Source organism: Saccopteryx bilineata, chromosome 3 (assembly GCF_036850765.1).
Source record: "Saccopteryx bilineata isolate mSacBil1 chromosome 3, mSacBil1_pri_phased_curated, whole genome shotgun sequence".
NCBI classification, from domain to species: domain Eukaryota; kingdom Metazoa; phylum Chordata; class Mammalia; order Chiroptera; family Emballonuridae; genus Saccopteryx; species Saccopteryx bilineata.
The window spans coordinates 94,960,328-95,104,506 of record NC_089492.1 but is presented as its reverse complement, the minus strand read 5'-3'; the positions used below and the strand labels follow the sequence as shown (position 1 = coordinate 95,104,506).

The 144,179-nt window shown below is 40.6% G+C and overlaps 2 protein-coding genes and 1 non-coding gene across 5 annotated transcripts; 2 read left to right on the top strand and 1 right to left on the bottom strand.

The window, feature by feature from the left end:
- Window positions 1–34,065: 34,065 nt before the first annotated feature.
- On the bottom strand, window positions 34,066–92,121 carry RMDN2 (regulator of microtubule dynamics 2). Of its 3 annotated transcripts, none has more exons than XM_066266930.1 (11): window positions 91,703–92,121; window positions 86,760–87,227; window positions 69,204–69,378; window positions 68,111–68,213; window positions 64,075–64,135; window positions 54,859–54,934; window positions 53,550–53,627; window positions 49,396–49,494; window positions 41,640–41,693; window positions 40,601–40,681; window positions 34,066–34,548 (listed from the first exon to the last, which is right to left on the bottom strand). In XM_066266930.1, exons 2-11 carry the CDS (start codon window positions 87,209–87,211, stop codon window positions 34,495–34,497), a joined length of 1,233 nt encoding a protein of 410 aa, XP_066123027.1. In that variant the 5' UTR covers window positions 87,212–87,227; window positions 91,703–92,121; the 3' UTR covers window positions 34,066–34,494. The 3 variants fall into 3 exon arrangements, with proteins under 3 accessions (XP_066123027.1, XP_066123025.1, XP_066123026.1); XM_066266928.1 differs by having other exon boundaries at window positions 34,067–34,548; window positions 91,724–92,120; XM_066266929.1 differs by having other exon boundaries at window positions 34,070–34,548; window positions 91,497–92,118.
- A 33,282-nt stretch (window positions 92,122–125,403) lies between these two features.
- LOC136332632 (U6 spliceosomal RNA) lies at window positions 125,404–125,510 on the top strand. The gene has a single exon (XR_010730799.1). It is a non-coding gene; the product is annotated as a U6 spliceosomal RNA (small nuclear RNA).
- A 9,839-nt stretch (window positions 125,511–135,349) lies between these two features.
- Window positions 135,350–140,510, top strand: PFN4 (profilin family member 4). Its single transcript, XM_066264734.1, has 5 exons — window positions 135,350–135,466; window positions 136,242–136,478; window positions 137,287–137,424; window positions 138,210–138,315; window positions 140,355–140,510. Exons 2-5 carry the CDS (start codon window positions 136,362–136,364, stop codon window positions 140,381–140,383), a joined length of 390 nt encoding a protein of 129 aa, XP_066120831.1. The 5' UTR covers window positions 135,350–135,466; window positions 136,242–136,361; the 3' UTR covers window positions 140,384–140,510.
- The last annotated feature ends 3,669 nt before the right edge of the window (window positions 140,511–144,179 follow it).

Below are 144,179 nucleotides of genomic sequence, written 5' to 3'. Positions count from 1 at the left end.
TACTTGACATCAGAGTCCCTGTAATTCTTAAAAACTGATTAAAAAAAAAAAAAAAAAGGTTGTAGAAAATAGCGCCAGAAAAAACAGCAACTGCTGGTGATGGCAGCAAAACGAAAGAGAAGTAGTTTTTAGAAGAAGGCTCCTTAGGCAGGTTCACAAATGCCGGTGATAAAACACTAAGAGTATGACGGGCACTCAGCATTTTCATTCCCGGTCCACTGCACTGTGCAGAGGGAATTGAAAGCACCATTTAAAGTATGCCACATTGGGACACTGGGCTAGGTACACAGAGTTCATGTAATGTGGGGTTAAGAACTTGCTTCGAGTCTTAGATTTAAATCTTTTCTCTGCCAGTTTGTAAAAATGTGTGAATTTGTGCATATTAACCTTTTTAAGTGGCCATTCTTTTCACAAATGTCTCCTTTCTATCCCGATTAAATGTGAAGGGCCAACTGTATCATCAACTCCCCTCAAAATTTTGTTTTCACTGTGAATTTGCATGGCCCTGAAGAAGGGATTGGCAAATCAAAGATAAACATCAAACCAGACTATGTCAAATTGCATACATTCCAGTTTAATGAAGCCTGAGCTAATGAGGTTTCATGCCCTAAGTCTTAATCCTTGTCACTGGAGTTGGTGATATCTTTTCTGAAGAAGCTTTCCCCACCCCGGGACATAGCCAGCCTCATGAGGCCATGTTAAAACATATTCTTCCCTTTCCACAACTCTGATTCTGGCCCTTCTAGACAATGTACCCTTTGTGATACTTTCCAGGTCATTTTTCCAGGTGGAAGGTTCACAAAAGCAAAAGATTACCCATGAGCCTTCTCTGTATACTGCTTCTTCTGTCTCATTTCCTTCTGATTCTTAGGCATTGACCATTCTCGAGCTGCCAAACTTGAGTTCTAAAGGTCAGTGAATTGCCTTAATAGCCAGGAAGCTAGCTAGATTCAGAGTAAGAACTACTATTCAATTTCAAATCATGATGCCTCTGTTAGAACGCATCAGGAGGAAACCAGAAATAAATCATAGGACTAATCACCCCAAATTAAATAAGAATCCATTCCAATTTCTTAAACTCATGTTTTTCAAGTAGTGTCTTGTTTTTACAGAGGACTCACCTTTTTAAGATCTTTTTCTATTGCCTAATTTTCTGTTACATAGATCCTATAGATAGTGTAAATTATAATTTAATAGAATAACACGTTATTACACCAATTCAGTAGATGGAGGAATAAAAGTACCGTAATCACTCAGAGCCATATAGTGAAATGGTCCTTTGTTCTTACATTAAGAAATATATGTGACATTAACACAGAATCATGTTTTCTCTCAATTCAAAGTTCTTAATAAGGTGATCAAGAGTTCTAAAAGAAATTGAGGCATTGTAGGATGTCCAGACCAGCTTTTCTGTCCAACCAAAAACTAGATTACATCCAGTTAGATAGGGCATTGACCCTATGGACTTCTTAAGGCTTCACAAAAACATGTGAGATGTAAAGACAGTGCGAGGAGCTGGTCACATTGATTGATTTTTCAGCCACAGGGGTTTTTTGTTTGTTTGTTTGTTTTGTTCATTTGTTTGTTTTTGAGAGAGAGAGAGAGGAACAGACAGGAAGGGAGAGAGATGAGAAACATCAACTTGTTGTTGTGGCACTTGAGTTGTTCACTGATTTCTTTCTCATATGTGCCTTGACCTGGGACTCCAGCTGAGCCAGTTACCCCTTGCTCAGTAACAGGGGTTTAACAGGGAGAGGAAAGGATGAGGCAGGACAAGAAGGAGGCTATTCTGGGAGTGAAGTGCCTAAGAAGGCACCAAGGGATGGGATGTATGCCACATTGGGATACTGGGCTAGGTACACAGAGTGCATGTAACATGGGGTTAAGAACTTTCTTTGAGTCTTAGATTCAAATCTTTTCTCTGCCAGTTTGTAAAAATGTGTGAATTTGTGCATATTAACCTTTTTAAGTGGCCGTTCTTTGTATGTAAAATGGAGAAAATAAGGCCTGAAATTCAACTATTGCTGTGAATATTCGAGTAAATCATGAATGTTACATGCTCAGCACAGTACTTGGAGTAAAGTAAGCATGTCACAAATGTTAGCTGCAATTATCATAATAATAATTATTGTTAATATTAGGCACAGAGGCTGGGAGAGCAAGGTGACAAGAAGATGTACAAATCATGCTATCTGGCAATAGGATTTGAGAATTCAATGTGAGTGTGCAATGTGTAAGCAATGGTAACTCAAAGCAGAATTGAGTCATTGCTTCCATAGCCTTCACATTCCCCCCCTAGCAGGGCTGTAGAAGACAGTGAGAACCCTGGAGTGTTACTCCTGAGGAGGTAAGACAGGGTCCCTATATGTTTATTTGATCTTTTTTTCCTCCTTCAGAGCAGATGGTACAGTCCAATGTCAGGGCTTTGTGGCTCTAGTCTGTCTAGTTGATGGCTCTAATTTTCACTCCCCATTTCCCTTCCTTCCCTCCGCTCTCTCTACAGCTCCTAAAGAGGCAGACTTTCCAGGCCTGATTTACTTGAGCCCAGGGGACAGAGTAATAAAAAACTATCCTTTACATTGTGAAGAAACTAGATTCATTTAATAAACAGCTTTCTGAGAAAGAGGATGGGACCATGTTCTCTATATTTACAGACTAGGGGGAAAAAACACTCCACAAGATAGTTGATGTTAACAAGCAAGTTCCTTAAGACCATCAGCTAAATTGTATTCATTTTATATCCCTATTACCTACCACCATGCCTGACTGTAGGCAGGCACTCAATACCTGTTTGCTGAATGATCAGAATGAGTTTATTCATCTATTAAGGCTATAAGGAACGCTTATGCACTGTTAAAAATGTAGATCAAAAAATTAAAAATGGAACTGTATTATGACCCAGCAATTAATTCTACTGCTGGGAAAATAGATGAAGGAAACTGAAACACTAATTTGAAAGAATATATGCACCCCTATGTTCATTGCAACATTATTTACAATAGCCAAGATTTGTGATGCAAATCAACTCTGTGACTTCTCAGTAGTTGATTCCTTTTTATTGTCAAATAGTACTTCATTGCATGGATATACCAATTTTATTTATCCTTTTCTCAGTTGATGGACATCTGGATCATTTCCACTGTTGGGCTATTATAGATATTGCTGTTATGGACATTCCACACAAGTCTTTGTGTGAACATATTTATGCAAACCTACTTTTACTTAGTTATTTGATTTTCTAGTACACTTTGCTTCTTCATGTAGATTTAGGTTTCCATCTGATGTCATTTCCTTTCTGTCTGGAAGATTTAGTATTTCTTGCAAGAAAGCTTAGTTGACAATGAATTCTCTGTCTTTGTTTTGAATAAAGACATTTGGAATGTCTACTCATCTTCATGTTTGCAGGACAGTTTTACTGGGTATAGACATCTTGGTTGACAATTTTCCCATCTAAGACTTTAATGATGTTATTCTACGTCCTTCTAGTTTATATTTTTTTCATATTGTTCTTCTGTGTATAATGAGAACTTTTTCTCTTGCTGCTTTCAAGATTTTTTTGTTTGTTTTTAATTCTTAACATTTTGACCAGATGTACCTAAGTGTGGATTTATTTGAATTTACTTTGAGCTTTTTAGAGGTGTAGATGAATGTTTTCATTAAATTTTGGAAGTCTTTGGCCATTATTTCTCAAATATCTTTTTATGTTTGTTTCTCTATTGATATTTCTGCTTAGTCTTTAAAAAACTATTATTCTTATTTTTATTTTTAACCCTGGTTCCCTTAGGGTTTACCCTGCGGCAGTGTATCTTATTGATCAGGCTATGATAGGTTAGAGGTTGTGTTCAAATCCTTTGAGTCAGATAGTCTTATATTCTTTGTTAGTGAATCTTTGTGTGGGTTGCAACATGCACTCAAAGTTCAAATGGTTTACATGTTTACCCTAGACTTTTACTTGTTTTTCAAGCTCTTCTGTGTGTTACATGTGCAAAATGTTATATAAGTTCAGCAAAACACGTGTGAATAATGAGGGTCCTCTTTGGTCTCTCATGAGTGGGTATGTGGCCATGGGCATGTATGCAGCCTTTTAGGCTACCAGGATATGTGGAAACTCACTACTTATACCTCATTCCCTGGATTATATTGTTAAATTTCTGACTAGTCTGTCTCTCTGTTGTTTGCCTCAACCAGGATCACAACTTCAAGCTAGCTGTGACGTTGGCCTTTCCTGTTTCTCACCAAGATTGCTACTGTTTGTTGCAACAGTCACTGGCATTCGGTTTTTCCATGCTTTGTTCCAATCAAGTCAGTAGCCCTGGCAGAGAAGATACAAGATTTCATTGCTTGCCCCACCCTGGCATAACCGCCAGCCCTCACAAATTAAGTAAGAGGAGGAATAAGAGCAATTCTAGGCAAAAATGTTACTGATTTCCATTGTTTTTAGCTAAGGTTCAATGATTTCTCTTCAATTCATGTTCTTAATCTGTTAATGCCTTTGATAAATTTCCAGAGTCCCAAAATAGTTGTTTTTAACAATTTTGTCTAGTTTACCACAATTTTGGAGGGAGAAAGTTTCCAACCTTCTTGCTTCACCATCCAAGCTTCTTGTCTCTGAGAAATTTGTCGCCCTCCCCTTTTTAAAAATTAGGGTAGGTGAGAAGCAAACATCAAGCTCAGATATACATATATAGGTCTTGTGAGTTAAACATGCTTGTATAGAATAATAAGCATTGCACATAATAGCAGCCAGCACTTTCTATTTGCCAGTCCTGCTGCTAAGTGTGTTATAAGCATAATTTCTTCTCATCATCATAGAAATACAGAACCTGGTTCAATTCTTGGAAATTCCTTACTAGTTTCCTTCCCAAGGGATACAGATAAAAAGGAGAACAATAAACAAAAATCTGATAACTCAAATAAAATGGACTAATTCCTTGAAATATGCACACTAGCAAAATTCACACAAGAAATAATCTAAATAAACCTGTGTCTACTAAAGAATTGAAATAACTAGTTAATAACCTTCCAAAAAAGAAAGCACCAAGCTCAGATGGTTTTTCTGGTGAATTCTACAAAACATTAATGGAAGAAACAATACTAATTTTCCATAATCTCTTTTAGAAACCAAAAAGGACACTTCTTAACTCATTCTATAAGGTCAGCATTAATTACTCTAATATCAAAATCAGATAAAAGAGTATAAGAAAGAAAGATTACAGGCAAATACCTTTCATGAACATAGATGCAAAAATTCTTAAAATATTAACAAGTCAAAAATAAATAAATAGGTAAAATGAATAAAAAAATTAAAAATATTAACAAGTCAAATCATAAATGTATGAAAAGAATTATACACCACGATCAAGTGGGATTTATTTCAGTTTGCAAGGCTGATCTTACATCTAAAAATAAATTAATGTAATCCACCAAATCAAAAGGCTAACAAGTAAAAATCATATGATCATATCATTAATGCAGAAGAAGCATTTGACAAACTCCAACTCTCATTCTTGATAAAGAAAACACTCATAAAAGTAAAAACAGGCCCTGGCCGGTTGGCTCAGTGTTAGAGCGTCGGCCTGGCATGCAGAAGTCCTGGGTTCGATTCCCTGACAGGGTACACAGGAGAAGCACCCATCTGCTTCTCCACCCCTCCCCCTCTCCTTCTTTTCTGTCTCTCTCTTTCCCTCCCGCAGCCAAGGCTCCATTGGAGCAAAGATGGCCCGGGCGCTGGGGATGGCTCCTTGGCCTCTGCCCCAAGCGCTAGAGTGGCTCTGGTCGCGTCAGAGCGACGCCCTGGAGGGGCAGAGCATCGCCCCCTGGTGGGCAGAGCATCGCCCCTGGTGGGTGTGCCGGGTGGATCCCGGTTGGGCGCATGCGGGAGTCTGTCTGACTGTCTCTCCCCGTTTCCAGCTTCAGAAAAATACAAAAAAAAAAAAAAAAAAAGTAAAAACAAAGAGAAGTTTTCTCTTTTTTTACTTTTTTAAATTGATTTTAATTTATTGTGTTTACATAGATTCTAGTGTTACCCCAAATGCACCCCCTCTCCCCCGTATTCCCCTCAACATCTCGTTTGCCCCCCTCCCCATAGCACCCTCCCCTCTTCCTTTCAGCTTTATCCCATCCTATCATCCCCCTTCCCTCTGTCCTTTTTTCCTCTGGTTCCTTTGATCTATCCTCTGTCTCAATTCTGTTCCTCAGTTCACATTGTTCATCCGATTCCTCAAATGAGTGAGGTCATATGATATTTTTCTTTTTGTGCCTGGCTTATTTCACTTAACATAAGTTTCCATGTCCATCCATGTTGTCACAAAAGGTAAGATTTCCTTCTTTTTCATGGCCCCATAGTATTCCATTGTATATATGTACCACTGCTTTTTGATCCACTCGTCCACTGACGGACACTTGGGCTATTTCCAGATCTTCGCTATTGTGAATAATGCTGCCGTAAACATGGGAGTACATTTTCCTTTTGAAACAGTGGTATGGTGTTCTTGGGGTATATTCCTAAAAGTGGAGTAGCTGGGTCAAAAGGCAGTTCGATTTTTAATTTTTTGAGGAATCTCCATACTGTTTTCCACAGTGGCTGCACCAGTCTGCATTCCCACCATCAATGCAGGAGGGTCCCTTTTTCTCCACATCCTCGCCAGCACTTACTCTGTGTTGTTTTGTTGATGAGCGCCATTATGACTGGTGTGAGGTGATATCTCATTGTGGTTTTAATTTGCATTTCTCTAATGATTAGTGATATTGAGCATTTTTTCACATGCCTATTGGCCATCTGTATGTCCTCTTTGGAGAAGTGTCTATTCATTTCTTTTGCCCATTTTTGATTGGATTGTTTATCTTCCTGGTGTTGAGTTTTACAAGTTCTTTATAAATTTTGGTTATTAACCCCTTATCAGACGTATTGTCGAATATGTTCTCCCATTGTGTAGTTTGTCTTTTTATTCTGTTCTTATTGTCTTTAGCCATGCAAAAGCTTCTTAGTTTGATATAGTCCCGCTTGTTTATCTTGTCTTTTATTTCACTTTCCCATGGAGATAAATCAGCAAATATATTGCTACGAGAGATGCCGGAGAGCTTACTGCCTATGTTTTTTTCTAAGATGCTTATGGTTTCATGGCTTACATTTAAGTCTTTTATCCATTTTGAGTTTATTTTTGTGAATGGTGTAAGTTGGTGGTCTAGTTTCATTTTTTTTGCAGGTAGCTGTCCAATTTTCCAACACCATTTGTTGAAGAGGTTGTCTTTACTCCATTAAATGCTCTTACCTCCTTTGTCAAATATCAGTTGTCCATAAAGGTGTGGGTTTATTTTTGGGTTCTCTCTTCTGTTCCATTGATCTATATACCTGTTCTTATGCCAGTACCAGGCTGTTTTGAGTACAATGGCCTTGCAGTATAACTTAATATCAGGAAGTGTGATACCTCCCACTTTATTCTTCCTTTTCAAGATTGCTGAGGCTATTCTTGTTCTTTTTTGGTTCCATATAAATTTTTGGAATATATGTTCTATTTCTTTGAAGTATGTCATTGGTATTTTAATTAGTATTGCATTGAATTTATAAATTGCTCTGGATAATATAAACATTTTAATGATGTTTATTTTTCCTAACCATGAGCACGGTATATGCTTCCATTCGTTTGTATCTTCCTTGATTTCTTTTATCAATGTCTTATAATTTTCTGAGTACAAGTCTTTAATCTCCTTGATTAATTTTACTGCTAGGTACTTTATTATTTTGTTGTTGCAATAGTGAAGAGATTGTTTCCTTAATTTCTCTTTCTGACAGTTCATTGTTGGTGTATAAAAATGCCTCTGGTTTCTGAGTATTAATTTTATATCCTTCCACCTTGCTGAATTAATTTATCAAGTCCAGTAGTTTTTTGACTGAGACTTTCAGGTTTTCTATATACAATATCATATCATCTGAAAATAATGATAGTTTTACTTCTTCTTTTTTAATTTGGATGCCTTTTATTTCTTCTTCTTGTCTGATTGCTGTGGCTAGGACTTCCAGGACTATGTTGAATAAGAGTGGTGAAAGAGGGCACCCCTGCCCCTTGTTCCTAATCTAAAGGGGATTGCTTTTAATTTTTGCCCATTGAGTATGATGCTGGCTGTGGGTTTGTCATAGATGGCGTTTATCATGTTGAGGATTGTTCCCTGTATTCCCACTTTGCTAAGAGTTTGATCATGAATGGGTGGTGGATTTTATCTATTGAAATTATCATGTGGTTTTTCTCCTTCCTTTTGTTTATGTGATGAATCACATGGATTGATTTGCAAATATTGTACCAGCCTTGCCTTCCCAGAGTAAATCCCACTTGATCATGGTGTATGATTTTTTTTATATATTGCTGGATCTGGTTGGCTAATTTTTGTTGAGGATTTTAGCATCTAGATTCATCAGGGATATTTGCCTACAATATTCTTTTTTTCTGTTGTCTTTGCCTGGTTTTAAAATCAGAATTATGCTTGCCTCATAAAAGGAGCTTGGAAGTCTTCCTTCCTCTTGAACTTTTTTGAATACTTGGTAGAATTTACTTGTGAGGCCATTGGGCCCCGGGCTTTTGTTTGTTGGGAGTTTTTTGATAACTGTTTCGTGATCTCATTTGTTGTAATCAGTCTGTTTAGGTTTCTGATTCTTCTCGATTGATTTTTATAATATTATGTTGCAAGGAATTTGTCCATTTCATCTAGGTTGTCTAATTTTTTGACATACAGTTCTTCATAGTATTTTCTTACAATCCTTTGTATTTCTGTTGTGTCAGTTGTTATTTCTTTACTCTCATTTCTAATTTTATTTATTTGAGTCCTCTCTCTTTTTTCTTTTTTTAAAAATTTTTTTTATTTATTCATTTTAGAGAGGAGAGGGAGAGACAGAGAGAGACAGAGAGAGAGGAGAGAGAGAGAGAAGGGGGAGGAGCTGGAAGCATCAACTCCCATATGTGCCTTGACCAGGCAAGCCCAGGGTTTCGAACCAGCAACCTCAGCATTTCCAGGTCAACGCTTTATCCACTGCGCCACCACAGGTCAGGCATCTCTCTCTTTTTTTCTTGGTGAGTCTGGTTAAAGGTTTATCGATCTTGTTTACCTTTTCAAAGAACCAGCTCCTAGTTTCATTGATCCTCTGTATTGTTTCTTTAACCTCTATGTCATTTATTTTTGCTCTAATCTTTATTATTTCCTTCCTTCTACTACCTCTGGGCTTTACTTGCTGTTCTTTTTCTAGCTGTTTTAGATGCAAGGTTACGTTGTATATTTGAGCTTTTACTAGCTTCTTAAGGTATGCCTGTAATGCTATGAACTTCCCTCTCAGGAATGCTTTTGCTGTGTCCTATAAATTTTGAGTTGTATGCTCATTATCATTCGTTTCTAGGAATTTTTTTATTTCTTCTTTGATCTCATTGTTAACCCATTTGCTATTAAATAACATGCTATTTGGTTTCCAAGTGTTTGAGTACTTTTCAGTTTTTCTGTTGTAGTTGATTTCTAGTTTCATGCCATTGTGGTCAGAGAAGATGCTTGATAGGATTTCAATCTTCTTAAATTTGTTGAGACTGCTTTTGTGTCCTAACATGTGGTCTATCCTAGAGAATGTACCATAAGCACTTGAAAAGAATGTATATTCTGCCACTTTAGGGTGAGAGATTCTGAAGATATCTATTAAATCGAGTTGATCTAGTATGTCCTTTAAGTCTGCTGTTTTTTTGTTAATTTTCCTTCTTGAGGATCTATCTGGTGATGTTAGTGGGATATTGAAATCCCCTAGTATGATAGTATTGCTATTGATCTCACCTTTTATATCCATCAAAGTCTGCTTTATATATTTAGGTACTCCTATGTTAGGTGCGTAGATATTTATAATGGTTATCTCTTCCGGTTGGATTGCTTCCTTCATCATTATGTAGTGACCTTCTTTATCTTTTTTTTTTTTTTTTTTTTTTGTATTTTTCTGAAGCTGGAAATGGGGAGAGACAGTCAGACAGACTCCCGCATGCGCCCGACCGGGATCCACCCAGCACGCCCACCAGGGGCAACGCTCTGCCCACCAGGGAGTGATGCTCTGCCCCTCCGGGGTGTTGCCCTGCCGTGACCAGAGCCACTCTAGCACCTGGGGAAGAGGCCAAGGAGCCATCCCCAGCGCCCGGGTCATCCTTGCTCCAATGGAGCCTTGGCTGCGGGAGGGGAAGAGAGAGACAGAGAGGAAGGCGGGGGTGGAGAAGCAAATGGGCGCTTCTCCTATGTGCCCTGGCCGGGAATCGAACCCGGGTCCCCCGCACGCCAGGCCGATGCTCTACCGCTGAGCCAACCGGCCAGGGCCTCTTTATCTCTTATTATAACCTTTTTTTAAAGTCCATTTTGTCTGATATAAGTATTGCTACTCCAGCTTCTTTTTCATTTCCATTTGCATGAAATATTTTTTTCCATCCTTTTACCTTCAGACCATGTGCATCTTTTGTTTTAAGGTGTGTCTCTTGTAGATGGCATATGTGTGGGTCTTGTTTTCTTATCCATGCAGCTACGGTGTGTCTTTTGATTGGATCATTTAATTCATTTACATTTAAGGTTATTATTGATATGTAGTTGTTTTTGCCATTTTATTCTTTAAAGCTGTGTTCCTCTTTTGTTATATTCTTTTCCCACTTTGATCTGTTTACAATAGGCCCCTTAACATTTCTTGTAATATTGGTTTGGTTGTAGTGAATTCCTTGAGTTTTTGGTTTGTTATTTTTTGTCTGGGAAGCTTTTTATTTCTCCTTCAATTTTAAATGATAGACTTGCTGGATAAAGAAGTCTTGTTTGTAGGTTCTTGTTCTGCATTACTTTGAATATTTCATGCCATTCCCTTCTGGCCTCAAGTTTTTCTGTTGAGAAGTTGGATGTCTTCCTTATAGGGACTTCTTTGTAGGTGATAGCCTTTTTTTCTCTAGTAGCTTTTAATATTTTCTCTTTATAATTTAGCTTTGGTATTTTAATTATGATGTGTCTTGGTGTAGATTTTTTTTGGTTTCTCTTTAATGGAATTCTCTGTGCTTCTTGAACTTATGTGACTTTTTCCTGCATCCATTTTGGGACGTTTTCAGCTATGATTTATTGAACAAAGTCTCTATTCCTTGTTCTTTCTCTTCTTCAGGAACCCCTATGATGCGGATGTTATTTCTCTTCATGTTTTCACAGAGCTCTCTTAGAGTTTCCTCAGACTTTTTGAGTTTCTTTTATTTTTGCTGCTCTGCTTCTGTGCCTTCATTTATCTTGTCCTCTAACTTGCTGATTCAATCCTGAGCTTCACCCATCCTGCTTTTAATTCCTTCCATTGTGGTCTTCATTTCTGATATTGTATTTGTTATTTCTGACTGATTCTTTTTTATTATTTCAGTGTTCTTTTTTATACTTGCTATCACTTTATTTAGTTGTTTGTTATGATCACTATTGTTCTAAGATCTTTGAGTATTCTAATAATCATTATTTTAAACTCTGCATCTGGTAATTTGGTTATATCTGATTCATTCAAGTCTTTTTATGAGGATTTCTCTTGATTTAGTTGGGTTGCTTTTCTCTGCCTTCCCATTCTGTCTTTGTCTAATAAGTGTGTGGCCAGTGTAGTCCAATGGATGTGGCCTCTGTGTTCCCTAGGTGTGGTCTGTCTGCAGGCCCACCACCCCCTCTGCGGCTGTCTTGGACCTTTGGGTATGGGCATTGCCCACCTGGGCCTGCTGCCCCTGTCACTGTTATTTCTGCCTCTCCTCTATGGGAGGGGCGTGTTCACATGCCTGGGTCTACAAGCCTTGGCCTTTGCCTCACCTCCTCGGGTGGGGCTGTGTGCTGTGCCCAGGGCTGCAAGCTTTGCACAGCAGGCTGGGGTGAGCACCTTTGCTCAACCATGGGTCTCTGCCTATTCCCTGGCTTTTTCCCCACCACTGCAGGCAGAGTTCCCCTTGCGCATAGGGCCACAAGCCCCAGCTCCACAGCCGGGCAGGGCTGCACACCTGAATGCAGCCACTGGTTTCCGCCTGTTTCTGGGCTTTTGCCCTGCCCCAGTGGGTGGAGTTGTGCTCACGTGTCAGGCTGCAAGCCCCAGCTCTGAGGGCTGGGTGGGGCTGCATGCCCCCACTCAGCCGGGGGTCTCTGCATATCCCAGGCTTTTGCCTTTCCCCTGCGGGCAGAATTGCAGGTGGCTGGCAGCCAGCCGGACAGCTTTTGTGCACCTCTTCCACCCCCACAGGGTGAAACTGAGCTCACACTGGGCCTCAGTCCTGGCTGGCCAGGCTTCCACCCCCACCAACAGGACTGCACTTCCTCATCCCGTCGCTGTCAGCCCTCTGGCGAGCCTCAGCAGTGTGGGTGGGGGTACTGCACCTCAGACCCTAGCACTCAATACTGAATTCCTTAAAGCTCCCTCCTTCTAAGTGACTCTGCTGAGTGCAAGGAAGAGCTTGTTTGGCTAGTGTCTTGTTTCCCTTTGCTGGTATTGCTGGTTCTGGGGGAAATATTCACTTCAGATTGGGAGAATGACTCAGCCCAGGGGTTAGGGTGGCTGTCCCTCAAAGTGTTTCTCCCTGTGCCTCCTAGATTATACTCTCTTCCTGCTACTCTGGTCCTCTCCTCTCTCCCCGTCCCCTGGAGGCCCGGATGAGTGGTTGTGAGAGAGGTTTTCTGCGCGGTACCTTTAAGAAGAATCCTGGGTCTGAGAAATCTGTCTCTTTCTAACAAATTATATCCTGACTTGTTTCGCAGCCGAATACTGTCCATACCGTTCTTCTAGGCTCTGGGGCTGCAGGCTGGGGCTTTGTTCCTGGGGCCCAGGGACCTCCCCTTTCCGCTAAACTCACTTCCTGCCACGGGAGTCTCTCCAGGCTGCCCTTCACTCTCGGGAGCTGGGCTGCTCTCTCCGTGTTTCCGCTTTTCCTACCAGTCTCTGTGTGGCTTCTTTGGTGTTCCTTGGTTAAAGAGTACTCTTAGTTTAGTTCAAAGTTGGTTTTTCCAGATGGTGGTTCTTAAAATTAAGTTGTAATCCACTTTGGTTCTGGGAGATGGAAGTTGGTACATCTGCCTACTCCATCACCATCTTGCCGCCTCTAGAAGTTTTCTTGATAAAGAAGATTTATAAAAACAAAACAAAACCCATAGTTAACATTACAGTTAATGATAAGAAACTGGACACTTTCTTCCAAAGGTGAGGAACAAGGCATGTCTCCTTTCACCACACCTATTCAATATTGTACTGAAAGTTCTAGTTAATACAATAAGATTTTTAGAAAGGAAAGTAAGGTATGTGGATTATGAAGAGATAGAGAAAACTGTCTTTGTTTGCAAATGACATAATAGTCTATGTAGAAAATCCCAAAGGTTTGATAAAAACTTAAATTATTAAATAATTAGAACAAGATTGCATGATACAAGGTTAATTTTTAAAGGTCAATTGCTTTTTTATGTATCTGTATGAGCAATTAGAATTTAAAATGAAAAACAATACCATTTATAATAGTACAAAAAAGGAAGTTCCTAGACATAAATCTAACAAAATATGGACATAATTTATGTGAAAAATTACAAAATTCTGATGAAATCAAATAAGATCTAAATAAATAGTGAGATATCCATGTTCATAAATTGAAAGTCTCAATATACACTGCTCACAAAAAATTAGGGGATATTTTATCACTTCATATTCATTTTGAAATATCCTCTAATTTTTGTGAGCAGTATATTAAGAAGTCAGTTCTTCCTAACTTAATCTGCACATTTAGTGTGGTTCAAATCAAAATCAAGCTATTTTTAGATATTAAAAGAACTGATTCTAATGTTTATATGGAAAGTCAAAAGACCCAGAATGGCCAATACAATATTGAGAAGAACAAAATTAACAACTCACACTACCTGATTTCAGGACTAACTAAAAAGTATATGACAGCATAGCAATGATAAAAATAGACACATAGATCAAGGAAGAGTAGAGGAAGTTTAGAAACAGAGCCAATGGAGAAAAAACCAGTCTTTCCAATAAATGGTGCTGAAACAGCTGAATGTCCAAATGCAAAAAAAAAAAAAAAAAAAAAAAAAAAGAAGAAAGAAAAAAAATCTAAACACAGATCTTATACCTGTTACAAAACTTAACTCAAGATGCATTATGAACCTAAATGTAAAATATAAAACTTCTAGAAGAAAATCAAAGTGACTTTGGGTTTGATAAATTCTTATATATACATAACAACAGAAACATAATCCATGAAAAAAATTGATAAGTTGTACTTTATTGAAATTTAAAAGTTCTGCTATATGGAAATCACTGTAAAGAAGTTAAATAGACAAACCACAGGCAGAGAGAAAATATTTTCAAAACACATATCTGATAAAGGACTTGTATTCAATTATATAAAAACTCTTAGAACTCAACAGTATGAAAGCCAACAACCAGTAAAAATAATGGGCAAATATCTGAACTGATATCTCACCAAAGAGGTATCAGAGGGCAAGTAAGTGTAAGAAAAGATGTTCAACATCACATGTCATAGAGAATCACAGATTAAAACAATAAGAAACCATTCATTAAAATGGCTAAAATCCAAAACACTGGCAACCCCAAATGCTGATGAGGATGTGGAGCAATAGGCACTCTCATTCGCTGCTGATGGGAATGCAACATGATGAAGCTATACTGCTCACAAAAATTAGTGGATGTTTTAAAATGAATATGAAGCTATAAACTATCCCCTAATTTTTGTGAGCAGAATATTTTGGAAGACAGTTTGGAGGTTTCTTCCAGATTTGCTTTTACCATGTGATCCAGCAGTCACACTCCTGGGTATTTATCCAAATGAGTTGAAATTATGTTTATGTAAAAACCTGCAAACAAATGTTTGCAGCAGCTTTGTTCATAATTGTTTATGTGAAAAAAACTGCATGTAAAAGGCTTAGTGCAGGATCAAGAACACATGGCATATAATGAATGCTGTGATTATTTTATTGTTATCATCCTCTAGGACAGGGGTCCCCAAACTTTTTACACAGGGGGCCAGTTCACTGGCCCTCAGACCATTGGAGGGCCGGACTAAAAAAACTATGAAAATCTCTATGCACACCGCACACATCTTATTTTAAAGTAAAAAAACAAAACAGGAACAAATACAATATTTAAAATAAAGAACAAGTAAATTTTAATCAACAAACTTACCAACATTTCAATGGGAACTATGGGCTTGCTTTTGGCTAATCAGATAGTCAATGTCCAGTTCCATATTTGTCACTGCTAGCCGCAACAAATGATGCAAGTGTTCATCGGTTAGTCTAGATCGGGTTGGACATTTAAAATTTTTCATCCTAGAAAATGTCTGTTCGCAGACATAAGTGCTGCCAAAAATTGTTGACATATTAAGAGCATAGTTCCTGATACTAGGATATGTCTCTGATGAGAGAGAAGCATAGAAATTAGGCAAGTTGTTTGACTTGAATGCGTCTTTCAGAGAGTCACAATTCTGCAGTTCAGCCAGTTCCATTTGGTAAATTGAATCCACATTTTCAATGTCAATAGAAAATGGGTTACGGAAAAGCTGAATGTCCTGTTCATGGAGATGAAGCTCTTTAAATCTAAATTGGAACTCCTTTTGCAACTTTTCCAGTGAATCCACACATACTTCTTTTGGGAATGCAATCAAGGGTTTTTCCGCTAACAGATTTTGAGTTAAGGGGAGATGGCAGAAATTTTCCTCCTTCACTTGTTTAATAAGGAGGCCTAATTTTACTTCAAATGCTGTTACATGTGATTGCATATCACAGATGAGCTTCCCTTTTCCTTGAAGTTGCACATTGAAACTGTTGAGTAGCTCTGTTACATCTGTCAGAAAGGTGAGGTGCCATTTCCATTCTGCATCATTGAGCTCTGGTACTTCTTTGATTTTGAAAGCATAAAAGCTGTAATCTGTGGAAGTAAGTCATAGAAATGTCTCAAAACTCTCCCTCGACTCAGCCAATGGACTTCGGTGTAGTACAGAACATCTTCATAGGCCACATTTAGCTCAGACAGAAATTCCTGAAATTGTACATTAGTTCTAATGAAGTTAACACAACATACCACAATTTTCATAACAGAGTCCCACTTCAGTGATTTACTACATAACGCTTGTTGGTGGATGAGGCAGTGTATGGCTATTGGATGAGAATGGTTAAGTTTGTCCCTCTCTAGGTTAATGCGAGCAATTCCTCCTTTCTTAGGCCCCACCATACTAGGCGCACCATCAGTTGTCACACTGGATAGTTTAGCATTTTTGTGAAAATTAAATAAGATAGTACATTAAAATGCTTGTCATGAAGCTTGAAACATAGTATGTAATCATGGGAGCTATGTTAGCCATGTGACTTGGGCCAGTCTGCGCTTTAATAAAATAAGTAAGAATAATATCTTCCTCACAATAATAATTGAAATAATACCTTTCTCTGAATAGTAAAACATACAATCAATTGGCTTTGTGAGTTTAAATGACTTGTTTAAAATAGCACGGATGGTTATTAATGGACCAGGACCAAAGCCCAGATGTAGATTATAGGTGCTCAAAAAATAATGACTTTTAATTATAGAGATTTCTTTCCCCCCATTTCCCTCTCTCTCTCTCTCTCTCTCTCTCTCTCTCTCTCTCTCATACACACACACACACACACACACACACACACACATTCACAGAGTCAGTCATCTGTGGTGAAAAAAATTAGACCCCTCCCGATCTTTCTAACAGCACTGGGCTTCAGAGCTGGCACTCTGTCCTTCCACCCACTCGCCCTTCCCCCATCTTGAAACTGGTGTTTGCTGCTTGTCCACTGGGCACCAGAAGGCAGAGGTCTTCCTCCTGCCTGGGACATGATTCTTCAGTGAAGGGAGGGCAGCCCTTCTTGAGGAGGATGGCAGAACCACCCAAGGGAAAGCTGGAGATGCTAAGAAGTGGGAGGTGGGGCACACAGGGATGCAGGCATCCCCAAACTACGGCCCGCGGGCCACATGCGGCCCCCTGAGGCCATTTATCCGGCCCCCCACTGCACTTCCGGAAGGGGCACCTCTTTCATTGGTGGTCAGTGAGAGGAGCACTCTATGTGGCAGCCCTCCAATGGTCTGAGGGACAGTGAACTGGCCCCCTGTGTAAAAAGTTGGGGACCCCTGCCTGTGCTTTCTCAGACATTGTGCGGGGCACCTTTACCTGCTTGTCTCATTCAGTCTTCACAGCAAGTCCTGGTTCTTGGCATTCTGAGGCAGAGGTGAAACTGCAGACATCAGAGCCATGGGTGGACAGGGCCACACCAACATCTTCCTGGGCTCTCCTGACCCATCAAGGAGCCCACCGTTCAGCCTCAGAGCCTGGGTGATTTTCTGGCAAGGGTGGCAGGGTGGGGGTGTGTGGGGAGGAGCAGAGTCTTCCATCATTGTGCTCAAACCTAAGTCCTCTCTGAGTAGAGGCAGGGCTTTTCAGTTAACAATAGGAGTGTGCGGGAGGGTGAAGGTTTTTATCTAAGACAAGTAGTTCTGGAAACAGCCCAAGTGTCTGTCAGTGGACGAGTGGATTAAAAAGCTTTGGTACATATATACTATAGAATACTACCCAACCATAAGAAATGATGACATCGGATCATTTACACCAACATGGATGGAACTTGATAACATTATACTGAGCAAAATAAGTAAATTAGAAAAAAACTAAGAACTATATGATTCCATACATAGGTGGGACATAAAAATGAGACTCAGAGACATAGACAAGAATGTGGGGTTACGGGGTGGGGGAAGGAGAGGGAGGGGGTTGGGGGAGGGAGGGGCACAAAAAAAACCCAGTTAGACGGTGACGGAAGACAATTTGACTTTGGGTGATGGGAATGCAGCATAATCAAATGTCAAAATAACCTGGAGATGTTTTCTCTGAACATATGTACCCTGATTTATCAATGTCACCCCATTAAAATTAATAAAAAAAATAAAAAAGACAAGTAGTAATAATATAGTATTAGAGGAACAGGGAGTGTGGTCAGAAGGGACTGTGCCATCAAAGTAAAGGAAGAAGTGAGAAAATGGAGTGCCAGGGGGTGCTCAAGAAAAACTTTAGAGATCATATGAGAGCTTCGATCCTGGGGGATCTGTGGACGCTGAAAACAGAGGGCCTGGGTTAGAATCATATGTCTGTGACTCACTAGGTATGTGACCTTAGACAAATTACTTAGCCTCTCTGGGCAATAGTTTTCTCATCTGTAAAATGAATGCAGCGGAGAGACTGTTCCATCACGGGACCTCGACCCATGAGCTGGACCTGAGCCAAAGGGAGAAATTACTTCCCACAGCACCCCACCCCCACCTCCAGAGACCATCCGATCGAAATGGATGTTTTCCTGTGACATAAATCAGCATCCCTCTCCTGCCTCCCTGTGCTGGTTCCTGGAACAGGCCATGGTCGTGACCTGGTCAAGCACGTAAAGTAATTTCCTGTATCTGGTAGCATTCATGTACTAGTCCCAGGACTCCCCCCCCCCCCCATTTACCCGATAGAATTGTTTGGTGCCTGTTAAGCCACATGGAGCTCATTCAGTCTTGTAGCTGCCTAAGACTTGACTCTTATGTTTCTCTTAACAAACGCTGTGAATTGCCAGACTGGAGTGGGCAGCCTCTTCCTTCCGTCTCTCCCTGCCTTTCTCTTAGGGAGGTAGACTCTCAGTCTGGGGTTCTCCCCTGGGTGGTGTCCTAGCAATGAGGACAATCCCAAATGGTGAAAATCCTACAGGACAATCTTAAAATGACGATTGTCCTTTGTAGAACAATCATTTAGATTAAAATAAGTGTCAAATAGTATTTTCTTTGTTAACCATTGCTCAAAAATATCATTGTTTTCATTATTACCTACAAAACTCAAATAAAGCTGGACACAAAGGAACTCCATACCCTCCCTGTTTGGCTTCCAGCGGGCACACCGCAGAGGGGGCTCATGGCTTCCAGCGGGCACACCGCAGAGGGGGCCGCATGGCTTCCAGCGGGCACACCGCAGAGGGGGCTCATGGCTTCCAGCGGGCACACTGCAGAGGGGGCTCATGGCTTCCAGAGGGCACACCGCAGAGGGGGCTCATGGCTTCCAGCGGGCACACCGCAGAGGGGGCGCATGGCTTCCAGCGGGCACACCGCAGAGGGGGCTCATGGCTTCCAGCGGGCACACCGCAGAGGGGGCGCATGGCTTCCAGAGGGCACACCGCAGAGGGGGCTCATAGACCCCAGCAGGCACACCGCAGAGGGGGCTCATGGCTTCCAGTGGGCACACCGCAGAGGGGGCTCATGGACCCCAGCAGGCACACTGCAGAGGGGGCGCATGGCTTCCAGCGGGCACACCGCAGAGGGGGCTCATGGCTTCCAGCGGGCACACCGCAGAGGGGGCGCATGGCTTCCAGCGGGCACACCGCAGAGGGGGCTCATGGACCCCAGCGGGCACACCGCAGAGGGGGCGCATGGCTTCCAGCGGGCACACCGCAGAGGGGGCGCATGGCTTCCAGCGGGCACACCGCAGAGGGGGCGCGTGGCTTCCAGCGGGCACACCGCAGAGGGGGCGCATGGTTTCCAGCGGGCACACCACAGAGGGGGCACGTGGCTTCCAGAGGGCACACCGCAGAGGGGGCGCATGGCTTCCAGCGGGCACACCGCAGAGGGGGCGCATGGCTTCCAGAGGGCACACCGCAGAGGGGGCTCATGGCTTCCAGAGGGCACACCGCAGAGGGGGCGCATCTTCCAGCGGGCACACCGCAGAGGGGGCGCATGGCTTCCAGCGGGCACACCGCAGAGGGGGCGCGTGGCTTCCAGCGGGCACACCGCAGAGGGGGCGCATGGTTTCCAGCGGGCACACCGCAGAGGGGGCGCGTGGCTTCCAGAGGGCACACCGCAGAGGGGGCGCATGGCTTCCAGCGGGCACACCGCAGAGGGGGCGCATGGCTTCCAGAGGGCACACCGCAGAGGGGGCTCATGGCTTCCAGAGGGCACACCGCAGAGGGGGCGCATCTTCCAGCGGGCACACCGCAGAGGGGGCGCATGACTTCCAGCGGGCACACCGCAGAGGGGGTGCATGACTTCCAGAGGGCACACCGCAGAGGGGGCGCATGGCTTCCAGCGGGCACACCGCAGAGGGGGCGCATGGCTTCCAGCAGGCACACCGCAGAGGGGCTCATGGCTTCCAGCGGGCACACCGCAGAGGGGGCTCATGGACCCCAGTGGGCACACCGCAGAGGGGCTCATGGCTTCCAGCGGGCACACCGCAGAGGGGCTCATGGCTTCCAGCGGGCACACCGCAGAGGGGGCTCATGGACCCCAGTGGGCACACCGCAGAGGGGCTCATGGCTTCCAGCGGGCACACCGCAGAGGGGGCTCATGGACCCCAGTGGGCACACCGCAGAGGGGGCTGCATGGCTTCCAGCGGGCACACCGCAGAGGGGGCTCATGGAACCCAGCGGGCACACCGCAGAGGGGGCGCATGGCTTCCAGAGGGCACACCGCAGAGGGGGCTCATGGACCCCAGCGGGCACACCGCAGAGGGGGCTCATGGCTTCCAGCGGGCACACTGCAGAGGGGGCTCATGGAACCCAGCGGGCACACCGCAGAGGGGGCTCATGGTTTCCAGCGGGCACACCGCAGAGGGGGCTCATGGACCCCAGGGGGCACACCGCACAGGGGGCTCATGGCTTCCAGCGGGCACACCGCAGAGGGGGCTCATGGACCCCAGCGGGCACACCGCAGAGGGGGCTGCATGGTTTCCAGTGGGCACACCGCAGAGGGGGCTCATGGCTTCCAGAGGGCACACCGCAGAGGGGGCTCATGGCTTCCAGAGGGCACACCGCAGAGGGGGCGCATGGCTTCCAGCAGGCACACCGCAGAGGGGGCTCATGGACCCCAGCGGGCACACCGCAGAGGGGGCGCATGGCTTCCAGAGGGCACACCGCAGAGGGGGCTCATGGACCCCAGCGGGCACACCGCAGAGGGGGCGCATGGCTTCCAGCGGGCAAACCGCAGAGGGGGCTCATGGACCCCAGCGGGCACACCGCAGAGGGGGCGCATGGCTTCCAGCGGGCACACCGCAGAGGGGGTTCATGGACCCCAGCGGGCACACCGCAGAGGGGGCTCATGGACCCCAGCGGGCACACCGCAGAGGGGGCTCATGGCTTCCAGAGGGCACACCGCAGAGGGGGCGCATGACTTTCAGCGGGCACACAGCAGAGGGGGCGCATGGCTTCCAGAGGGCACACCGCAGAGGGGGCGCATGGCTTCCAGCGGGCACACCGCAGAGGGGGCGCATGGCTTCCAGAGGGCACACCGCAGAGGGGGCGCGTGGCTTCCAGCGGGCACACCGCAGAGGGGGCGCGTGGCTTCCAGCGGGCACACCGCAGAGGGGGCGCGTGGCTTCCAGCGGGCACACCGCAGAGGGGGCGCGTGGCTTCCAGCGGGCACACCGCAGAGGGGGCGCGTGGTTTCCAGCGGGCACACCGCAGAGGGGGCGCGTGGCTTCCAGCGGGCACACCACAGAGGGGGCGCGTGGTTTCCAGCGGGCACACCGCAGAGGGGGCGCATGGCTTCCAGAGGGCACACCGCAGAGGGGGCGCATGGCTTCCAGCGGGCACACCACAGAGGGGGCGCATGGCTTCCAGAGGGCGCACCGCAGAGGGGGCACATGGCTTCCAGAGGGCACACCACAGAGGGGGTGTATGGTTTCCAGAGGGCACACCGCAGAGGGGGTGCATGGACCCCAGCGGGCACACCCCAACGGGGACCGCATGGACTCCAGAATCAGGTGTCTGCCTATATCTACCCACTGTATACCTGTTAGTGCCAACCCTGTGGACTTGTGAGAAGCGCCCCGAGTAATCCACCCCCTTTCTGTTTTGATTCTGAAAGATTTTTACTTGGTGCCTGCTATGCGGATTTTGGAGCACAAAGATTCTGGGAGCACAAACGCTGAAGATTCGTGGGTTTTCTGTTTGCTTGCACTCTAGCTCGGGAAGATGAGAGCAGACACCATGCCCCCGCCTGCCGAGCTCTTGCGTGGAAGGTGCGGACGGCTCCGGGGTGAGGGAGCAGACAGCGGTAACCAGCCCAGGACGCAGCAGACAAATTTCCCAGAAAAATGCTTACACAGCACCCGTATCAGTTTTCTCCTTGGCTCTTACCCTCATGTACCGAGATAAGTGAACCGGTAACTCAGAACACAGTTAATTTGATTGCTGGGAAAACCCGAAAACACCCCAAGGGAGGGAAGGGGAACTGACCCTGTGTAAGTAAAGACTCCGCTTCAGCGGTCAGTCCTGCCGGGCCCTGGGGACGGTGCTCTGGCCTCCGTGAGGGGCTACGGGGGCCAGGCGGATGCCTTCCCGTGGAAAGTCCTCAAAGCCCATCCCCTGGGCTCGGCAGAGCTCCACCAGCTAAAATGTGGTCACTTCGTGCCTTTCTACGGCCAGGTCTAAATGGCCAAAGACACGGACAAAGAAAAGAAGGGGGTGAGGGAGAACAGAGGTGAGAAGAGAGGGGAGGGCAGCGAGAGCCCTGAGTCAGGCTTGCTAGTCAACAACTGCCAGGCTCTTCTGGGGCTTTACAAAGCCTCTGAAAGTGTGGCACTTTTATATTTATTTAAACTCTCATACTCTCGCCATCTTTCTGAAAGGGCTGGTGTGACTCAGCTCAGGTGTCCCTAGCTCTGTCACACTGTGTGAGTTATTGGTCCTCAGGGAGCTTGTTTCAGCTCCTGTAAAATGGGCACGGTGACCCTGAGCGGAGGGTAGAGGGATCCCGAGACTGTGAAGCCTGAGAAAGTCTCCTCTAATGGCCTTGTGCATTTCCTTCCTTGCGTTTCTTTCAAGCTCTCCCTAGCCAACGGAAACCGAAAACACCACCACCACCAACAACAAAATGTAATTTCAGGAAAATCTCACTGGGGTTCTGAACTGTGTTTGGAAACCCTGTTGGGTCAAGAGAACCAGCCTCGACTCACCACCTAGTGTGTGTGCAGGAATGAAAACACAGCTTCTCCCCCACATTCCTCTGATGCTGCCCTTGACTTCTTCGTTCAGTGAGCTCACTGCCAAGCCTGTTCCTGCAGAAATGTATTACACAAGCAGCATCTAGAGCAGTGGTTCTCAAACTTTTTGAAGTCGGGGAGCATTTAAAATCCTACAAATAATTGTAGGCACACTATATACAAATTTCTGAGAAATATGTTATAATAATTAAGTCAAATATTAAAGAAAAAATATATAAAATCCAAGAGTGCTTTTATGGTGATTAAACAAAATAAATACGACAAAATTAAATTTATTCTGGCACTAAAAAACATTTTTATGTTACATTTTTTGAGTTATGCTTTTTAGAATTTGTAAAAAAAGAGGGGTTAAAAGAAAAGACAAGGCCCTGGCCGGTTGGCTCAGCGGTGGAGCGTCGGCCTGGTGTGCGGGGGACCGGGGTTCAATTCCCAGCCAGGGCACACAGGAGAAGCGCCCATTTGCTTCTCCACTCCCCCGCTCCTTCCTCTCTGTCTCTCTCTTCTCCTCCCGCAGCCAAGGCTCCATTGGAGCAAAGATGGCCCGGGTGCTGGGGATGGCTCCTTGGCCTCTGCCCCAGGCGCTGGAGTGGCTCTGGTTGTGGCAGAGCAACGCCCCGGAGGGGCAGAGCATCGCCCCCTGGTGGGCAGAACGTAGCCCCTGGTGGGCGTGTGGGTGGATCCCAGTCGGGTGCATGCGGGAGTCTGTCTGACCGTCTCTCCCCCTTTCCAGCTTAAAAAAAAGAAAAAAAAAAAAGAAATACCTCCATTTAAAAAAAAAAAAAAAGAAAAGACAAAAAAGTTATCTTTTCATATATATAGATAGATTCTTAGTAAGATTTAGTAAATTTGACAGGTCCGGCATAAATGTGTTAAGTTTTTTCATTCTTGTGTTTATGAGAAACATGAGCGTGATGTGTTCTAGTGATTTCTTCAGTGTTTGGGCATATATTTGAAAGGCAAACTCTCATTTTCTCATCAATACATTGAAGAATTCCTCTCTCTTTACTCTTAATTGTGTTGAGGGTAGAAAATCCTAATTCACGTAAATAGGATGTTGAAAATTGTAGTAAAATGTTCAAAGCTTTTTTTGATATTGCCACATATTCTTCTTTTATAGAAATTCAAAAGGCTTCAAGAGACAATTCCTTATGTTTAATCATTAATCCACAATCAGAGGATATAGCTGCCAGTTCTTCTTCTTTCTGTTAATGTTAAACCAAAATCACTTGAAGCTTCCATGAATGGGTTTCTAATCCAGTCGTATTGTTCAGTGTTAAATGATGGGAAATGCTATAAATGAAATTCTGCCCATCAGCCTTCAAGTCCTATTTTATTTACACTTAACTTTTGCTTACTTCCAGAATCGAATTCTTCGATATCATGTTTCTTTTTGGGAAATCTATCCATTTTATTTGGGTGTGTTTATCTATAAATAATATAATTATGTGTTAATCATAAATATAATAATAATGTGTTAACAAAAAGAGTGGTATTTCCATAATGAAATGGTATAATAGTAACCATATTTATTTTTATATGTGGGCACATGCCGCGAACCAGCGCAGCTAGTAATTCCAGGTCCTGAGTGGGAACTGTGTGGAATTAAGAAAATATGGGGTTAGGAGGGCCCTGTAATTGCTGCTGGCAAGAATAAAGTGTGCCCCAAACTGCATCTTGCTTTATTTATGGGGCAAAATGAGGCCATTAGCACATCTTAACTTTACACCAAACAAAGGATAGAAGAAACTTGCCTCCAGTCTTTCTGGGGAACATGGGGGGTAGTGTAAACAATCCAGCACCACAGCTTAACAGCTTTTTGAAACCTAATCAGGCAAGTGAGGTGGGGGGGTTGGGCAGACTGTCAGTTTACAGCCAATTCCCTACACCTCTGTTCCTTAAAAATCTAAACTACAAAAACCTTGTTGGTTTTTTGGTCCCCAACAGGCACATATTTCTCTGGAATACCATAGGGCACACCTGGAAATCTTCGAGGGCGCATTAGTGTGCCCTGGTGCACACTTTGAGAACAACTGATCTAGAGGAAGAGCCACAAACATCTGCCAAATTCTTTGATGTGAGCAACTTTAGTGGTCCTGCAGGCGCCTGGGGCTAAAAAGCAGTATGGAACCGTCCATCTGGGAAAGTTATAAATAGGGGAGTTTCTGTCCCTTTAGGAGTGAAGCTGAGAAGTAGTCTCAATTTCTGTGTGCCAGTCTCCATTTCTATGCACATTATTTAATCTTCTTACAAAATTCTGCATAGTAAGGATTTTTATTACCATTTTACAGATAGGAAATGAAGGCTAAGCATGAGCCACTTGCCCAAGTTCATACATGTAGCAAGTGCTAGGTCTGGCTTTGAACCTGATTATGAATCTAGTAGATTTTCCCCCCTCTTTTATGTCATGTCACCTTTCTCTAGAAGTCGAAGTTTCTGGGAACGGAATGAACTCCAGTGAAAAAGCAGCACACTTTCCTATGACCTTTACTCGTGAGTCTTCCTCCTCTTTCTCTGGGAATAGAGAATAAGGCCCCCAGGATGCCGGAGGCAGCCTTGGTCATCCTTGCACTGCTGTATGCAATGCAGGTTTCTGGCCTTGTTGCTTTCCCATCAGATTTTGCAGAAACAACACCATACCTGCCAGCTCAACTCAGCATTTCTCTGGCTCCTCCCCATTCCACCCCTGGAAACCAAGTCTTTCTCCATATGTGTTATCACAGTGATTTTCAACCTTTTTCATTCATGGCACACATAAACTAATTACTAAAATCCTGCAGCACACCAAAAAATAGATTTTTTTTTGTTGATCTGACCAAAAAAAAAAATGTGTCATTCAATTTCATTCACACCAGATGGCTGTTATCATTTTCTTTTTAATTTCACAATTTAAGGGAAAAGAGGTCTGCATCCCTGACTAAATTGTCAGGTATTGCATGTTTTAAAAATTCTGCGGCACATCGGTTGAAAATCACAGTGTTAGACCTGCTAAAGAGTTACATATGTCAGCACAGAAGGAGACAGCTTTGATGTGAACTCTGCATCTAGGAAGGCCCTGGTTGTGGGCGTGCTCTGGCTGGAGCTCTGTCTCTCATCAAGTTCCACGGGACGCTTCACTGCCTGCAGGATGAAGGCAAATGAAGCAGGACGCTCACGGGGTAATCGCTCATTCCCAGGACCTGCATTTGGACAGGGCAGCATGAAGATGCTGATTATTCTGTGGCTCCCAACCTTAACTTCCTTTGGCAGGGGGTGGGGGGCATCTGGATTCTTGCTAGTCTACATAGTCCAGGTAAACTATGGCTTCTTTGGAAATAAAAGGTGATCACAGTGAGGTCAGTGTATCTTATATGCCAGAATCACCGTAAATCATAGTTTTTGCAAAATATACTTGCATTTGTCATATGCATCCTTCTTATGTGAAACTTATGAGGTGGACACAGCAGGAAGGAGCGCCCCAACAATGGCTGCTTGGCTTGCTCAAGGTCATACAGAGCCGTGAGTCATGGCTGCTGGCATGGACGGCATGCAGGTGCTGGACGTCCCCGATGACACATCGGATCTCCCTGTGATGAGATCTCCATGGCACCACTTTATCTGTAAGTTGGGCCCATCAACAGGGTCCCCTGAGTGTATGCCCACAAAGGCTATTTTCTCCCTCCCTTTTTCTCTTTATTTCAACTTGTCCTCTCTAATAATGAGCCTTGATTTCCTTCCTAGTTGCTGTAACTTTCCCTGTTGTGGTATTCTAGACTAAAGATTGTGTGGACCCTGACTGAGTTGTGTGTATCTAGAGACACAGTTGTGCATGCTTGGAATGCAACGCTCACTGTGACACCGATGGTGCCCTTAAGAAAATCTGTGACCATCATGGTTTGATGAGAGGGTGGATCTCAGGATGCTGCTGCCTCCTGCTGGTTAAAGTAGATCTAAACCTGTTGCTTAATTTTATCCCATCTTTCCCAGCCTCTTTTATTGAAGAAGGCTTATTTGTTGAATGATCCACTTTACACGTCACCTTCATCCATTATATTAAATTTGCATGTGTATTTGGGTGTATTTATGGCCTTTCCATTTGGTTTCACCGATCTGTTCCTCTATTCATTCACAATATTGCTTTAATTTGTAACACATTTTTCCCCGTATCTTTTTTTTTGTGTGACAGAGAGAGAGAGAGAGACAGAGAGAGGAACAGATAGACTAGAAAGGAGAGAGATGAGAAGTATCAATTCTTTGTTGCAGCACCTTAGTTTCTCAGTTGTTGCTTTCTCATATGTGCCTTGACCAAGGGGGCTACAGCAGAGTGAGTGACTCCTTGCTCAAACCAGTGACCTTGGGCTCAAGCCAGTGACCTTTAGGCTCAAGCCAGTGACCCCATGCTCAAACTGGTGAGCCCAGGCTCAAGCCGGCGACCTCAGGGTTTCAAACCCGGGTCTTCTGGGTCCCAGTCCAATGCTCTATCCACTGCACCACCTCCTGGTCAGGCTAAAATTTATTTTATTAATGCAGAAGGCACCTCAGGATCTTGAATGCTTTAGGATAATTGTTATGGATAATGGTTATCTTATTAGTTGATGGAAGATTGGTTAACTGAGGACCAGTCATTGGACGGTCTTAGTTCTTCTCTGAAATATCGGACCTTTTGTGGTCCTCTGAATGTCTTCCTCTACACCAGATAGTTCCAGTGAAGCAGCCATACCCTGGGCTCCCCCAGCCCTTCAGCCCTTGTCACATAGACTCCACGCCACGATGGAGGCAGGGGTAGAGGATGAGCCGGTGTGGCCTGGGCCCGGCCTCTCTGGATCACACCTGCCCAAGTAGAGTGTCCCGGCTGAAAGAGGCACTTTCTGACACACCTATGGGCAGACCAGTCAGAGGGTGGAAACCAGACTCATAAAGACCCTTCGCTTCAGCACAGTGGGACTTCCTGTCCTGGCCACTGCTGGAAGTCTCCCAGAACAGAAGATTCTGAAGAGTAAAGGAACATCAAGATTCTTTGTAGTCGTAGAAGGAGAAAGATAGCTGGAGGGATAAACATCTCAAACAACAAATTCTTTTTATGGGATGTCTGGCTTTCTGCAAATTTTACTGAACCAAGACATGTGTTCTTTTAAAATTAATACATGCAGTGCAAAAACTCAAAACAATGTACTGATTTATTTCATAAAGAAATTTTCCAGGCTAACTGTGGTTTGGTTTACATTTTCAACAAGAATAGTGTGTGTGTGTGTGTATGTGTGTGTTGGGGGTGGAGATAGAGCTCATTAAGTGTTGAAGGTAAAAAGTTTGGGTTCACATTTAGAATAAAATTCAATCTTGGTCTTTCTCTCTGTCTTTCCTTTTCTGTGTATGTGTGTGTGTGTGTGTGTGTGTATAAAATTGCAAATTTAGTTCAACTTTAAAAATATTTGTTGAGCATCCCTGGACGCAGAAGCAAGATAAGGTTCAGTGTCTTTTAATTTACTGAGGGAATCTACATGCGCTTATGGAGTAGATAACAATTCGAAGCAACATAGAATTGAAATTAGGAGCATAAACTGTGTCCTGAGAGGTCAGCGGACTCATGGCCGGCTATTGGGAAGTAGGGGTTCCTATAGTACAGATTGCAAGGAAGGAAGCACATATGATTGATGTCCCCCTTCTCCCAGCAATGTTCCGGAGCCAAAGGCTCAAGATACCTGCTCAGCTTTCAATATAGAGGATTTCAGGGGGGCTGTTTTGATGAATTCTGGGACAGGAGAGAAAGCAGAGCTTCTGTCAGCTTTTTTTACATACTGCTGGTATTAAGGCAAGAAAGAAAAAGTAACAACTGACCAGCAACTGACAAGGATTATTATAGGATTATTGCATTTAGTGTCATTGGGCTAGTCAGAGCAACTGAGTCACAGAAAGCATACCCATGAGCACATGAAAAGATGCTCACGTGTAATTGGGCAGTGGCGCAGTGGATAGAGTGTTGGACTGGGACACAGAAAAGCCAGGTTCGAAACCCTAAGGTCACTGGCTTGAGCAAGGAGTCACTCGGTCTGCTGTAGCTCCCCGTCGAGGCACATATGAGAAAGCAATCAATATGAACAACAAAGGTGCCGCAACAAAGAATTGATGCTTCTCATCTCTCTCCCTTCCTGTCTGTCTGTCTGTCCCTATTTGTCTCTCTGTCTGTCTTCATCTTCCTCGCTTAAAAATGATGCTCACCTGATTAGTCAGAGGTGCAAATTAAAACCTAAAAAAAATTGAGACTGAGACTGATCATTACCAAGTGTTGGTGAGTCTGTGGAACCAGAACTCATACATTTCTGATGGGAATGCAAAATAGTATAATCCCCTGAGAGGCAGCAGGGCAGGTTCTGGTAAAGGTAACAGACACAACAAGTCCACATCTAGGTGTTTATTCTCTCCATGTCCCCAGAAAGAGTTGTACATAAATGCTCATATCAGCTTAATTCACAACAACCTCAAACTATGAACAACCCAAAACAAGTGAATTGATAATTTATGGTACAGTCAAATTGTGCAATGTTACAGAGCAACAAAATGGAATGAACAATTGATATACTCAATAATATAGATGAATCTCAAAGATGTGCTCAGCAAAAGGATACTACTTATATGGTATGTTAAAAAAAAATTGTTTTTTTTTTTTTTTTTTTTTTTTTATTCAGTGAGAGGAGGAAGGCAGAGAGACAGACTCCTGCATGCACTTGGACCAGGATACACCTGGCAAGCCCACTAGGAGGTGATGCTCTGCCCATCTGGGGCGTTGCTCCATTGCTCACCAATCAAGATCTTCTTAGTGCCTGCGGCAGAGGCTACAGAGCCATCCTAGCACTTCGGGCCAACTTGCTCCAGTTGAGCCATGGCTGCAGGAGGGGAAGTGAGAGAGAGAGAGAGAAAGAAAGAGAGAGAAGCAAGAGGGGTAGGGGTAGAGAAGCAGATTGGTCCTTCTCCTGTGTGTCCCGACCAGGAATTGAACCCAGGACATCCAAATGCCAGGCTGACACTCTACCACTGAACCAACTGGCCAGGGCAAAAAAAAAAAAATTAAACTACAGTGACAGAAAGTGGATTTGTGGTTGCCTGACACTGGGGTACAGGTGGGAGACTGAGAGGGAAGACACGAGAGAACTTTCTGGAATGATGCTCATGTTTTCCATCTTGATTGTGGTGGGGTTACACTGCAGCATAAATTTGTCTAAACCCATCAAAGTATACACTTAAAATGGGTGCATTTTGTTAAATGTAATTTACATCTCAATAAACTTGATGCAAAAAGGAAACACCCCTTCCAATGAGCAGGCTTCAGGGTCAAGCAAACCAGTCAGAGAGCACTGAGGGAATGCCTTGCAGGTGAGGGAACACTGAGCAGCTCTTCCTCAAATCTTTTTTCTTTTGAGACAGGAAGATGGTGGGAGGCGGGGGGGAGGGGAGAGAGAGAGAGAGTGAGAAACATCAACTTCGTAGTTGCTTTCACTTTATTTGTGCAATGATTGCCTCTCCTACGTACCTTGACCGGGGATTGGACCTTGGGCTCAGGCCAAGCCAGCAAACTCTTGCTCAAACCAGTAACCTTTAGGCTCACGCTGGCAACCTTTGGGATCTTATCAACAATCCTGCACTTAAGCCAGCGACCCCATGCTCAAGCTGATGAGCTTGCGCTCTAGCCAACGACCTCACATTTTGAACCAGTGACCTCAGCATTCCCGGTCGGTGTTCTATCTACTGCACCACCACCAATCAGGCTTGTTCCCAAATCTGCTAAAATGCTGTGCCAGGACTGAGGCCAAGTAACAGTCTGGCAGCTGTGAAGTACCATCTCTTGGTTGGATGATTCTTTGGATCACTCGTTTCTCTCTTGAACAAGAAAGTGACGTTGAGGTCTAGCTGTGTTCAGAAGAGCGTTCCTCATGGGCCCTGAGCATCCTGGAGGGCTTCTGCCCTGAGAGAATGTCCAGCCTGAGACCAACGTGGGAGGTCGGGAGAACATGCCGCTAGTACTTGCACAGCCCCAGCATGGACACCGGGTATAACACACAGCCGAGTCTGGGAAAATCCACACAGACTTTTCCCTCACCCCCAAATTTCTGTGGCCAACTCAGTGAGCCAGATGGAACAGTCCTGATTGGGGGCCTGTGACACTGTGAGATAGCTCATAATCTCAACTAAGTATGTTATGAAATGTAAATTATAGTTATGGAACAGTGAAAATTCACATAATTACATCAAAATGAAAAGGGAAACAAAGTATGACTCTTAGCAACATCTCGTGGGGAAATGACCACAACCAGATGGAAGTAAATTATTCCCTAAGTAGAACAAGGCACCTTTCCAGGCGATTCCCATGAATTTATCTTATATGGACGCTAAACTCCCTATCCAAAGCCCATCTTAAATTACTGTTTTCCCTCCAACGAACCATTTCTCCCACTGTGGGAGATGCTAGCGTGTTCTTGGCAAAGTTAACAGGGACACATTTCTACAAGCCCGTCTTTGTTTTTAGAAGTCTATCTTTTTTAGCTGCCTTAAGCACTTTTAAAGGTAAATGGCAACAGAGGAGACAGAATTGGTTCCTAAGGACAGTAAATCTTCCACAGTTTAAGACTGGTTGTATGGCTCTGGAATTTCTTCGCCCGCTGTGCAGGCAGGGCTGGGAGTTTGAACAGCAGGGTCCAGTTTCTGTTCTCTCACTAACTGGGTGGGTGGCCTCCAGCGACTTGATCCTTTGGCCCAGTTTCCTCCTCAGGCAAATGAGGATGGCATCACTTTCTTAACCTTTCTCAGCATATGAATTTTAACCTTTCTCAGCACATGAAAAGCTTTCATTGAACTATTAGATGTGATAACACTTTGAAAACAAAAAGTTAAATAATGCTATAAAGCAGGGTTCATTTTTTCATTTAAAACGTCTGACATGCTATAAGCATAATATATGTGCTATCAGTGTATGTGTAGGTTGGAGGACCTGGTCTCCAAAGTCATAAACAGCCTGTCATCTTTTTCTTTCCAGTCTGTTGGTAATGAGCCCGGGGGTTAAAGTGTCCTCTAAGAACAGCACTCACTCCTGCAGGTGTCAGGAAGGGTCCTCTGTGACTGCTCTAAACCGTTTTAAGTTTCACCCTGGGCTATTGTAGGAGTTACTTTATTGCTAACACAATAGACTAGAAATAGAAGCCTAGAAATGGAGTAAAAATTAAAATTTCAAAGAGAAGGGGAAAAAAGAAGTGGTATTTCTAACTGGGTGATAGAAATACCACAGTTACTAACCCCAGCTTGTATTCTATATAATGAAGGTTGGTAGCAGTAACACACACACACACACACACACACACACAAACACGAACACAAGTCTGTATTGTTTTTAGGGGAGTAAGAGAGGATCATGAATTTTAAGGGCTGGTCTTGGTATCACCTTAGACTTACTGTCTCTTGGCTGGTCCTTGATCTACTGAGCTTCCCTTCCTTCTGCTCCCTCCACCCCCATCATATCTGAGAGTAGAAATGACTCTGTTTTCTCTTTTTTGAGCTTTACTCAAGAAAGGAAGGACAGCAATCCCTGATAGACGGGTAACAGATGAGGGGAGCCCCCCAGTTGCCCCAGATTACTGCCTTGAGTGAGTTTCCAGGCCACAGTGCACAGAGGGGACCCTCATCAGAGTCACACAGTCTTCTCGAGTTGAGGGGACAAATTGATTAACACAATCGCAATCAAAATCCATAGCTAGATTTTTTTGGGGTAGAAATTAAAAAAAAAAAACTAAACTGATTTTAAAATTCATATGGAAACTCAAAGAATAAAAATCGTCAAAACTTGTGGTGGTAATGAGGCTGGGGGGAAGGAGGGAGAGGGGGAGGGGCACCAAGAAAACTAGATAGAAGGTGATGGAGGACAATCTGACTTTGGGTGATGGGTATGCAACATAACTGAATGACAGGATAACCTGGACATGCTTTCTTTGAATATATGTACCCTGATTTATTGATGTCACCCCATTAAAATTAATTAAAAAAATAGTCAAAACTAGTGTGACAAAGAACAAAACTGGAGGAGTGGCACAGGCAAACACAAAAACACAGAAAGAGCACCGTGAGTGTGAGAACAAGACGAAATAGGGGCTGAATCTATGGAATTAGTTTTAACATCAAAATAATACCCTCCTATAGTTATATTTCAATATGGTTAACTGCTTTCTTATTATGGGACATAGTGTTTTGCTATAGTAAATAATGCTGTTATGAACATTTGTGTATAAATGATAATATTTTTTCTCTTTTGGATTATTTCTATGAAATAAAATTATAAGAAAAAGAGTTAATAGCTTTTTATTTATTTATTTTTAGAGAGAGAGGTAGGTCTCAGAGAGACAGGAACAGTGAGCTGCTCCTGTATGTGCTCTAAGAATCAAACCGGCAACCTCCACCCTCCAGGTGATGCTCTAACAAACCAAGCTATCTAGCCAGGGCTTGAGTTAATGCACCTTTAAGGCTCTGGATACATTATATCAAATGTTTGCCAAAATGTCCTCCTACCGCCTGACCAGGCAGTGGCACAGTGAATAGAGTGTTGGACTGGGATGCGGAGGACCCAGGTTCAAGACCCTGAGGTCACCAGCTTGAGCGTGGGTTCAACTGGTTTGAGCAAAGCTCACCAGCTTGGACCCAAGGTTGCTGGCTTGAACAAGGGGTTACTCGGTCTGCTGAAGGCCCGGGGTCAAGGCACATATGAGAAAGCAATCAATGAACAACTAAGGTGCCACAACAAAAAATTGTTGATTCTCATCTCTCTCCCTTCCTGTCTGTCTGTCCCTATCTGTCCTTCTCACCGACTCTCTGTCTCTGTCAAAAAAAAAAAAAAAAAAAAAAGAGGTCCCCTTCCAACAGTGTGCAAGAAAGCTCTACCTCGTGGCCCTCATTGTCAGCATTGATTGTTTCTTGAAAGAAAAAAAAAATCCTTGGTAGAACTGTATCTTCTCAATTTTATTCACATTTCAGTGATTACTAGTTACAATATATTCCCTCTTTTGTTTTTCCTTTTCCACCAAATGATTAGTTCACATCCTTTCCCCATTTCTCCATTTTCATCCATAATACAATTACTTTGTTTTCTAAAGTTTCCATTGAAGCAACAATAAAACACTCACTAGCGTTCATTTTATTGGATTGATTTAAATATTTTATTTAAAGAAATATTTAAAGAAATATTCTGAAGAATATAGTTTGATAGGAAAAATATAAAGCGTACATGTTTAATGATCATTCTGTACTGACACTATAGGAAACAGACTTCTCCAAATAACATGATTGATTTTGTAGGGCTACTAGTGAATGCATTCTGCAGAAACGTGGTTTTGCCTTCAAATCTGAGTATGTTACCCTTACATAAAAAAAAAAGGATAATAAAAAACACAACTTTGATAAGTTTAAATTTTAGTAGATTACATCGGATTTGTTGAAGCGTAAGTTCTTTTATTTACCTCTTCAAGATAGTGCTTATTCTTTTCATCTCTTCCTGTGCTTCTTTATCCTACAAAGAAAACACAAGTATACAATGAAAATTCACACATTCATTCTGATGATACAGGTGCTTCCAGTATATTGAGTGAGGGGAGGAGATTTTTTTGAAAGACCATTACAAAGAAACTGGATTTCTTAGAACCAGGTATGATTCAGGCCTCTGAGAATGTGAGTAATGCAGAGAGCTAGCTGTGCCCAGGCTCTTTCACCAGGTGTGGGAGGTAGGAAACGGGAAGGAAGTGTGTTAGTGATAACACCGTTTTCTCCTCTGACTGTTAGACGGGAAGAAGTCTTGGCCCCATCAGCAGGATTTTAAAAAAATCTGAGATTCCACTGTAAGGTCCAGATAGGCAAATATATATTTCATTATTGACTTTATTAAGGACTTTATAGTTAAGATTAAAAATTACATGTTTATGATTTTTAACCCTATACTTGTGGTCTTATGTTGTATAGAACTCCATATTGTTTTTTCTTTAAAACAAGTGTGGAAATTAGAAAGAGTGGCAATAAATTCGGGTGGTAGAGTACTCATGCATTTTTGCACTTAACAAACAATACTGAGCAACTACCAGGAAGAATTCAAGGAATGTAATAAATTTAAAATAAACAAATGAAGAAAACTGCTAGATTATTTTTAAACTGGAAGTTCTTCAATAGCTTTAATCATAACATTAAGACACTGACTTAATGTAGAGTTTGATCAACTAGAAGTTTACCTTTTATCAAATCAATGGTTTTTGATTGTGAGCAAATACAATGAGTGAATCTAGGGCATTAGCATATTATTTAAAAGACCTGATTAAAAAAACCATACCCGTATTTCCTCATGTATAAGATGCACCCTTTTTTGAAGTGTAGGGTCTAAAAACTGGGTGTCTTATACAGCGGTTGTGGCATTTCAAATGCCATAGATGAAACTGAGGATGAGGCAATATATGAAGACAGTGATTCATCATCAGACACAGATGAGGACAAGCTAATGGATGGGAGTTTTGACAGTGATGAGCAGTTGTATGAATTTTATGATGAATAAAATTTGAGTTCAATAACTTTATATATATATTTTTTCAAATTTCAGGCCCTGAAATTAAGGTGCGTCTTATGCATGGGGAAATACGGTAATTCATGTTTATCTTTGTAAGTGCCTGGCAATTAGAAGCCCTAAATAAATGTCTGCAAATTAGTGCTTAGATGCTGGAACTCAGGAACACTAGGAAACAAACAAAGGCTACCTGCAGCCCTACCTGTCTCCCTGTGTGGATCACTTACACAGCTGTCTTATTTGTCCATGTTTCCATTTTCCCTTGCCATATAGATACAGATTTTAAAAGTAATATAATAATTAGAGCACATTATGTGTTCTACATTTCTTCGGGTATGTTAAATGCTGTTTTTTGATTGAACAAAGTCTTTTTTAACTATGTTTGGAGTTGGGCCCTGGCCGGTTGGCTCAATGGTAGAGCATCGGCCTGGCGTGAGGAAGTCCCGGGTTTGATTCCTGGCCAGGGCACACAGGAGAAGTGCCCATCTGCTTCTCCTCCCCTCCCCCTCTCCTTCCTCTCTGTCTCTCTCTTCCCCTCCTGCAGCCAAGGCTCCATTGGAGCAAAGATGGTCTGGGCACTGGGGATGGCTCTGTGGCCTCTGCCTCAGGTACTAGACTGGCTCTGGTCACAACAGAGCGATGCCCCGGATGGGCAGAGCATCGCCCCCTGGTGGGCGTGTCGGGTGGATCCCGGTTGGGCGCATGTGGCAGTCTGACTGCCTCCCCGTTTCCAGTTTCAGAAAAATACAAATAAATAAATAAATAAATGTTTAGAGTTGTATAAAAATAGAAACTAGTCAACTGATACAATAAAGGAAAATGCTCCAATTACTCAGCATAATATTTCATAATTTTTTTCATGCTATTAAAGACAAAAACCATTGTATTAGATTTTTAATCAACACATTTTATTAATTAGTCTATCAAAGAGAGGTTATCTCATTTCACATCTTACCAAATTCTGATCCAATATTTCTAAGAAGGTATCCCAGTTCCATATCTTTGCACTATTTCCAGGAACATGTCATTGGAAAGTCTAAGTTATAGTGAATTGTGTACTAAAGGATTCCTGATAAGAGTATTTTTTCTCAGTGTGAGTTTTCTTTTATGAATTCCAGATGAAGACATTTTTACATTGACTTGAGGCCTGAGGAACTCCCAAGTGTGAAAGCTTTAAGGTTGACTAGGGTATGAAGACTTGCCCTCATTCAGGACAATGAGAGTGTTTTATATGGGGAGAATCCTCACATGTCCTGGATTGCTGCTCTATGAGTAAAGGGACTACCATGTTTATTTCATTGAATTGTTTCTTCAACATAAATTATCTGGGGTTTCCCAAATGGCTTCCTCCACCTAGTAAAGACTTTTGCTTTCCTTCGTGGTTTACCCGAAGTCTTCTGTGTGCACCAAGGCTTGTGCTCTGGCTGAAGGCTGCAGGGTTCCTCATAGGGTTTCTGTGCAGTGAGCTCACTCACGTCATCGGAAGGATGAATTGGTGTTGGCGGCACTTCCACACTGTTCACAAGGGGTTCCTCTCCTGAGTGAGTTCCCTGGCAGAAACAAAAGGCAGCTCTCTGGCTGAAGTGTTTCCCACATTCATCACACTTGTAGGGTTTCTCTCTAGCGGGAGTGAGTTAACCCATGTTGAGTCAACGTTAAGTTGTGACCAAATATTTCCCCATTATCAATAAATGCAAAGACCTCCTCTCCAGTGTGAAATCTCTGCTACTGAGGAGGAGATGAGGCTGTTAAAGGTTCCCCCACATCCATTCATCGATTCATTTTTCTACATATGCATTCAGAGACGATCATTCAGTGATAATCTCTGGTTAAAGTCTTTGCCACATGGCTGCCTTCACAAGGTGTTCCTCTCCTGAATGCATAGAAGTTTTCTCCTTTGTAGCATGTCAACTGTAGAGCTGTCTGAGTAACTGAGGTCTTCGTTATGTTTCAAGTACTTCATATAGCAGCCACATTTATGCAAATGTTCTTCTCTTATAAGAGCTTAGGATTTTGTTCTGGACTCAGGTTACTATTCCTTTCTTCCCCAAAATTAAACTATTGAAAGCTTTCTTCTGTGAGCACACTTTCGCTCCCTTAAAATTGAAATCACGTGATTGTGCTGTATGCTTAACTTGTTCCATTTGCAGACCAATTCCAACATGGGGGACCAGGGTTCACCCTCATGGATCTTATCATATTAGATGGCTCCTTCCTATACATATTCTTCATGGAAGTTAGGTCTTGGTTTTTAAGCCTTTCCTGTCTGGATTCTGGCCTTGGGGAAATCCTCTTCCTTCTCCTATAGCTCTCCTTGCACCACATGGGAAGCCACATCTGGATTTCAGAGCTTATATCCCTAGGGAGACCGGCTGGATGACGTCCTCCAGTATCACATCGCTGTATGGCTTCCTTTGAGATGGCTCTGGGAGGCCCGTTCTTCCTGAGTAAAGTCCACAGCCATGTCCCCAAATGTCATCTTTTCTTGTGGCTGCAATGACAGCCACCATCTGTCTTCCTCTGTTTTCTCACCCAGGAACAGTCTGAGCACTAAGCCAGCACAGCAAAACCCAAATGGACAAAAACATGAATAAGATCACCTTGATAATGAGAAAACTTCTTTCTCTCTCCAGAAAAAGGCTAGGAATCTGCATTATTAAGAGAACCTTCACCCACAAGCAATGATGTAAACCACTAGGTTAAAATTCTAATTTCCTTAAATCTCAGGTTATGTATCAAAACCCCAGGAAGGCCTTCTCTAGCCCCTGGTCTAGGCTGCAGTTCCAGCTGTATTTGCCCATGAATCTCAGTGCTTTCATTTCCATAACACTCATCGTACTCCACTGCTATTGCATGCTCACTGCCTGCCTGCCCCAGAAGAAAGTATTCATTTTTGTCACTGTATCCTCCTTGCAGAGCATCCTTACATCTGTAATAGAAATAAAGATAACCCTTTTCACTCATTCAAACACACACATTGAAAATACAGATTATTTGATTTGGAAGTGTTGGGAAATATATCTTTTGGAAAAATACATCAATGCTCTCTGCTAACAACTAGATATTTATGTTGAATTGATATGCTCCTAGCATTTGAGTAATGATTATCAAGTATCAGCTTTCCTAGACTGGGTACTGATTAAGAACGACTGATCTGAGACTTATGCTATACCATCAGGTAAGAAAATTAATTAAAAGAAGGTCTATTAAAAGACTTCAAAGTGTTTTTAAGATCAATGTAAAGAATATAATCAAGGCCGTTGCACACTGAGAAAGCTTAAGAAATAACATATTCTGAATGTAATGAATAGAAGGTAAGAGCCAAAAGAGTGGAAAAGGAGATGGTAAACAGCAACGCTCCCTCTCCACAGCTCATGAAAACGTCTGTTCAGACAGTGGGGAGAGTCTGTCCACCCTGTAACTGCCTCATTAATTATTTTAAATGTACAAGGAAGAATAACTGCGCTGGCCTGGATAGCACAGATAAATTAATCCATCAGAAACAAGTTCAAACCAGAGAGAAATAAGCAAATACTTTCTCACACATGAGAGACTCTGGACAACCTTGCTGGGACTCTGTGGGTGACCCACTCATTGCTCTGAGCTACCGCATCCTGGAGCAGGAGAGCAGGGTGAACATCTGTGCACTGATTATATTGCTAAATGTCTCTGAAAAACCAGTGTTTCAATGAAGATAATCAAACATGCCGTCTTGATGAAGATAGGACACTTAAAGCAGGATTAGATTTTATTACGAGTGAAGTTCCTAATGACAGGGATGATTGTCAATCTAGGTAAAAGGTTGGAAATGTAGCCTAGGACTTTAAACAACAGGGAACTTCAAAGACAACTACATCACTTGCTAATATGTGTTTCAAACAACAGCACCCCCGAACCCTGAAGTTCCCAGGCAGGTCCTGCGACACTTGGCCTTTTCGACCTATTCCCATGACTGCCCTCAACACTCCTCAAACAGATCTTTGCTTTTCCACCTCTGTGTGTGTCCTTATGACCTGCAATGTGCATGGCCCACACCTCCACATTATACCTTTCCGCCTCTAAGGCTAACTGATTTCTTCTACATGAAAATGATGTCTCCCTTTTCAGTATTTCCATCACCGATTGTTTGCATCTCTCTAGGCACTCACACTTTCTACCCTGAGCTTAGTTACTTGGCTATGTGCCTCATGTTCTCTTCCAGGCTATAAGCTCCTAGAGGACAATGGGCATGTCTTACATGTTTATATTCCAGATTCCAACAAATGTCAGAGCCTGCGTTGCTCCAACAGAGAAAAGGAACGCGTATTTCTGAGTACTTCTTTTCAGCTGTGAGTCGGAGGACGGTAATGTTTGGCCGTATGAGAAGGGAGCAGGAGAACATTGATAAATTTCCTTCCATCCCCACGGTACCAGTAAATGGCTCATGAGAACACAGACTGAGCTGCTAACTCTGAGACTCCTAAAACTTAGAGCACATCAGAATCCTGAATTAGTGAATAAAAGGGTAAGAATTAATACAATTGTCTCTATGTCGTTAATGGTAGGTGTTTAAAGACCAAGATAATGTCAATATGCATTTTTAAATCTTCCTGGCCTTAGACAGCCATACCCTGCTGTTAGTTGGTGACTGACAGTGACAACCCCATGGACACTTGTTCTAAGGCGGGTGGCCTGTCTAGCTTGTTTGTGGCCTATAGTAGTCTAACCATCAGTCCCCTAGAATGATGCTGACTCCTCTCCATCCTAGCGGGCTCATCCTGTTACCTGCTGTCTAACATCTAATAAATATTGGGATGTTTTAACTGTTAGCCTAGGATTTGTGAGTCTCTTAAAGGTACCAAGGATCTCCTGGTGAAGTGTTACCTATAGCAATTTTTAAAAGTTAATAGTATACATTAAACTCAAGTCAAGAAGTTTTGTATAGAAGAAAATTCCAGATGTCTGTGAGCCATTGTTACACTGGAAGCTGTGACAATACTGCTAAAATGGCAGTGCTCACTGGCACCGACTTGCTTACCTCTCTGGTAACTGAAGGCAGCAGCTCTCCCAAATTACAGAACTTCATGGCACTATCTGTTTGCTTAAGATCGATGTAACACTAGAAACAGAAAATAACCAGTATTAAAGGTAACCACATCTTTATTATATGCGGCTTAAGTGTCTGTTTGTCGCCGATAGCTTATTGGTTGCTTGCGTAACTGTACTAGCCAATGGGGTGAAGTTGCCACGGCATTCAAATAGTCCCGCCTTCTGGCATGCCATCTCACAAATTGAGGTTAAAGATTGGAGCAATTATTATGCTGTTAAGAAATCTTAACACCAGAAGGGGTCTTTGCAATGGTACAAGACTAGAGGTTCTCCAATTGAAAAATAATGTCATAATAGCTAAGTCTTTGACTGGCTCCTCTAAAGGTGAAATACATGTCATTCCAAGAATTGATTTGGCTCCATCTCAAACAGGGTTGCTGTTTCAATTGAGATGTAGACAATTTCCTGTAAAACTTACCTTTGCTATGACCATCAATAAGTCTCAGGGCCAAATGCTTAGCATGTTGGCATTTTTTTTACCTGAGCCTGCATTTGGACACAGTCAACTTTATGTTGCCTGTTCAAGAGTTCGTGAAAGAATGGATGTAAAATTAAAAATAATTGATGGTCCTCTGCAAGGCGAGCTTAAAAATGATGGAAAGATCTACACAAGAAATGTGTACAAAGAGATCTTTGACATGTGAATTAACATTTTATTATTTAAATCACCTTTATTTATTGAGCTAGCGGTGGCTCTTAAGAAATGTACCGCCATTGCGGGTTTCCTTCATTGCACTCTACTTTAAGCAATTAAGCAAGTAGAAGGGGGAAACCCCGTGGGGCACTAAGCAAAGGGGCGTCCTCGCCGCCTGCCCTGGGTAATTCAGTTTGAATTAGCAGACACCTTTGCACATATCATTTTAATTACAATTTATAATATCTAGAACAGCAGTCATTTCGTATGACCCCCGGGCTTTCTAGTTTTACATAACAGAGCCAAAGTGATCTAAATCAGCTGTCTTCATTACCTTGGCAAGGAACATGTAATTGGATTTAGAAAAACCAGGCTGTAGCTCTTCAACCTGATTTTAAGAGAAAACAGAAAATAAAAAAAACAAGGTGATATTAAAACAGTAACAACAGTAACAACAGATAACATATTTTAATAGATCAAATATTAACCAAATTGCCCTAAGATTTTAGGTTGTTTGTTTCACATCTGAGTCCTTTTTATCAGTTTCAAAATATTCTTTAGGTGCAAATATAGCTTATCAGCTAATCCTTTAAAATGAAATTATTATTGTCATAAAGCTTACAAAGCAATGAGAAACTTTGAGGCTTTGGGGTCCCTTTGCATAACCATCCCCTCACTTCCTCTTCTCCATCCGTTCTTCTCTTTCCCTTGCAGAACAAAAACAACCGGGAGATACACTGCCCCTGGGACAAGCCCGACACCTTTCACAATTCATTTAAACGTGCTATTTTTCACTTACTAATAATGATGACTGAACATACTATTTCCTATATGCATGTGTTACATGTGTGATTGTGTCTATAGAAGAGATTCCTAGAAGTTGAATTCTGAGTCAAAGGATATATATACACTTTTTTTCTGAAGTGAGAAGTGGGGAAGCAGACAGACAGACACCCTCATGAGCCTGATCAGGATCCACCCAGCATGCCCACCAGGGGGCGAGGCTCTACCCATCTAAGGCCTTGCTCCTCTCCGACTCGAGCTATCCTCAGCACCTGAGGAGGAGGCCATAGAGCAGGGGTCGGGAACCTTTTTGGCTGAGAGAGCTATGAACGCCACATATTTAAAATGTAATTCCATGAGAGCCAAACAATATGTTTAACACTAAATACAAGTAAATGTGTGCATTTTATGTAAGACCAACACTTTTAAAGTATAATAAGTCTCTGAATTCTTTTTAATAATGTTGTTATGCCATTGCTAACCAATGATGAATAAAGTACTTCTTACCATTAATGCGAATTCTGGTTTTGCTGATGGCTTTGTAGTCTGGTTGATACGTGGTGAGGTTAAGCTTCATGCAGGCGTTGAGACTTACATCCATTAAACGTGATCATAGGTTGGTCTTAACGTTCTTCAGATGTGAGAAAGACTGCTCACATGCATACGTAGAGCCAAAAATTGTCAGTAGAGCAATACTCACACGCTGCAGTGTGTGGTATGTGATGGGAAGCGCGTTCCAAGTTTTGACAATCAGCTGGTCTGCGGGTTGAAGTTTTTTCATTTCTCCCCACTTGTGTTTGCTCGCCAACTCTGCTTGCTGTCATGCAAGTCTTTCCAAATCTTCATTCAGTGACTTAAACTTATTCACCCACATGTCTGAGGCCTTCAGGTCAGCAGCTTGTAGCTCAAAATCTCTGATGGAGACTCTGGGGATGTAACTCACAGGTCGGCGCTGTCCACTGCACACTCGTGGGGATGGGTGATGAACTTAAAAAGACAAGTGCACTCACGAAATTCTCCAAAGCGTGCTTTGAATGACTGCAGGAGATTAGATGTGAAGCCTGCTAGCTGCTGGAGACCAAGATGTTGAGCAGGGTCACTTGCTGTGCATGCATCTTTAAACTCTCCCAGTTTTTCAAAGTGTAGTAAACAACCTGTTTCAATGTCAGCGATGAAGAGTTCCAGCTTGTTTTCAAATGCAAACACTGCTTGTTGAAGGGATAAGACTGTATTTCCAACGCCTTGCATTTTCACATGAGCTGGTTCAGATGTTCAGTCATATTCACGAGATAGTAGAACTTCAGGAGCCACTCAGTGTTAGCTAACTTAGGGTTCTCAATATATTTCATTTCAAGAAAAGTCCGGATTTTGCTCAGACAAGCCGCGAAATGACTGAGCACCTTCCCTCTTGACAACCAATGCACATTGCTGTGCAGAAGCAGACCAGGATAATTATTCCCAACTTCATCCAGCAGTGTTTTATTTTATTTTATTTATTTTATTTTATTTTATTTTTTGCATTTTTCTGAAGCTGGAAACAGGGAGAGACAGTCAGATAGACTCCCGCATGCGCCCGACCAGGATCCACCCGGCACGCCCACCATGGGGCGATGCTCTGCCCACCAGGAAGCGATGCTCTGCCCATCCTGGGCGTCGCCATGTCACGACCAGAGCCACTCTAGCACCTGAGGCAGAGGCCACAGAGCCATCCCCAGCACCCGGGCCATCTTTGCTCCAATGGAGCCTTGGCTGCGGGAGGGGAAGAGAGAGACAGAGAGGAAGGCGCGGCGGAGGGGTGGAGAAGCAAATGGGCGCTTCTCCTGTGTGCCCTGGCCGGGAATCGAACCCGGGTCCTCCGCACGCTAGGTTGACGCTCTACCGCTGAGCCAACCAGCCAGGGCCATCCAGCAGTGTTTTAAACTGGCCATCATTTAAAGCTCGGGCAACAATAAAGTTGACCACTCGAATGACCAGCGACATCACCTCACCAAGCTGCTCGCCACATATCTGAGCACAAAGTGCCTCCTGATGTAGGATGCAGTGAAAACTAAGGATGGGTCTCTTTTCATGTTCACAAAGAAGTGCTACGAATCCTCTGTTTTTCCCCACCATGCACGGAGCACCTTCAGTACACACCGAAATAAGTTTATCCATTGGTAGATTTTTTTCTTTAGAGAACTTGGTGAAAGACTTGAATAAATCCTCCCCTCTTGTTGTCTTTTTCATAGGCAAAACAGCAAGAATTTCCTCATGTAGTGTGTCACCGACAGCATACCTTGCAATCACGCTGAACTGGGATAAATGGCTTACGTCTGTTGACTCATCCAAAGCGAGAGAAAAGAATGGTGCTGCATTTATGTCCTTCACTTGTGTTGCCTCAATTTGATTTACCATCATGATGGTACGATCGTGAACAGTTCTCGCCAACAGAGGCATGTCTTTTATTCGTTTATCTTGTCTTTATCTGAAAGTCATCAAAAAGTTTATTGGCAACATCAAGCATGAATGTTTGGGCATACTCCCCATCTGTGAATGGCTTTCTGTTTCTCACAATTGCTAAAGCACCAGCAAAGTTAGCCGAATTCCAGTCACCTTATTGGGTCCAAACACGGAGTTGCTGCTGACTAGCTTGCACTCTGCATAGTAGCTCTTGACATGCTTTCTTCCTGCTGTCCCCTGCTGAATATTTTGATGCAAATGTAGTATGACATGTGTCAAAGTGCTGCTTTATATTTGACCATTTCATCGATGCAATTTTATCATTGCATATTAGACACACTGCAGAACCTGCTCTCTCCAAAAAGGCTGAACATGAATTCCTCTGTCCATTCCTGCTGAAAAGTACAATACTCCTCATCTTTTTTTCTTTTAGCCATCTTCTTCATCAAAAGGGTTTCTGCAATTAGCCAGTTGACTACTTGATTAAAAGAAGGGAAGTTTACTTCTTGACCTCACAATGACCCATGTACATTAGGTGTTATCCAATAAAAATTTGGTGTTGTCCCAGAGGACAGCTGTGATTGGCTCCAGCCACCCGCAACCATGAATATTAGCAATAGGAAATGAATGGACTGTAATACATGAGAATGTTTTATATTTTTAATGTTATTATTATTTTTATTAAAGATTTGTCTGTGAGCCAGATGCAGCCATCAAAAGAGCCACATCTGGCTTGTGAGCCATAGGTTCCCAACCCTTGCCATAGAGCCATCCTCAGCACCTGGGCCAACTTTGCTCCAAGGGAGCCTTGGCTGCAGGAGGGGAAGAGAGAGACAGAGAGAAAGGAGAGGGGGAAGGGTGGAGAAGCAGATGCGCAGTTCTCCTGTGTGCCCTGGCCGGGAATTGAACCCAGGATTTCCACACACCAGGCCAACGCTCTACCACTGAGCCAACCAGTCAGGGCCAAAGGATATATTCACTTTAAAAATGGTGATGGTTGGAGGGGAATCCAAGACCTAGGGTTCTGGGGAGCACTCCAACACTGTAAGCGAGTCCATCTTTTTTGAAGGACAGTTACTTTCTACAGGATCCTGAAAAAAGTAGTACAAAAGCTCTTGGGAAACAGTCTGGGTTTAACTCTTTAAGATGGAGCAGATAAACTGTGTGAATCTGGCTTAGAACCTGTGAGGCTGCCAACAGATTAAAGGAAGTTGTCAAGTTCAGTCCTGGCCAGAGCCTTGAACATCCTACAGAGCCATTCACAGTGCTGATGGAGTCTGGTGCTCTGCTTCTGTCTTGTGCAATCATTTCTGTTTCAACTCCCTGAGTTTATGGAGTGCATTTCTTGAGCCAGTCTAATAAGAGGGACCTATACTGTAACTTCTTCCACATCCAGTAACTGTTCCAAGCTCTGTCCAAATTATATCTAGATAACTTGCCTCCAAATATGTAAATAAGCAGCTTCTTAATTTCTTTAATGCTGACATTTTAATTCTGTATATATATACCTTAACACTATGTTTAATTAACCAGAGTGATTATAAATCAGAACATCTCTTTTTATCTCTCATGGTTAAAAAACACAAGCTTTCTCTGAACAGGGAAGACAGAGTCACTCAGTAGAACATTCTAATTAAGAGGCAGTTCCTGGCTATGCTCTTAGAATATTCTTTATCATAACACCTGAAAAAGAATAGATTAGTCATTTACTTGGTCTTGGGTGTCTGAGTTCCTTGGAGGCAGGGGCTGTGTTAGTCGTTTCTGTGTTCCCTACATTTGACACTCTGTTTAGTACTAGGTTTGTGCTTAATAAACAGTGCAAAGTAACTTAGCTTTGTTTTAAAACATCTCATAACCTCAAGCAGTAACCCTCCACATGAGGACACAGGGGAAAGTCCTGCAGCTGGTGAGACCATTAAGGGAGATCTGGGGGGTCATACGACCACAGTGGGTGAGGCCAGGGCAGCCGGTCCACCAGCACTGCCACACCTGTCATCTACTATGCACACCCACCCACATCTTCACAGAAGCTTCATTCATAGTGGCCCCAAACTGAAAAAATGTAAACGTCCACCAACAGATAAACGCATAGGCAAATTGTGGTGCATCCATATAATGGAATATTACCCAGCAACAGAAAGGAACTGCAGAGACACTAAAAATAAATGAATAAATAAATAAACCTCAAAACATGTTGCACAAAAGAAGCCAGATACACATAAAAGTACAAGTGCTATACTTCCACTTATAAAACATTTTAGAATAGGCAAAACTAACCTACAGTGACAGAAAGCAGACCAGTGGGTGCTGTCAAAGATCCCTTTGACAGCAATCAGGTGACGATAACCCTCTGGGGTAGTGAGAACATTCTGTATTTTGAAAGGGTGATGGTTACATGAGTACATAAATTTTCCAAATGTCACTGAACTACACACTTAAAATGGGTGCATTTTAATATTTATAAACTATACCCGAACATTCTCAGAGATTCTGAAACAATTAGTGTGACTTATGGCCTAGGAGGCATTTTTAAAAAAACTTTCCAGATGATTCTAACATATAACCAAGGTTGAGAACCACTGCCTAAAGGAATCATGTCAGAATTTCTGATGAGGTGGGAAGGATACTATAGTTAGAAAGATACAACAGGGAATTCCAGATGACTCCTGGTCCAAAACCACTTCACTACATGTTCTGAGCCTGTAGGACAAGATTTCACTGTGATGAGAGCAAAACAATAAGAGCTAACACTGATTTTTAGTTAGAGCACTTAATGTGCTAGACGCTGGGCCAAGAAAACTACATGTACTATTTTATTCAGTCTTCACAAAAACCACATAAAGTAGGTAGAAATGAAGGATCTAAGATGAGGAGAAATAAAGAAACATGCTTAGGTATGCAGATGGGGAAAGGTTCAGGCCTCCGAGTGTCTGATCTTAAAGCCAGTGCTCTTGATCTCTGCAGGACCAAGCTGGATGGCTCTGGGACACTTCCTAGCCCCTGTGAATTCTCTTTGGAGGGATGGAGTAAGGGAGGGCAGGAGTCCTACATCTGGGTTCCAACAACATGACCTCCGGGGGGAGGGGGAGACTCTGCTAGGGTGTGGGGTCCAAGGTCTGTGCTGTTTCCTTTCCCTTCTCTCTACCTCCCACACTCCTTAGCTCCTCCACGGCCTTAGCCCTCGCGTTCTGGGCTCCTTAGCACCCCCAGCAATAAATATGGAGAGAAGCATTCCTGATGTCTTGTCACTGTCTTGGCCAAGGCCATGGAACACATTTCCAGCCAGAATCCAAGTCATAACTGAACGGTGACATCCCCAAGATGGTTTATCAAGGTGTTTACATTTTAATGAAGTAAAAACTCTGTGAACTTTTATAGGTGCTAGACAGTCTCTAAGCAACTTACATGTATTGACTTATTTAATCTTCACAACACAGAGTCTGGTACTATTATCTCTATGTTGTTGATTAAATTGACAGAGAGAGGATAAATCACTTGCTCAATGCTATCCCTGGGTAGGTGGTGAAATGGAATTTAACCAGGTGGTCTGGCTCTAGAGTTCACATCCTTACTGCTACACTATTGTGCCTCTTACTACTTTTGATTTTATCTGTGTAATATCAAATATATATTAGCACCTTAAAAACTTTTGTGCTGTGTCCTGACAACCTGAACCCCAACTATAAATTTGATATTATGAAGAAATGAGTTTCAAGTTCCAATGACAAATTAATTTTGCTAATTAGTTTACATAAATCTTTTATCGTAAATATACCATGATCTATATTTTTATAAAATTTAAAATGGGAGAATTCTCAGTGGTAGAAAAAAGGGGGAAGAAATGGGATGATGCAGCCTTAGACTTTGTTCTCATCCTTGATGTGCCATTGTGTGCCACTGGGAAAAGTTCAGTTCCTGAGGTCTTCGTAAAATAAAAAAAATCACGTTAAATAAAAAATATAAAATATATGGCTCTAATACTTTTATTCCCAGCACTCTATTCCACTGGGCTTATACTTGATCTCAGAACACGGACTTTTTTACCAAGCATTCTAGCCAGCCACTAGCCATCTGTTCAGAGATGGAAAGTACAACGAAACCTAGTTCTCATTTTAGACTATTTGATCTCTACATTCCCTCAGTTCCACAAAGTCAATCCTTAAAACACAACTGAATCAGCACATACAAAATATTCAATACTTCGGACAATACAATTCAAAGCCTGATTTTGTCTATGTTGTTACAAATCTGATATCGTAGGTGTTAAATAAGTACCTTAGTATCTGTAAGATTCTATAACTGGTTTCAGACAAAGATGAAGGGATTAGCACAAGAGGAAGTCGATTGGATGTGTGGGTATAGTATACATTTACATGTCTGCACATACATATTACTGCTTAGAGTTTTATTAGTATAGCAGTTACACATTTTAAGACACAAATGGAAATACTGATTTGGTCTGATGCCCCTAGAATGTTTCACAGAACTGCCTACAACTTACTGAATGGCTTTTAAAATAACTCTTCCTTTTTGGCATCTTTAAGATTAAACTGTTTTGTATTTGGGACCAAGTCTAATAATCAGGGCATAAATTCCTTTAAATATATTCATATGACCTGGAGAACTGCTCTTGTATTTGGTAGTAAGGGCTGTTGTATCTGGGACCAAGGGCAGCTAGTTAGCTGCTCTAAGAAGTAGTTTGGATTTAAAACATAACTCACATTATGAGAGGCTTATAACAAAATTAGGATGCAAACCATTAGATATATACATGTGGAGAAAAGAAAATATATTTCTTGATGAGGGTAGGAAGGACTGGTACAGATAGTAGCTAGTTTGACACTAAAATAATGATTGACAAAATATACCTTAAGAAAATTTTGCAAAGCTTCTTGTATAGTTGAGCATGGTATTTTTCCAAACAGAGTAGCAGCCATTTTTTTCTCAATCCAGCTCAGTTTTGACACCTGCAAATATAGAGCAACATCATTCTTAGACAGTGCTCACCTTTTGAATGAATAATCTCTCCCTAGTTAGATGTTTGTGCATAGATATGCACATAATCATGTAAATACAAATCCATAAATGATACATATCATATATCAGTTTTATGATATTAATATTTTACCTTCCTTTTCATAATTCTAACAAAATATGAATTCTGAAAGCACTGTTTACAAAACCAATTTGAAATACTCATAAGATTTGTGTTCAATCAGAGAAAAAAAAGGTAGGGGTGGGGAATAATGTTGACCTTGTCTGTTCATCTGACTCTCAGATGACTGCAAAATATTTCTTGGTACAAGAGTGTACTAGCTACAAGATCCTGCCTTTGCTTTCTTCCTGCCTGCTCCATGCTGTCAATCTGACCCGGAGGGCAGCATCTCAGAAATTTAAACAGAATGAGAATTCCAAACCTAGGGAGAGTGTAGAGTGAGAGCCTCATATACATATTTGCAATCCAGGAGAATTTTTTTTTAACCAATATCCATCAAAATTGAAGTCCATTTTACCACTTATTTTTTATTTTCTTAAAAAAATTTTCATTTTCCCCAAATATATATTAGATTTTTATCATAAAAGATTAAAAGGATTCAGAAATAAATACTTAAAAGGGTACTGATGCTCTCCCCAACCCCATCTTGTGCTTCCCTTCCCAATTCCATCTTCTAGGTTCCTAGGTAGCCATTAACCTCTATTAAAGAACATGTACCCCTTGCTTTTATATATAACGTTACTGATTGGTGTGCTTATTTTTTCTTTTTTTAAAACTTTACAAAAATGTTATTGTGTTATTTCTTTTGATGAATTTTTAAAAATATTTTTAAATAATTTTTTTATATTTCAATTACAGTTGACATATAAAATTATACTAGTTTCAGTTGTACAACTTTTTCACTTAAATATTACAGTTTTTTAAGATTTCATCCTGGTTGACTGTAACTGAAGGGTAGTCATTTAAGTAACTGTGAAACACTCTATTATTAAACACACATCCATGATTTTTCATCTACTCTTTTGTCAATGAACTCTGGATCTTCTCCATTTTTTGCTCTTAGAAACAAGGCTGCTAGAAGCATTCTTCTATATATGTTTTGGAGCACATTTGCAAGAGTTTTCTCTAGGGTAGACACCAGTGTGGGTCATACGGTAGACCAGTATTCAACTTTAAAAGATAATACCCAATTGTTTCCGAGGTGATTGTGCCAATTTATGATCCCACAACAATGTAAAAATTTCTGTTGTTCCATATCCTTGTAACATCTCACACTGATATATATATATTTTTGTATTTTTCTGAAGCTGGAAACGGGGAGAGACAGTCAGACAGACTCCCGCATGCGCCCGACCGGGATCCACCAGGCACGCCCACCAGGGGGCGATGCTCTGCCCCTCCGGGGCGTCGCTCTGCCGCGACCAGAGCCACTCTAGCGCCTGGGGCAGAGGTCAAGGAGCCATCCCCAGCGCCCGGGCCATCCCCGCTCCAATGGAGCCTCGCTGCGGGAGGGGAAGAGAGAGACAGAGAGGAAGGAGAGGGGGAGGGGTGGAGAAGCAGATGGGCGCCTCTCCTGTGTGCCCTGGCCGGGAATCAAACCCGGGACTTCTGCACGCCAGGCCGACGCTCTACCACTGAGCCAACCGGCCAGGGCCCTCACACTGATATTTTAAAATTTTATCTAATAAGAAAAGAAAATGGAATGTCATGGTTTTTAATTATCATTTCCTATTATTTCTAATTTCAAGATTTTTTTAAGTTCTAATTTAACTGCCTTATGATCAGAAAACCAGTATGGTAGCAATTCTTTGAAATTTATTGACTTGCTTCATGACCTCATATATGGTCAATTTTGTAAACATTCTACATATGCTTGAAAACTCTATATCCCCCAATGGTTAAGTACATATTTTCATATATGTTTATTAGATCAAGGCTCCAAATATGAGGCTCCAAAGTTTACAAATGTACTAATACTTTGTCTTCTTGTTTTATTCCTTACCAAAAGAAGTGGGTGGAAATTTACCATTGTGTGGTGTCCTTACTTACCTGCCATGTGTTTTTATCTCTTCATAGTTCCATTCTTGTTACTCTGTGCTGCATTCCAGAAAACATTTTTAGGTTCATCTTGAAGTTTGTTAATTCTTTCTTTATTGGTGCCTACTACTGTTAAAACTTCCCTTTGAGTTTTCTTTTAATGCCAAATAATATACTTTTTATATCAAAAATTGCTTCATTTTTTCCATATATACCTGGTAATTTGTATAGACTCGTGCTCTTTGTCCATTTTGCCCTATAATTCCTTTTATTAAAAAACAACTAGGTGAGTAGCTGTTTAATGTCTTGCATTACATGTTACCAAAATCGAAAGTTCTTTAGATCTATTTCTGTTCATTTGTTGTTTCTGTTGATTGTCATTCCTGATGGCTTATTTCTTGTATATTTTATTATTTTTGATGGTGAGCTCATCATTGTTGGGCCACTCTGCGTGAGTTTTATAAGGACTCTCAAGGTTCATGCCTCCAGGAAGGATTATCATTAGCTCCTGCTATTTGTCTATAGAATGAAGGTCAGGCTCCATTTTGCATTAAAATTTCCTTCCTGAATTTTTGAAGCCTAAACAAATAATATATATTCAAGTTCCAGATTCAGGTGAGGTTGGGTCAATGGTTTTTAAAATTTAAAGGAATCTCCTAGCTTCATGAAGAATCAAATTCTTAATACTTAAAACTAACATAATAAGAACTGCATATAAGAGACTATTTGAGCCTGACCAGGTGGTGGCGCAGTGGATAGAGCGTTGGACTGGGATGCGGAAGGACCCAGGTTCGAGACCCCGAGGTCGCTAGCTTGAGCACGGGCTCATCTAGCTTGAGCAAAAAAAAAAAAGCTCACCAGCTTGGACCCAAGGTTGCTGGCTCCAGCAAGGGGTTACTCAGTCTGCTGAAGGCCCGCGGTCAAGGCACATATGAGAAAGCAATCAATGAACAACTAAGAAGTTGCAACGCGCAACGAAAAACTAATGATGCTTCTCATCTCTCTCCGTTCCTGTCTGTCTGTCCCTGTCTATCTCTGCCTCTGTAAAAAAAAAAAAAAAAAAAAAAAAAAGAGACTATTTGAGATAATTAAAATTATTAGAGCTGTTATAGGATATTTGAGATAAGATATCCAAGCATAAAACACATACTGATGTGCAGCAGGTGTTCAATAAATCTTGCTCATCCCTAATCTTCTTTGCGCCTCATTTTAAAAGTTTCCTCTGTTGCTCACCCTAATTTTCTCATTCAGAAACAGCATTTCTCGTCATGGTAATTTTTTTCAGGCATCTCCATTCATTTATTTATTTATTCTTATTTAGAAATTAAATCTAATGATAGGGTGACATCATGCATCTCTTAAGATAGTTCTTCACATTCTGTTAATTTTCCATAAGCTAATGTCATTGAAGACACTCAGACTTAGGTTCACCAGCTGCCTTTATTTATTTTTGTATGTCTCATGTCCCTTTCTAAATTAATTTTCTTGAAGACAAGGACAGTGTTTTATTTACTTCTCTTCAGTGAGCACATCATTGATAATCAACTCTGAATGAAAAAAGCCTCCCACAAAACAGAGAGCAGTGCTCCAATACAGGCTACATGTGTGCAGGTGGCTGGTGACCCCCTGAGAGAGCACAGAGGGACACAGTGGGTACTGCTACCAGGGGAAATGGAAAGGCAGTACAGGAAGAAAATTCACATAATATATAAAACCATATATTGTATATAACATAATATCTAACTTATAAATGATAAAATATAAATATACTGCTCACAAAAATTAGGGAATATTTCAAAATGAATATGAAGCGATAAAATATCCCCTAATTTTTGTGAGCAGTGTATATCAACTAATACAATATGTGTTGTTTTTTTTCTATTTTATCTATCTAGGCAAAACAATAAAAGAATGAATAAGTCATTGAAAATATACCATACAATCAGAATATATTCAAATAAGATTTATACGTAAGAGCATTCCACTTACAGTATAACAGTATCTTCCCTTGAGGTAGTATAAAAAGGGTTCTTCAGGTAAAAATTGTATTGCTTTATCTAGATGTTCCTGAAAGAAAATCCCAAAGAAATTTCATCTCTCAAGGTTTCAAGGTAGTGTTGAACAGAACTGTGCCTCATAAATTCAAAGGAGTTTTAGTATGTCCCCCTCCTCAATCCTTACCATTAATGCAATTAATTATTGTCAATAACTCATTATCAAAAGTGATTTCTCAGAATTAGAACCAGAACTGTGAGTATGAATTAATAAGGCTACAGATAATTCAAAGCCAAAATGTTACTATAAAATAGAAAACACGCAGTCACATTATAGTCTACCCATGACTTGCCTAGCTAATACTTGATTCAGAGGCAAGCCTACAAATATCAAATTAGGGTATAATGGAGGAAAAAACAGCAGAACTAGATGGGAGAGGTACCTCTTCCACTGGCCCAGTCAGATGGTTACCGGGAAACAAAGAACTCTCTGCCAATCACTAAAATTACTGACCCTGAGGGGTTATTTATGGAGCTATTATAACTAGAGGCACATTATGAATGATATATATTACATTATTTATTTTATTCAACTACCATGGTAAATTTAAGCCCTTAATTGGATTCAATTCCACTTGCAAGTCAATATGCAGACTGCTCACAAAAATAGGAAATGTTTCAAAATAAATATAAAGTGATTAAAAAAAGCATTTGATTTTTTTTATTAAACAAGAACATCAGAAAAGCAACCGACAAGTCAAAGAAAGTTGTTCAATTATGCAAATGAGATGCAAAATCAACTTTTATTTCATTGGTGAAAATGTGCTATACAAAAGGCTGAAAGTACTGGAGCATCTGCACATTCCCTGGTTCCCTACTTTTTGTGAGCAGTGTAGTGCCAGTCATGTTTATGGTATTGATGAGCTCATAACAACAGGCTAATTCTCTACCTTTGAAAAATTATACTCATCTACTATCTGAATTCTTTCAGGATCTAGAATAATAATAATCTTTAATCACTGAAGTAGTTTGATTCTTTTTGGCATGGTTTTATTTGAAGAATATCATTTCATTTAAATAACAAAGATAAATTCCTAGAGATTAATTTGTTGAATAATTTGATTTAGATCTGTTAATAGAACATATGGCTATATTAAAACTTTTTTTTTTGCCCTGTCCCAGCTCAAAATATTTTTAATATCAAGAAATACCTTGGGAGCATTGAGATCTTGCTTCCATCATATTGTCAGTTGGGCTCAAATAAATACTTACAAAAATTCTTAAAAAAAGAAAAAAAGAAATACCTTGAAGCGATTTCCATAGTCGATTTTGTTTTGTAAGCCCTCAAACTCAGATACATGGCCACACGAAATTGCATACCTGAAAAAATAACAGTGGCTATTGTGTAAATTTTTATTCAAATACTAATGAATGTAACAGTTAATGTCTCTGAAACATTCTTTAATATATAACAGAAGTATCCAAGTAGATGCAAGAGCCCTAAAAATAATAAACACTTAACATTAACGCAAGTCAGTTTCCTCATCTATAACTGGGGATACTAACACCATCCTGCTCACATGTGTGCTGTAAAGGTAAGAAAACATGTAATTGCTTAGAATACTGCCTAGCACATAACACATACGGAAATGTTAGCTGCCACTGTCATCATCAACATTAAAGTTACAAAGAGACTCTCAGAAAACATCTAATCATATAAGCATTAAATAGAAAAATATCAACAAATCCCTGATTTTTCTTTAATAAAAATAAAAATTTCATGGCCTCCTTTAATGTCATTTAAAAATAAAAAAAATATCATGACTAAAATGCAATAAAGTCAAAGGTAATTTTAGAATAAGCTTCTTCGAACAATTCTTTATGTACTTCAATTGGCAACACTGAATTACTAGAATGGAGCAGCCCATGGATTATTGACTTTTTTCCCATTGGAAATACAAAATTTACATAACTAACAATGTGACTATAAATTGGATGTGATATTTGTTCAGCAACTTAGTTATTCTTATATTTGGGGATATATTACTTTTCACATTCAGAATGTTTTTGTCTGTGCAAAAATCTCTGGAGTAATTATTTCATTGTGTTTCTCTCTCAGGCAAAATATTCATTTACCTAAGTATTTTAAGAGTAGGTGTTAATTTTTACTTGCATTGTCATAACTGAAATGGAAAAGGTAACACTGGGTGTAATTTATCTCTATTGTTTCTGTGGATTAGCATAACTTTCTAGAATAAATATGAAGTGAACAATTTTTTGGGGGGGGGACAGGGACAGAAAGATAGAGAGGGACAGATAGGGACAAACAGGAAGGGAAAGATGAGAAACATCAATTCTTTGTTGCGTCATCTTAGTTGTTCATTGATTGATTTGTCATATGTGCTTTGACAGGGAGCGGGGGGGTGGCTACAGCAGACAGAGTGACCCCTTGCTCCTTGCTCAAGCCAGCGACCTTGGGCTCAAGTTGGTGAGCCTCACTCAAACCAGATTAGCCTGTGCTCAAGCTGGCGACCTCGGGGTTTCGAACCTGGGTCCTCCATGTTCCAATCCAATGCTCTAGCCACTGCACCACCACTTGATCAGGCATGATGTGAACAGTTTTCTTATTTTGGAACAGTAAGACCACTTCTGGACACAAAAGATTACATAATTCACAAAACTTAGGCACAACCAATAAAATGGGTACTTTTCAACTATGACTTTTTGACCTCTTAAATTTTCAGTTTCTACATAATCAGTGGAATATGGGACAGCAGAAGCAAGAGTGATGACTAAATCAACTTTACTAAAAGTGATCTGACAACTTAACTATGAGGAATACTACTACTTGCAAAGTGTAAAATCAGACTGCATTTCATATATATATGCACCCACCAGAGAAATTAGGAGATGACAAGAAAAAGACTCTCAAGCTCACTTGTGAGAACCGCTATTGTCACTTCCAGCCTCACCATATTCTTTTGAAATGCTGTCATTCTGTTGTCATTCCTCCCAAAGAGTTCCAGAATGTGGAGCAAAATCCCACACAGTTTCCATCTTCAAACTCCCTATTTTTGTCATTATAACTTAAAACTTTGAACCTTAGGTCACTTTTTAAAAATTATTTTTATTTATTCATTTCAAAGAGGAGAAAGGAGAGAGAGAGAAAAGGGGGAGGAGCAGGAAGCATCAACTCCCATATGTGCCTGGGTTTCAAACAGACAACTTCAGCATTCTAGGTTGACACTTTATCCACTGCACCACCACAGGTCAGGCAAGCCACTTTTAAAAATAAACTTTTATTTCAAATTAGCTTGCCTGACCGGGCAGTGGTGCAGTGGATAGAGCGTCAGACTGGGATGCGGAGGACCCAGGTTTGAGACCCCGAGGTCGCCAGGTGGAGTGCGGGCTCATCTGGTTTGAGCAAAGCTCACCAGCTTGGACCCAATGTCACTGGCTTGAGCAAGGGGTTACTCGGTCCACTGTAGCCCCACGGTCAAGGCACATATGAGAAAGCAATCAACGAACAACTAAGGTGTTGCAGCGAAAAACTGATGATTGATGCTTCTCATCTCTCTCCATTCCTGTCTGTCTGTCCCTATCTATCCCTCTCTCTGACTCTCTCTGTCACTGTAAAAAAAATAAAAATAAAAAAATAAATAAAATACAATTATCTCATAATTTACAGGAAAGTTGCAAAGATAATCCAGAGTTCCCCCGTATACTCATATCCAGTTTTATCTATTGTCTACATCATATTACTATGGTATTTTTATCACAACTGCACCAATATTGACATACAATATTGATACATCATTTTCACAATGAATAAATATTGATAAATTGTTAACTCTACTTCATTAAAATTTCTATCTGTTCTTCCTTAATGTCTTTTTTTGGACACTTTTTTGACACTTTCCCTCCATTACTCCTTCCATATTTATCCATATTCAGTAGCTCCTTTAACATGTGAAAATATTTTGAATCACTACTGTCACCCATCATATACCATATATCCTCCTAATTTGTGTTATTTTGTTAATTTTTACAAACATACCTTTATAGCTTCACTCACTGACAAAATTATTAAACACACTGGTGTCTAAGACATAGACCTGGAACTTCAGAATCCTCTCCAGACTGACAAGGATATTGTCAATAGTTATCCAGTTGAGTAACCGAGGCCCAAACCCTTCTGTCAGCATGGATAGCCCATTTCTACTTCTTGTTCACAAGAATTTTAGGAGTGAACTTGCCTTAATGCCTTGCTTACATACTAGCTCTGTTTCCCTATCTACTAGCAAAGAAATAATAATAATAAAAAATATCATGCCACATTTTTAAGAAAAATCTGTGTTGGGTCTACTTGAATGTCCTCATCCAGAGATTCACAGAACAACCCAACAAACTGTCAGTGCTGGAATCAAAGAAAACTATTCTATACTGCTCACAAAAATTAGGGGATATTTCAAAATGAATATGAAGCAATAAAATATCCCCTAAATTTTGTGAGCAGTTTATGTTCACTGATCTACACTGGTGGAATCAATCTTCTGTTTCTGATTTCAGAACTATTTAGGCACACATCTAGGTTTTAATAGTGCTCTCAGCACATTCTCTCCAAGTTACTCTAAGTAAAGAATAAAAACCACGATTTATGAATATCATTATAGGAAATATATACATTTTCCTTATAAATAATCTGTCACTGGAGTCTTATGATTTTCATAACCCTTTTTTGGAGTCTGTTTCTTTAAAGTCCAAAACAGTGCTTATCTTCCTACATATCATAAACTCAAACTTCATTTAACTACTTTTTCGCAAAGGATAATCAATTCTCTTTTGGCAATCAATTCCACCTATGTCTTTCAGTGTGTGTGTGTGTGTGTGTGTGTGTGTGTGTGTGTGTGTGTTTTATTGTTCATCTTTAAAACTGTAATTTAAAATTTTATTTCCTAAATTCTCAAGTTGATGAGAACACTGAAGAAAGTTAATTCACAATATGGTCTATTACCTCCATCTAGAGGTCATTCTAACCACATGCATTTTGACAAAAATTCTGTATTTTATTGGCATTGTTATTGAGTGTGTCTTCAATAATCGACAAACATTCTTGTTTCAACAGCTACTAAAACAACTCTGTTCATTTCCATGCAGCACTTCTGACTGAGCATAAATACTATTTACAGTGTGAGAAAGCAGAGAGAGAATAATGTAATAGAATACTGAGTATTTAAGGATATGAGATCCGCCTTTGTTTTTCCACTTATTGTGTGAACCTTGGTTACTAATCTACACATCACACACCACACACACACACACACACACACACTGCCTTGCTTACCCTTTCTATAAAATGAAAACAAGTTGTTCTGTGAATCACATACTATGAGGCATGTGAATATAATTTGTGAACAGTAGAGAACAACAAACATGTACAACATTATTTATAATTAGCTGTACCTGGCCACGTGTTGCTGTGGCTCAGTCTGGTTAAATGGAAAAGAAAGAAATGAGAAAGCGCACGTTTCTAATATGTTTAATTTCACAATGCTTGTGGGTATATAATATTTTTTGTTGTTCTGTTGTCTGTGCAGATATAGAGATTGTCTGGTTTGCCGACTCTAGAACATGCAACATATAATTGTCCATGTGAGAAGCAATCCGTGTCTAGATCTAAACTGCACAATTCTAAAGATTGGCCCTGAGCTTTGTTGATGGTGATTGCAAATGCCAATCCAATTGGGAACTGCAATCTCTTAAATTGAAATGGCATATCCGTTGGAATCATAGGAATGCGAGCAATGAGGACATCTTCACCTTTGAAAGGTCCTGTCAAGATTGTTGCTTCTACGACGTTGCTCATTAATTTTTTTACTGCAAGCCACTTGCCGTTGCAAGCTTTGGCTGGTTGATATTTCACAACATGATAGTTGGCACGCTGATATTCAATTGCAGTACGTGCAGTGGCATCCCTGGCAGATCAAGTGAATTCAAAAATTCTGTTGGATAATTAACAGCTTCATCTGCTTCCACAACAGTATCGATGGACTTGTATGTGACTGCCTCGCTTTGAATGTTAGACTGAATAATATTGTTAAGTTTGTAGACGTCTTTGTTCTTGGCCGCAAGAATAGCTCATTCACTCAGCCAATCGTGATTCTTATAATTGGTTTGAATATTGGGAAATATGTTTTCAACCAATTCTTCTTTTGACGTCACTAAATTGCAGAAGTTATGAGGCAATGAAATTCGTCCTGAGAGCAGATCACCGGCACCTTTCTGTTCCCGATTTCCAGCAATTGATGTGAGAATATCTCAGCTGATTGATTGTTTTGCACCTGGACATGCATATTTGTAGTTAATTTTAATGTCTTTACATGTCGCCACAAAGTAGAGTATTTCAGGCAAGCATTTATTTCATCCACTGGTGTCGATGGAGGAATTAAAGGTAATGTTTGCCTGAAATCTCCTGCAAGTAATATTAATGAGTTCCCAAATGGTCTGATGTTTCCTTGCAAATCTTGCAATGATCGATCAAGAGCCTCGAGTGATTTTTTGTGAGCCATTGTGCAATTACCCCAAACAATAAGTTTGCATTTCTGCAATACTTTTCCCATGCCAGATGCTTTGGAAATGTTGTACATGGGAGTTTCAATGAATTGAATGTTCAATGGCAATTTCAAAGTGGAATGAGCAGTTCTTCCACCTAGTAGCAATGTTGCAGCTATTCCGGACAACGCAAGGGCTAAGGCTATGTCATTTTGGGATCGAATTGCTGCCAGAACCAATCTAATTAGGAACATTTTATCAGTTCCTCCTGGCGCATCTAAGAAGAAGATTTCTCCAATCCCGTAATTGACAGTTTGCATTATTTGATCGTAAATGCCTTTTTGCTCAAGCGTTAGCTTAGGAATATTTGCACATACGACAAAAGATCAGCCGTGTTGTAATTTTGTTCACGATGCAATTCTACATCGAACGAAGCAGCAGCAGATCAATTTGGTGATGGCATTCCCAATTGACTGAGAACTTTGTTTGCGATTTCTAAGCACAAATCTTCAATCATTATCAATGTTTTGTTGTAGATTCCTGCTGTGATATCCATGTTCATATTTGAATTTTCCTTGCGTAGTCGATGGAAAATATCTTCAGCCACGTGCGATTTATATTTCTCCCATGACATTGAAATGGAATCGTAAAAATATTTAATTAAGTGTGTGTTGCTTTTACGTCCAACAGATGGCGCTGTTTTTCAAAAAAAAGCATGTTTTTACCTGTCACAGGTATGACATCTATATAATAGTAGGTATATAAAAACATAAAAATGTGCGTTTTCAAATGCAACGTTGTATCAAAATTTCAAAGCAATTGGTGAAGAACTTTCAGAGATTTAAGATTTTGAACAAACAAACATTTACATTTTTATTTATATAAGAAGATTAAAACCAGGCCAATTTGGCTAACAAACTGCAAATTCATTGGTGGTTTTAGTCTCTTGATTCCAGAAAGAAACCTTGTATAGCCTTAAGGTTACAAAGCAATTTCATTCTGGAAAAGATGATGATGAAAAACAAGCCTTTAAAATAATATTGTGTTTTCAGTTATTCCCTCAAAGTTAATATTTACAATAATTATTCCTAAAGATTGCATATTTTGTTTCAAAATGAAGGCTTATACACCATCACAACCCTGTAAACCATAGCTCTGCAAACTTCTGCAGCAGGGCCAGCCAGCAAACATGTTAGACTTTGTTTGGGGTCAGAGAGTCTCTGTTGCACGTATTCAACTTCATCACTGGGCACAACAAAACTTTACTTACAAAAGAAAGTAGTTGGATTTGATCAGTAGGCCATAGTTTGTCATTTATGCTGAATGAATAAGAAAATGTCTTAACATACTAACATAGATTCCAGCAGAATAAGATCTTCTCACTATATTTTATTTTAATTAATCACAGAATTGGTAAACCTAGTTTACCCATTGCTTCTCAAATCAAGTTTTCTCTTTTTTTAATCACCCTAAATCTCTACTATTGATATAAATGTGAATTCTTGTATTTAGTAGATTCATTATAATATATCCCAAGAACTTAGATAATATTAATATTTGAATTTGTTAAATTTTTACATTTTAAATTAAAAGCTGATACTGAATAAGAAATCACACAATAGGATCATTACTGTGGATATGTGTGGATAAGATTTAACCTTGAGGTTAATTTCCACAGTTATAAAGATAGCAATAGCAATTAGTTCACAACAAAAAAGTAAAAAAAAGATGAACAAAGAGAAGCAGCCAGACTAGTGGATGGGAGATTGGGCAACCCACTAAGGAAGAGTTAAACATAGTCTAGTCTGTCTTCACAAGACGGATTTCATGGTACTTACGAAGCCCTCGGAGAAGAGTCAACAGTTTCCTCTACGAAAATTTGGAAGATCACGCTGATAAACGTCCTCAATTTGAGAATTAACATCAAATATACATGTTTAGTGTGATTCTGCATGAATGCAGATGCAGTATGGGAAAGGGAGAGGAGAGCAGAGGAAAAGCAACCCAGGAGGAGGAGAAGGGAGAGGAGAAGGAGAAGGGAGAGGTGGATGAAGAGAAACAGCTCAGTCAGGAGCAGAACCTGGGTGTTCTTTCTGCATCTAAATCTAGCTAACCAGTTCCTAAACACCTCCAATATCAAAGGAGATGAAGAGAGTGTAAAAGAACAGAAGTACCTAATGCATGCATATGTTAATTTATTAATATTATATTACGCAAATTATATGAGAAAGGTAAAGTTGGCTATAGAAATAATAGTCAAGACCCTTATATACTGGGAACATTATCATAAAGATATGTACCAGGATATTATCTATAAAATTATTTTGCTCCCAGAGTTTTGGTAGAGGCACCAAGAGCACCGAACAATACTATTAGGTACTCTAAATCCTAAAGTACAACATGCTATGAAAATGATTAGTAGGTTCTGCCAGGCTTAGGCCCTTGCCCATCTCCAGGTTATATAAGAGAAGGCAAAGAATCCCTGTGGGAGGAAGAGACCTGGAATGAGTCTCTGTGAACAGCAGTATTAGGGTACTGTGGGTTCCACCTTTCACTTTCTTAGGGGAGAGGGCAGAGGATAGGCTAACATCTAATATTAAGCCAAGTGAGGGCAGCTTGAAAAGACCTCTTTTTATTTGGCATGTGTCCCTTGCAGTTTAGGGGCCATAAAAAATGTTACTTGATTTCCACTCAGTGAAGTTTTAAGATAAGAGTTTGTGGGTGGAGCTCCTCCCGTTTGGTGACAGAATATAGAAGCAGGTCTGTGTTGGGAAAACGGCGTGCACTCCTAAAGTTGGTGGGGCAAAAATGAATTTCCTGTGGAACAAATATGGACCTATGGAAGGGAGCCATTTTGAAAGAGATTTTGCCCAAGAGTGCCCCAGAAGAAGAATAATCTTGAAGAAGGGTGGATTTCTGGAAACCTAAGTCTGAGAGAAGGCTCATAAATTAATTTATTACTGCATCCTTCTAGCACCTAAAATACCTGTATTGCTAAGGAGGAAAAAAATAAAAACTAAGACACTAAAAAATGTTGCAAAAATGCAACTACAAGTGAAAGGAATGCTGATTAAAAATAATATGTTTCTCTTTATTTGTGTTTTATAATTCTATACATACAAAAGATTCAAAACAAAACATACTAAAGAATAATTTTTTTTTGCCCCAAGGACATTCACTTATACCAATCCTACTAATTAAATATCCTTTGTTTGAGTTTTCTTATATTATAAATGGCTTTTCTTTGACCTGTGGAATTTGTATACCTTGACTCATCAAGGTAGAAGAAATGGTTGATGTGCTTTTATACTTTGAAGCATTCTTTCTACATTTTAGTTGGAAAAGCAGCATCATTTTAGTAACTATCTTCAAACAAAATATTACATTAAATTAGTTTTAATTAGAAGTTATCAAATTCAAAGACACTTGCTGTGGTAGATTCACTTATGAAATCTTGAATGAAAGTTTACCTTAAATATATTTAAAATATGCACACTGAAAAATACATGAGAATAAGCAGAACAAGAAGTTACTGTTATCTACTAAATATATTTTTCAGTGAATGTGGCAGGTTAAATGGGTCAATGATATTTTAAAATTTCATTGTTATTGCCTGACCAGGTGGTGGCGCAGTGGATAGAGTATCAGACTAGGATGCGGAGGATCCAGGTTCGAGACCCTGAGGTCGCCAGCCTGAGCATGGGTCCAGCTTGGACCCAACGTTGCTGGTTTGAGCAAGGGGTTACTCGGTCTGCTGTAGCCCCACAGTCAAGGCACATATGAAAAAGCAATCAATGAACAACTAAAGTGCCACAATGGAAAAAAAAAATTGATGCTTCTTATCTCCCTTCCTGTCTGTCCCTATCTATTCTGACTCTCTCTATCTCTGTCAAAAATAATTTTTTTCATTGTTATTTTATAGAGGTGTTTTAGAATTTTAAAAGACTGCATAAATTCTGTGTACTTACCACAGATGACAATATCCATTCATGGGTGCTCTAGTAACAGCTTTTTCACCTAATGTCTTTCCTGAAAGAGAAATGTACTTACACTTAGTACCTTCATGTGAGTTGGGGAGGATATTATTGAATTAAATTAGTGGTTTCAAAAGTATGGTCCCAAGACCAAAAGCATCACTTGGAAACTTGTCAGATAGCAAATTTTTGGACATATGGGACACTTACTTGATCACAGACTCTGGGACTCAGCAATGTGTTTTAATGAGGCACTAGTCATCGTGATATATGTTCATCTTTGAGACTCACTGGACTAAATGATTTAACCAAGTGTAAGAAAAGTCATTCAATCATTCTTTGAAAGCATTAATAGAAATTGTTTTTTAGTTAAGGAAACCAATACATGTTGAGTGCCTTCCAAGTGCCATATTATGTGAGCCTCTGGTAATAAAAAATCAAATTAAGACACAGTTTTTGAATTCCAAGGGCTCACAGTTCAGTAGGTAGCAGGTATATAAACAAACAATTGCAAGCAAAGAAGTAAAAGCAAGGTAAAAAAGAGAGCCAGGACAGTGAATAAGCTATCTAACTGAGCAAGGGAAAGCTGCCCAGAGAAGTTCTCACCTAATTATTCATAAGGATGAGCAGGCTAGGTACATAACTAATTCTCCCAAATCATTTTACTTATTGTAGAATAACTTTTAATGATGCAATAATTACTTTCAATAGAGGTTTGTCTATTGGTTGAAAAACTTAAATATTTGCAACAAATCTGAACTACATCCTAAAAACTTTTCTAAAAATGTCTTATTTTACACTCTTTTTCCCTTGCTCTATTTAAAAAATATTTTATTTTATTTTTTGCCTTGGAAAGAGTATCCAATTACTTGTTAAATGCCCTTCTCAACAAGTAGTTGAGATAATCTTTATAGAAGTTATTCTTCTATTTGTTAATTTGTTAAGGTGGGACGTTATAGATGCATTCATTAAGAGGACTACTTTGTGTAGAAACCCCCATAAACTGAAAAAAATTAACAAGTGAAGTATTTTAATAATAACTGATGTTACATTGTGGACATATCTTAAAAGAGTAATTTGTAAATAAATTATTGAAAAGCATAATTACTTTTTAACGTGCATACATCACAACCAAATCAACATTTTAGCTATGTTGCCAAATGAACAGAAATAGCTTTTAGTACACTAGCACAAGCCTACAATAGAGGGGAGCCCATCGCTGTGAGAACATGGAAGGCAGCTGGGTGGTATACAGACTGGTTTCACAGCCCCATTTATGCAGCTGAAGCCTGACAGGAAAGATGTTTCCCTTACAGAAGTGTATTTGGTGACCTATTCGAGGCATTTGTGTTGATCATTTAATTCTGGAAATAATAATAATGTCCCTTTAGATATAAGATTCACATTTTATATACATAATACAAGTTATATTCAATCATAGTACTTCAAAAGATGTACTGCATGATGGTACACTCCACTTGGAGTTTTATGAAAGAAATCTTTAGCCTCCCATAATCAAATCTTCCCTCAGCTAACAATTTAAATATACTACTCTGAAAAATGACATTCAGCACTTTCTCTCCCTTATACTGAGTTCCAACGTCCTTCAATGGCTGATCTCAGCTCCAGCATACTTTGTCATCAAAGCACTTACTACCTACCTGTACACTGAATTATAATTGGCTGTCTCCACATTGTTCTATACAGTCAATTCCTTAGTGTCGTGCCATTTTAATCTTACTTATGTCCCTCCTTCGCTCCTTCTCTTCACCCTTCATTTAAACATTGTTTCTGAACACAGTAATTTTGAAATAAATATTTCTTAAATGGATGAAAAAAAACAATTATTTCTAACTTACTTCAATATCTAAATCAACACATCTGAGGTTTCACTCCTTTTTCTTTGAAAATAAACTATGTTCTGGTTTTGAATATATCCTACTCCAATCTATGCTCCATTCTTGTCCTCAAATTTCCTCCAGCCTATTTATTTTCCATTTTTAAAGATTTTATTTATTCATTTTAGAGAAAAGAGAGAGAGAGAGAGAGAGAGAGAGAGGAGGCGGGAGGAGCAGGGAGCATCAACTCGCATATGTGCTTTGATCAGGCAAGCCCAGGGTTTCGAAATGGTGGTGACCTCAGTGTTCCAGGTTTCTTTTTCCATTTTTATCATCTTATACATTGACTCAGTTAAACTCCAACTCCATTTCAAAACAGAGATCCCAAGTAATTTTACCTATGTGAAATCATTACTTCCATAGGAAAGACTTCCCTGTGTCAACACCCACCTCCACCATCATATTCTCCTGCTACATACTCTCTTCACACCTGTCTTCTTCTTTACCAACAACGTTTTTCAGTGTGTTTCTTTATATGTAAAGAATTATTTGAATTATAGTGCCTCCCCCACAAAGCCATAAGCTTCTCTGCAGTCAGAGAACATGTCTGTTTTGTGTCTTCTACCTCAAAACACAGAATGCCTGGGGTAGGGAAGGTGATTAAGAAAAAAAAGTAGCCTGACCAGGCGGTGGCGCAGTGGATAGAGTGTCAGACTGGGATGCGGAAGACCCAGGTTCAAGACCCCAAGGTTGCCAGCTTGAGCATGGGCTCATCTGGTTTGAGCAAAAGCTCACCAGCTTGAGCCCAAGGTCGCTGGCTCAAGCAAGGGGTTACTCGGTCTGCTGAAGGCCCGCGGTCAAGGCCCATATGAGAAAGCAACCAATGAACAACTAAGGTGTCGCAATGCACAACGAAAAACTAATGATTGATGCTTCTTATCTCTCCATTCCTGTCTGTCTGTCCATGTCTATCCCTCTCTCTGACTCTCTCTCTCTATGTAAAAAAAAAAAAAAAAGTGTATTTAATATTGAGGAATCCTGGAATAGTTTACAGTGACATACTTTGATTTTCTAAGTAGATATAGATAGATAGATAGATAGATAGATAGATAGATAGATAGATAGATAGATAGATATAAAACTAGTTTGTTCTTTTTAAATTTTTATTTACCTTCAACTTAATAAATCCCTTCTCTAGAGTTTCATGTTGTCTGTGGTCTGCAGGATGAACTGCTGTGGGAAAGTGCCCCCCAGAGTTGAGGAGGAGTGTGGAAGGGACAGGAGAGAGGTTCCTCCACCCCTCTCCCGCTGAGAGAGAGCTAGAGTGCAGAGGCCCACTGCCAAGAAAAGCTACTGGTGGAGGAAATGTCATTACAGGGAGTTTAGAAATATTTCCTTCCTGACAATAAAAACGAAAGAAGAAGAGAGAGGAAGGAGGGCTGAAGTATCATCACCTTCTGCTGTTTCTTCCTCAAGCTATCTTAGACAAGGAAAGCTTGGAAAAGAGAGGGATAAGAGAAAAATTAAGGAAGTTTTTACATCAAATTTCTACCCTGACGCTCACAGAGATGGCAGTTAAGAGGCTTTTTACAAGAAAGAGTTTTGTTATTCTGTGAGAGTAAAGGTGAGATATATATGTATAAACTTGACATTTTAGCCGTTTTTCTTTTGTTGTTGTTACGGAAAATTTCAAAAATATGCAAAAGAGAATAGAGGCCAGTGTAATGAACCACTTAAATCATCACTCAGCTAAACCAATTATCAACTCAAGGCTAATCTCATTTAATCAGGATAAATAAAAAAACAAAACAAAAAACATTACAGTCTGAGTAAGTAGTTATTTCTTTGTGGCAGCTGCAGTTCTAAGTTAGAGGAAGTAGAAGAGTTATTTCAATTGTGGTAAAAGACTATTGTTGAAGACAAGTGCCTTCTGCCTATTATTGCTTCTTGAACATTACTACATGTCTCAACTTTCTGCAGTTTTACAAACGTTAAAAGCTAAAATTTAAGTTTTTCAGCTGCCTCTTCTGATATGCTCAAATATTTTCAGACTGTGTATTCTTCAGTACCAGAATATGTTGAAATAGATTAAATATAGTGGTTTTAGCTAAAATAATTTAGCTTTAATTAAAATTCATTAAGTGTTTTATTATAGGTCATGTGAGGATAATCAATCTTTACAAAATACTTACCAATATTAGCAAAATGTTTCTTTTCTTGGATATTTGTAGATAGCTCTAACATGTCTACATAAGCACGAGCAAACCGCCAAATAAACTCTACTTCATCTCTAAACTGAAAAGATAGAACTGCATATCAGATTAACTCAGACCAGATGATACACTTAAAAAATGATACACTGCAACTTAAAAAAAATTAAGCAGGCAAACTGTTATTTGTAGATGACTGAATCTATTCTTGTGCATATAACATTTTAAATTAACTACTCATGGTTATAAAATGTGATTTAGTATACTATTGCATTTAGAACTTAAAACCAATTACTAGTATCCAGACATTAGCTTCACACCTATGTGTGGAGAACTGACAGGTGCCAGAATCCATATAGTCTCCCTAGGTTGTAGTAATCTATTATCAATATGATGCTTCAAAGAACATTTCAGATCATATTGGTAAATTATTACAGATCACATATACTCAAAAGAGCAGTCAATTTTTTTTAACATAAATATAATCCTGGAGATTTAAAAACTTTTAAACAATGTGCTTAGAGTTGCTAAATCCTTAAAGGTTAAGCTTGTTCACAGGAAAGAGAGATTTCTTATTCCTTGGGATATTGCAAACCCTTATTTTTGTTGTTGTGGTTGATGGACGGGCTTTCCCAATTTAGCCCAACATTGAACATTGAGAAACAATCTCTCATAGAAGTAGATTAAAATACTGATGGTTGTTTTATACACACACACACACACACACACACACACACACACACATGGCTGTTATATTAATAACTGTTAAAAAACTTAAAATGCAGTTTTTCTTCCCTGAAAAGAATAGCAGTTTCTTGTTATTTATGTGTTATATTTATTAAATATAACAAATTAATAAAAATTAAAGTAAATCTCATATCTCTAATTCTCATTTTTATAATCTTAGAACCTAATAAACTCTTGCATGTACTTTTTAAAAATTTTAGTCATAATATAGAAAAATTTTGCATCACTCATTTACTGTGACACAGCGGCTATGGTCATAAAATGAATGGGATAGTAGATTAAATAAAAAATTAATATTATACAAACATGTAATTATCATAGCTCTTACCTTTTCTTTGTGGTCACAAAGCAGTTCAAAACTCTCCGTCTTGTGAGACTCGTTCATACGTAAGTTATCGGCCTTCTGAAGAAGGACATCTAAATTTAATTCCTCAATATGTGTGTTAAGTGCTTTTGGGCTTGGAAAACTCTGTTCTTCTGTGTCAGTATTAGCTGTAATATATCTAAAATTGCAGAAACAATTATCAACTTTCTTAAAAGTTATACTATAAAAGCCAGCATGATCCTTTTAAAAGCCAAATAAAATTATTCTGTTCTTATGCTGAAACCCTGCAGTGGTGCCCTCATTCACACAGAAGAAGCTCAAGTCTTCACAACAGACTTCAAGGCCCTATGGCATTTGTCTCCCAACCTGCAACACTTCTCTGACTTTGGTTCCAAACACTTTTTCTCACTCCTTCAACTCTCTGGCCACCTAGCTGTCCCTTAAACATGCTAGTCACACCTCTGCCTCAGGACCTTTGTTTACTCTTCCCTCTTACGGAATGCTCTTTCTTCAAAAGAGTATTAACATATCCTCACCTCCTTCAACTCTTAGCTCCAATGTCATCTTCTCAATGTGGCCCATCCAGACCACTCTATTTACTGCAACCTCCACACTCCAACCCACCCACATTCTTTAACATGCCTGGCATTTCTTTTCTGTAGTAAGTATCATCTTCTAATATACTATGAAATTGACACCTACTAAATGTGCCATTTTTTTTGGTCAGAATCATACCCACTAGATTGCATACTCTCTGACAACAGGATTCTTTGTTTTATTAACCGATGTATCAAGTGCCTAGGACAGCACCTGACACAGAGTGGATATGCACAGAATATTGTTGAATGAATGATACAGAGTTGTAAGAACTTATTAGAAGGCACTCAAATACACACACACACACACACACACACATTCATATGCATACATATTTATAGATGATGTTCTAACTCTTAGCTTAGTTTAAAAAATTCATGCTACCTTCCACATTTCCTGTTTTTGGTGGCATACAACAACGACAACAACAACAAAAAATTTGTTTTTACTTATTCAAACCTTGTCCTGTTATAAAAGATTTTTAAGGAGGTATGTAAGGATACATAACATAACTAGGAGTAGTAAACAAAAGATAAAAATAAGGCCAAATGTGAGTGAGGTCAATAAAAAAATACATAATAAATGAAAGATTTTAAATATCTATAGCCTTCTACAAGGACACAAATGTCTATATCATCCAGCAGCCAATGTAGTCACAGTCCCCAACAGATACTAACAAAGATACAAATAAAACCAATTTTTAAGAGAAGTGACACTATTGCTGATACAAAAATACATTTATTTCAAAGTCTTTATAAAGATTCTATATGAAATGATATTCAACTTCAACAAAAGTATTAATGGAAACTTCATTCTTCCAGTTGTCTAAATCAAAACACTTCGAGACATCCTTGACTCTTCTTTTTCTCTCTACGCAATATCCAGTTTGTTAGAAATCCCTGTTGGTTCTACCTTCAAAATTCACCCAGAATATAATCACTTTTCACCACCTCTATGTCCCTTACAGCTTATTCTCAACACAATAGCCAGCATGGTCTTTTAAAAACCTGATTCAGCCCTGGCTGGTTGGCTCAGCGGTAGAGCGTCGGCCTGGCGTGTGGGGGACCTGGGTTCGATTCCCGGCCAGGGCACATAGGAGAGGCGCCCATTTGCTTCTCCACCCCCCACCTTCCTCTCTGTTTCTCTCTTCCCCTCCCGCAGCCAAGGCTCCATTGGAGCAAAGATGGCCCGGGCGCTGGGGATGGCTCCTTGGCCTCTGCCCCAGGTGCTAGAGTGGCTCTGGTCGCGGCAGAGCGACACCCTGGAGGGGCAGAGCATCGCCCCCTGGTGGGCAGAGCGTCGCCCCTGGTGGGCGTGCCGGGTGGATCCAGGTCGGGCACATGCGGGAGTCTGTCTGACTATCTCTCCCTGTTTCCAGCTTTAGAAAAATACAAAACAAAAAACAAAAAAACAAAAAAAACCCTGATTCAAATCATGTAAACCTTTGCTCAAAACCCTCCAATGGATGTAAAAATTAGAAATAATACCTAAGTCCTTGGTCTACAAGACCCTGCAGAACCTAGCGCAGCGCCCCTGACCTCACCTAGTGCTGTTCCGCTGGCTCAGAGCACTCCAGGCACTCTGGCTTCCTTCATGCTCCCTGAATATAGCAGTCACGTTCCTGCTTTAACATCTTTGTATTTGCTGTTCCTTCTGCCTGGTATGTTCTTTCCTGGATATCCACATAATTTAATTCCTTACCTGTTTCACATCCTTGTTCAAATGTAATGTAAATTTCTTTTATTGAAGAGGATGTGATTATTTACATAGAAAACAAAAATCTACAAGCTATGAGAGTAGTAAGAGAGCTTAGCAAGTTGGCTATATCTAAGATTGACATTTAAGTCAGCTTCATTTTTATATATTAGCAGCAAAAAAACCTAAAAAGCATAATTAAATAAAATATTTTATTTACAGTGATCTGAGAATATCAAACACCTAGGAATAAATCTAAAAACAGACATGTGAAAATTCTATGAAGAATATTATAAAAGATGTTTATAAAAGAAACCTAAATTCATGAAAAAATATATCATGGTCATGGTTAAAAACACCCAATATTATAACTCTCCATATATACATGTAAACTCTAGATCAGGGGTAGTCAACCTTTTTATACCTACCGCCCACTTTTGTATCTCTGTTAGTAGTAAAATTTTCTAACCGCTCACCAGTTCCACAGTAATGGTGATTTATAAAGAAAGTAGAGAAGTAACTTAACTTTATAAAATTTATAAAGCAGAGTTACAGCAAGTTAAAGCATATAATAATTACTTACCAAGTACTTTATGTTGGATTTTCACTAAATTTGGCAGAATAAATCTTTATAAAACAACTTACTATAGTTAAATCTATCTTTTTATTTATACTTTGGTTGCTCCGCTGCCACCCACCATGAAAGCTGGAACGCCCACTAGTGGGCGGTAGGAGCCAGGTTGACTATCACTGCTCTAGATTAATCTGCAGATTCAATGTAATCCCAATTTTATAAACCAACAGAAACTTTCATGAAATTTAATAAGATGATTCTAAAAGTTATATGAAAAAGTAAAGAGCCTACAATTGTCAAAGTACTCTTGAAAACAGAGAACAGGGAGAGAAGACTTACCTCACCAGACATTAGGCCCTATTATGAAGCTGCAATAATTAAAGACAGTGTGCTATTGGAACAAGGATAAATGGATGGGTGATGGGATAGAACAGATCCCAGAAACAGATTCACACATCTATGGAAATGTGGTACATGACAGAGTTGGTATGGAAGATCTCACACCAATCATGGATCAATTGGGGAAAAAATAGTTACCTCTATGAAAAAAGATGAAACTGAATCTTTACCCTATAATCCTTAAAAATAACTTTAGATGGTATAAGGAATTAAAATAATTTTTTAAACTCTAATGGGTGAATATCTTTTATTCTTTGGTGCAAAACTTTTTTTTTTTTTTTCCTGAAGCTGGAAACGGGGAGAGACAGTCAGACAGACTCCCGCATGCACCCGACCGGGATCCACCCGGCACGCCCACCAGGGGGCGATGCTCTGCCCCGGCGACCAGAGCCACTCTAGCGCCTGGGGCAGAGAATAAGGAGCCATCCCCAGCGCCCGGGCCATCTTTGCTCCAATGGAGCCTCGCTGCGGGAGGGGAAGAGAGAGACAGAGAGGAAGGAGGAGGGGAGGGGTGGAGAAGCAGATGGGCGCTTCTCCTGTGTGCCCTGGCCAGGAATCGAACCCGGGACTCCTGCACGCCAGGCCGACGCTCTACCACTGAGCCAACCGGCCAGGGCCGCAAAACTTTTCTTAACTAACATACAAAAGCAGTGACTGTAACAGCTTATTAATTATAAATGATTAATCAATTGACTAAATTAAAATAAAAAAACACTTAATCGAAAGATAATTTCAAAAATGCAAAAAAATTAAATCCACTAATCAGAATAGTATATATAGGGTTAGTATATATAGGAATTTTTAACATAACATTCTAAATAATTGTTTTTGAATTTTGGTGCTGCCTTCACACCTATATTCAGTTCGTGACAATTCAGTCATCTATATCAGGGGTCCTCAAACTATGGCCTGCGGGCCGCATGCGGCCCCCTGAGGCCATTTATCTGGCCCTTGCCGCACTTCCGGAAGGGGCAACTCTTTCATTGGTGGTCAGTGAGAGGAGCACATTGACCATCTCATTAGCCAAAAGCAGGCCCATAGTTCCCATTGAAATACTGGTCAGTTTGTTGATTTAAATTTACTTGTTCTTTATTTTAAATATTATATTTGTTCCCATTTTGGTTTTTTACTTTAAAATAAGATATGTGCAATGTGCATAGGGATTTGTTCATAGTTTTTTTTATAGTCCGGCCCTCCAAGAGTCTGAGGGACAGTGAACTGGCCCCCTGTGTAAAAAGTTTGGGGGCCCCTGATCTATGTACTTGTTATTTGGTATAGGGAAAATATAGTATATATAGGGTTTGGTACTATCCACAGTTACAGGCATCTACTGAGGGTTTCAGAACATACATATTGTGGATAAGGGAGATTTATTGTACTTAAAAATCATATATCTGCAAAGGAACTTATATATGGAATATATAAAAAAACTCTTATAATCAACAAAACAAATAACTCAATTTAAAAACAAAAAAAGAACTTGTGTAGATATTTCTCCAAAAGAAGATAACAAACGGCCAATGAAAACAAGAAATGATGCTCAAGATCATTAGTCATTAGGGAAATGTAAATCAAAATCACAATGAAATATCACTCCACACAGTCTAGGATGGATAAAGCAAAAGTGACAATAAAATGTGTTGATACATATGTGGAAAAATTGGAACCTACCTACATTGCTGATGGGATCATAAAATAGTGTAATTTGGCAGTTCCTCAAAATGTTAAATATAGTTACCATAATACCCATCAATTTTATTCCTAAGTACATAGCCAAGAGAATTGAAACCATATGTCCATAGGAATGCTCATCAAAACATTATTCATAATTGCCAAAAAATGAGAAAAAAAAAACCCAAATGCCTATAAACTGATGAATGGGTAAACAAAACAAATAAGCAGTGGAATATTATTTGGTATTATGAAGAAATAAAGTACTGTTGCATGATACAGGGGTACAGGGCATAAGCTTTTTTTGAGGTGATGAAAGTAACTGGAAATTTGGAGTGATGGCTGTACAACTTGCGAAGAAACTAAAATCCTTTAAAAGGTTGAATTTTATGGTCTATGAATACTATCTCAATAAAGACATTCTTTAAGAAAAAGCTCAAGACTTTAATATTCTTACAGCCATTAAATAAATGAAATCAAAGTTTATATAAGTATTCTGAGAGAGACAGAGAGAGAGAGAGAGAGAGAGAGAGAGGGAATATAGTAGCTTAATAGTCAATTCTACCAAATGTCTAAACTTTAGATTTACTCAACTTCTGAGGAATTAAAAAAGAGGTAAAACCCCTCAGCTCAATTTATAAAAACTGTTACCAAAATGAAAGAAGAATAAAGAAATGAAAATCACAGGTCAATTTCATACATAGATATTAATGCAAAAATCCTCAAAAATAACCAAAAAACTGCAATAAACATGAAAATTTGACCCAGGAATTATAAGCACAGTTTAACACTTAAAAATGTCTCTGTCACAACAGACAAAAATAAGAACTATATGATCATTTCAGTGGTTACCAAGAGTAATTTTTTAAAATAAATTCAACACCATTTCAGGTCAAAAGAAATAGAAATATCAACCTCTAAAACAATAACTAGAAGGGGATTTCTCAACCTGATAAAAGTTATATACCAAAAAGTACAACACATTGCACATTAAATCAGGGGTAGTCAACCTTTTTATACCTACCTCCCACTTTTGTATCTGTTAGTAGTAAAATTTTCTAACCGCCCACCGGTTCCACAGTAATGGTGATTTATAAAGTAGAGAAGTAACTTAACTTTATAAAATTTATAAAGCAGAGTTACAGCAAGTTAAAGCATATAATAACAATTACTTACCAAGTACTTTATGTTGGATTTTCGCTAAGTTTGGCAGAATAAATCTTTATACAACAACTTACTATAGTTAAATCTATCTTTTTATTTATACTTTGGTTGCTCCACTACCACCCACCATGAAAGCTGGAACACCCACTAGTGGGTGGTAGGGACCAGGTTGACTACCACTGCATTAAATGATGCAACATTAGAAGCATTCTGCTTAAAATCAGAAAAAGAGAGGGATGTACAATATTGCTGCTTCTATTCAACACTGTACTGCAGGCCTTGTTAGCACAATAGTAAAATAAATACAAATAAAAATTATAAGAATTTGGGAAGAAGAAACAGAACTGTTACTATTTGAAAACTACTCAGTGGAATAAAAAAAACTAACAAAAGTTACAAGTAAATAAATAAACTGACAATTATATGTTTCTGAAAATCAACTGTGCTTTTATATCTATCTAGATAACACAATTTTATAAAATACATTTTTTACCTCCCAATATTTTTTAAAATTATTATGTTTTTATTTATTCATTTTATAGGAGACAGAGAGAGAGAGAGAAGGGGGGAGGGAAGGAGCAGGAAGCATCAACTCCCATATGTGCCTTAATCAGGCAAGCCCAGGGTTTCAACCCAGCGACCTCAGCATTCCAGGTCGACGCTTTATCCACTGCACCACCACAGGTCAGGCCACCTCCCAATATTTTTATTATCATTTTTTATTTTTCAATTATAGTTGACATACAATATTATATTAGTTTCAGGTGAATAACCCAGTGATTAGACATTATATAACCTACTAAATGGTCATTCTGATAACTCTGTGTCCATCTGACATCATACATAGTTATTAAACTATTATTGACTATATTCCCTATGCTGTACTTTACATGGCCATGACTATTCTATAACAGCCAGGGGGCTGTTACAGAAGGAGGGGAGGAACGGAAAGCATCAGCTCATAGTTGCTTCACATATGTGCTTTGATCAGGCAAGCCCAGGGATTCGAACCAGTGACCTCAGCATTCCAGGTCGATGCTTAATCCATTGCACCATCACAGGTCAGGAAACAGTTTTTGATTTAAAAACTTATTATGAAGCTAAAGTAACCAAAACAGTGTGTATTGGCATGAAGTCAAACATATACATCAATGGAATAGAACAGAGAGCCCAAAAAACGTTCACATATAGGGTCAAATGATTTTTGACAAGATTATTCAGTGAAAAACAAAACAATCTCTTCCAACAAATAATGCCGGGGAAAAAAAGTAAAAAACAAAAATAACAGCCCAGTGACAAATTTAGGGGATATTATATTATGAAAAGTAATAAAAAATAATGCAAATATCTTTTCTCTAAAAAGACTAATTATATTCTAACTTAAATATTTTTAATTGGTTATATATATTGTCCATCCATTCGTTATTCTGATAAATATATTTATAAACTTTGTATAATATAATGTGAAAAAAACCTGAAAAATATTCACTCAAAAATAAATATTTTAGTGATAATATTTAAAATAAAAATGTATTTTAAAAAATTTAAATAAAAAATTTGGAAAATATCTAAAAAATGCTAACTTTAAAAAATAAAAATAACTAATATATATACACTTCTCTCTCTGATTTCAGAGTTCCCTGGATTCCCAGACATGTGCACACATAAATGTGTAATAAAAGTGTTTAGTTAAAATATCTGGTTTCAATATAATCTATACATTTCCATGACAATATGTTTTTACTTATGATTTGTTCCTTATATTAACAAAAACATCATTTGTCAATGGGATGTGTGGCAAGAGAAATATCATTATCAAGGCTTACATAAATGAAAATTTCTAAATTGATAAATATAGAAATATACAGGGTGTGGCAAAAGTAGGTTTATAGTTGTGAATATGCAAAACAGTTAATTCTTATATTATTATTCATTAATTAATGTATTATTTTTCATACAAACAACTGTAAATCTACTTTTGCCCCACCTTGTAGATTATATAGGAATACTATCAGACTATAATAAAATATGTTAAACTCTCAAAGAATGTAATACAGTTAAAAGAACTGTATATCGGCCCTGGCCAGTTTGCTCAATGGTGGAGCATTGGCCTGGCGTGCAGGGGTCCTGGGTTCAATGCCCGGCCGGGGCACACAGGAGAGGTGCACATCTGCTTCTCCACCCATCCCCCTCTCCTTCCTCTCTGTCTCTCTCTTCCCCTCTCACAGCCGGGGCTCCATTGGAGCGGGGTTGGCCCAGGCGCTGAGGGTGGCTCCGTGGCCTCTGCCTCAGGCGCTAGAATGGCTCTGGTTGCAACAGAGCAACGCCCCAGAGGGGCAGAGCATCGCCCCCTGGTGGGCATGCCGGGTGGATCCCGGTCGGGCGCATGCGGGAGTCTGTCTGACTCCCTCCCCGTTTCCAACTTCAGAAAAATACAAAAAAAAAAAAAAAAAAAAAAAAAAAAGAACTGTATATCAAAGCTTGATGTTATTTTCAGATCACAGATGTGGTACAAGTCACTCAGAAATTTGGGACTACTCAATCTATAAGCATCAAGTGTGTTAAAAGTCTGAAACACATGAATAATCTTTGACTTCCATATTCCAATAAAGTTAATGAACTATCTTTCAAAAAACACAAATTAAAATTAAATTTAGATGGTAACATAGAAATTCTTCTCAGAAAACGCAATGAAGCTTAGTAAGAGAGAAGACTTCTATGAGAACCAAGCAGTGATTTCTACAGACTACAGCATGTGCCTGGTAGGAGAACTTCTGATTTGAGCTGCCCTTCTAAGAGAGGGTAAAATCTGAGATGACCTTATTTTAGGAATTTCAATAGGTGAAGATTTGTCTTCATCTTGAGTCGAGTTAGCAATATTTTCATCCTCAAAGGCATCTGTGATAACTTCATTTTGAAATGGGGTAAAGCTCCTACGTTTATAAAACGGAGAAACTCCAACAGTATGGGAAACAGAAGATAGACCTGGAGAGGAACACCGCTGAATCGCAGCTGGAGAAAGATGTGCTCTGAAGCTCTGAGAATCAGAACAAAGGGAATCTTTCCTTAATTGGCTTCTTTCTTGATTGTCAGTGGCAGGTTCATTTTGCTGAGAGTAGGAAATGAGAGTTGGAAGAGACAGGAAGGTTGCTGTGCTTTGCTGATAGGAGTCCTGACTGACTGAGAGATTCACTTTTGTTTGATAATCCATAAAATGTTTAATATTATAGTCAGGAGAAGAGCTTTCATATTTTTTGGCATCAACAATTCTTGAGTTTTTAGGAAGCATTTCAATTTCACATGAATTAAATATGCTCTCACTACTTGGTGGAAGATCAAAAAACACAGCACTTTCATAACAGGAAATTATACTTAGTTTAGGGTCAGAGAAAAGTGTTCGGGCTCTAAAACCAAAATGTTCCGAGGAAGATTTTAAATCAATGAAGCTGCTTTTTTCTTGAGAATCGAAGTTAGCTCTACTTTCTTCACGGTGAAGGGAAGCATTGCTTTTCTGTAACTTAACTGAAAGAGAATGTCTTTTTCCAGAGAAAGATTGGTGAGTAGGTTTATCGGATGGAGAAGATAAATTTCTACTTCTAGACAAACTGACTCTGTAAGTAGGATGGCTTGTTTTAAAATCAAGACATTTAGCTGAACGAGTAACAGAAGAGGCTCCATTGTGCAGGGTGTCTGAAGGAACTTGCTTTGTAGACCAATATTTTTGGAAGCTCTGGTCTTCTTTGCAGCAGCTAGAGTGAGAAAAGTGCCAAATGAAGAAAAAAATAGGGAGCAGAGGTGGAAAGCTGTCAAGGTACCTGAAGAATAATCTCTACCTTATCAATATAGAAACAATAGAAAATAAGCAAATTATGGCAGCTTAAATGGATGGTCACACAGAGGTACCCAAAAGAATGTCTACATTGAAAAGATTATCTCTAATTACCTACATATATCTTCCCAGTTTATTAAACTTTGGGAAGAAAGTTGATTCAGAGAAGCAGGCAGAAAGAAAGATCAGAGGAACCCATGAGAGGGCATCAGAACTAACGGATCCCCTGAAGGAAACGGTAGAACTTTCTGTTTTAAAAATGGTAAGCTATAATATCTGTTTGAGACTATTAAACTACTCTACTTAAAGGAGTTAAGTAGAATAAATTTATACCCTGTTGACTCATGCATTTTAAAATATTAACTATCTATAAAATAGAATCTCTCTGAAGAATATTTCAGATAAATATTCAGATATTCAGTTATTGTGGGAAACTAAAGGAAGCATTAAAGCTTGGTTTATGAATATATTGATGTTCTTTAGTACATGAAATGTATGGAGAAACATATGGGTTTTCTTTTTCTTTTTAAAGGCTTACCTTAAGCATTTTCCCATATTAAATTTAATCAAAAATAAATCTCTCCCTTCCTTTCTAAGCCATTGTCTTTAAGCCATAAATGCCCTGTGCAGGTGGAACAGGTCAGAAGACTGAATGTTTAAGCTCCATGTGGAATTCACATGGCAACAACAGAGGATGTGATGACAGCAGACTCTAGAATCTAATGACGTCAGTTTAGAATAAAATTGTACTGTGGTTCACCTTTCTGAAAAGTTCCAATTCACATAATCGTGGAATGTGTATTCTAACTTTGTTATGTTTAAGGAGTCAGCCAGCAAATCAAAAGATGAGAAAACAGCAAAATGAAGGCCATAATATATATGATATCCACACAGTCCTTTACTTGGGACTGTCTCTCTCACTAGCTGCCCTCCAAACCCCTGGCCTACTAACTCTTTCTTTCACTTGAACACATTTTACCCCAGGTTTTTACATCCTCCAGTAATATGGAAAAGTGACTGTTACACAATTTGACATGAAGATATATTGAGAAGGTAAAAAACCTAAAGAGCAATAATTGTTCCCTGAATAAAACAGCTTCCTCTACCTTTGTAGTAAAGTATCCCATCTTATTGTGTGGGCCACATGCACAGACTATGAAGATGAGCTGAGCCACTGTTTATATCCCCTTGAAACAACTTATACCCATTTAAAGGCAAGGTTAACAGAATTATTGAAAAAAATATATATTATCTTCTCCTTTTCCAAACCAACTTAAAGCACTGTTCACATAATAGGTGTATGTGTATAGACACTTATGACATAAAACACCCTCAAATATATTTCTTTTTACTTCTCAATATCCTGAATACCCTACTACTGCCTCCTATTTCTGTTCTGTTCCTAAAGACTTCCTTGGGAAATCCTTGAACAAATTCCTCTCCAGATGCCTAAGGTTCACTAATTCTCACCATACAATTGTTGGTTTATAATTTGATTTTACCCTACATACAAGTTAATAAGTTAATCTGTTATTGCTCATGGATGCTGAAGACACAATATTCTTGGGTCAGAGACTGAGGACTTGATTACTCACAGCAAATCAATCAGTGTGAGCACCAGCATATTTGTGTCGGTTCGCCTTAAGCCTCGGTCCCACAAGGCAATGCCAGAAACTCACATTTGCAGTGAGCTGTGTTATAAAGAAAGGAGCAATGAGCTTAGGGAATCCAACACTTTTATAGCACGCAGTAAGTAAATCTGCTAAACCTGCTGTTGGTCCTCGAGAAAAACATTCCCTTATTCCTCAAGGTTTCTCACCCTGCGAAATGGCTGGGACAAAGGATGGTCATGTAGACCTAATACTCTTCACAAAAATTAACTCAAAATGGATCACAGACATAAGTATAAAGTAAAAAACCATAAAACTGCTAGAAGATAACATTGGAGAAAACCTAGATAAATTTGGGTATGGCAATGTCTTTTTAGATGTAACACTAAAGGCATGATTTATGAAAGAAATAATTGATAAGCTTCTGGTCTGCAAAAGACAATGTCAAGAGAATGAAAAGTCACAGACTGGGAGAAAATATTTGCAAGATATCAATACATACCCAAAAAAGGACTGTTAGCTAAAATATATGAAAACTCTTAAAGCTCAATAATAAGAAAATGAACAACCCAATTTAAAAATGGAGCAAAGAAAAAAAAATTTTAGTTAAAAAAATTAAAATGAGCCAAAGACTTTACCAGACACCTCATCAAAAAAGAAATACAGATGGCAGATAAGTATATGAAAAGATGCTCCACATCTTATCGTATGTCATCAAAGAAATGCAAATTAAAACAACAATGAGATACCACTACACACCTATAAGATGGTGAAAATTCAGAACTCTGACAACATAGAAATGGTGGTGAGGATTTGGAACAACAGCAGCTACAATTCATTGTTGGAAGTGAAGACAGTCATCTTGGAAGACAGTTTAGAGGTTTCTTACAAAGTAAGCGTACTCTTACTATACAATCCAGTAATCATGTTCCTTGGAATTTACCCAAATGAAACAAAAACTTATATCCACTCAAAAATCTGCACATGCCCTGGCAGGTTGGCTCAGTGGTAGAGCGTCGGCCTGGCGTGCAGGAGTCCTGGGTTCGATTCCTGGCCAGGGAACACAGGAGAAGCGTCCATCTGCTTCTCCACCCCTCCCCCTCTCCTTCCTCTCTGTCTCTCTCTTCCCCTCCCGCAGCCAAGGCTCCATTGGAGCAAAGTTGGCCCGGGTGCTGGGGATGGCTCCGTGGCCTTTGCCTCAGGCGCTAGAATGGCTCTGGTTGCAACAGAGCAACGCCCCAGATGGGCAGAGCATTGCCCCCTGGTGGGCATGCCGGGTGCATCCCGGTCAGGTGCATGCGGGAGTCTGTCTGACTGCCTCCCTGTTTCCAATTTCAGAAAAATCCAAAAAAAAAAAAAAAAATCTGCACATGAGTGCTTCTAGCAGCTGTCTCATAATTGCCAACACTCAGAGACAGCCATGATGCCCTTCAGTAGGTGCATGGATCAATAGTTTGTGGTACATCCAGACAATGGAATATTATTCAGTGCTAAAAAGAAATGAACTGTTAAGCCATAAAAATATATGGAGGAAACTTAAATGCGTATTATGAAGTAAAGAAAGTCAATCTGAAAAGGCTACACATTGTAGGGTTCCAAATAAATGACATTCTTAAAAAGGTGAAGCTATAGAGATAGCAAAAAGATCAGTGATTGCCAGGGGTGGGGGCGTGGAGAGAGGGATGAACAAGCAGAGCACAGAGGACTTCTAAAGCAGTGAAAATACTCAGTATGATATCATGATGATGGATTCATGTCATTAAATATTTGCCCAAATCCACAGAATGTACAAACCGAGAGTGGAACATAATGTAAACTATAGCTTTAAATGACTATGCTATGTCGATGTAGTTTCATTAACTGTAACAAATGTACCACTCTGGTACTGGGTAAGGAGGCTATGCATGCGTGGGGTTAGGGATTAGATGGAAAATCTCTGTACCTTCCCCTCAAGTTTTCTATGAACCTAAAAATTCTCTAAAAATGTAAAGTCTCTAGCCTGACTAGTGGTAGCACAGTGGATACAGCGTTGAACAGGGAAGCCGTAGGTTTTACACCCCGAGGTCACTGGCTTACGCACAGGTTCACCAACTTGAGTATGGGGTCACTGGCTTGAGCGTGTGATCATAGAGATGGTCCCATAGTTGCTGGCTTGAGCTCAAAGGGTGCTGGCCTGAGTCCAAGGTTGCTGGCTTGAGCAAGGAGCCACTGGCTTGGCTACAGCCCCCTGGTCAAGGCACGTACAAGAAGCAATCAATGAACAACTAAAAGTGATGAAACTATGAGTTGATGCTTCTCATCTCTCTCCCTTCCTGTTTGTCTGTCTGTCTCTGTCTTTTACTTTGTCTCTCAGTCTCTCTCTCGCTAAAAAAAAAAAAAGTCTCAATTTTTAAAAAAATCAAAAAGCAAGAGTGCTTAGGGCATACATTCTTGGAATGCCCAGCAAGATGTGGAAGAGAATAAGAAGTCCAAGGAGCACGGCTCTCACTATAGCAATCTATTCTTTTTTCCTTCTGTGTTGTGAGATGGTTGTCTCTTTTCTGAAGTCATATTAAGATCCACAAGTACTTTTTCCAAAAACACATCTTTTGCATATTAAAACAATGGAGTATGTAATACATAGAAAGTTTCTGTAAGAAACTTGTCTTTCCAAAATTGGACCAGCTTGCTGTTTAACAGTCCTTCCTAGGGCCTCTAGAAGCAGCACTGGCCCACTGAGCTACTCTGAAGGAAATAATGAATTTATGACTAGATCTTAATGCTGACAAATATTTCTGTCCAAAGGAGGTAATAAATGAGGTCAGATCTTTGCACTCCTGCCCCACTGAAGGAAATCTATAATTATGAATTTTTTTAAAAAGTGTTTGGGCGTATGTGTTTGGAAGATGGTGAAGAAGATCCAAATCTGCCTAGACATTTGAAAGGAAATCATATACTCCATGGGTTATATGAAGTTGTTTAATATAGTTCTGGATAGAGTACTCGCCTAAATCTCTAGTCCTAAAATTGCCCCTCATTGCTTATTTTTAGGAAAACTATAGTTAGATCTATCCCTAAAGAAATCATTAACCCCTCACAATGGCATGCATCTAAAACTGCTCCTTCAATCCATTCCTGACTCTTATTCTATCAGTGTAACGACCCCAGGAACATTCTGCCTCATCACATCCAGCAGTCTCCTAAGCCTTCTTTTGTACCTCAGCCACTCCATTCCCACCAAGACCAGTACTCCATCATGGTATATCTTACTATGTATGCCTCACGAACATTTTGTTCACTTATAACTGTAACTGCCACTAATTAAAACTACAATTTAATCATGATATCTCAGTGGAAGTTTAGAAATCTTCTAGAACAAAGCTGTTCAAACTTTAGGGTACTTCTGAGTCACCAGCATGTTAAAATGCAGATTCCTGGGCACTACTCCCAGAGGTTTGATTTATTAGGTCTGGGGTGAATCTTGAGAAGGTGAATTTCTATTAACCTCCCAGACTAGATGGGATGTTCATGCTGCTGGTCCACAGATCACATTGAGTATTCTATGCAAGAACATCTAGGTAATGACCCCTCAAAGTAATAGTTAAAAGGGCCTTTTAGATGCCTCACAGAAGCCTCCTTCGTGAGCTGGGGTCCAGGAAGGACAACAAATGATATCAAAACTGAATATCCCTTCTTTTGGTGCCATGATAAGTCCTTAAGAAACCTAGATTGGGGGGGGGGGGGACACTGAATGAGACTGAGTCTATCACAAAAAGACTAGCTCTAAACCAGAATTAACCAAGTTAATTTGGATTGACAAATTCAAGTTTTCCCACATTATCTAAAACAGAGCTAGTGAGCTAAATTCACTTATAGAGTAATGTACCTTTATATCTTTAGCCATCTGAGTGTAGTGAATGTAAATTACTCAATCTATTACATTAAATTATAGTTATTTGTACAAACAGCCTTCCAGATATACCCAAATATACAAAGTAATAACAATGTCAATTGCTAAATTTGCACCAGGTTAACTTTCTTTTTCATGACAATATTAAACTCTATCCACATAGGTTCATTGTTGGCAGTTTGCTACTCCAATAGCATGGTTATCCTTATGTGACTTGAAAGGAAAAAGTACTTCTTGGGGACTACCAAACAATTTAATAGGTTATCTCTAGACTTTTCCTATCCATTCTTAGTTCCTTTTGAAAGAAAGGTTAATTAATTCAGTAGATAGTAGTTACTAAATGCAGTCTAGTAAATACAAAGGAACAGTACATGGTCAAGGATTCAAACTGATCCAGTAAAAAATTGCAAGTAGTTTTAAAAACAGCAGAAACAAAAAAGTATATTTTTTGTTCAACAAGTAGAGATGTGTTCCAGCAACATTAGCTGTGAAGAATACAACATGGGGTCCCTGCATTAAAAGGATTGCAGGCTACGTCATATCACTAGTGCTTCTTTACTTACTTGCCTATTTTACTCCTCAAAAACATTAGTTAGGCACAATTTCTTTATTGATAAATCATCTGTTTTTCCTCTCAGAGAATTTTATGTATGTTCTTGGTTTTAGAATTCAGTGGATTAGCCTGACCAGCCGGTGGTGCAGTGGATAGAGCGTTGGACTGGGATGCAAAGGACCCAGGTTTGAGACCCCAAGGTCGCCAGCTTGAGCGCAGGTTCATCTGGTTTGAGCAAAAGCTCACCAGCTTAAACCCAAGGTTGCTGGCTCAAGCAAGGGGTTACTCGGTCTGCTGAAGGCCCGCGGTCAAGGCACATATGAGAAAGCAATCAATGAACAACTAAGGTGTCGCAACAAAAAACTGATGATTGATGCTTCTCATCTCTCTCTGTTCCTGTCTGTCTGTCCCTCTCTATCCCTCTCTCTGACTCTCTCTGTCTCTGTAAAAAAAAAAAAAAAAAAAAAAATTAGTGGATTACCCCATGTAAAGATGAAACTGAATCACTATTACATTTTCAAGTCTTTTTAGGTCTGCACTGCTCAATGCAGTAGCCACTAGTCTCAAATAGCCATTTAAATTTAATTACAATTAAGTTTAAAAATCAGCTCTTCCATTATACCAGCTATACTTCAAGTCTCTGCTACACTGCGCAGCACAAATTTAGACCATTTCCATCACCACACAAGGTTCTATTGGACTGCACTTATTGGACCACTCTTATCCAAGGGCTCACACAGTGACCACACATGAAAATAGGTTACAAATTCTGGCAAACAAGTACTTTCTTCTTCAATACTCCATGATATCACCTAGCACTAGTAAGTTATTTATATTCTTTTTGTCAATGTGGTCCACACTAGCTTAAGTCCTGACCTTTATTGGATATGGTTCTAATTGTAATATAAGCTAAAATAATCACTTTTTTTTTTATGTCTTGTTTGTAGCAGAATATAGGGGTGGGCAAAATGTTGTTTACAGTTGTGAGTATGCAAAACAGTTTGTTCTTGTATTATCCATTTATTAATTATTGTATTATTTTTTATTATTAACCTACTTTGCCCACCCCTGTATATGACTGGGAATGCCTAACAAAAGTACCTAAATAATACCAATAATGCGATAATCAACTCAACATGGAAAACATCTTAAGAAAACTTACCCAGGCCCTGGCCGGTTGGCTCAGCGGTAAAGCGTTGGTCTGGCGTGCGGGGGACCCAGGTTCGATTCGGGTCAGGGCACATAGGAGAAGCTCCCATTTGCTTCTCCACCCCCCCCCCTCCTTCCTCTCTGTCTCTCTCTTCTCCTCCCACAGCCAAGGCTTCATTGGAGCAAAGATGGCCCGGGCGCTGGGGATGGCTCCTTGGCCTCTGCCCCAGGCGCTAGAGTGGGTCTGGTGGAGGCAGAGCGACGCCCCGGAGGGGCAGAGCATCGCCCCCTGGTGGGCAGAGCGTCGCCCCCTGGTGGGCGTGCCGGGTGGATCCTGGTCGGGCACATGCGGGAGTCTGTCTGACTGTCTCTTCCCGTTTCCATCTTCAGGAAAAATAAATAAATAAATAAATAAAAAAGAAATCTTACCCTCCTTCACTTTCTGCTTCCTCTGAACTGTTACTTGTTCCTGAACTTTGAACTGTGGCAAGCCTTCTTTTCCTAGCTCTGTGCTGAGAACTAATCCTATGAGCATTTTTCTTTCCTCCAACTTCACCATGTACATATTCCTCCAGCTTTGGAATGGTTTCTTTAAGAACTCTAATTTCCTCTTTGAGTTCTTCCATATTTGTCAGCAATTCGTTTAACTTCTCCAGTATCTCCAGTTGCCTTCCATGAAAGATCACTGCTGTTCCTTGGCCATTATGCATTTCATCTTGGAGAGTTGTCGAATCAAATGCATTACCCAGAGAAAGAAATTTAGGTAAATTCATGGCTGCCCCTGGTTTACGAACCTTGTGGTACCACAGAAGAAACAAGCTGATTCCAGTAGTTCCCACCATGATGCCAAGTATCAGTTCTTTGGCTGTGGAATGAGACATTTCTTGGATTTTGTTTCTAAAATTAAAAAGCATAAATGTAAGTGAATGTTGTTTCTTTCTGTGCTCACCACAAAAATATTAGAGCTTTTTCAATCAAGAAAAGCCAAATCTATATCATCACATGTATATATAAAAAAAATACTTGATAAATCAGAAATCACAAACTAAAATATATTACCTTTATAATAATGTATGTGAACCAGTAGAAATATTTACTTTAAGGATATTACTGAAGTCCATTGTAAAGTATCAACTTTAATTCAGAGTTTGCATTCTCATGACTGATCTGCTATTTACTTTTTACTATAACTCTTTAAAGGATGTGATATATAGAGGTAAAAGCATCATTAAAATTTCTGGAAAAAAAATTTTAAGAATTCAAATTATGCTTAACTCTGTCTGAACCTTTTATTTGTAATGAATTAACTAGTGTGCTGATTTGTGGATCTTAACTAATCTTTAAGGAAGACTTTGAAATGGCAATAAGTATATTAGAACTATGATGAACTTACATGATTAGAATAAAATATAGTAAGGTTTTTTTTACAGACATTGAAGTCCTAAAGCTGTTTTTCCATCAATTTCCCTATTTTGTGGAAAGATAAACACCTGTATTAAATTCTGTTAGCAACTTGGGAGAAATGTTACAAATAATGGTAAACTGTCTATTATAGAAAATTAAATTTGTAAATTTTTTGGTTTGTTTTTCTGACACTTTCTCAAGGAGCTGATTATTACAACACTGCCACCAATGATCCCTGAAAAAAAGGAAACAAGGGAGATAAATTCTTTAATCTCCCCAGGTTTACAATTGGAGGCAATTTCTGGACTATGGCACTGGAAAGGGAAAACCAAGCAGAGTCTGGTAGTCTCACTGAATTAAACGATCAGGGTTCAGAAAAACTGAAGTACCTACAATTTGTGGGCAAAGTACTGATGATAAGGGAAGTATACAATGAAAGAACTCCAGAAATATGTACAGGAGTCTCCATGAATCTTTAATTGAATACCAGTCAGAACACATGTGGAGTGAAACCCCATCAGGCCAGGCAAAGAACAATTTCCAGGGACTACAAGCTTAACTATTCCTCAAGATTACACAGAACTGGGAAATGCTCAGGTTACAACCAGCCAGAGTGTACAATGCTTATGAAATATATTAGGGTTTCATTAGAGAAGACAGAAGGGTAATGCCTTGGTAACCTATTATAAATAGGCTTAATTAACCCTAGAGTTAGGGTTATTGAGACTTGCCCTAAAATAGCGTTAGAATGAGCCTCTAAGGATCAAAACATATTCACAAGTAATTTACCTGCCTTCAAGAGAAAGAGAAAGACCAGTACTCTTCCTTCTTTCCTTTCCTCTCCTCTCCTCTCCTCTCCTCTCCTCTCCTCTCCTCTCCTCTCCTCTCCTCTCCTCTCCTCTCCTCTCCTCTCCTCTCCTCTCCTCTCCTCTCCTCTCCTCTCCTCTCCTCTCCTCTCCTCTCCTCTCCTCTCCTCTCCTCTCCTCTCCTCTCCTCTCCTCTCCTCTCCTCTCCTCTCCTCTCCTCTCCTCTCCTCTCCTCTCCTCTCCTCTCCTCTCATCTCCTCTCCTCTCCTCTCCTCTCCTCTCCTCTCCTCTCCTCTCCTCTCCTCTCCCTCTCCTCTCCTCTCCTCTCCTCTCCTTTCCCTTCCTTCCTTCCTTCCTTCCTTCCTTCCTTCTTCTTTCTCTCTCTCTCTCTCCCTCCCTCTCTCTCTTTCTTTCTTTCTTTTTTAATTAAGTGAAGGGAGGGTGGAGGCAAAGAACACACGTGCCCCACCGGGATCCACCAGGCAACCCCTGTCTGGGGCCTATGCTCTGCCCATCTAGGCCCATGCTCTCAACCAAGCTATTTTTAGCATCTGAGGCAGAGGCTCCATGGAATCTTCCTCAGCGCCTGGGGCCAATGCGCCGAACCAATCAGCCATGGCTGCAAGAGGAGAGAAAAGGAGAGAAAGAGAAGGAGAGGGGGAAGGGGGAAGAAGTAGATGGTCGTTTCTCCTGTCTGCCCTGACCAGGAATCTAATCTGGGACATCCACACACTGGGCCAACCGGTCAGGGACCAGAATTAATTTTCTTTTAAGCAAAAATATTTTTACCTTATTGATATAATTGTGAATTGTAAGTCTAATCATCTGTCCACTCCTGTTCCATCCAGGTGACTTATCAGCAGTAGATTCAAATAAATTCGTAACTTCAGGTGAAGTTGTAAGGCATTATTATTAGTTGTTAAATGCTATTTCCTCAAAATAATTACATCACAAAACTAAATTATGTTGAAAGATTATTGCAAAAAGGCGATAGATACAAGAAAAGCTACTATATGCCCCTGACTCACATTTGCATATATCTAATAGTCATGCATTAAGCTTGATCATTTGGCTCTTTTTTCTGAGTGACAAAACTAAGGCAGGATATTCATAGCATGATGTTGAGGCCTATTAAAATAAATATCTATCTGATTGCTTCTTGAATCATTCCTGCTGGGCCTCCCTTGAACTTTACATTCAAAAACATAATGTAGTTAAAAAAATTTTTTTCATTTAGTAAATAAATAAATAGAAGTCAAAATATACTTAGGAAAGAGATCTTATCTTTGAGATGGTATCAGGTTTAAACAGGTAAAAAAAAGTGTCAAATTTTGACTTTCTTAGGGATTATAGCAACCCCAAACTGTCTCTTTGAGGCAGGTCCTATTATTTTCTATATTTGCAGATAAGCAAACTGAGGCACACAACATCGGGTCGTGTGCTCAGGGGTCATCAAGCAGGAAGTGAGAACTGTCACCCTTGATAACTACTGGATGCACTGCTGCATGATGACGATTCAGAACTCCTCAACAAAGACGTGAAGGACAATGCTGACTGTTCAGAGCTGAGATGACTTCAGAACTATCAACTGGAAAAGAAACTAGAATCAACAGAGCGGGTATTGGTTTTAAATAACCACTATTAGAGACTAAAGGCTGAAGCTATGTTTAAATTTTATAACAGTATAAAATAATATGCTTCTAACCAAATAATTTGAAAAATGTCACTCAAAAATACTAATGTAGAAAATTAATAAATCAAAACGCTTGCCTGCAGCATAATGTTATATCATTTATATGACTTTTATGTTTAATTATCAAATTAGTATACATTTGCATGTTAGTATAAAAACACAATAATCTGGAAAATCTATTGACTTGATAATCAGTTGCTAAGTATTATTCCTGTTTAAGTTTCAGTTTCTCAGGTGCTAGTAATAACAGTGGAAAATGACAGACATAATTTTAGTATAAATTTTTGGCATCTAAAATGAATGGTAATACATAATTAAAGGTTACTTGCAAATGAGAATCAAGAGTTCTACTGAAATAAATCATCAAAATCTTAAAATATCTACATTAAAATTTCTTCATTCAGTCATAAAAGATTAACTTCAGAAAACATTTTTTATGTTCTAGTTTAAAATAACTTTTAGGTAAAAATTATGCTTTACTAAGTTAATTATGCTTTCTGCAATATCTAGCATAGATGTTCACTTAATTCATCATCAGCTTCTTAGTGGGAAATAAACAAAATATATAATTTATAAAGTCAGGAGATGTAAGAAAATTTTTCCAGGAGGGCTATAGGAACATTACAGGTGACAGACAAGCCTGAGTTTTAAGTTTCCCAAGGAATCGCTCTGAGACCTGGAATCAGTGATCAGATTCCTCACAGAGACCTGGGTCAACTGATAACTTTTAAGTGGATTCTAACACTCAAATTTCATAAGGTTTTCCTATTTTATGATTTCTTTTCAATTAAGGGCTATCTGATATTTGACTTATTTGCAAATGTTTGTCTCACTGAAAATCTGTTTTGTGTAATATAGGTAGAAATTCCGAGTTTTGAGCAAAACAAGACAAAAACGTTTGTTGACGGCTGAAAGGTTGACTCAGGGAGCCGAGGTGAGAGGCGAGCAAGTGTGTTGGGCGGAAGCTCATCGGGTCCGCACGGACGTGCCTGCCGAAGCGGCACACTGCCCGCTCCCCACACGCCCGCTTCCTACGGGGCTGCCGCTGCCGGGGCGCCCGCTCCGCCGCCAGAAGAACGAACAGCAGTGCTGGCCCGTGGGAGGACGTGCTGGCCAGCGGGAAGACCTGCCGCGGCACGTCCGCGCGACCCGGAAGCGCAGTGCCGGCCACCGGAAGTGCTGCCTCAGCCCACCGCACACCCCCGAGTCGGGTCGCATCCCGTCCTGATCCGCCGCGCGGCCCTCTGCCCACCTAGCACGCACCTGTGTTCGCCTCGCGGGCTTCTCTGCCGTCAGAGACCGAGGGCAGATGGAAGGGGAGCGCCCGTGGACAGCAGTCTCGCCGCCCTCGAGTCCGAGGTCCGGCGCAGCGGCCGTCGCCTCCTGACCCGAATAGCGGAGGCGCGGGGGAGGAGTCCGTGGCCCCTAGTCCCTCGGGTCCCGCCTCTTGGCTCTGGGTGTTAACCCACCTGGGAGGGCGTCCAGCTCACCTTACACTAAAGTAGGTTGCGCTCCGCCTGGCCCCTCGGCCCGCTGGGGACATTTTGCCCGGATGCTGCCTCCCCTTGAAGCCCGTCCCCCCGGCGCCCTGGCTCAGGGCCACTGCGGCCAGCCCCGCGGGAGGCTCGGCGCGACCTGTCCACCGCCCAGCGTGTTCCCTTCCATCACTGCAGCTCCTGGGATTACCCTTCTTTTGTGCCCCTTTCTAGGCACAGCCTCTGCATGACATGGTCAAATGCAGATGTCTTCAACTAATTAGTCATTATGGTCACAGCCACGCTTTCCTCACTTCATTTTAACTCTTGTTCCCTTTTAATGAGCACATTCTCCAACCTATTCTCCCTCCCCCACACCATTTTAAGTTGTCTCTAGATGAAAACCACAATCTTCTCAGATGCTTCACACTTGAGATGTAAGCTTCACTTTCTGTGGTTTGTATAATGACAATAAAATTCTTCCAAATAAACTCTTAGCTGCACACTCACTCTCTTCCGTATTTCCCTCACTTTGAGCTTTAAATTTAAGCTTGCAAAGAACTTAACTCCTGGTTGCTAAATTCCTCAGCAATGTACCGGATGGAATTAAAAATGGGTACACTCCTCTTAAAAAGAGGGGAGGGGGGACTATAAAATCAGAAGGCTAATTCTACAGTCCATACACCAATCTACTGATATGAATTCTATGGTATCTTTAAGACCATAATGGTTTTTTGTTTTGTTTTGTTTTTTTTTGTAGAGTTCCTGAATAAGATCATAGAACAGGGACAAAGTTCAGTACCCTAAGGAAAAAGCTACAGTGGTTTTACTTACAAAAGTACTGAATGCAGTACAATAGGGATAGACCTAGCAATTCTGATTAATCAGTAGATGGGGACATTTGAGCTACTTCCCTTGCCCTTTAATCTGCTCTAAAGAAGTTCCCCTTCCTGACTTCCTCATTGTCATCTCTGCTTCTATTTGTGTGTATCAGAAAATACGGACTGGCAGTAGGGGCTAATCTCATGGAACCTGCATAGGGGATTGTGAGGCAGACTCGGCTAGGTCCCTCCGTGTGGTCTCAGAGCAGTCATTGTCTCCGCGACAGTTTTTGAGCTTTATGCAAGCTGCATTCAAGAACAAATAAGTCTAGTCATAGTAATTTTATTAAAATTAAGTTATGTTATGGAAGACAGCAAATCTTAACCTCTAAGATTTGAAACTAGTAAAGCACTTCCTCCTATGAACCATTTTCAATACTACTTTTATTATGTTTTGCAAAGATATTACAACATAATGTTAAATTTGCTTTATTTCACCAGAATACAATATAATATAAACCTGTCACACATGGTGATAATGGTTCTGTGTTTTGTTGTTGTTTGTTTGTTCTAAACAGGATTTAGTTATGAAAGAAACTTTACTGTTTCTTCAATACTTAAAAGAAGCTTAAATTACCTTGAGGCCGTGGCGGTAGCTCAGCTGGTTAGAGCCTTGTCCTAATACATCAAGGTTGCAGGTTCCATCCCCAGTCAGGGCACATACAAGAATCAATCAATGAATGCATGAATAAGTGAAACAACAAATCAATGTTTCTCATCCTCCACTTTCTCTCTTTCTAATCTCAATAAAAATTTAAAAAGAAAAAAACACGTTGAGATTCAAGCTTTCCCAGAAGGAGCCTGCTGAACCCTAGCACACAGCACAGAAAAGGTCCTCAATACACATATGGGGTGTGGGCTGAGAACAGGGCCTTACCAACTCTTCTCCAAGAGGAAGCTGATAGCTGGTAAGCTAATAGCAACTTGTTCTTCAGGTTTAGGAAGTAGGGTAAAATAGCTGAACTCTTCCTGTATTCCTATGTAACACCAGTTTCTCTCCCTGCCCTCTAATGATTCTCTTCCTTGATCAGTAAAAATTAACTGAGAGGTGGAAACTCAGATAGTGGTAGCCATTGATCTTTGGTAAAGTTAAAACTAAGTAGCAAAGAGAGAAGCTAGCTTTACCAGGCACTGTTATAGGGATTACATAAAAAAGAAATGACTCCCCTCACCCTTAATAGAAGTGTACAGCTTAAAAAATCTCTGGGGGAAGGGGGGGAGAGCTTCTGAAGAAGAAAAAAAACAACCACTAGGAATCTCAAAGTTGCTGTCTGTTATGGACTGAATGTTTGTGTTTCCCCAAAATTCATATATAAGCATTAATCCCCAGTGTGATGGTATTGGAGGTAGGGCCTTTGGGAAATAATTAGGTCATGAGGTTGGAGCTCACGTGAATGTACTGCCCTTATAAGAGTAAGAGACCAGAGCTCTTTCTTTCTCACCACTTGAGGATATTGTAAAGCCAGTAGCCGTGGCCACCATCACAGCCAGCTGGCCCATGCAGGTTCGCATTTGATTCGGGACAATCAGTAATGAAACAATGGAGCCAATAACTGGTGGGCCATTAGCTTTAATCCTAGCTTGCACCGGCAGGCAAGAAATACACATAGTGGGAAAACACTTCCCTTTCCATTCAGGGCTCCCAAAGCCACTGACTTATCCGAGTTTCCTAGAATCAAAGTTTTCTACCTCACCAGCCTTATTCACCTGTTCTTCATCTCCTTTTCCCTGCAAAAACTCTGCACTAACTGGCTTCTCCTTCAGCACTCCACCATCTTGGCTGCCTCTCCTCTCCTCCACGTGGCCTCTCTCTGCTCTTCTCTCTCTGCTCTCCTCTCTAATGCTAAACTCAGGAACCAAGAAAGAGCAAGCTCCCAGTCTGCCCCACTTTATAGTGTAGAAATCAAAACCTTTAATCCAACATACAAACAAGGAAGTCTCTGATACAAAGTCACTTATCTGAGGCATAATGGGATTCCTCATGAGAGTTCACCACCCCACATCAAGCAATGGTCAAGGGTGTGGGGAAAAGCTTAGTCTTAAAATTAAGCCTCAGGCTATAACAACCCAGCCTGCTTACAGCCTGCCCCCCCACACACACACACAATGCAAACTGTAAGCGAGCAAACATATATATCATATTTACAAACTTATTTGACCAACAGATATAATAAGCCAACTGTGTGCCACCTAGAAAAGGATTCGCACCAGAACCCATCCATAATGTCACTATGATCTGAGATTTCCAGCATCTAGAATTGTGAGCAATAAATTTTTATTACTTAAGCCGTTTAGTTGGTCATTTCTTATAGCAGCTCAAAATAAGACACTTTATTCATCACAACTAGCATAGCATTTACAATCAATCATCTGACACCAGTGGCTTACAGTGTCCCCCATTACTTTTGTAGCTTTCACTACTATTCCACCAGACATCATTCTATATTTTAGCTATAGCCAAACCACCTTATACTCTTTCCACAAGCCACCCGTTTTCTAGTCTTTGTGTCCTTTTCAGGCTGCTCTCAGTGCCTGGAATACCCTTTGTGACAACTGTCAAAAACGAACTCATCCAGTCTAGTCTGCTTCCCTTAAGAAGCTATTCTACACATCTTCCTCCTCCCCAAAGAAACAGTCATCCATACCCAATCAAAACTTTTATGAAAGGACAAAAAGTACAAATGAATATAAAACTCATCTCTGCGGACTTCCAGCACGTTTGCCGTGTACACTGTATTACTACTGCTAATCCAGGGACTGCTGTGTCCATGAGCTAGTGAACATCTAAAGGCAAAGATGTAGTTATCTTTGTATCCTTGGTGTCTGGCACTGCACAAACTCTATTAGATAAATATTTGAAAACATTTCTGTGAAAGCAATATGTACACTCAAGAGAAAAACATTAAGAAATTTGTAGTCCTTTGTATAATAGTAAGATATATGACTTAGGCTTTTTGTTTTGTTTCGTTTTAGTTCTTGGATTTTATTCAAGTGGTTTTATTTCCAGGAAGCAACTGAATGACAAATTTGTTTTAGCTCTATAACATTTACCAAAATATAGTTAACTATTTTATGGTTCCTTGTTGTGTAATATTTCCAAATCTTTTAATTACTTGTCAACTTAGTCGATAGACCATTAAAGGAAATTGAACTATTTAGCTAAAAGGCGATCATGAGTTTTGCCTTTATTCCTTGAGAAGATATACTTTTCTTTTTGTTCTAGAAATTTGATCTAGATTTTACTTTAAAGCTCAGGAATCAGTTATAGTTATTATAATTTATATTACAGTACATTTTAAATTTTTTAATTTTTTTTTGTGTGTGTGTGTGTGTCAGAGACAAAGAGACCGAGAGAGGGACAGATAGGTACAGATAGGAAAGGAGAGAGATGAGAAGTATCAGTTCTTCATTGTGGCTCCTTAGTTTCCTTAGTTGTTCATTGACCACTTTCTCATATGTGCCTTGACCCGAGGTGCTACAGCAGAGCGAGTGACCCTTTGCTCAAGCCAGTGACCCTTTGCTCAAGCCAGCAATCTTTGGGCTCAAGGTATCGACCTTTGGGCTCAAGGCAGTGACCATGGGGTTATGTCTATGATCCCATATTCAACCTGGTGAGCCCTCGCTCAAGCCGGGTCCTGCGCTGAAGCTAGCGACCTTGGGGTTTAGAACCTGGGTCCTCTGTGTCCCAGTTCGATGCTCTATTCGCTGCGCCACCACCTGATCAGCCTTAATTAATTGATTTTAGAGAGAGAAGGTAGAAAAATAGAAATATCAATTTAGTGTTTCACTTATTTATGAGTCATTGGTTGATTCTTGTAAGTGCTCTGACCGAGGAAGGAACCCGCAATCTTAGTGTATAGGGATGATGCTCTAACCAACCGAGCTACCTGGCTAGGGCTCATTTTCTAATTTGCAATCTGATTTTTTTAATTTTTAAATTAAGGGCTGACTTGTAAATATAATTAATAAAACCATGTCATCTCCAACTCCCACCTCAAAAAAGCAAAATATACCTTCTTTTCCAGGTGGGGTTAAGGAAGTATTTTACTGCTGAATAACTGAAGCAATTATTTTAAAATTAAGAATGCACTAAGAGAGCGAGTCAGAGAGCAAGGAGAGATGCAAGCAAAGAACAAGGGTGGGGGGAGGAGCCAGCCAGGCATGACTGACCTCCAGGTTCTACTGTGAACTGGGTGGAGAGCAAGCAATAGCAGTGATAGCAAAAACCATGATCGAGTCTTATACTCAGTGCCTGCCTCATTCTTTACATGGATTATCTTATTTCATCTTCCCAACAATCCACTGAGGTAAAAAATAAATAAAAAAGTTATAGGCAAGGAAACCAAGGCCTAGAGAAGTGAAGAAATTTGTCCCAGGCCACACAGTCAGTTTCAGAAACCCTCTTAACCACTCTCTGTGGGCCAGGCTTTCCTGTCTGTGATAGCACATTTAAAGGGACCCTTCATAAACACCTCATAGCACTCATCACGTGGTATTCTTCTGTCTCTGTCTCCCACTTCAGTTATTTGCAGTTTGTCTTGCCTCGCTCCTCTTACAGGAGGGACAGAATCCCCAGGCTGGGGCATCTACCCCAACGACGGTTTTCCTGCGGAGTTTACCATTATCTCTAAGCCACAGGGCATAAAATTATTTGGGATCTATCATAATCAGGTTAGGGTAGGAATACAGTTTGGGGAAAAGAGGAAAAATAATACTGTGTCAAATATAAACATTTAAAAGTTTTTTTTTCTTTCCTTAGAACATAAGAAAATTACCCAGAAAATTTCTCAAGAGTAACTATGACTAAATTGAACCTTCCAAGGCAAAAATGCTTTCTTTGGAAAAGGCATGAGGATAATTTTATTAAATGTTTCCATAAGTCTAAGTGATTAGTGTAATAAACTATTAATCACTTAGATACAACAGTTAACCCACTATGCCTGTACCGAATGAATCAGAAACAGTATTATAGAAAGATATGCATCAAAGAAAAGTTAGCAACAATATTTATATAATGATACTTAGCAATTCAATATTAAGTGGATTTATTAAAAAAAAGAACTACTTCACTAACATACAGAATTCTTATTAGAGCCTGACCAGGCGGTGGTGCAGTGGATAGAACATCGGACTGGGATGCGGAAGGACCCAGGTTCGAGACCCTGAGGTCGCCAGCTTGAGTGCAGGCTCATCTGGCTTGAGCAAAAGCTCACCAGCTTGGACCCAAGGTCGCTGGCTCAAGCAAGGGGTTACTCGGTCTGCTGAAGGCCCACGGTCAAGGCACATATGAGAAAGCAATCAATGAACAACTAAGCTGTCACAATGCGCAACGAAAAACTGATGATTGATGCTTCTCATCTCTCTGTTCCTGTCTGTCTCTTCCCATCTATCCCTCTCTCTGACTCTCTCTCTAAAAAAAAAAAAAATTAAAAAAAATTAAAAAATAAAGGGAACAGAATTCTTATTAGAAACTTTTTGTTTTGTTGGAAAAATTAAGTTTTTTGTTCTAGCATATACCTTGTTTATCTTGCTCAACAATTATCGGCAGTTTTTTCATGACACCTCAAGATAGGAATAGAATTTCTTGAGAACTTGTGGAAGGTTTTGTAAGTCACATTCTTACACTGATTTTCTATAATCAGCTTGTTCAAAGCACAGCCTTGGATACACTGTAAAATGGAAATCAAGAGATTCAGAGCCAAGAGTAATTCTGCACTTTTCTTTCATCTTGAAAGAGAATGCTCAAGGACATCCTTGACCATATACTGGTCAACTTCATGAGTCAGAGAAGTTTCATTGTTTCTGACAGATTAAAAATAAAGTTGAATATTGTCAGTAAGACAAAATGTTTTTACGATACATGAAGTATTGTAGTAAAACGACCCATTCAGCCACAGGGCTCTTTGACTTTCTCACTTGAGGTAAGACGACTCTTCCAATGCTCCTTAAAAATAATAAAAGACAATTCTAACAGTGATGACATTCACTCTCTCTCTTAATGGAAACCTCCCATTTCTCAAACAGAAGGGCAGTAAGAAGAGCTTTTCTTCTGGACATAATGACTGGCCAGTCACTCATGATCCACAAAGCAAACCTGAAGGAATGTCTGTATTTAATTAATGAAAGACTGTTAAGAAACTACTTAAGCAGTGGTTCTCAACCTGTGGGTCGCAACCCTGGTGGGGGTCGAATGACCAAAACACAGGGGTCGCCTAAAGCCATTGGAAAATACATATTTATTATACAATACATTACCTGTGGGCCGCGACCCACAGGTTGAGAACCGCTGTACTTAAGTAATTTAGATCCTTATATACTGACAATAACATTCTAGAGAGTGACAATAGCATACATGGTTTTCATCAAGTATTTAATTGTAAGAATACAACCTTAGACATAAAGTCACTTTCATCATTTTCCTTTGCTAAATGTTTGCCATTATGCAGCTATGACCATATTAGGTGTCATTATTTTCCCATGTTTTTAAGATGTGGAACCTGTAAAGATCTTTCATTAAAATAATATATTGTGGCTTAGGTGACGGCTTCATCCAAATGAAAAGGCAAATTTCAGTTGATCCAGATACTTTTAAGTACTTTGGTACCACCGGCTATTCTTCTAACAACCTGCCTCCATCCATTCTTGTCTCACACTCATCACTACCCCAAACTTTAAAAGTTTCACTTGCAGGCTTCTCTTCCTGACTTACTTCCCCTTATTAGTCCATTGTGGAAACCACCATAGTGGAACTGAAACTGCTACATCCAAGAAGGACAAAGGTCTCCTGATTTCCCAAAGAGAGTGGCTTTCAATCTCCGTAGAACAGAGTTTCCCAATCTCAGCACTGTTGACTTTTCGGACTACAGAACTATTTATTGCAGGGAGAATTCTCCGACGAGGCAGTTCAGCAGCATCCCCAGCCTCCATGCACTATTTGTGGGTAGATCTATAAGTTAACATGTAACTTTGTTGAGTGACAACCCTTAGTTAATAGGAAATAGCACAAGTACATTATCTTTAAATAATGCTTGGGTAGATTTGGTAAGCAATGCCCCAACATTGAAAAAATATGCTGTAAATTCTTAATTTCTATGTTTTAAATAATTTTTTGAAAGACATGGGCCATGTCTCATTCATTTTACTACCCTCAGTTCTTGGACATTCAGTAATCTATATCTTTTTTTATTTTAATAATACGTTTGTTTTTTTATTTCTTTATTTCTTTTTTAAAATTTATTCATTTTAGAGAAGAGAGAGAGAGAGAGAGAGAGAGAGAGAGAGAGAGAAAGGAGGGAGAGGAGCAGGAAGCATTAACTCCCACATGTGCCTTGACCAGACAAGTGCAGGGTTTCAAACCAGCGACCTCAGCATTCCAGGTTGACCCTTTATCTACTGTGCCAACACAGGTCAGGCAATCTATATCTTGAATTAAGAAATAAGTTAATGGATAAAAAAAAAAAAAAAGAAAGAAAGAAATGAGTTGATGGATCAATTAAAATATCTAGATATCTGAAATCTTCAATTTTCAATCAGAAGTTTCGGCAATTCACACATGCCTATGTGATTGCTTTATTCAGTTATTTGTGTGTTGTTTTTTTAATTTAGCTAAATCAGGTAAAGTAGTTTAAAGGGGGAGAAAATGTCATGGGTCATGGAACATGGAGCTGCAGGGAGGCTGAGAATGGAGAAGTGAAGTTTCTGAAATTCAACAGAAACCTTTGACTTTACCTTGGAGACTTAGACTTTGCCTAAAACCAGCTGTTTATCAAACTACTTTTCTCATCAGAATTTTACTATCTAGTGTTTGGAATTCTTTCTAAATATATATGTTCTCTTAAAAAGTTTTAGTGTCACGGGTTTCTGCTTTGCAAAAGCCACAAAGTCATTTAGACAGCATTTATCATTAAAGTGGCAAACTGAAAGACTGGGATATTTACACGTATACAAATCAGCTGGGTGCTTTCTGATTATGTAGATTCCTTGACCACTAAACCCTGAGGTTTTTAGTTCTGAGATGGGGGCCAGGAATTTGCATTTCAAAATATTATCCTGAATTAATAGTGCATGGACCACCCTGGAGAAACATTGCATTTTGCAGTAAAGGTGATGATCTGCTGAATTTCTAAAGTAAAGATGAAATTAGGCAAATTTATTTTAGAAGAACTACTGTTGAATCTGTTCTTTATTCATTTTTGGTGTTTTATGCAAAAAATGGGGTTCAGAGATGATGTTGAAAGTAACCAAATGAAATTCTGTTTCTGGAAACTGAGTACTTCATTAGGGATTCTCCCTGCAATTTTTCCTGCCAAAGAAAGAGAGAGCAATTAAGAAAATAAGTCCCTTTCTGTCAATATTAGAGGAAACCGTCCCTGCTTCTTCAGCCTCTTCCAACAGAAGCACTCTCTGCTCTGGTTCCTGTTTGGCAACTCTTGGAGCCCACGTGTTCTAGAAAGCCTTCATGGCCAAAATCAGGAGATCATCATGTGAGCAGCACCTGCTCCTTAGTAGTTGGCTAACAGGTTTATTGTCATCTCCAGACTTTGTGCATTGTGTCACAATTGTCTCTGCTTGCCAAATTCCTTTTCTTCCACAGGGTAATTCTCAGGTTGTGAATATCTAGTGGACACTAACCAAATATTTGATGAAAGAACATGAGAATCCTTTTATCTTTCTGGTAATCCAGGATATCTGTAGAGCTCTCCTCCAATATCACAACTCAAATGAATCATTTTCCCCCTATTAGCCTTCTTTACTGGTCAACTTTTGTATCTGTGCAAAGTAATTGGGAATACGAGGGTGTGAATGATCTTAACTTTGGTTTCTAATAAACCAAAATTGATCTGTCCTAATTCTTGCATTGCCGCCCTTCTGAATCTCAAGGTAAAATAGTGCTAATTACTTTTTAGTCCACAAAATCAAAAGTTTATTTTCTTTCCCCTTGTGCATTATTTGTTTTTCTTAGTAGGAGAAGAAAACTTAAAAATATTAAAGAAGAGCCTGACCAGGCAGTGGCGCAGTGGATAGAGCGTTGGACTGGGATGCTGAGGACCCAGGTTTGAGACCCTGAGGTTGCCAGCTTGAGTGCGGGCTCATCTGGCTTGAGCAAAATAAAAAATGCTCACCAGCTTAGACCCAAGGTCGCTGGCTCAAGCAAGGGGTTACTCAGTCTGCTGAAGGCCCGTGGTCAAGGCACATATGAAAAAGCAATCAATGAACAGCTAAGGTGTCGCAATGAAAAACTGATGACTGATGCTTCTCATCTCTCTCCTTTCCTATCTGTCTGTCCCTGTCTGTCCCGCTGTCTGACTCTCTCTCTCTGTCCCTGTAAAGAAAAAAAAATATTAAAGAAGAAAAATTTTACCCTCTCTTAACAAGTGACTAACAAAATATTAGTTGCCTGTAGTGATGCCAAGTTTTTTATGTAACATCTTCAAAAATGATAAAGTATGTTCATGAGCTTCGTCTAGTTTTGATTTCAAGTTACCCTCAGGTTATTCCAAGTCCACTGTTTTGTTTTGTTTATTTTTTTGTGAAACAGTTTATTTATACCTTTGCCATTAGTTCTGAGGTATGTTTATAAATTCATACACTTGGAGTTAGAAGGGCCTCAGGGAAGTCACTCAGATTTTTAAATACTTACAGGTGACATCTAAAGGCGTATTTCTAGGGTTCTACAAATAAAGTTAGAGGCCTTATGGGGTGTATGTGCTGTGATCTTTATTAGCACTCCTTGGGGGATAATCTGTCACATTTGTATTCAGATAGAGCAAACATTTGCACTTTCAAGTGTAAATTTGGAATAACTGAGCAGGGAAATTAAGTTTGCAGGTTCAAAACACTTGAACAATCAGAAATTTACTTTTCAAACTATGGCTTCAGTTTCTAACAACTATTCTCAGAAATCAAGCACAGCTATCTAAGAAGAGATTTCCTGACCATGAGCTATTGCAAAATCTCTCATTTTTTTTTGTTCATAGTTGCATGAAAGTTGAAATTACAAAAGGGAAAAATAAGAAATCAACCTTGCTTCTGACAGTGCACATAATGCTCTAGAAAACAGGGAAGAATTTGACCTTCTCCTTTTAGATAAGAGAACAGAGTCACAGATTAGATAATGTTGGCTTGAGAGTAAAGTGTTTGTTTTCAGCGATTTTTCCCTTTAGGGAGCCTGGCTGCTCTCAGGGGATTCCACATTCAGGATTGATTCAGTTTGAGAAAGCATGGAGCCTCTCAAATGAAGAACTGAAGAGCACTAAGTATCTAATCAGATCAGAGTGTGCATGGGGCTGTGGGTTAGAAAGTTTCTTGTTTTAAAAAAAAAACATGGCAAGGCCTGACCTGTGGTGGTGCAGTGGATCAAGCATCGACCTGGAATGCTGAGGTCGCTGGTTCAAAACCCTGGGCTTGCCTAGTCAAGGCACATATGGGAGTTGATGCTTCCTGCTCCTCCCCCTTCTCTCTCTCTCTGTCTTTCTTCTCTAAAATGAATAAATAAAAATAAATTTTAAAAATTTAAAAAAAAGGCATATAAAAAAACCACAAAACATGGCAAGAAAAAGCTCATAGATATCATTTTACCTCAATTTCTAAATGTTCTTTCATAAAGATTTCAAGCAGTTTAAAGGAAGAGTTTTGAATAATGACTGTCGACAATGTTTAAATACACATCATTTTGAAAGTTCAGATTTAAGTGAAAAAGAAGTTTTACAAGGATGTAAATCTATCAAGAGTTTTTCTGAGGAAAGTGGCAGGGGTTGTGTTAGGCATCTTGATGGATTAAAGCTGGGAGGCAGAACTGGGTTGCTGTTTTGGGCTCTGAAATTGATTTACTTTATGACCTCCAACAAGTCACCTTATAGGATCTTTGTCATGGATGAGTCAAGGACCTAGCCTTGAAGTTGTATTGAGAAATAAAGCAGATAGGCACATGTAAAGCCAGGGGCCGCCATTGTGGCCATTCACATGCAGGTTCACATTTGATTCAGATAGTAGGTAATGAAATAACGGAGCCAAAAACTGGTGGTCCATTACCTTTAATCCTGGCTTGCACCCGGCAGGCAAGAAATACACACACTAGGCTCCAAAACCCACTCATTAATTGCTCACAAAGCTACTGACTCATCCGAGTTTCCTAGAATCAAAGGTTTCTAGCTCACTAGCCTTATTCACCTCTGTTCTCCATCTCCGTCTTTCTGCACAAACTGGCTTCTCCCTTAGCATTCTGCCATCTTGGATGCTTCTCAGGCCTCCTCCATGTGGCTTTTCTCTGTTCTCCTCTCTGCTCTCTCCTCTAATGCTAATCTCAGGAGCCAAGAGAGCAAGCTCCCAGTCTGCCCCACTTTATAGTGTAGAAACCGAAACCTTTAATCCAATATACAAACAAGGAAGTCTTTGATACAAAGTCACTTATCTGAGGCATAATGGGATTCCTCCTGAGAGTGCACCACCCCACATCAAAAAGGGTGTGAAAGGCTTAGTCCCAAAACCAAGCCCCAGGCTACAAGGATCCTGCCTGCCCACAGCTTGCCCCCAACACACATTAATATAATCACGCCCATTACAAGCAAGAAGGGCAACCAATACCATCACCTGGGCTACGGGCTTCTACAAGGGCAGTGCCATCTTTAACAAACTGAGCATAATATATTGTATCTGCCCAACAATCCACCCCTATGCTCACTTTACTACCCACAATCTACACCACCGGCATCCCTGTGCAAGGAAATTAGGCATGTTACACAAATTACAAATACAGGACAAATCATACAATTTCAACAATTATAAAGGTACATTTCACCAGTCTCTGAGCACTTTGCCAAAGTGCAAAATGTCCTCTGTCTTCTTTCTAGCCAAGGGAAAAGCTTCCCAGGGCAGGGGAGTGCTTCCTAAAAAGCTACCCCCACACCAATCAGGGTATTTCACATTGTGCAGAGAGAAGGAGATGGGGAACACAGGTGAATAAGCTGGTGAGGTAGAAACCTTTGATTCTAGAAATACTCGGATAAGTGTTGGACAAATAAGTTTGTAAATATGATATATAGGTTTGCTCGCTTATAGTTTACATTGGGTGTGGGCGACAGGCTGTAAGCAGGAAGGGTTGTTATACCCTGTTGGGCAGATAAAATATATTATGCTCACTTTGTTAAAGATGGCGCTGCCCACGTGGAAGCCCGTCACTCACATGATAATATTAATTGCCCTTCTTGCTTGGGATGGGTGTGATTATATTAATTTGGTTTGGGGGCGGGCTTGGGCAGGCAAGATCCTTGTAGCCTAGGGGTTGGTTTTAGGACTAAGCCTATCCCACCATTTTGATGTGGGGTGTTGCACTCTCCTGAGGAATCCCATTTTGCCTCAGATAAGTGACTTTGTATCAGAGACTTCCTTGTTTGTATATTGAATTAAAGGTTTTGGTTTCTATACTATAAAGTGGGGCAGACCGGGAGCTTGCTCTTTCTCGGTTCCTGAGATTAGCATTAGAGGAGAGAGCAGAGAAAGGAGAGCAGAGAAGGGCTACGTGGAGAAGGGGATAAGCAGTCAAGATGGCGGAGTGCTGACAGAGAAGCTAGTTAGTGCAGAGTTTGTGCAGAGAGAAGGAGATGGGGAACAAAGGAGAATGAGGCTGATGAGGTAGAAACCTTTGATTCTAGGAAACTTGGATAAGTCAGTAGCTTTGTGAGTACTGAATGACTGGGTTTTGGAGCCCAGTGTGTGTTTGTACTTGCCCGCTGGGTGCAAGCTAAGATTAAAGCTAATGGCCCTCCAGTTTGTGGCTCCATTGTTTCATTACTGTCTGTCTGAATCTAATGAGAACCTGCACGGGCCAGGCAGCTGTGATGGTGGCCATGCCTACTGGCTTTATAGGTGGCTTTACAGAAATTCTTTTATAAGCTTATTTTATTAGTATATTCTTACTTTAATTCCATCCTATGGCTAGTCAGACTCATGTAAGTAGTATGGCATATTCATTCCCTGTTACAACCTCACAGTGTAATCTGACTATAAATTCCTAACTGGGTAGATCATGGAGGGTAGTCAACTTCAGGCCTAGCTTTTCTTGAGTAGAAGGTTTTACAGCAAACCCTACCCATTTCTTTGTGCATCTAGATTAGCAGACCTTTGAAATGCCAGAAGTAATAACTGGTGGAGTATGTATCCTCAAGACAGTACATAATCTTATTAATGATCCCCTAGTCCAGTTCCTGCCTTGCTTTTCTCCACCTTCATGTAATCTTCCTTATGTTCCCTCTCTAATTTCAAATGCATCGTAGAAACTGCAAATAGTTATTCTCTGAAGGATTTGAGATCTTGCTCCCTGGCAATTATCATCAGTTTTGGCTCAGATTAACTCATAAAAATTCTCTACAGGTTTGGACATTCTTACATTGACACAATTTATTCCTAAAATAAACTCTTTATTCAGAATTGGACATTGGGGAAAATGAAAACTTCACAGTAACTGTAAGGCCAGTAGCCATGGCCACCATCGCAGCCACCTGGCCCATGCAGGTTTTCATTTGATTCGGACAGATGGTAATGAAACAACGGAGCCAATAACTGGTGGGCCATTACCTTCAATCCTAGCTTGCACCTGGCAGGCAAGAAAATACACATAGTAGGAAAACACTTCTCTTTCCATTCAGTGCTCGCAAAGCCACTGACTTATCTGAGTTCCCTGGATTCAAAGTTTTCTACCTCACCAGCCTTATTCACTTCTGTTCCCCATCTCCTTCTCTCTGCACAAACTCTGCACAAACTGGCATCTCCTTCAGCACTCTGCCATCTTGCTGCTTCTCCTCTCCTCCATGTGGCCTTTCTCTGCTCTCCCCTCTAATGCTAATCTCAGGAACTGAGAGCAAGCTCCCAGTCTGCCCCATTTTATACTGTAGAAATCAAAACCTTTAATCCAATATACAAACAAAGAAGTCTCTGATACAAAGTCACTTAGGATGGGAAAGGCTTAGTCTTAAAACTAAGCCTTAGGGTATAACAACCTGCCTGCTTACAGCCTGTTCCCCACACCCAATGCAAACTATAAGCGAGCAAATCTATATATCATATTTACAAACTTATTTGACCAACATTCCACCCCTTTTGCTTGCTTTATAATCTAAAGCACAGGTATACCGGCACAAGGAAATTAGGCACATTACACAAATTACAACATGATAAATCATACAATTTCAACACTTACAAAGATACACTTCACAAGTTTCTGAGCACTTTGCCAAAAACGCAAAATGTCCGCGGACTTCTTTCTAGCCATGGGAAAAGCTTCCTGGGGTATGGTATGGCCTCCAGCTAAGCCACCCCCCACCCCCATCAGGGTATTTCACATTGTCCAAAATCCGTAAGTCCATCCAACAAAGGAGCCAGTGCCCACTCTGATTGTAGTACAGGAATCAGTCCAAGCACATGGAGCCTCAGCCACCCACCTCACCCCTGCCATCCTGGCAGGTCTTACACTGTCCCAAGGAGGAGCACGTGGCAATGGCAGTCAGCATTTCCATCTCTCCTCTGGAGAGCATGATGGCATACACCCCTATGTCTCAAAATCGCAGACCAACCAGGGGCGTAGTAAGAACTCCTTGCTGCTGGGCTCTCACCTTCTGGACACAGCAGAAAGCATCTTTGGCCATCTCATCCTCAGTAGAGGAGCTGGAAATGCCGGCTCCCACTACTGGGCTCAAGCCCCAGGCCGCCTGCTGCCTTGCAGGTCTTGCAGCCCCAGCCCCGGCCTCAGCTCCGGCCTCCTGCCACAGCGGGATCTCCACAACGTCCAGGGCAATCTGCAACTCAGGAACCTGTGATTCCTCCTCCAGCGGCTGCTCCATTTCCAAGAGAATCTCATGAATCTCGTCGGCCTCCTCCGGTGCTCCCTCCAGCTCCAGGGTCAGCATCTCTTTCTCCTACGTTTTTGCTCCAGCTTCTTCCACTGCTCAGTTTGCTGGTCCCGGGCAGCCTGTTGCACAGGGCTCTTGGTTTCCTCACGCATGGCTGTAAAAGTCAGCCAGCCTAAGGCCCCCAAAAGGACAGCCATAGGGAACCATAACAGCAGCCAGTCCTCTATCTCAGCGCTCAAAGGTGGTGGTGGCTCCATGCCGATTTGTATCAAAACCTGCCACAGACTATGCCATATCTAAAGCCAGGGGCCACCATCGTGGCCATTCACATGCAGGTTCGCATTTGATTCGGACAGACGGTAATGAAACAACAGAGCCAAAAACTGATGGGCCATCATCTTTAATCCTAGTTTGCACCCGGCGGGCAAGTAAAACACACACTGGGCTCCAAAACCCACTCATTCAGTGCTCACAAAGCTACTGACTTATTCGAGTTTCCTAGAATCAAAGGTTTCTAGCTCACCTGACCTGTGGTGGCGCAGTGGATAAAGCATCAACCTGGAAATGCTGAGGTCACCGGTTCGAAACCCTGGGCTTGCCTGGTCAAGGCACATATGGGAGTTGATGCTTCCAGCTCCTCCCCCCTTCTCTCTCTCTGTCTCTATCCTCTCTAAAAATGAATAAATAAAAAAAAATAGGTAACATTAAAAAAAAAAAAAGGTTTCTAGCTCACCAGCCTTATTCACTTCTGTTCCTCATCTCCTTCTCTCTGCACAAACTCTGCACAAACAGGCTTCTCCTTTAGCACTCTGCCATCTTGGCTGCCTCTCTGGCCTCCTCCACTTGGCCTTTCTCTGTTCTCCTCTCTGCTCTTTCCTCTAATGTTAATCTCAGGAGCCGAGAGAGCAAGCTCCAGGTCTGGCCCACTTTATAGTGTAGAAACTAAAACCTTTAATCCAATATACAAACAAGGAAGTCTCTAATACAAAGTCACTTATCTGAGGCATAATGGGATTCCTCATGAGAGTGCACCACCCCACATCAAAAATGGTGGGAAAGGCTTAGGTCTATAACCAAGCCCCAGGCTACAAAGATCCTGCCTGCCCACAGCTCGCCCCAACACACATAAATATAATCATGCCCATCCCAAGCAAGAAGGGCAGCCAATACCATCACCTGGGTGATGGGCTTCCATGTGGGCAGCGCCATCTTTAACAAAGTGAGCATAATATATTTTATCTGCCCAACACCACCCATGTTAGTCTTAGTAAACATTAAACCCAGCTAGCTAGTTACTCTACCTGTAATTAAGATATTACCAATCTAGTAATCAAAGTTACGCATTTTTTAACAAATCAAAAGTATATAATTAGTGCTTTCACTTCTGGCTGTGTTCTTGTTTCAGTTGGATAGCCTATTCCCCTCATGGATTAAGGAGCATTAATGCTGGTGATGAACCACAGATATCCATTTGCTGATGCACATCAGCATTTAACATAAGAGAGAAAAGAATGAACCCATAAACCCACAGCCCCCCTGTGAAGCCAGTAGCCAGGACCACCATCACAGCAGCCTGGCCCATGCAGGTTTGCATTAGATTTGGACAGATGGTAATGAAACAATGGAGCCAAGAACTGGTGGGCCATCATCTTTAATCCTAGTTTGCACCTGGTGGGCAAATAAAAACACACACTGGGCTCCAAAACCCACTCATTCAGTGCTCACAAAGCTACTGACTTATCCGAGTTTCCTAGAATCAAAGGTTTCTAGCTCGCCAGACTTATTCACCTCTGTTCCCCATCTCCTTCCTTCTCCCTGCAGAAACTGGCTTCTCCTTCAGCATTCCACCATCTTAGCTGCTTCTCCTCTCCTCCACGTGGCCTTTCTTTGCCCTCCTCCAGCATGGGTTCCTCTGCCCCATTTTATAGTGTAGAAATCAAAACCTTTAATCCAATAAACAAACAAAGAAGTCTTTGATACAAAGTCACCTATCTGAGTGTTGGGCAGATAAAGTATATTATGCTCACTTTGTAAAAGATAACGCTGCCCACGTGGAGGCTGTTGCCCAGGTGATATTAATGTGTGTTGGGGGCAGGCAGGATCGTTGTAGCCTGGGGCTTGGTTTTGGGATTAAGTCTTTCCCACCCTTTTTGATGTGGGGCGGTACAATCCAATCATGCCTCAGAGAAGTGACTTTGTATTAGAGACTTCCCTATTTTGTGTATTGGATTAAAGGTTTTGAATCTACACTATAAAATGGGGGCAGAACGAGAGCTTACTCTCTTGGTTCCTGGGATGATTTAGCATGAGAGAGCAGACGGAGCAGAGCAGAGAGCGGAAAGAGGCCAGGAAAAGAAGCCAAGATGGTGGAGTGCTGAGTGAGATGCCAGTTTGTGTGCAGTTTATGCAGGAAGAAGGAAGGAGATGGGGAACTAAGGAGAATAAGGCTGGTGAGCTAGAAACCTTTGATTCTAGGAAACTTGGATAAGTCAGTGGCTTTGTGAGCACTGAATGTGAGTGGGTTTTGGAGCCCAGTGTGTATTTTTACTTGCCCGCCGGGTGCAAGCTAGAATTAAAGAAAATGGCTTATCAGTTTTTGGCTCCATTGTTTCTTTACCGACTGTCTGAATACAATGCGAACCTGCATGAGCCGGGCTGCTGTGATAGCAGCCCTGGCTTCTGGCTTTACACTGAGGCATAATGGGATTCCTCATGAGAGGAATCATCACCCCACATCATGCAACAGTCAAGGGTGTGGAGAAAAGCTTAGTTTTGAGAAGATCTTAGTATTAAAAGGGTGGGAAAGGCTTAGTCTTAAAACTAAGCCTTAGGATATAATGACCCTGCCTGCTTATAACCTGTCCCCCACACCGAATGCAAACTATAAGCGAGCAAACATATATATCATATTGTTGTAACGTACCATACTTCACTTCCATGGGTTTACATAGAGACACCAGGTCCAGATAAATTTTGAAGGGTTTTATTAAAAGGAGGAGATTTATTAATATGCTGGCTGCATATGATTAACACGGGGCATATCTGACCCAAATTGTGCAGCCTCAAGTATATCTCAGAGGCTGGTTATATACCCTTTGACCACATACAGGTTGTGGGGAGCATGACATCATGGCACATTCATTAACAAGTTTATAACATTTGTCCAGGGGATCCATTAAAAATATTAAGACTTTCAACACAATAAAAGACATTCACAAATCTTTTAGTGTCTATCTCCCCTCCTTTGCCTAGAGGCATGTTACTCACAGGATTCCAGGAAGGGAGGGAGAGCCAAAATCAGTGTAGGGTGGTATGTAAATTTTGTCTCTTATTGAAAAGAAAATGAAGTTTTTCAGATAACCTTAATCCTTTCAGAGAACTAAAGCTAAATGACCCAGTTGTCCTTGTAAGTCAGGAGACTTTCATATCCTTCTCCCTCCATTTTCCAAAGAAAGAAGAGAACAGAAAGCCTGACTTTTCCTTTTAAAATGGCTTTGCCAATACTATGTGTAAAGCCAGAAGCCACGGCCAGGGCCACTATCACGGTCGCCTGGCCCATGCAGGTTCGCATTGGATTCGGACAGTCGGTAAAGAAACAACGGAGTCAAAAACTGGTGAGCCATTATCTTTAATCCTAGCTTGCACCCGGCGGGCAAGTAAAAACACACACTGGGCTCCAAAACCCACTCACATTCAGTGCTCACAAAGCTACTGACTTATCCGAGTTTCCTAGAATCAAAGGTTTCTAGCTCACCAGACTTATTCACCTCTGTTCCCCATCTCCTTCCTTCTCCCTGCACAAACTGGCCTCTCACTCAACACTCCGTCATCTTGGGTGCTTCTCCTGGCCTCCTCCACGTGGCCTTTCTCTGCTCTCTGCTCTCTCCTCTCTCCTTGTAAGGCCAGGAGCCGCCATCGTGGCCATTCACATGCAGGTTCCCATTGGATTCGGGCAGACGATAAAGAAATGGCGGAGTCAGAGGATGGGGGGCCATCCTATTTATTGGTGTCTCACCAAGACAGGCAAACCACAAAAGAAGACAAGGGAAAAGCAGAAAACCAGCTCTTCCCATGAAGGGCAAGGGATCAGGGGAGCCCCTGCAATTGTGATAGCAGGAACTGTGTGTCCAAGCTCCTGGTCTGTCCCACTTTATAGTGTAGAAAACCAAAATCCCTTAATCCAATATACAAACAAGGAAGTCTCTGATACAAAGTCACTTATCCAAGGCATAATTGGATTCCTCATGAGAGTGCACCACCCAGATCATACAATCAGTCAGGGGTGTGGGGAAAAGCTTAGTCCCAAAACCAAACCTCAGGCTATAACAACCTGGCCTGTTTATAGCCTGTCCCCCACACCCATTATAAGTCACAAGCGAGCAAACAAATATATCATATTTACAAACTTATTTGACCAACACTCCTCTAATGCTAATCTCAGGAACTAAGAGAGCAAGCTCCCGTTCTGCCCCTATTTTATAGTGTACAAATCCAAACCTTTAATCTAATATACAAAATAGGGAAGTCTCTAATACAAAGTCACTTATCTGGGGCATGATGGGATTGTACGACCCCACATCAAAAAGGGTGGGAAAGGCTTAATCCCAAAACCAAGCCCCAGGCTACAAGGATTCTGCCTGCCCACAGCCCAGAGACACACATTTATATCACATGGACAACGGCCTCCACGTGAGCAGCGCCATCTTTAACAAAGTGAGCATAATACATTTTTTGTTTTGTTTTGTTTTGTTTTGTTTTGTTTTTTTTTTTTTTTTTTTTACAGAGACAGAGAGAGAGTCATAGAGAGGGATAGACAGGGACAGACAGACAGGAACAGAGAGAGATGAGAAGCATCAATCATTAGTTTTTCATTGCGCGTTGCTACACCTTAGTTGTTCATTGATTGCTTTCTCATATGTGCCTTGACCGCGGGCCTTCAGCAGACTGAGTAGCCCCTTGCTGGAGCCAGCGACCTTGGGTTCAAGCTGGTGAGCTTTTGCTCAAACCAGATGAGCCGGCACTCAAGCTGGCGACCTCGGGGTCTCGAACCTGGGTTCTCTGCATCCCAGTCCGACGCTCTATCCACTGTGCCACTGCCTGGTCAGGCAACAAAGTGAGCATAATACATTTTATCCGCCCAATACTATGTTTTACAGTTCTCTGGCACCTTACCACAATATTTACAAACTTATTTGACCAACAGAGGGATTCAACATCACATTAGAAGCATGTAATTATGTGACACCTAATTAGAAAATGGTGTTCTCCGAAGCTGGAGCCTCAATCCCCAGACTGAGTGACAGCAGATGGAGGTGGGTGGAGCAGTATTACATTTCTTTTTTCTTTTTTTTTTTTTTTTTTTGTATTTTTCCGAAGCTGGAAACGGGGAGAGACAGTCAGACAGAGTCCCGCATGCGCCCAACCGGGATCCACCCAGCATGCCCACCAGGGGCGATGCTCTGCCCACCAGGGGGCGATGCTCTGCCCCTCCGGGGCGTCGCTCCGCCATGACCAGAGCCACTCCAGCGCCTGGGGCAGAGGCCAAGGAGCCATCCCCAGCGCCCGGGCCATCTTTGCTCCAATGGAGCCTTGGCTGCGGGAGGGGAAGAGAGAGACAGAGAGGAAGGGGGGTGTGGAGAAGCAAATGGGCGCCTCTCCTATGTGCCCTGGCCGGGAATCAAACTCGGGTCCCCCGCACGCCAGGCCAATGCTCTACCACTGAGCCAACCGGCCAGGGCCAGTATTACATTTCTGAAGGCTGAAAGTATGAATGGGACGAAGCCCAGGGAAAAGAGGGAGGAAGCCAGCAGGAGAGTAAATGACAAGAAAGGCATTTCACTCTCCTGTTGAGCACAGCCTTTGGTGGATTCAAATGACTGGGAGGGTGGTATGATCCCTGAGCTGGAACGGGAGATTCTAGCTGTCAGCCAGAGTCATGGTGAAGTTTGGAAGAGACAGTCAGAATGGAGTCAAACTGGAGCATTATCTACAGAGTTCCTGGGAACCCAGCTGTCCTGAAAGGAGCCTTTGGGCAACAATTCCACTCCTGAGGTATAGCCCTGTGAGCCCTACAAGGTTGGGACTTGTTGGGCAGATAAAATGTATTATGCTCACTTTGTTAAAGATGACACTGCCCACGTGGAGGCTGTCGTCCAGGTGATGTTAATGTGTGTTGGGGGCGGGCTGTGGGCAGGCAGAATCCTTGTAGCCTGGGGCTTGGTTTTGGGATTAAGCCTTTCCCACCCTTTTTGATGTGGGGTGGTACAATCCCATCATGTCTCTGATAAGTGACTTTGTATTAGAGACTTCCCTATTTTGTATATTGGATTAGAGGTTTGGATTTCTACACTATAAAATGAGGGCAGAATGGGAGCTTTCTCTCTTGGTTCCTGAGATTATGATTAGAGGAGAGAGCAGAGAGGAGAGCAGAAAGAGGCCACGTGGAGGAGGCCAGGAGAAGCAGCCAAGATGATGGAGTGTTGAGTGAGAAGCCAGTTTGTGCAGAGTTTGTGCAGGGAGAAGGAAGGAGATGGGGAACAGAGGTGAATAAGTCTGGTGAGCTAGAAACCTTTGATTCTAGGAAATTCGGATAAGTCAGTAGCTTTGTGAGCACTGAATGTGAGTGGGTTTTGGAGCCCAGTGTGTGTTTTTACTTGCTCGTCAGGTGCAAGCTAGGATTAAAGAAGATGACCCATCAGTTTTTGGCTCTGTTGTTTCTTTACCGACTGTCTGAATCCAATACGAACCTGCATGAGTTGGGCTGCTTTGATAGTGGTAGCCCTGGCTTCTGGTTTTACAGGACTCCATAAGAAGTAATAGCAAATAACATTTATTAAGTATTTCCATGTGTATAAACTGTGATAAGTATTTTTACATTCTGTCTCATTTGATAACCACAACAAACTTTGAGTTAAATATTATTATCTACATTTTATAGATAGGGAAATTGAGATAGGTTTAGAGATGTTCGTCTGTCAAATAAGTTTTTAAATATAATATATATGTTTGCTCGCTTATAATTTGCATTGGGTATGGGGGACAGGCTGTAAGCAGGCAAAGTCATTATAGCCTAATGCTTAGTTGTAAGACTAAGCCTTTCCTGCCATTTTAATACTAAGATTTTTTTCAAAACTAAGCTTTTCCCTACACCCGTGACTGTTGCATGATGTGGGGTGGTGCACACTTATGAGGAATCCCATTATGCCTCAGATAAGTGACTTTGTATCAGAGACTTCCTTATTTGTATATTGGCTTAAAGGTTTTGATTTCTACACTATAAAGTGAGACAGACCAGGGGTTTGCTCTCTATCGGTTCCTGAAATTAGCCTTGGAGAGTAGAAGCAGCCAAGATGGCGGAGTGCTGAAGGAAATGCCAGTTTGTGATGGTGGCTGTCATGAAACAATGTTTCTTGGCTCTATTGTTTCATTACCGTCTGTCCGAATCAAATGCGAACCTGCGTGGGCCAGGCGGCTGTGATGGTGGCTGCGGCTAGTGGCTTTACAATGTTAATCTAATGTCCTTAGATCATTCATTATATTAACAGGTAGAGATTCCAATCCAATTCTTATTCTAAATTTATATTTTCAGTCATTACACTTTTCTGCCTTCCCATGGGTGGGTTATGACCTCCTGGAAACAAAGCGGGACTTATGCACTTAAGAGAGGTCAGTGACCATGTACAATAACAGGGTGTAGATTCAGGACTCTCATGGGGTCTGAGCTGGGCCCAGAGATGGGGCAAAGTGAGTGTGAATGTATAGACCAAGTCTATACACTCTTGGAATAGTGTATATACCTTGGGGTCTGGTCTAGGCTCCCCCTTGGACTGTTTTAGAGTGAAACTGCCCATTCCAAGCTGAATGTCAGGAATCAGAAACTCCGACAGTTGAGGGGGAAAAGGGAGAAAAAGAGGAGAAGGATGGTGTTGGGCAGATAAAATATATTATGCTCACTTTGTTAAAGATGGCGCTGACCATGTAGAAGCCTGTCGCCCAGGTGATATTAATATGTGTTGGGGACGGGCTGTGGGCAGGCAGGATCCTTGTATCCTGGGGCTTGGTTTTAGGATTAAGCCTTTCCCACCCTTTTTGATGTGGGGTGGTACAATCCCATCATGCCTCAGATAAGTGACTTTGTATTAGAGACTTCTGTATTTTGTATATTGGGTTAAAGGTTTTGATTTTTGCACTATAAAGTGGGGCAGACCGGGAGTTTGCTCTTTCTCGGTTCCTGAGATTAGCATTAGAGGAGAGAGCAGAGAAAGGCCACATGGAGGAGTCCAGGAGAAGCAGCCAAGATTTGTGGAGTGCTAAAGGAGAAGCCAGTTAGTGCAGAGTTTGTGCAGAGAGAAGGAGATGGGGAACAGAGGTGAATAAGGCTGATGAGCTAGAAACCTTTGATTTTAGGAAACTCGGATAAGTCAGTAGCTTTGTGAGCACTGAATGAGTCGGTTTTAGAGCCCAGTGTGTGTATTTTCTTGCCCGCCGGTGCAAGCTAGGACTAAAGGTAATGGCCTACCAGTTATTGGCTCCGTTGTTTCATTACCGACTGTCCGAATCAAATGCGAACCTGCATGGGCCAGGCAGCTGTGATGGTGGCCGCGGCTACTGGCTTTACAGGGTCTATGGGTCCATATACTCGTTCATCCCTGTTAGGAAGAGCACAGATAAGTTTCAGGTCAGTTAACCAGGCTAGAGCATTTAGAACTTGAAATAGAAATACTAGACAAGCTAATAGTTTCTAGGTGCTGTGTTCTGTCATCTAGCTCAACGGTGTAAGTCCTCAAAGCTGCCACCAAACTGGACAGACCGCTTATTCCAGGACAGAATCTGCTCCTTTGCTCATCACACTGGTTTACTGGGCTCAGATTGAGTAAAAAAATTGACCACGAGAGGGCAGTAGGGAGCCACTGACACCTTCCTGAGAATTACTGCAGCGGACTGGGTGCTCTGGAGTGGCCTGACATCATCTAGGTAGTAAATTACGGGGACAAAATAACACCTATTCCTCAGCCACCCTGGACATTATGATTCTGTGGCTTGGCGGTGGGGGTGGGGTGGGGCTGGCAGCTTGTAGTTTGAGCAAACGGCCCACGTGATTCTGATGCAGCAGCTCCACAGCTGGCTCTAGGGAACTGCAGTATTCGTAATCTTCTCCTCAGCCCCCTTCATCCAGGACCACGAATTGGCTTGTTAGGAGAATGATAGTTGTTAACATATTTTACTGAGAAAAGAGATCATATAACAATAAATGTTTAAAACATGTTCATTTCAAAGAAGATAATAAAGTTGTGCAAACCCCTCTGAGGTTAAAAAGTAGAATATGCCTCTCTCATCTCATATCCCTTCCTCCCCAGGGGTAACCTCAACCCCGAGGTTTGAGAGAATTGCCCCGTCCTTCTCTTTAAAGCTTAACCTTTATTTTTATTCCTAAATAACATATTATTTAACTTAAGCTGATTTTGAGTTTTTGTAATATATATATTTGTTTTGTTTTGTTTTGATAACAGTATGTTTGTGACACAAATCCATGTGGATACATGTGTTTGTAGTTCATTACCTTGTATGAACATTTTACCTTGAACATGCTTATGGGAGCCTTTAGGGAGCCTCTAGTTTTGTTTGTTTGTTTTTTCCTATTAGTAGCAATGCTCCTATGAATATTCTTGCATCTGGAGAATTTTGCTAGAGTTTTTTTAGGGCATATATCTAGGAGAGGGATTGCTGGGTTTTAGTGTACAGACAATAAGAACTAACTGTAAAAAGACTGGTAAACTTGATCACATCAAAATTAGAAACTTTTTAAACAAATGAAAAGGCCACATACTAGAATAAGATATTTGCAGTACACATACTTGATAAAGGATTGCTACCCAGTGAATACAAAGATCCATGATTTAATTAGAAAAAGGCAGACAACCTAGTAGGAAAAATGGGCAAAAGTCACATACATGCATTTTCTAGACAAGTAAATCTAGTTAACCACTAAAAATATTAAAAGATTAACAACTTCATGAGTTATCCGATTATAGCCACAAAGTGATATTAGCACATAGTTTACAGTTTGGTCAAAATGTAAGAATTAACCAATGTCAAGTGTTTGTTCAGGTTATGAGACAATAGCAACTTCTACTCATTGCAAAGTACATGGCATAATTACTTTGAGAAACACTGACATAATCCTCTCAAGGCTCTGGCATCAGAGGACAGGTTCAAGAATGCAGTGGATTCTGGGAAGCCAACTGTCCAGCGCTGAAGAGAGGTGATGAGAGGAGCTTGGGGAGGGTCTCCATGAACTCTTGCCTCAGTATAGCTATGGCCTCTGTGGGTTCATGGCCAAGCATCTGATGGGTTAGCAGGGCCTGCATTCTGGAAGAAGAGCTGGACATAAAGCAGAGGAGAGTGCAGAGGCTACAGAGCACCTTATCTCATCACAGAGACCCTCAGAGAAGAATGGCTCCTGCTTCACTCACTCCTGCTTCCCAAATCTTGTCCATGTCCTTTTGGCCAAATCTAACCAGGATGTACAGGAAGGGGATTCTGGGAAATGTAGTTTTCTTCTCTATTAGTTTTCTGTTACTATGTACTGTAACAAAGCAACAGAGTCTTGGCGACTTAAAACAATGTAGATTTATTAGCTTATGGTTCTGAAAGTCAGAAGTCCAAAATGGGTTTTGCTTGGTAAAATCAAAGTATGGGCAGTGTTGGACTCCCTCTGAAGACTGGGATGATAGGGGACATGTTTGGGGGGCTGTGGTCCAGCTCACAGCACAGCCACCTTTTTCCCCAAATTGGAGCCCTGCTCACTGGGTATTTTTCAGTTTGCTCACTGAGGTTCTCACACAGTATATAGTCCTCTCTTTTCAGGGGAAGTTTTGCCGGTAATTTATTGATCCTCTGGCCCATAAGATCTTTCTGGACTGTCCTTTCTCATGCCCTGCTGCTATCTTGTGTCTTGGCACACCTATCTGCATTCTGGAGTTGTGGGAATTCCTCTTCAGCTAGTTTTGTTAAAGTGGTCCTAAGTGTCTTTTTTTTTTTAATGCTCCTAATAGCTATGTCTGTTTGTTTTTTTTTAAATGATTTGGAGAGACTAAATAAAACTACATTGCCACCAAACTCTTACTCTCTGAATGATCTGCACTTTTGAAACAATAAATAGAATGACATTTTTAAATATTGAAGTTAGAAAATAGTTATGATGATAATGATTAATAAAGCTTTTCAAAAGAACCTTTCTGGGAATAGATTTCTTAGCCAATTTCTCCCCAAACCACCCCCTATAACTAGGATTTAGCACTGAACTACTAAGCTGAGGAGTTCTTTATACTACTAGAAACCAAACTGGAGATGAGGGCAATACAGCCAAGGTAACCGTTCATTATGGTCAGAAGTGAAATTGCAAATGTTTGGGTTCAAGCTATTTTCTCAGTTGAAATATCAGTTACAAATACCTGTTTTAAAGATTCTCAAAGTGGTTTGATTTCTTAGTGTAAAATAAGTGGTTTAACTTCATTCCAAATGAGATTTTAGACGTGAAACCTGAAGGAGAATCTCTTGGACCACTTACTTCAAAGCTTCTGTTGCGACCACACGCGCGCGCACGCGCACACACACACACACACACACCCCACAACACACTATTTGAAGTGTTTGGTCTAGCACATGACTATCGTTCTGGTTATAATTTTAAAATATGTATTTCTGTACTCTTTATGGAGAATTGAATTCTCTAACAGAAAGTACTCTTCAAACAAAACCTATTCCTTGCATTTGGGTAACCACAGGTCACCTGGAAGGCCTTCAAAAACCAGACTTTCAGAAACTGTAATTAGAGCATGAAATGAATCATGGTGTCTTGAGTTGAGGAGGACCAAAAAAGATACCTGGTAGGACTTTCGCCCAATTTAAAAACCAGAAAACCAAGCAATATATACTGGTTCAGATATTTAAAAATATCTTAAATCAATTAAGTCTGGAACCAGATTTCTACTGAGACTTCCTTGCCCTTTGGGGATATAGGAAACCCTCTAAGGAACTAGGCTGAGCTCCTGCATTCACAAACGTTTCTGTGGTTTGCAGCCCCCTCAACCTGGAAATTCAGGCCCTTGGTCTCTGTAATCGGTCATTCTTGTCAATCATTTCTAGAAGTTAGTAATGTCATAGAGTTGTTGTAGGGGTTCATGTGATGCTACATTCTACCATCTCCTGTATTCTCCCCTCTCCTCCTTTTCTTCCCCCACTTCTTCACTTCACTTCCATCCTCTATTAGGGGCATAAGGAGCAGAGCAAACATCCCATCTCCTTGCACGCGATGCCGTTCCCTCCCAAGGACTTGGAACACCTCCCCCCCCCCCCACACACACACACACAAAGGCAAACAGCTCTGTGTGGCCCTACTGAATATTTTTCCAACAAGGATGGGACTCTTATAAAGAGGAATTCACTTTTCACTTACCAGGCACTGAAATAATAAAGATGCCTTTTTTCCTTACATATATGGCGCTCAGAAAGTCACAAAACATGAAAAGTTCTTTAGTCTCTTTGTCCACAGAGGAAAATTCATGCAGAAAACCCCAGACCGGTGAGGACAATGACAGGATGTCCAAGGGCCTCTCCTCAACACTCCTTCCCTTAAAGGGTTCAGCAAACATGCCTTTCCTGAATTTTATGTTTCTCCTGATGCTGCAATCAGAGCGATTTTATTTCTGCATTCTTCCCAATCCTGGGAAATCCTTCTTCCCCATTAATTAAATCTGCCATCCTCTCCTTTCTCCTTGCTTGTGAGTACACACCCAAAAAGTAAACTTTCTCTTGCTGTTGAAAAGACAACATTGTAATGAACTGTGGTCATTGATATTTCCTACAAAGAGAAATCAGTAAGTTCCTATGACAAAAACAAGATGGAGTCTTATATTTTTCTTTAGGAGTTGCACGTGTTGTTTTACTGACAGGGCCGTAAGCTCCCAAGATATAGACTTTTTCAACCACCACCTACTCAAACACATGCTGCCACCTACTTGTTTCAGAAATGCACATACATCACTAAGATTTACTGGGCTGCTTCCTACTAAGTCATACAAAAGAGGGCACTGTCTTTAGTCAGAGGACTTTACGTAGTGACCTGATTTAATAGGAGACATCGGACTGAAATCTGAGGACCTGGCTCCCAAAGGGGTACAGGCAGGTTATTGAACCTCTCTGAGTTTCTTTGGTTTCCTTGTTGTAAAATGAGTAAAAATAATTATTTCTCAGCATGGCATTGTGATTGTTCATGTTAGACTTCGGGGCAGACTGCAAAGCATTTTACAATATTGAGAGATCAAGCCAGGCTTTAGCCATCACTACAGGCACTGCATAAGGTGTGAAAGGAAGGAAAAGTATAGCCAGCCAATTCTCTGAGTCTTCAGGGGCATTTCTGTGAATGTGAGAGCCTCCAACCCCTTGCTCCACTTCAATTTTCATGCAATATTTCTCTTTATCTTCAACAGTAGCCTTGAGTTTGTGATGCATTGGCCATGGCCTGGGTCAACCTAATAAACTCAGGCAAGCAGCTTAAACTCCGCCCTCATGAAGGAAGGTACCTTTGAGCCACGACTTGTCCAAGACTGACCTGTTTGCCTTTCCAGGGCTGCAGGCTCCAAGCCTATCCCAGTGGTTGGCAAACCGCAGCTCGCGAGCCTCATGCGGCTCTTTGGCCAGCTTAGAGTACCCTAATTAAGTTAAGGACAATGTACCTACCTATATAATTTAAGTTTAAAAAATTTGACTCTCAAAAGAAATTTCAATCATTGTACTGTTGATATTTGGCTCTGTTGACTAATGAGTTTGCCGACCACAGGCCTATCCTTATGGGTTGTGCCTTTTCTCTCCAGGCCTTTCCTGGGCAATGCTCTAATGAATATAGATTGAGATAGAATCAGAAGCAAGGCTGAATAATTCAGAACGAAGCAAATTTTTATCTCCCTAACCCAACCCAATCCTCCATGCAGGGTCTCCTTAGTGTTTTGTTTGTTTGTTTGTAGACCCAAGGATACTGGATTGCTAGATTTGGCAGGGGCCTGATCAGGATGAGAACATTAATGATGTATCAAGGCAGAGGTGGATTGGATCTGGAAGATCCCTGCTGAGTTAGGCATTAGCCCTTTAGCTGTCAGACCATGGGGAGATGCAGAGGGTACAGGGAGGAGCAGAAGCGGTTTGTACAGTGAGGGTAAGGAGGAGAGGTTGGAGGGGACTCCTTAGGGGAGGTAGGCCATACAACTCCTAAGACAGTATTTCAGTCTGTTAATACCTGCAATGCTCTTATGGGGACACACAAGCTGAACACCAGCCCAGGGATGGAGATACCTGGCTTCACAGATGAAGAACTTGAATAATCGAGCCAAGGTCACTCTTTACCAAGAATGGCCTCTTTGCTACATTCTCTCCAGCAATTATCCTAAGTGATCTGGGCTTCAAACCATGAAGCCAGAAGAGCTGCCTGGTCGCTATGGCAACCATAAGCCAGATGCTATGCTGGGACAAGCCTTTATTTCATCAAGTAAAGTCTTGTTACTGGTTCCTTGCATTTGTTTTTCTTCTGTTTCTTCGTCAGTAATTCACAACAAAACATCATTAAGCAGCTACTGTGTAGAAGGAGCTAAAAAGAGTTAGATTTTACAGGACTACTGAGGACCAGGAAATCTCTGTCTTTAACAAGGCCACAGGGAGGAGTGGACAAAGATGTTGCCTGAGGGAGTCCAGGAATTCTTGAAGAGCTGAGTTTAGAGAGTAGGGGAGTATTCCTCCAAAGTCACATGCAGCAGGAAGCTCCCGTGCTGGGATGGGGGACAAGCAGAGCCTGGTAAAAAAACGCTCATCCCAGGGAAGTGTCTGGAGACTCACAGGTGATATTAGGTGAACTCAGAGTGCTCAGCACTGAGAGCAGATACAAACGGTGGCAGTCTGGTGAATCAGTAGTTCTTTAACTTCGCTTAGAAGCAAACCTTATGCCAAAGCTGAACATACAAAGTGGATTAAAGCAGAACTGTGACGGGCAGGTGGGGTGGGATGGAGACCAGCATGGAATGGTAAAGCTCCAGTTTGGAAACCGCTGGTGACAAAGAAGGCCTCCATGGCTGGCGGGTCTTTGCTGGATACCTCCTGCCCACGTCTCCTCATTCCAGGTTCCCACAGGGAAGGGCTCAGACCCCTCCGACCCTGAGAGATGAACTCAGGCTGCAGACTAGCTTCCAAACACCAAATGTCAACAACCATCTTTCCCCATGTATAAGATGCACCCATGTATAAGACGCAACTTAATTTTGGGACCCAAAATTTGAAAAAAAAAGTATTACATAAATTTATTGAACTCAAGGGTTTTGGGGTTTTTTTTTGTATTTTTGGCAGACAGAGAGAGTCAGAGAGGGACAGATAGGAACAGACAGACAGGAAGGAGAGAGATGAGAAACATCAATTCTTCGTTGCGGTTCCTTAGTTGTTCATTGATTGATTTCTCATATGTGCCTTGACGGGGGGGGGGGGGGGTGGCTACAGCAGACTGAGTGACCCCTTGCTTGAGCCAGCGATCTTGGGCTCACATTGGTGAGCCTTGCTCAAACCAGATGAGCCCGCACTCAAGCTGGTGACCTCGAGGTCTCGAACCTGGGTCCTCCACTTCCCAGTCCAACGCTCTATCCACTGCGCCACCGCCTGGTCAGGCAAGTTTTATTCATCATAAAATTCATACAGCTCCTCATCACTGTCAAAACTCCCATTCATTAGCTTGTCCTCATCTTTGATGACAAATCACTGTCTTCAACAATATGTGCAAAAACAAGCGCGGAAAAGTGGGAAATGAAAGTAAAAAAATCTATAACCACTGTATAAGATGCAGCCAGTTTTTTGACCCCAAGTTTTCCGGAAAAGGTGCATCTTATACATGGGGAAACATGTTACTTGGTTCTCAATGAGAAAAATGGGCTGGAGTGTTTATGTGTTTTCCCTGCAGTTAAGCTGCTTGGCAAACTACATCATAATTAGAAGGCATTTTATTGCTTTAGCATGAGAAATTGTGATCACAGGTTTGGAAATATTCAAAGTCTTTATCATTAATATCCTCTCTCCATATAGCCATACAGAGGTAGCAGGACATAATCAGGAGTCAGTACAAAGGGGAATGGAAGGTTTCAAATCTTTAATTGTACCAGGGTAAAACATTCTGATAGTTCTGTCTTCTAATCCAGTGGACTCCAAACTGAATTGGTTGTGTACCCCAATCAGCAAAAACTGTTGGAGCCTACATTGCCAGTGTATGTATTCATTTATGAATTATGGAAACGTCTACTGATACCTTAAATATTAAATATTAATAAAATTTAATTAAAAATGGAAGTAGAAAGCCTAGTAGTTTCTTCCCTCATTACAGTAGAATATTTAAATTATCTTGTAATGAAGGAACTAGGTTCCACATCCGTGGATTTCCTATGTGCGAATCTTCTCTCAATAGAAAAATTCAAAACATTCTACCAAATATATGTGTTTTGCACACTTTCCTCTGGTGTGCTGCATTAAGACCATCTTCTACTTCACTGATAACTATTGCCACCACAAAATGTGGGAACTGTGCTTCCAAGCTCCTAACTTATGTGTTTGCCCTTTGATCTTATTAATCATTGAACACTGTGCTGCCTTCCTTCCCTGTATAAAGTATTATAATAATTTAAAATACTGAAGACACCAAACAAATCAGCAAGTCTGGCTGTGCTTTTTGCATTGACAAAAGCTGGGACTAACCTGGTTTCTTTCTTTCTTTATTTTTTTACAGAGCCAGTGAGTCAGAGAGAGGGATAGACAGGGACAGACAGACAGGAACGGAGAGAGATAAGAAGCATCAATCATTAGTTTTTCAATCATTAGTTTTTCATTGCGCATTGCAACACCTTAGTTGTTCATTGATTGCTTTCTCATATGTGCCTTGACCACGGGCCTTCAGCAGACCGAGTAACCCCTTGCTGGAGCCAGTGACCTTGGGTTCAAGCTGGTGGACTTTTTGCTCAAACCAGATGAGCCCGCGCTCAAGCTGGAGACCTTGGGGTCTCGAACCTGGGTCCTCTGCATCCCAGTCTGACGCTCTATCCACTGCGCCACCGCCTGGTCAGGCTAACCTGGTTTCTTTCTTTTTTTTTTTTTCTTCATATTTTTTATTTATTCATTTTTTTTTTAGAGAGGAGGGGGAGAAACAGAGAGAGAGAGAGAGAGAGAGAGAGAGAGAGAGAAGAGACAGAAAGAGAGAAGGGGGGGAGGAGCTGGAAGCATCAACTCCCATATGTGCCTTGACTAGGCAAGCCCAGGGTTTCGAACCGGCGACCTCAGCATTTCCAGGTGGACGCTTTATCCACTGCGCCACCACAGGTCAGGCTAACCTGGTTTCTTAATTTGCAGAAACACTATGAGCTTATTTCATAGTTCAGACATTCTTGACTTGGTAAAACTTGTTCCCTCAATACCCATCAGACCTCATCAAGAAACAACTGTTATTATGATGGGTCAGCACCCATATCAATACATAATAAAGAGAATGATTTGAATTGAAAATATTGCCCTTGAGGACACTGCATTTTTATTATTTCACTAAGCTCACTGTGGTAGTTCAGCCAAATTTTAAAAGACTTTTAATAAGATTTTCCTGACAAAAAAATAAGGCAGTGAGTTGATTCACTTTTATGGTGCAAGTTCTTAACACCAAATGGGGCATGAAGAAGCTTGTCGTCTAATCTACTCAATCAGCCTGTTTCTCCTTTATCTTACACTTGCCTGGGTCTGAAGAGAAAGACCATCCTCTATTTTATTTCCTGTACAAGCTTTTTTGGAATCCTGTATAGATTTTCATATGCCAAAGAGGGAAGTAAAAAAATTTGGAACAACTTTCTCACTCTGTGAATTAAGCTTGATTTTTAAGCTTAGTGTTCTGCTACAAAATCCTATTTCAGTGCTCGCTTCGGCAGCACATATACTAAAATTGGAATGATACAGAGAAGATTAGCATGGCCCCTGCACAAGGATGACACACAAATTCATGAAGCGTTCCATGTTTTTCAAGATATTAAAATTTTAAAAAAATCCTATTTTAAATAACTAAAACTATTATTCAAAGTATTTTTTCCCACTTGCATTCCTGATGCACCAATCTTAACACTTGAGAGAGATGATGACCCAACCTTCATACAGAGATGGGCATGAATCCCCCAAATATAAAGAGAAAAGCACGTGGACATTTTTAGAGCTCCATCAGTTGGCTTTGCAGTGCACTCTACAAACCGCAGTGTGCCTGCCGGATGTTTCGGCAGCTAGCCATGCAGGACGGCAGCCGCAGCTCTCTGAGGACTCTGTCTGGGTTCTCTGTCATGATCAGTGTTTCCCCCCATAATGTTCCAGCCACAGTAGTTCCTTGCTTTGCTTTTTAATCTCTTCCTGCTCAAGGCCACGAGGGATGCTCTCACTCACCACAGGAAGTCTCCAATTCATGAATGGTCTGTGTTCGGGAACGTTTGTAAGTATAGCATGTGAAACCCAGAACTCATTTTTCTGCAGAGAAAATGTTATAAGTGTTTGTTGGGTCTCCAGGTCAACCCACAAAGGCCCATTCAACCTCTAGTACAGGTAATAAATTTTCTCTTGGCTCCTTGTATTTATCATGGAATTATAGAATGTCAGCTGAAACAGAATTGAAAACATTGTGCTAGCCACTGGTGAAAAAGTTGTTTTCCAGTGTAGTCCATTACCAATGCCTTGTATTCCATCTACATTGAATGATAAGTTGGGTCCTATGGTCTAGTCTGGAAACTCAGGCACCCTAACAACATGGTAAGTCAAATAGTCATAAAGCAGCAATAGTCTTGCTACAGAGAACTTTACCTTTCTACTTTTCTTTATATCCTTTGAGGCACACTACAAGGACCAGGTCTTTGCTAATGATGTCCCTACATCTGTGTACACAGATGTGGCCAATAGTTATGCAAGTAAATAACCTAACATCACACCTTAAGAAACTAGAAAAAATAAGAACAAAGGTAACCCAAAGCCAGCAGAAGAAAGGAAATATTAAAAATTAGAGCTGAACTAAATGAAATAGAGAACAACAAAAACAAAACTATAGAAAAAATTAATACAATAAGGAGCTGGTTCTTTGAAAATATCAATAAAATTGACATACCACTGGCTAGACTCATTAAGGAAAAAAGAGAAAAGACTCATATAAACAAAATCTGAAATGAAAGAGGAGAAATTACCACAGACATCATAGATATACAAAGGATCATAATACGATATTATGAAAGATTATATGCCACCAAATTCAATAACTTAGAGGAAATGGATAAATTCCTACAACTATACAGTCTTCCTAGACTGAGTCATGGAGAATTGGAAAACCTAAATAGACCTATAAGCAGCGAGGAAATAGAAACAACTATCAGAAACCTTCCCCAAAACAAAAGTCCAGGACCAGATAGCTACATTAGTGAATTCTACCAAACATTCAAAGAAGATGTGGTACCTATCCTTCTCAAAGTCTTCCAAAAAGTAGAAGAAAGAAGACTCTGCAACACATTTTATGAAGCCAACATAAGCCTCATACCAAAACCTTGCAAATACAATACCAAAAAAGAAAACTACAGATCAATATCTCTAATGAATATAGATGCAAAAATCCTAAACAAAATACTAGCAAATCAAATACAACAACACATTAAAAAAATAATACACCACGATCAAGTGGGATTCATTCCAGGAGCAAAAGGATGATTCAATATATGGAAATCAATCAACGTAATACATCAACAAAACAAAGAACAAAAACCAATGATCTATGAATAGATGCAGAAAAAGCATTTTAAAAGATGCAACATCCCTTTATGTTTAAAACACTCAATAAAGTAGTAATGTACGGAGAGTCCCTCACCATAATAAAGGCCATATATGGCAAACCATCAGCTAATATCATACCGAATGGTGAAAAAATGAAGGTGTTTCCTCTAAAATCAGGAACAGGACAAGACTGCCCACTCTTTCCACTCTTATTCAACATAGTTCTGGAAGTTTTAGCCAGGGCAATCAAGCAAGAGAAAGGAATAAAAGGGATCCATATCAAGAAAGAAGAAGTAAAGGTACCACTTTTTGCAGATGACATGATCCTATATATAGAAAACCCCAAAAACTTCACCAAAAAACTATTAGAAACTACAAACCAATACAGTCAAGTCACAGGATACAAAATTCATTTACAAAAGTCCACTGATTTCCTATATACCAACAATGAAACATCAGAAAATGAACTAAAAAATAACAATTCCTTTTACAATTGCAACAAAAAATAAAATAAAATACCTAGAAATAAGCCCTGGCCGGTTGGCTCAGTGGTAGAGCATCGGCCTGGCGTGCAGGAGTCCCGGGTTTGATTCCTGGCCAGGGCACACAGGAGAAGCGTCCATCTGCTTCTCCACCCCTCCCCCTCTCCTTCCTCTGTCTCTCTCTTCCACTCCTGAAGCCAAGGCTCCATTGGAGTAAAGTTGGCCCTGGCGCTGAGGATGGCTCTGGTTGCAACAGAGCAACGCCCTTGATGGGCAGAGCATTGCCCCCTGGTGGGCATGCCGGGTGGATCCCAGTCGGGCGCATGCAGGACTCTGACTGCCTCCTCGTTTCCAACTTCAGAAAAATACAAAAAAAAACCCCAAAAACAACAACCTAGGAATAAATTTAACAAAGGATGTAAAGGACCTATATACTGAAAACTATAAAACATTATTGAAAAAAATTGAAAAAGACATAATGAAATAAGAAAATATTCCATGTTCATGGATTGGAAGAATCAACATAGTTAAAATGACCATATTACCAAAAGCAACATACAAATATTTTTTATTCATTTTAGAAAGGAGAGAGAGAGAGAGAAGAGAGAGAGAGACAGAGAGAGAGAAGGGGGAGGAGCAGGAAGCATCAACTCCCATATGTGCCTTGACCAGGCAAGCCCAGGGTTTCGAACCGGCAACCTCAGCATTTCCAGGTCAACGCTTTATCCACTGCGCCACCACAGTCAGGCGCAACATACAAACTTAATGCAATCCCCATCAAAATCCCAAAATCATTTTTTAAAGAAATAGAACAAAAAATTACCAGGTTTTTATGGAACCATACAAATCTCTGAATAGCCAAAGCATTTCTGAGGAAAAAGAATAAAGTCAGAGGTTTCCCACTACCTGACTTCAAATTATACTATAGAGCCATGAAACTCAAAACAGCTTGGTATTGGCAGAAAAACAGATCTACAGACCAATGGAACAGAACCAAGAGCCCAGAAATAAAACCACATATATATGGACAAATCATCTTTAATAAAGGAGCAAAAACACACAATGGAGAGAAGAAAGCCTCTTCAATAAACGGCGCTGGGAAAATTGGAAAGCCACAAGCAAAAGAATGAAACTTGATTATAGTTTGTCACCCTGCACAAAAATTAATTCAAAATGGATCAAAACCCTAAATATAAGACCTGAAACTATAAATTACATAGAAGAAAACAGATACTAAGCTCATGCACCTTGGCCATGGAGAGCAATTTATGAATTTGACTCCAAAGGCAAGAGAAGTAAAGGCAAAAATAAATGAATGGGACTATACCAAACTAAAAAGCTTCTGTACAGCAAAAGAAAACTGACAACAAAACAAATAGGCAGCTGACAAAATGGGAGGTGATATTTGCAAACAACAGCTCTGATAAGGGTTTAATATCCAAAATATATAAAGAACTCACAAAGCTCAGCAACAAACACGCAAACAATCCAATTAAAACGTGGGGAGAGGACCTGAACAGACACTTCTCCCAAGAGGACATACAAATGGCCAACAGGTATATGAAAAGATGCTCTTCTTCACCAGCTATTCGAGAAATGCAAATCAAAACTACAATGAGATACCACCTCACACCTGTTTGATTGGTTGTTATCAACAATACAGGTAATAACAAGTGTTGGGGAGGCTGTGGAGAAAAAGGAACCCTCATACACTGTTGGTGGGAATGAAAATTAGTACAATCATTATGAAGGAAAGTATTGTTGGTTCCTCAAAAAATTAAGAATAGAATTACCATATGACCCAGCAATCCCTCTACCAGGTATATACCCCCAAAACTCGATAACATTGGTACATAAAGACACATGCATCCCCATGTTCATCCATGGCCATTATTCACAGTGGCCAAGACATGGATCAACTAAAGTGTCCCTTGACAGAGGATTGGATAAAGATGTGGTACATATATACTATGGAATACTACTCAGCCATAAGAAATGAAGACATAGTGACATTTACGACATCATGGATGGACCTTGAGAACATTATACTGAGTGAAATAAGTAAATCAGAAAAAGCTAAGACCTGCATGATTTCACACATAGGTGGGATATAAACTGAGACTCATGGACATAGATAAAAGTGAAGTGGTCACCAGGAAAAAGGAGATGTAGGGGAGGGGGATGGGAAGAGGGTGGGGGGACAAATATATTTGTAAAGAGGGACAAATATAAGGTGAAGGAAAATGATTTGATTTTGGGTGATGGGTATACAACATAATCAACAGTTCAAATGTTATAGAAATGTTTATCTGAAACCTATGTACTCTTTTTTTAAAGTTTTTTATTTATTTATTTATTTTTTACAGAGACAGAGAGTAAGTCAGAGAGAGGGATAGACAGGGACAGACAGACAGGAACAAAGAGAGATGAGAAGCATCAATCATTAGTTTTTCATTGCGCGTTGCAACACCTTAGTTGTTCGTTGATTGCTTTCTCATATGTGCCTTGACCGCGGGCCTTCAGCAGACTGAGTAACCCCTTGCTGGAGCCAGCAACCTTGGGTTCAAGCTGGTGGACTTTTTGCTCAAACCAGATGAGCCCACGCTCAAGTTGGCGACCTTGGGGTCTCGAACCTGGGTCCTCAGCATCCCAATCCGACGCTCTATCCACTGCGCCACCGCCTGGTCGGGCTGAACCTATGTACTCTTATTGATCAATCTCACTGTGTTAAAGTTAATCTTCTAAATAAAATTTAAAAATTATGATATATTCATAGAATGGAGTACAACTCAGCAATAAAAATAAATGAATTACTGATACATGTAACAGCATGGATGAATCTCTAAAACACTCTAATGAGTGAAAGAAGTTGGAAGAGTTCACACCATGATGTTCAGTTTATATCAAGTCCTTGAATGGTTGTTCCTGGACATGGTAAGGCATTGACTGGGAAGAGACATGAGAAATTTGGGGGGTTTGGAAAATGTTCTATAACAGGTTTGAGATTGATTTGGGAGGTAGAATGGAAAGGATTCATTGATGTACTAACTGAGGATGTAAGTGGTTTATGGTCCCCAAGTGTCTGGCTTAAACAACTGTGTGCCAATTAATATAGACTATAAAAGAACCTAGTGGAAAATGCAATTATTAAATTTAATAAACTCCAATGGGCTTAATAGTAGATTGGAGATGACATAAAGAGAGTCAGTGTGATGATGTATTATGGAATTGTAGCCCTGAAGCCTATATAATTTTATTAACCAATGTCACCCGAATACATTCAATAAACATAAATAAATAAATAAAAGTCAGTGAACTTTAACATAGATCATTAGAAATTATCCAATATGAAAAAAAGAGAGAACCTGACCGGTGGTGGTGCAGTGGTTAAAAGCATCAACCTGGAATGCTGAGGTTGCTGGTTCGAAACCCTGGGCTTGCCTGGTGAGGGCACATATGGAGTTGATGCTTCTCGCTCCTCCCCCCTTCTCTCTCTCTCTGTCTCTTTCTCTCCTCTCTCTAAAATAAATAAAAAAAATATTTTTAAAAATAAAGAGAGAACAAAGGTTGGAAAATACTGAACATAGCTGCGGTGACTTATGAGACAATAGTGCAAGGTTCAACAAATGGAAAACTGGAGTCCTAAAAGTGATAAATAGAAGCATGGAGCAGAAAAAGTGTTTGAAGAAACAATAGTTGGGATAAAAATTTCCACTTTCAGACATGACAGTAACATGAAAACACATGTACCTTAAAAGAAAAAAACACAAACAAACAAAAAAACAACAGTTTTCAAGATGTTGGACATCAGGCAATGAAGGACAGTGGCCCTTGAGAAACAGAAAACAAAGTGAGCCTTTTACCAACTCAGCTTAGTATCTGGGAACAATCCAAACTGGCAGAGAGAGGTAGCTATCAGGTGGAACCCAGCCATCTCCCTGAAACAGGAGAAAAGCTAGGAGTCTGGGGAAGCCAGGGTAGCTACAGTTCATAGGGCTGAGTATCAGAGGGAGAAAAGTTTCCCAGAAAAAGAGCTTTGGGGATCTGCAGAGGGTCAGATATGTAGAGAGACTCCTTGATTCTTCAGCCAAATGCTGCACACTATATGCATGTGGAGAAGCCATCCAAAAAAACAACAGGCAAAGAATTACCTGATAGGATTAGGAGGAACAATCCCTAAAAGTCACACAGCCCCAGGAGTTACTCTTCTTAACACGAGTCAGAGTGAAAAATCTCAGTTTACAAAGCATGGAGTTGAGTGCCTGGAGGAGTCTTGTATAAGTAAGTAATGGAGTAGAGTTGGTCATACACTAGATGCCGCTATGGTCCTGCCTAACTCTTGCCAAAACTTGGAGGCAAGATCTGAAACAGATGATGTCCAAGCAGCTAAACTGCATCCCAAAACCAAGTTCAGAAGTATTTATGGGAAATCAAAAACATCCAAGACTCAACAAGTTAAAATTCACGATGTCTGGCATTCAATTAAAAAAAATTCACCAGGCATACAAAGAAGCAGAAAAATTTCACCAATAATGAAGAGGAGAATCAATCAAAGCTGCCCCAGAAATAACACATATATTTATTAGAGCAGGACATTAAAATTGTTATTATTCTTGTAGTTCATAAGTTCAGAAAGCTTGAAGAAACAGTAGGCATTTGAGACAGGAAAGATATAAGAAAAAACCCAGATAAAATTTCTAGTGATGAAAATTATAATGTCTCAGATGGAAAATACACCAGACAGGCCTATCAGCAGATTTGATGTTACAGAAGTAGTAAACTTGAAATCACAACACTAGAATCTGTCCAAAATAAAATGCAGGGGTGGGGGGAGTCTACAAAAAATTAACAGAGTGTCAGTGGGCTATGGGATGGTTTCAAGCATGTTAGTATACATATAATTGCATTTCCCCCAAAGGGGAAAGAAATAGACCAAATATTTGAGGAAATAATGATAGAAGATTTTTCTAATTTGTCGGAGTCTATAAGCCCACAGATACAAAAGGTTCAATGAAATCCAAGCAGTGGAGAAGTTGGAACTCTTATACATTGCTGATGAGATCATAAAAGGATACAGCTACTGTGGGAAATAGTTCCTCAAAAAATTAAACAGAAAGTTACCGTATGACCTGGCAATTCTATTCCCAGGTTTTATACTCCCCAAAATTGAAAACATACATTCACACAAAAACTTGTATACATATGTTCATAGCAGTATTACTCATAATAGCCCCAAACTAGAAACAGTTCAAATGCCTATCCATTGACGAATGGAGAAACAAAATGTGGTATATCCATATAATGGAATATTATTTAGCCATAATAAGGAACAAAGTAGTGATATATACTACAACATGGACAAACCTTGAAAACCAGTAGGCTAAGTGAAAGAGGCCACTTACAAAGGACCACCCACACACTACATGATTCTATTTGTATAAAATGTCCAGAATAGATGAATCTAAGAGAAAGGAGATTAGTGGTGTTCAGAGGCCGGGGGAATGGATGAAGAAGGGGATAGACAGTGACTGCTAAAGGGTGGGAGGTTTCTTTCTGGGGTGATAAAAATGTTCTGGAATTAGAAAGTGAGCATGATTGTACAAGTTTGTGAATATACTAAAAACCACATAATTGTACCCTTAAACTTTACAGTATGTGAATTATATTTAAACAATAAAAACTCAACAATAAGGTAAAAATCCGATTTTAAAAATCAAGAAAATATTTGAATGAACATTTTATATATATATATATATATATATATATGGCAAATAAGTTATGAAAACACGCTCAACATCATAGTCATTAGGGAAATAAAAAAATCTTTAAAGATTTTATTCATTTTAGGCCCTGGCTGGTTGGCTCAGTGGTAGAGCGTCGGCCTGGCGTGCGGAAGTCCCGGGTTCGATTCCCGGCCAAGGCACATAGGAGAAGCGCCCATCTGCTTCTCCACCCCTCTCCCTCTCCTTCCTCTCCGTCTCTCTCTTCCCCTCCCGCAGCCAAGGCCCTATTAGAGCAAAGTTGGCCCGGGTGCTGAGGATGGCTCTATGGCCTCTGCCTCAGGCACTAGAATGCCTCTGGTTGCAACAGAGCAATGCCCCAGATGGGCAGAGCATCACCCCCTGGTGGGTGTGCTGGGTGGATCCCGGTCGGGTGCATGCAGGAGTCTGTCTGACTGCCTCCCTGTTTCCAGCTTTGGAAAAATGAAAAAAAAAAAGTTACATTTATATAAAAATTTTAGTGGCAGGAAGCAGATCAGTGTTGGACTTGTGGTTGGCAGGGAGGGAAAGATTACCAAGGGACACAATGAAGATACTTTGGGAGTACTGACTATGCTCATTATCTTGATTGTGGTAATGCTTTCATGTGTGAATACATTCAAACTTTATTGAACTGTACACTTTAAATATATGCAACTTATTGTATGTATATCAGTTATACATTAATACAACTGTTTAGAAAAATATTATAATCTTAACCAAAACACATGTATAACTTTCAGTGATGCAGCTAAAACAATGCTTCAAAAGAAACTAGAACTTCGTTATATTAGAAAAGGCATGTAATTATTGACCTAAAATTCTACCTTAAGAAGCTAGAAAATGAAGAGCAGAGTAATACAAAATTAACAGAAAGAAGGGAATAATAAAGAGCAGAATGAAACAGAAAACATAAAAAAATATATATTTCACACCAGCCAGTTCTCAGTGCAACTACCAAATATAAACTTCAAAATGCCAGATACTGTGGTACCAACCATTCTTCTGAGCTCTTGATCTTGGGAGTTTGTCAGTTACCAGATCAACATTGTCTAAATTTTTCATTGTGGTCCGAAATAACAGAGCCCCTAGAAAAACTTTAGGAAATTAGCTTATATAGTTATGAGGATTCAACACCATCTTTTCGCTTCTGTTTAATGAACAATCAATACTTGTGGCCCTGAACGGAGGTGGAACGGATTCTGAACATCAGCCATCCACACTTTCCCCATAACTTGATAGTGTCTTCAGCACCAGCCTCCTTTAAGCAGGTAGGTTCTCTGGGCACTGACGTGCGCCCCCTGGATTCCGGGCTTCCCACATCCTCTTACAGCGGAGCCTTTTGGAGACATTGTCGCGATTATTAGCCCGGCTTTCACGAGTCGCATCGCAAGTAGTTTTCTGACTGATAGCCGCGAGTCGTAACTTTCTGGCTACCTAAGCCCACACGTCGCGACAGGCCTGCTTGGAGAAAGGAGAGGCTTTCACACAAAATGTGCTTGTGCCAGTGTCCCCTTTACTCACTCTTCCGCCCCTCAAGGACCGTACCTAAGGGAGAGGGGTCATTAGAGCTTGCGCGCTGTAACCCTACCGCCCCCAGGGCCGCGACCCTTCCCAGTCCGCCGGCAGGATGCGCGCTGCGCCGCCCGGCGGGGCAGGGAGGGTGCTGACCGCACCCGGCGCCGCGCTCGGCTCCGGACTGGCCCGACTTTCGGCGCCCTGCACCTGCGGCCCACTCCGTGCGCCCGGCGCTTCGGGATGAAAGAACGTTTCGCGTCCAGTGTCTCTGGACTTCGGCACAACGGCGACAAGTCTGCGCGCGCGGAAACGGACGGGGACCCGCGACCCGCGGAGCCGCCTCCTCCGTGAACCTGGTGCCACTGCGGTCCCGCCGCCAGGCCAGGCGGAGGAGTTACCTGAAAGGTCGAAGTGCCAACAAGGGTTGGTAAGTCCGGGTCTGGAACCCAGTCGGAGCGCTTCCCGGTGACGGGCACCTGTCACGGCCAATAGCTGGCACATCGCCTCCCCGCCGCGCCTTTCCCGGCGCGGGGGATGGGCGGTTGCTCGGCGCACCAGCCCCTGGCCGAGCGCTGGGCTCCTGCCCGAGACCCGGTGGCTTTCGCACCTGCCGGGCCCGCCGTGCTCCCCCGAGTCCCCTTTGCTTCCTGCACGTCTCCCCAGCCATCGCCCTCCGTCCCGCTCCGGGGAGCCCTACCGCACCCCTACCTGTGGGTCAAACCATGGCGAAGTGAGTGGCGGGAAAGGGGCGCCTGTCTTCAGCATCCCTTGGAAAGACTAGTGTTTGTGGAGGTTGGCCTAATGAGGACCGTCCAGGAAGGCTTGCTGACCTGTGCGGAAAATGTTGCTTTAAGCACCTTTGACGTGTTGTTAGTCCTCTGAGCTGCTGATTAATGTCCTGATGCCAATCAGCGGGAAGGGAACGTGAGGACTCTGGACCAGCATATTATTTAGCTTTATTTACTTGGTTCGGGGGTCAGGGGTGTCTCCAGGCCAAGGTGTTTTTGTTTCTTAATCCCAGATGATTCTGAGCAAACCACTGACATAGCTAGAAAATTATGAGGTGTGATTTTCCAAACTCATTGCACAACTTGCCCCGTGGGAACTGTGATTCCCTATGATGCTGTGATTTTATTTTCCTCTTTGGGTTTTGGTGGATACTAGATGATCGACCGCCACTTTCCCTCTTTATCTTTTCTCAGAACACCTGCTGGTCCTAAAACTGTCCAAAGTACCTGAGGGAGATTTGTGTTCACAGGCCTTTGTGAAAAGCTAGCCGGCGCCGATCCTTTCAACGCACGCTTTTTAAGAGCTGAGGGAGAATGAGCAATTTGCAAAATTTACTGTTAGATTCCCTCCTGGCAACCAAGCACGTGGACAGCGCCGCCCTCATCAAACTCCATGAACGGAGCTTGTGCGTAGCTTCACCTGGGTTTAGTGTAAGAAAAAGAAGTTTGGGCACAGGGTTTTACATTAAAAAAAAAAGGGGGGGGGGGTTTGGGCATAAGAGTTTTAAACAGACTTTTTCTGTAAAGAGCCGTAGTAAACATTTTCGGTTTCCATGCCAGATGATTTGTGACCAACTACACAACTCCTCTGCAGTTGTGATGTGAAAAGCAGCCCTAGACCGTCATGAAAGAATGGTCATGACTATATGCCAATAAAACTTTACTTATGGAATCTGAAATTTTAATTTCATGTAATTTTTACACATCACAAAATATTGTTATTTTGATTCCCCCCCCCCTCCCTTATCACTTAAAAAAATATAAAAACCATTACTAGCCTGGCCAGGCGGTGGTGCAGTGGATAGAGTGGACTGGGATTTGGAGAACCCAGGTTCAAGACCCCAAGGTCGCCAGCTTGAGCGTGGGCTCATCTGGTTTGAGCAAAGCTCACCAGCTTGGACCCAAGGTCGCTGGCTTGAGCAAGGGGTTACTCAGTCTGCTGTAGCCCCACAGTCAAGGCACATATGAGAAAGCAATCAATGAACAACTAAGGTGTTGCAATGAAAAACTGATGATTGATTCTTCTCATCTCTCTCCATTCCTGTCTGTCTGTCCCTATTTATCCCTCTCTCTGACTCTCTTTCTGTCTCTGTAAAAAAAACAAAAACAACTCACCACCACCACTACAACAACAACAAACCATTCCTAGCTTGAAGGCTTACAAAAACAAGTCATGGGCCAAATTTGGCCAACCTGCCATAGTCTGCTAACTCCCAGCCTATTTAACCTCTAATTGCAGGTAATGCCCAGCGATGTCCAAACACTTGTGAATGGATTCGCCAAGAACCCTTTGCAAGCCAGGAGAGAAGGACTGTATTTCAAGGAAAAGATCTACAAGTGTGTCCGGGCAGACGATTATTCTCTTTATGCTAAGAATGTGAGTGTTGATGATTTGAAGACAGCTGGGTAAAAACCTTAAGAAAAGAATTTGACTTCAAATTTCTGTGTCTCTTCTGATCCTATCTGTAAACATTACAATGGCGATGTTTGAGACAGCAGTCTAGTGCTAGGAGAGCATGCGCAAAAGCAAGTACTAACAGAGAGCCTGGATTTGAGAGATATTTGTTCTAGATCTATCAGCTCAGCCTGGCCTGAACTGTCTCTGCTACAGTCTATCCTTCATATTGTACATCTGCCTTTTAAAAAAAGTGATGTTACCTAGTGCTTAAAACCTCTCTTGACTTTCTGTTGCCTATAGGAATTAAGGAGATGAAATCACATTTACTGGAATCCCTGTTATAGATTAGGCACACTTGATCCACGTTATAAACTAAGTGGCCTAATTTTACAGATGAGGAAACTGAGGCAAAGCAAGGTTAAATAACTCTTCCTTAATCATGCAGCAGAAAATGGAGGGCTGCGATTTCAGCCCAGAGCTGTCCAATCCCAAAATGTATTCTCGTTGTATTCTCAATGTATTCTCATTGGCATAGGGGTATATTACAGTCCTTTGGGGAACTTTTTCATAATACCCATGCTGTTATTACAACAGTCTGAAACTTTTTGGGTGAAGACAACTAAATCTTTGAAACAGCAGAGAGTCCAAAAACAAATGTATGAATGTACAAAAATCAGGAAATAGTTAAAAAATAGGGTTGGAGTATAACTGCTAGTCCTGTGATTAGAACCAAGAGAAGAGCATTCGATTTTATTCTTATCCAGGAAAACACTGGTATGGTTGTAGTGAAGACCAATCTGTATCTTCTGGTGGCAACTTATACAGAGGGCATGTATCCTAGTGTCTGTGTGGAAGCCACAGAGAAGCTGGGTAAGTTTTGTCTCCTGGTGCTTGCCTTTGTTCCCTATGGTAGTCAAGTCTTCTGACTGCAAGCGACAGAGATCAGATCAGCTAGGACAGAAAGTAGGATTTGATTGGAAGGATACTTATAGAACTACTGGAAGGATGGAGTCCAGCTAAGCCACAGGGAAAATGGATTCCAGGGACTGGAACACTGCTAGAACTTTCTCTGGTCTCTCCTCCTAAGACGATCAGGTTTGTTCTGTCTTATTGTGAACTGCATCCTTTCTTGAATGGTATCATGGCCAAGCCTTGCATTCTACTTCTTAATTTCTTTTAAGACCTGATTAGACCAGTTTGGGATCATATGGTTTGCCCTTATAGCATTCAGCTGGGTAGGAGAAGAAGAGGGAGGCAACAATTAAAAAAAAAAAACTAACCAAGAGATGTAGCTGGTGGGGCCACCTTATAGAAAGAAACCTTTCACAGGAAAGAAGTATTTGTGAGTCAGGCAGGCAGCTTGTTGGTATTTATTGCAACCTCCTCCCCTGTCTATACATTTTTGAATAAAGATCTAATAGAGAGCTGGGAAATTATGGGAGTTGAGCTTAATGAATGCTATAAATTGTGTCTGTGTTTAGATTTTTAATTTAAATTGAAATTTCTAAAAATTTCTTGGAGTTGCTTGGAGTGTTTTGAAATAGTAGAAGCCTTTACTGCTACTAGTAAGGAAAGCACCAATCCCTCCATTCTTTCAACAAATGGTGGTGATCTACGATGTGTACGCACTGTCCAAATAAACTAGGAAATCACAGCTGATCAAGAGATATTCTCTGCCTTCTATGCCTCTATACATGCTGTCTTGTCTTCCTGAAATGTCTTCCTTTTCTGTTGCTGCCCCTTCACATCCAGTTGGCAAATTCCTAAAATCCACTGAAAAGCCAAGTCAGGTCTTAGGCATCTCTGCACTGTGCCATGTATTTTATGCATACTTTTATTATTACTGCCATCACAGTTCCTTGTATACTTAGACTGTGAGCACTTAGAAGGCAAGAATTGTGTTGTAATCATTCTCCTTTCTCCAGTAGCTAAGATGGTGTCAAATGTCGAGTAGGCAATTAATGCATGTTTGATGAACAAATACATGAATGGCCCCTGCACAACAGAATCAGGGAAGGCTCCAGGGAGCTGAATCCTAAAGGAGTAATTGAGAAATCAGGTACCAGCACAGAAACTATATATTCTTTTTTTTTAGGTTCTCACATCTTTAACACTCCCATTGTCTTATTGTATACACGTCACAAAAAAATCGGACTGTCAAATCACAGATAATATATAGAATAAACCTGATATACATCTGAGGCTTTAGAAAGAATGATGTTGCATCACTAACAAAGCATTTCACTGAAGCAAACATGCTTCAAGGATATTTATTATACTAAACTACAGGAAGAATCAAAATTTAATGGTCTAACAATAAAAACATTAACCCTAATTCTAAAGAAGGTATATTTTGCAGGTTGAAGTTCTAGAAACTATATAGTCTTGCTTAGAGCCACAAAAGCTCTAAAGAATGTGTATTAGTTAGAAGGAGACAGCTGACATCATACTACTAAAATGCACTGCTCTGGGAAGGGACGGGCTAGCTTGGAAATGATTGGTGCTCATGAGGGATGGACATAGCTGGTACCACTCACACCCAGCTACATGTCTCATTACTTCCATTTCCTTCATTTTTATTTATATATTTTATTCTATCAAAAAATTATGCATGATTTTTTTAGGAAACTTTGGAAGTAAAGAATTATGACAAAGCTTTTATTGTGAAAGATTCTAGGAACATAACTAATGTTTCTATCTTTCTGTCTCCACTGCTAGACAATGAACTTTTTGAGGGCAGGGACTGAGTCCTAACTATCCAGCCGCCCTTGTATCTCCAGTGCCTAGCAGAGTGCCTCACACCTGGTAGTCCCTCTCCAAGGTTTATGGAATAAACAAATAAATGAATGAATCATATTATGGTGATAATTTGCTGTTCATGACTGATAACCCTGTTCTGTTTCTTTCAGGAGACTATCTAAGAAAAAAAGGAGATTAAGTCATCAGAAGACTATGAAAGACAGCTTTTATTATTTTAGAAGAAAACTATAGATTCTAATGGTAAAGTAATCTTTTGCTGTTGAAAAACGCTAAGCGGAAGATACTGAAAAGGAGGAATGTATAAATAAAGCAATTTTTTTTCAAAGTTTTTCTTTTTTAATTGTAATCATTTGATCAACTTGTTTTTTTTGTGCGTGTGTGTGTTTGATCATTGGCATGAGTGTGCGAACACTGATAATTTCACAGGGAATATCTGATGGAAGAAATCATACCATTGTCACTACTTTTATATGTTTTTTACACTTATTTATTCTTAATTGTGATAAAATAGACATCATCACTTTAAGTGTCCAGTTCAATGGCATTAAGTACATTCACGTTGTTGTGCAAACATCACCAACTATTCATCTCTAGAAGTCTTTTCATCTTGAAAACTGGAACTGTCCCCTTCAAACACTAATTCCCCACCCCTCTCTCCCTCCAGCCACTGGGAACCACCCTTCCACTTTCTGCCTCTGTGAATTTGACTCCTCTAGGTACTTTATATAAATGAAATTACACGTATATAGTATTTGACTTTTTGTATCTGGTTATTCACTTAGCATAATGTATTCATGGTTTATTCATGTTGTACTATGTGTCAAAAGTTTCTTTTTAAGTCTGTATAATATTCCATTGTACATATATACCACATTTGGTTATCAATGGACAGACACTTGGATTGTTTCTATCTTTTGGCTAGTGTGAATAAGGCTGCTATAAACATGAGTATGCAATTAATTATCTGTTCCAGTCCCTGCTTTTAATTATTTTGGGTGTATGCCCAGAAGTAGAATAGCTATATCATATGGTATGTCTTTCTTTCTGCAATATCCCATTTAAATGTGTGACCATTCATTTGGTCAACAAACCTCAATTGAATTGTGCCCTATGTGATAAACACTGGAGATACAGAGAAGACTAGGACACTCTAGGAATCTAGTCTGGTGTAGAGGAAAGGCAGATAATGTAGTGTTACGAGTATTATTAGGGTAGAACAGAGGAGAAAAAGACCCTTTTTGAGGAGCCTTTTTGGATCAGTTACCTTTTGCTGCATAACAAACCATCCTTGCATGTTAGCAGCTTAGAGACTTTGCTAGGGACAGATGGTGTTTATTGAGTTGTGCACTTGAAACCTGCACCGTCTTGTGAGCCAGTGTCATCCTAATAAATTCAATTAATTTTTTAAAAGCTTTTCATTTGCAACCAATTTTGTAGGTCAATAATTTGATCTGAGATTAGTCAGGAAGTTTGGCTGATTGTACCTCAGGTCATTCATGTGCCTATAGTCACCTGGCAGGTCATCAGTTTATTTTGGTTTATTTTTTGTTGATTTTCTCATTTCTTAAATATCTAGTTTCATTATTTTCTCATGTTTCTTCTTTAAGAATGAACATGTTTAAGATTATTTTCTCTTTGTTTATTTCTACATTGTTTGTAATTCTTCCTCTTTTCTTTTTCATTTCTTTTTGAATTTATACTTTGATCCAAGGCTTATCACAGAATGTGTTTCTTCCCGAGAGTTAAGGAATTTTTTGGAAGGTCAAATGATCTTCTTTTATTATTTGTAAGTTTATTGACATATAACTAGAAAGATATTGCCTGTAAAATCCTTGCTTTTTAAAATTTGTCAAGGTTTTTGTTTGATGATGAGTACTTGATTAATTTTGTAAACATTTCATGGACCTAAAACTATATGCTCTATTTGAAAATTTTATTTAATCAAGTTTACCAATTGCATTACTCAGTTCTTCTGTGTCCTCATTATTATTATTAAATTATATCACTCAAGTTCTGGGAGAGACATACTGAAGTCTTCCACTATGACTACATTCTTATTCTTTTACCATTGAGTTTCTAATGTAGCTTGATTTGTCATTTTATGGATTTAGGCTCATAATTATATTTTTTCATAGACTTTATCTTTTAAAAGTCATTTGGCAATCTCTGGGTTTTAACAGAATTTAGCCATTTAAAGTTATTGTCATAACTAATATGTTTCATTTATCTATCTATCTATTTATTTATTTTGTATTTTTCTGAAGTGAGAAGCCTGGAGACAGAGAGATGGATAGACTCCCGCATGCACCCAACTGGGAGCCACCTGGCACGCCCACCAAGGAGCGATGCTCTGCCCATTTGGGGAGTTGCTCTGTTCCAATGGAGCCATTCTAGCACCTGAGGCAGAAGCCATGGAGCCATTTTTTCAGTGCCCAGGCCAACTTTGCTCCAATAGAGCCTCAGCTGCAGGAGGGAAAGAGAGAGACAGAGAGGAAAAAGAGGGGGAAGGGTGGAGAAGCAGATGGGCGCTTCTCTTGTGTGCCCTGGCCGGGAATCAAACCTGGGACTTCCACACATGGGGCCGACACTCTACTGCTGAGCCAACCAGACAGGGCCTAATATGTTTTATTTTATTCTTCCATTTTATTATTAAACATTTTTGTTTCTTCTTTTTCCATTTATTTCCTTTGTTGGCTTTATAGGTGGTTATTATTTTTGCATTTTCCCCTTGTTAACTTGGAAGTTCTCACTCAAAATCAGATACATGTCTACTAAATATAACCTACTTTCCCATAAGAAGGTCCCCTCCCCTTGGATGTTTTCCCCACCAATAAAATCAGAATTTAAGCACCTTCAGCTCCTCATTTTCAGAGAAAATTTAGTATATTTAGTGCTTGATTATTATTTAGAATTTCCTTCAAAGTAATTTCTTACATTTTTAAATTTCTTATTTAGCACTTACCTTACACATTCTCTATCTATCTTTACCCATTCATATTTTTAATCTAATCTTTTAAAGTTTTATATTTTGCAAAATTTGTTGTTTACAACTGTTTCCTCTCCATCTGTCTTTGTTCTAGGATATATATATATTTTTTTTGGTTAAAGCCTTTCCTGAAGTGCTGACAGATGAGTACCTGGGAGACGTATCTCAGAATATCCTCAAATATATATATTTTTGCGCTGATGATGCAGAAACTTATCTTAGTTGTGTTTAAGATAATTGCCTTGCAGTCCTTTCATTGATAGATGCTAGTCTACTTTCTTCTAACTTCCAGATTGCAGATAGAAACAATGCCATTTTGAGTTTTTTACCTTTTTTAAGTAACTTACTGTTTCTACCTGGAAATTTGTTAAAACTAGGAATTTTACAAAATACAGGTATGTGCTTTTTTTCTCACCAACCCATCTTTTAACGCATTGAATCATTTCAATTTGTAGAATCTATTTCTACAAATTTTATTCTATTATCTGTTTAAGTAATGAGTCTTCTTTATCCACTCCTCTTCCTCCTATTATCGAACTGAAGAGATGGATCTGTTTGCCCAGGCACATCAAAGTCCAATAAAACCCTGCTGGTAGCTCAGTTGGTTAGAGCGTCATTCTCAAATGCCAAGATATTATGTGTAACTCTGTCTCAGTAGTCAGTAGACCCAGGACCTTGTTCCTAAGATTACTGGATGTTGACTAGAACCTCATTTTTCCTGGTGGCTTAAGTATTAAGCAAGGGAGAGGGTGGTGGGTGAGTATAGGTGCTGGGAGAGGGCAGTCTGAGTCAAAGGAAAAAAAATCAAAATAAAAAGCCAGATTAAAGAAAATAAGGTTTCTGCACTACACTCCCTGAAGACCCTCGGTCTCCCTGCCTTGCTCTACTCTGCATCCTCAGGGAACATGTTAGCTGTGCACTCCAATCAGCTGGGAGGACCAGAAAACCTCTATCTCAAGGAGGAGGCCAGGCCAAGCCTAGGAGAGGG

What these genes read in the sequence shown, in the direction of transcription:
- RMDN2 (XM_066266928.1), bottom strand. Translation starts at nt 91,776, where the DNA reads ATGTCCCCAGCGGGCCGAGGGGCCAGGCGGAGCGCAACCTACTTTAGT. An exon ending in TTTGTGACCACAAAGAAAAG is followed by an intron (nt 68,214 to 69,203) that starts GTAAGAGCTATG and finishes CTATCTTTTCAG; the next exon opens with TTTAGAGATGAAGTAGAGTT. An exon ending in TGCCTTCAGTTACCAGAGAG is followed by an intron (nt 34,549 to 40,600) that starts GTAAGCAAGTCG and finishes TTTTCTTTGTAG; the next exon opens with GATAAAGAAGCACAGGAAGA.
- PFN4 (XM_066264734.1), top strand. Translation starts at nt 136,362, where the DNA reads ATGAGCAATTTGCAAAATTTACTGTTAGATTCCCTCCTGGCAACCAAG. An exon ending in TAGCTTCACCTGGGTTTAGT is followed by an intron (nt 136,479 to 137,286) that starts GTAAGAAAAAGA and finishes CTCTAATTGCAG; the next exon opens with GTAATGCCCAGCGATGTCCA. An exon ending in GGAAGCCACAGAGAAGCTGG is followed by an intron (nt 138,316 to 140,354) that starts GTAAGTTTTGTC and finishes TGTTTCTTTCAG; the next exon opens with GAGACTATCTAAGAAAAAAA.